This window comes from Drosophila biarmipes, unplaced genomic scaffold (assembly GCF_025231255.1).
Source record: "Drosophila biarmipes strain raj3 unplaced genomic scaffold, RU_DBia_V1.1 ptg000009l, whole genome shotgun sequence".
NCBI lineage: Eukaryota > Metazoa > Arthropoda > Insecta > Diptera > Drosophilidae > Drosophila > Drosophila biarmipes.
The window spans coordinates 4,723,021-4,847,857 of record NW_026114530.1 but is presented as its reverse complement, the minus strand read 5'-3'; the positions used below and the strand labels follow the sequence as shown (position 1 = coordinate 4,847,857).

Sequence of the window (124,837 nt, the reverse complement as noted above, 5' to 3'; positions counted from 1 at the left end):
TATATAAATATAATATAATGTAATATAATATAATATAATATAATGTAATATAATATAATATAATATAATATAATATAATATAATATAATATAATATAATATAATATAATATAATATAAATATAATATAATATAATATAATATAATATAATATAATATAATATAATATAATATAATATAATATAATATAATATAATATAATATAATATAATATAATATAATATAATATAATATAATATAATATAATATAATATAATATAATATAATATAATATAATATAATATAATATAATATAATATAATATAATATAATATAATATAATATAATATAATATAATATAATATAATATAATATAATGTAATATAATATAATATAATATAATATAATATAATATAATATAATATAATATAATATAATATAATATAATATAATATAATATAATATAATATAATATAATGTAATATAATATAATATAATATAATGTAATATAATGTAATATAATATAATATAATATACAAGATAAGATGGTTGATTCGCACCATGCTTGTTCTTCAATGCCATTCGTTGTAGCGCCTACCTGTTGTAGCCTTCACAGTCGGCTCAGTAGTAAAGCGCCACACAGCTGGAGACTGGCTTTTCCTGCTATGAGCGAAACCGATACTGTGCCATCTGTTTAAAGCACTCTGCTATAGATGAAGTTTAAAGTGATTTTCATTATTTTTCACAAACCGTGGCAGGCGAAGATATCGAAGTATGTGTAGGGCGTTGCGGCATTTATTTTACCAGTCCACAATTTTCGGGGGGAGCAGAATTTTAAACTTCAACACCACTGGGGACAGAATACCCAGCGGTCCAAAGATTCGTGCCACATTTTACAGCACTTGGCGTTTGGTGCTGTCCAGATTGAATGTAAGGCAGACTTTGTAGGGCAACATATCCTCTTCTGGATCTCAAACAATACCCAGAACCTTCGCTGTAGAATTGGACCATTTGCCTTGCACGTCAATTGCAGCGAAAACTTTGTCAGCGATAGACCAAGTTCCATACCTTCATATTTCATCAATTGAATAAAGTCGATTTGATTGTGAATGTGAACATACCTCCTCGGTAAGTGCTTCCGTCAGTAAGTCGTCCACATAAAACAGATTTTTCCGGATCGTAGGGAAATCGTGTTTACGGTGGTGGGCTAACTAATCCAGGGTCCTTACGGCCAGAAATAGTGCGCAGGATGTGCTACTGTGGAAAGTTCGTAATGCTTGATAAGCGTTGTTTCATCTTCTTTTTAGATAATACGCTGATAGCCGCAATGGTTGGCAGCCACCCATATTTGCCGATACATTTTGACAATATCTGCAGAGAAGACAAACTTGAACATTCCGAAACGCATACAAATCGAGAAAAGGTTTCGCAGACTGCTGGGTACAATGGGCAGAGCTTTGTTTAAGGACGTGTCATTGAATGAACCATCAAATGCGACCCGTAACTTTTGCGTGAGGGGGCTAATAAAAGCGCGGCCGTTTGTCAATGTCTTCTTGCGATAGTTCTCGCATGTGGCCCAAATGAAGGTAATCCCGCATAAATTGCACGTACTGAGAGTGTATATTGCGGTCTTTCTTTAGGCGTCGTTTTACACCCCTGAATTCTGTGAGTGCTGAAAACTGTTCCTTGGAGTTTTTTAACGGAAATTCGACAATGTAACCCCCGTAGAGATGCGTCAATGAAAATAGCCGTGTTCATTGTTGTTTAAGATGAGTAGCCGGTGGTGACAATATATGTTATGACCCATCCAAATATTGTCGAAATGGCGATGATGTTGCCCTAATTGTCGAACATCTTTTGACCAGTGAACACGGTCCAGGATTATGTCGACTTGCGTCAACGACTGATAGTCAGAATTCGCAAGCTCAAAGCCACCGAATGCTTTGAGTGCTGAGGTAATTTACGTGCCTTCATTGTATGATCCGATATCCTTGAATGCAAGTCGAGTGTGCCACAGCCTCTAGTTGTCTCAGCCTTGATAGCGGAAATCGCTGACACCAAGATTCGTGACGGTAAGGGTGCCCTCCTAGTGCCTGAACGCACCGCTCGGAGATGTACGACAGTTCCGAAACACTGTCCAAAAGCACACGGCAGGTATTGTGCGATCCTTTTGTGTATCTGACAAACACCAGAGCTGTTGGCAAAGCACTTTTTCGTATCCCTTGTGGCTGTGTTGGAGTTGTTGATCCGTTGCACAAGGATTCAGATGTGGCAGCCTCTTGGGCCCGTGCTATATGGCTGATGGTGACCGTAGCATCTTTGGGAGAGCTTGGGATGTGCCTTGCGAATTAATAACATCTGTGTAAAGCAAAGATAGGCTGCGATTGTGGTAAAACTTACATGTGAATTCGGAATCACACTTTCGCGACACATGCCCATGGTTAAAACACAGGGATTTCGGCTTAACAAATGTGCGTCTCTGCTCCACTGACAATTCAGCAAACTGTGAACAGGCTAAGATCTTGTGCTCCGTGGAGTTACACTCCAAGTTAGTCTTCTGCTTGTCCAGAGATGTACGTTTTTCAAAAGTGCAACTTTTATTTTACTGTTAAATGAGGCTTGTTCTATTAGATTACGTTTTTTCAATAATAACTGATAGTTCACGGAATGGAAAGCCCTGCTAAAGTCTGTAAAAATTGTATCCATTTGATAAATGATTTTAAAATCGTCCCTGACGATTGGAGCAATTCCAGAAGATTCCCGGTGATAGAAAATTCCTTCCAAAAAAATGTTAAGATAACGGTTTGCGCAATACATCAGCACGTTTTAGTAGTATTGATACGCGGATTCAGGCACAATTAACATATTAATGCCATCCGTCCCCGCCGCCCCTCTTATTTGGATATACGGATTCTGGCACAATTACAATGATCTCTAAATCAACTGACTTTAATGGGTTTTGAGGCCATAAAAAGGTCACGATCATGTCTGTAAAGAGTATTCTTGATTGACCCCACATCCCCATGTGACATTATTGATTATGTATCTTCCTCCTCATTATAAGCAATTAAAAGTCACGTGAAAAAGATCGCCCACTCAAAATATCCGAAGGTTGTTATCTCAGTGAAACATGTCTGACAATGTTTGGGAATAGTGTTTTCTACGATTGCAAGACAAGTTTATAAATAATAAAAACCCCAATAAAATAAATCTCACAAGTTAATGATTCTCAGATGTGGAAAATATTTTGAAACCCAAATTTTGTTTCCGCCACCGAACGATTAAATGGTAAATTGTCAAAGATTCTATATATATATATATATATATTCTATATATATATTCTTTATCAGCGTCACTAGACGAGTCGATCTAGCCATGTCCGTCTGTCCGTCCGTCTGTCCGTCTGTCCGTCTATCCGTCTGTACGTCCGTTTCTACGCAAACTAGTCTCTCAATTTTAAAGCTATCTGGTTGAAACATTCCTAAAAGTCTTCTCTCTATTTCAGGTAATATATAAGTCGGAACCAGACGGTTTGGACAATTTCTTATAGCTCCCATAGGATCTATCGGGGAAAAAAAATAAAAACAAATTATATCTTCGTTGTTTTTTAACATATAACCTTCTAAGCTGTTTAATTATTTCTGAATTTCAAATTAAATTTGATCAAAATCGGATGACTATATCATAAAGCTTTCATAAGAACGATAGAAAAATATAAAGCTTTGGTGCTTTTTAACGTATAACCTTTTAAGCTTGGAAATAACAATTTTTCATCAGTTCTAAATTTCGAATTTAATTTGATCTAAATCGGATGACTATATCATATAGCTGTCATAGGAACGATCGGAAAATTGGTGGGAAAATAATGTGAAACAACTCGTTTTCACATTATAAGTTTATTGGTTAATATATGTATGTCGGCATATGCCGTGGATAAGCAATATAAAGTTGGCTAAAGCATATGTAATAATTCTACTTGAGAATTATGTTTATAAGCGAAGAGTATTACCACCAGTGAGGTGCGCACATCAGCAAAACGCTGACTATTCACGACTACAAACGTCGCTCAGAGGGGTCTTGCAATTGTAAATATAACTACTAGGCTGATACTCGCCCCTGAAATATTAATAAAAGCCTATAAAAAATAACTGGATTCCGACAAACTTAACCCCCCTTTAAATCCTGTGCGATGAGATCTCGATCCGGATCCTGGGACATGCAAAAACTTATATTGTATATATAAATATACGTGCACTAAAAGACTGCTGCTCTAAAGAATACCAATTCACTTAAACACAAAAATATATATATGCCTGAGGCACGTGTCGTCCGTAACGCTGGTGCTGATACTCGTCTTCGCTAATTGTTTATCAGGATCAGCACTACCGATTTACTTGATGTAAATGTATTTCAATGCATTTTTGAATGCTTCCCATGATTTTGATTTTCACTTGTGTTTTGGTTGTATTATATGCGCCAATTTGCCTTTGGTAATGCATAAGTTCACTTTAGCTTAGAATGATTCGATGGACACATTTACATTGCACCACCGAGTGACTCGGAGCTGAACAATCTTCGGAAGTATGAGGATTTCGAGTACTGCGGAAAGCATCCCAGTATGTCGAATGTCGTCCTTGTGGTAGTATGTCCCTTCTTCTTTGATTATAAATGCGGCGAGGTTCCGACACATGAAAATCTTTAAACCTATTGGTATTCCTCAAGGGCTGCTGGATCCTGGTGGCTGATACTGAAGGAGAGGACTCCGTGGACGACTGCCCCTGGAAAAATCGCCTGTCCTCGAAGCCGGCGGCTTCCGTCAGCAAGACACCAGAATGGATTCTCCACTTTACCTGAGCATTCTTGTTCATCCCCACAACGCCCCCGAGGTTCATTTCGCTGCCGGTTAAACTATTCCACTGTGACCGCGTCCGGCAGATCCTCCAGGGTCGGAAATTCCTTTATATCGTTGACAGCGGCTCGGCTGCGCACGTTTCTCCCGGTGCTCTTTAACAAGTGATCAACTCGGAGACCTTTTCTTTTGAGCTCCCTTCATTTGGCAGTTCATATTGTCCTTCAAAAGCTCGACAATTTCTTCTTCACCGCTTTTTTGCTTGAGCTTGAAGCGCAAGTTATGCATATCCCAAACATAATCGGTAAAAGTTTCGTGCGGCCCTTGTCTGCGATCCACTAGTTGCTTGACTTTCATGAGGAAAGCGTTTCGCTTCCTGGGTTAATGAGTAAAAGTCTAAATCGTAATCTTCCGCCTTGTCTTCCATCAGTTGCCAATACCATTTAGTGGCCGCACTGGTTAACAGAAGATGGAAGTCGCGAAAGACTTGTTGGAGACTAAGGTCATACACTCTGACAACAGCAGACAGTTTGTGTCCCAAATATTTGGGGAGCTTTTGACCCGCTATGGTATTTCACTCGTAAAAACTGGCCTTTACTCCCCACAAGCGAACGCGGCAGCACCGCCAATGTCATTAACACAGCGGAGATCGTTGACCACAAGGATGATATCCAGGATGTAAACAAGACCATGAAGCTCATAGTTCGTCTACTCCTTAAGGTCGTCAAGTCAAAAAAAAACAATAAACCGATAAAGGGCGAAATGGGTGGCAATTAAAAACAGTAAATCGCCAACAACAATAGACAACAAAAAGCAAGTGCACGCATTTTTTTTCAATACAAGTGAAGCAAGACCGACAACTAATGCAAGAAATTGGAGCTGCACTGGCCAGCTCAACCATTGAAACTGACTTGTGCCGCTGTGGAACTCCTGTACGATGCATACATATATACATATTTATACAGCTATAGTGCTATTTTTTTTGTGTAACGTAATTTTCGTGTTAGGTTTTTGTGAGCCGCCATCAAATATTGCACGTATATACATGAATAAACCAATCTTAACATCTTCTAAAACCTAGGATTTTCATATTCCTTAAGGAATTATATATATAATAATTCCTTTCCGGATCAATAATTATTCATTATCAATACTTCTCATCTCTTCTAACCAATGAATAGTCTATCTCCCATGTTACAGAATTACCTGTATTGATTTCAAATAATATGCCCACGTAACAGTTCGCACGCACGTCCCATTTTCAATATTATCGTACACGCCCACCACTTCAACACTATAAATGATGAAGGACAATAGCCAGTGTTTCAAAAATAGTATTGAAGTGGGTTCGTCTGCTACATCAAGCAGAACTTAAGTAAATGTAAAAGAAGTGATCGAGAAAATAAGAAAAATCGAAAATAATTAAATAAAAGCTAAAATTAATTACCAAAGTTTTCTGTGCAAAAAATAGCCACGTTCGCTCGAAATCCCATAAGCGAAATTCGATTCAACCCCTTGACGGAAGAGTCAAGAAAATTTATGAGCAAATTGAAATGAAATTTTTGTCCACTTGCTATTTATACCCATTAAAATATAATTATTTCCTCACGCAACTCTTCTAGTAGTACTAGTGTTACACAATGCTTTCGATTCCACCAAAATTTCCAATTGTTCAACTAACACATTAACAGAATTCCAGTAAACATAGTTTGGATTTGACTTCTGAGGGTCATGTAACCAAAATCTGTTTTTAAGTGAAGTGGAGTAGGCTGTAGGATTGAAAGTATTGTCTATCAACTTCTTAATAATATGGCTACATTTGTATACTCGTATACCCTTGATTCGGTTATTAGGAGTAAAGCCTACTCTATGTATATTCGTTTTTTTATACATATATATCAGTTTTTTTTAGGTCCAACACATTTTCTCTGGTCAAATTACTGATATTAAAATCATAATTATAACTAGTGTTTTTATCTTCTAGATCCTCCAATTGTAAATTCGTCTGATTTCTGACTTGTTGAGATCATCGAATTTTCAAACCTAGATTTGGTTAACTGAGACAGACTATTCATCGTAGTATATTTTACAAACTTTATAGTGAAAGAATTTAAATATTTTCGAAATTCATGTAATCACTCCTCAGTTACTGAACAAAAAGCGCCATATTGCAATATTTATATACCACTTCCCAATAAAAAAGAGTCCATATATTTTTTTCATTGCATTAAAAAAATGTGCATTTATTGTTTTCTTTTTAAAATCTCACATTACACAAAAGGATTATGTCCTTATTTCTAAATAAAAATTGTCATTACTTTTATGAATATTAAATTTTCTATCAACCATCTGATTGATGATATTATCCTGAAGAGAGAAGTACCTTTCCGGCATGTAGGGGATGTGTTCCTGCAACTGGAGAGCAATAGATTCTCCAACCTTTGATGTTTTGCGCTCCTCCTTGAGGATCGGGAGTCTTACATTTTCAGGCACCCTTGTCTTCGATATCAGCGTCTTTTTATTAAATTTATTGAACTCTTTTATTCCAGTTCATTGAGCTTTTTGGACGTGCTACGGTTGTTACCCTGATGGTTGTTTACCTTGATGGTTTAGACTTCGTCTTGGATGGTAATTACATGAACAGGGGTGAACTCTTCCTGCACTGTAGCTGTACTATGTGTGTACTGCATCTATACTGTATCTGTTTATTTGTCAACTTTTACCAGCTGTTCTAGTCTATTGTTAAGAATAATCAAAGTTCTTGTTCACTAGATGACGAACGATGTGAAGTAAACACTTAGACTGTGAATTTCAAAGGTAAATTAACCAACCAAATGTACCTGTTATGCCTCCACATCCTCTACGAAAGAAAGTAGAAAAGCGAGGCACCGGTGTCCACACTTGTACGTATCAAAGTCTTGAACTCTATCGTTTTGAATTCTATAACCCAAGTATTTCACAACTTCTCTAGGTTGCTGAAGATTTCCAAAGCTATCGAAATAATGTATTTTTTTTTATTTTTATTATATGCAACCCAATGTGTACCACTTGATTGTGATTTACCTTGGTTTACTACACCCCACTCCCGAATTGTTGGTGTTTCTCGAAGTAGATCTTTCATAAATACACCTCTTAAATGAGGGATATGTTTCTTAGCAAAACATGTAATGTCGATATTTGATAATGGTCTATTGGGTAGCAGAGTAATTACGTAATTAATTAATCTTAATACCTTTCCCCTAACTATAGGGCTTGAGAAAGAGACCATAGCGCTTTCTATTGGCTTAAGATATAACCCTTCTCCCATAGCAACACCTTCAATTTTCCGTTTGTGACGTTTCTTCTCCTCCATATCTTTTTTAGCCATTCTTGCATTGTTAATTGTCTTTGCAATTACGGTACTACCACTCGCTAAGCTACCAAGAGCGCTGAGGGCCGTCAAGATAGACACGATTGGTAGAAAACCTCCTCCTATAAAAACGTTTTCTCCATTTTTTTGATGTTTAATCATTAAAGATTTCTCATTGAATGAAATATATTAAAATAAAAGATGCATTTAATAAGCCAAAACAAAATATTGTAGTTAGAAATATTAAAGCTGAAAACGAGAAAAATCTACCGCCACGACAAAGTCCCCTTTTACCGAACACTATAAGAGCTCTAATTGTTCATTATGATATTCGATGACGTAGCTTGTGAAAAACAGGACAAAGATTCTATTTTTGTATGGGTCGACATACAAATATCGACTCTTTTTATTTATGTCAAACATATAGCCACATACCGAAACATTTGATTCGTGACAATGTCAACTTTATTAAAATTTTTCAACAAGGTGATTTAAATATGCGGCATATATATCGGGATCATAACACAGATATGAATTATGAAACATTTGTAAAAATTTGTAAAAAGTGTTGGAAGGATAAGCACGGATTCCTCTTGATTAGCAAGGATGAAGAAATGGATAATGGAAGGTACAGAAAAGGATTTGATCAATTTATTATGATGTCAATAAAAGCTTGGTTAGATACCCACAATCCCTCAGTTTATCAATTGATTTCACTTACATTATCGTTGAATGGAAATTGTTCCATTATAAATACAAACTTATTTCCACCTATCGTATTGAATGAGCAATATGAATGCGCTCCTATTGACTTTAATATGCATAATTTATATCCAAATATTGCCGAAAAAATAATTTATTTCACATCGGTGACACTGTTATTACGATTCCTACTGGATCATACGAGTTGAATGACATCACCGATTTCCCTTACAATAAGTTAATAGACTATAACCTTGAAATAACATTAAGAATCCAAAGTAATAATAATACACTCTAAGTTGAAATAATTTCCTTACGAGAGCCCGTTGGACAACTGTCCAACCACATCCTACAAAAACCTATCGATAATATTAGACTGTGAACATATTAAATATCTATACAATTCGTTTGGAATGTAATATAATCAGCGGATCATATGTTGATAATACACCGAATCATGCATTACATGAATTTGGCATTAATGTAACCTGGGTATAAAATGACAGTGACACCACATAACCTAATTTATTAACCGATCAACTATGATAAGATAAGCACACTATCTATACGCATTATTGACCAAAATGGTTATTTGATGAATTTACGTGGTGAAAACGTTTCGATTCGCATGCACATTCGGCTGAAAGAATGATTATTTATTATTAAATACGTAGCCTAAGTGGCTGAGGGCCAAGCACCACTAATTGTAAAGCAATATAAAGAGGACCACAGTAAAGCTCACTCACTTTGAAAAAAAAAACTATTTTTAAAGTCGTTAGGATTGAAGCTTCGAGTATAATATTCAAGTGGAAAGAAACACGAAAGGAAGTTAACTTCTGCAAGCCGAAGTTGGTATACCCTTGTAGTTATAAGAAATGATGAACTTTAGTTAGACCATGTGAAATTTTTAAGGATTGTTGCTGACTTCAGTGATATTAAAAAACAAAATGTATTCTTTTTTTAGACTTTTTTTTACATCTAATAAATTGAATCCGAAATTCGAAAAAATATAAAAAATTATATTCCCAATATTTTAAGATAATATGTCAAAAAGCCCAAAGCTATAATTAGTTTCATATTATTTTCTCACCAATTTTCCGATCAGGCAGGTTTATGATATAGTCCTCCGATTTTGATCAAATTTAATTCGAAATTCAAAACTATTCAAAAATTATCGAAGATATCATTTTTTCATACTATTTTACCAACAATTTTCCGATCGTTCCTATGGCAGCTTTATGAAATAGCCGTCCGATTTTAATCAAATTTAATTCGAAATTTAGAACTGATGAAAAATTGTTATTTCCAAGCTTAGAAGGTTATATGTCAAAGAGCACCAAAGCTATAATTTGTTTCATATTTATTTCCCACCAATTTTGCGATCGTTCCTATGACAGCTATATAATATAGTCATCCGATTTGATAAAATTAAATACGAAATTCAAAACTTATTAAAAAATGTTATTTCCAAGTATAGGAGGTTATATGTTAAAAAAGAAAGAAGATATAATTATACCCGTTAATCGAGGAGTAACAGGGTATACTAGATTCGGCGGAAAGTATGTAACAGGTAGAAAGAAGCGTTTCCGACACCATGAAGTGTATATATTGCTGATCAGGATCACTAGACGAGTCGATCTAGCCATGTCCGTCTGTCCGTATAACCGCTGAGATCTCAAAAACTATAAAAGCTAGAGCCCTATGACTTGGCATGCAAATTCTTGGGATTCCTGCGCAGCGCACACAATTGTCATTCTGAAAATGTTGTTTGTTGCTAAAACGTATTTGTTTCATCAATACCTATCGATTGACCCAATCGTCAGCTCATCAATATCGAGGAAATGGGCTGTCCATCATTTAACAGGTTTAAGGGAAACCGGTTTCCATATTGTCAAACACATCTTAATAGAGGGGTATGGGCTCTAAACAACGCATACAATATTTTTAAATTTTTTAAAATTGGCACCAAAACAAGAAAATAATTTTATATACATCATTTTGAAGTTGAGACTAGATGTGTAAAAATCTAAAAAAAAGCCAAAATTAATAATATGAAATTTCATGAGGAAATTGGCCAAATTATCGAAGATTTAAAGGACAGATACTATAATAGCGCATCTATGCAAATCGAAACGGAAACTAGCTAATTTGGAGAGAATGCATATATCTAAACTCTACTTAAGGAGCATTTAATACTTTGATTTAAGCACTTTTAAAAAAACTAGCTAGTTTGGCGAGAAAACAGCTATAAATAGCTACATTTTGTATGCTCATAACTTCTGAAGTATTGAAGCTAAAGGCTCGGTCTATTCGTCGTTGCCCTTTCAACACGATTTAACTGTATACCACCGTTTAAAAATGATCGGTCAAAGTTTTTTCATTCAGATTTTTGTAGCCTTTTTTCTGATTTCTCAAGTTTTCAAAATTTTTTAACTTATCCACGTTCAAATTATAAATTCACAAAAATACCATATTTACTAGTTCAGAACAACTTACAGTGCCTGAGCAATGAACTTCTTTTGTGCGTGTCCAAACTCCACTGTTTTAAGCTTGTTTGTGCCCAACCGAAGTAGGCACTTCTAGTCACGCCGCGGGACAAGGTGGTTATAGTGAGCGACTTGTCGCTGGCACAAGGACGCTTTTATGGCAGGACGATTGCGTCACGACGGTGGACGGAGAGGCAATGCGGGCACTGCGCTGAGGTTTGAGCTACCGGAGGTTGAGATGTGTTACGAGGCCTATTCCCAGACGTGGGAAGTAGGCTTTCAAGGATGTTAGAAGTCAGCGTAGTTGGCTCGACTGACACTGCAACAATGTGCTGACCGCCTTGGTGGGTCAGTGCACCTTCGAATTAGTGAGTTGGCTCGGCTGACACTGTAACAATGCTGACCGCTTTATGAAACCTTAAGTAATCCGTTGACATTAAATATTATATGCTGATTAGCAATGTTCATAAGTAGTGGGTGACACTGAGCGACTGGTACTGATTTGTTGGGTGCTGGTCATTTTGTGCACCCTTGTGTGCGAACAAAAACTATGATCCAAAGCTATTTTTTATTTAGATTTATTTTAGCCTTCTTTCTGTTTTCTCAAAAAATGCTCCTTCGATTTCAAATAACATTTTAAGGTGTAAAGCCGTTGAGATTCTTTAACTTTTTGCTAACGACATATTCTTGTGAAAATACCCATGTCAAAGAAAGTAATCAACAAAAATGGCCAGATTTACCAGTTCAGAGAATCTTACACAGCATAAGCATTGACCTTTTTTTGTGCGTATCTAAACTCTACTTAAAGTTCTGGAAATTTAAGATTATGATAAAAAACCTTATAGAAAAACTTTGATTTTACAACTTTTGAAAAAGTTATATAGCTTGGAGTGGCCCAACGACACCAAGCACGTGATTGTTACGCGCGGAGCCCTATTATCCAGTTGGGCAAAAAATACGAGTTCGCGAAGAAGATACATAAAACAAATTGAGACGGGACAGAAATAAAACTAAAAGCAAAACTAAGAATAAAGCAAATTAGTTCACATATTAGTTTTTAATACCGGCATAGAAGTTGAAATTCAAATTAAACGACAAAGGTTGTAATAGTTGTACAAAAATAGTACCATGCATTGTTCTACGATATATTCAAAAGTAGGACGGACAAATTAAAGTTTAGGGTCCAGAAGAACACCTAAATCGGTAAATGAATATGTACGGTCAAGTTGCGCATTTTTAAGAATGTAACTGATAAACGTAGAAGTACTCTATAAAAAGTCATAACGTTGCATTTAAGGCAGTTCAAATTAAAAAGGTTGTACTCACACCATCCATGAAAACAATCATTATATGACTACACGAGAATGTGTTATGATTAAGAGCAGATCGTTAATAAACAAATTAAGCAGCAAAGGCACCAAATGACGACCCTTAGGCACTTCAGATGTCACTTAGATCAATTTTAAAACAGCATTCTTGAATATAAACCTATGAGTCCTACCTTTCAAGTAACATGTTATCCAAGATAATATATTACCAGGAAACCCAAGCTGATCCAATTTAAATAAAAGAAAAGTTAACGGAATCAAAAGCCTTACTAAAATATGTATATACAATGTCATTAACCTTTTTTTTATTGAATCCATTGATAACGGAATCAAAAGCCTTACTAAAATATGTATATACAATGTCATTAACCTCTTTTTTTATTGAATCCATTGATAACAATAGGAATCACTTCAAGAACGTTTGTGGTGGTCGATCTTCGCTTAACAAAGCCATGCTGACACGGTGCTATAATCGAGGAACATAAATGTTACAAATAAGAAGTAATAATACGTTCAAGTGCTCAAATTTCCGACAATTTAGAAATACCTCTTCTTATGATGTGGAATAATAAAAGAGTCTTTCCAGTTAGTAGGATAAACTGATGATGAAATCGAAAAATTAAAATGTTAACGATTCGGTTTACAAATAGTTGACGAACAAAAATGAAGCACACATTCAGGGAGTCCATCTGGACCGGGAGAATAAGTTGGCATTGTTGTTGCTAAATCTCTTTAGAGAGAGCTTTGTGTTATTACAGGGGAAAAAATACAACTTGCCCTATTTAAGAGATTAGGGTAGTTAGAAATTGATCAAGCAGCAACAAGCAATTCCAGAATACGTCGATGGCTCCATTAATAATTAAATAAAGGCAATGCCTATAACTTACGCTTGGCATTAACAAAGCTGTCAAACTATTTCGGACCATTTGAAAAATCAAATTTACATCGATTTAGATATGTAGAATAGCAATGAATGTTGAGAACATTATAATCCGTTCAAGCCACCACATATTTTGAAAAATCACAAAATCATGGGCGCATAACGGCATATGAGTCAAATGAGTCAGTAGCAGAAGACCAAGAAATATCAGGTAGATTAAAGTCACCTAAAACAATCAAAAGGCCTCTGTTAGAAAAAAGGGATAGACAGATGGTGCTCATTAACTACTAGATCAGAGCCAGGTGGAATATAAGAACATGTAACTAAAACGGATAAAGATTGCAAGGAAACTTTCACACTTAGAAATTCAATTTGATTCGGGATATAAATGAGAATTCTTCGGCGATCGGTCCTACAAGAATTAAAGTTATTAGATAGAACTTCAGAGTCGGATATCTCTGGTTTCAGCCAAGTTTCCGTAAAAGCTAGAATATCTTCAGCAGAGGAGTCAGCATAAAGCTTGGGTAGCTTTGTATTTAGTCCCCTAACATGTTGATACGCCAAAAATAAACTTTTTAACTTTTGGCACAGTGGAGGGCCTGTTATTTGTTCTCAGTTTATTTGGAACTAATTCTTTAATTACTAAATCATCATTAAGCCAAAAGCTGTCAGAAAGTAAAACATTAAAAACATCAGGTGGAGCAAATATTTTAAAAGAAGATATCCTACGAGCGTATGAAAATCGAAATTGTTCAACTGCAATATCTGCGGATGTGAATTTTTCATGTATAAAATCCAAAACATCCTCAGATGTGGTATCTGGGGTGAATCTAGAAACAAATAATTGCTTCCTTTGTGGAACAACTGAAAGTTTATTATGCCCTCAAGCTGCAGTCAGAACCTCACTAGGCTGAGATCCAGAAACGGTGCCTACTGTACGATAGGTATGGTCGGCACCGAATTCTTTGCCTAAGCCAGTACAGATGATTTTGTTCCGAAAACGTGGACTTCACTCGAGCTAGCTGTATCCATATGCACAGTTGGTGCGTTTACCCCTATGCCAACAGAAACTGCTGCTACCAAGTTTGGATTTGGGTTGATAATAATAATAATCATTTTTTATTATTAAACTGGGCACAGACGGTATTGAACCCCTCATTGAGTTGCTAAATAGCTCTTGAGTCTGTTCTCTGTCTCGAGTCAGCTTCATAAAGCTGATCATCTCAACCACCATTACCTTGCAAGATCCACATGACCATAATCAATAAAATCTTTAACTCTGCCAGTAAATCCTGCACATTTGACGTGCAACATCGAATCGCAGAGCCAGCAAAAAATAAAGGGGTCTTTAGTTAAAGACGCAAGTATACAATTTTTTTTAGAAGAAACAAGAGCCATGTTATTTAAGAAAAATAAAATGAAATAAAATATAAAAATACGTCAAAGTAAATTTGGCACTGGGATCAAATTCAAAAATCACAAAGGTACAGACACAAAAAAGAATAAGAGCGCGAAATCGCGAAAATTAATCAAACGGAGAGCACGAGAGAAAAAATATTCTATCGGATGAGGGTGACTTTTGCGACACTAACAACTTTAAGCACAAACAACTACAATGTAAATCAAGGAAGAAAGAAGTTACAGAAATAGCACCAAAAAAGTATACCAGAAATTCAGAAGGTCAAGAAGAGGGTAAATTACAGATATAAAATAGAGCGAGGGAGATTGAGAGGGAGTAAGAAAGTTCTAGCAAATTAAGAGAGCGTAAATTACACTAACAAGGCTAAGAGATTAAACAAATCAAATAGAAATGTAAAAACAAGACAGAAAGTTAACTTCGGCTATAATAACACATACCCGTTTACTGAGAGATCTATTTAAAATTTGTAAAACAATTTTTAGGCTAAGCTTTGTAAATAAATACACACAAAGCACTCGCATAAAATCACTGAAAAAGACAAAAACTCACAGCACGGAAATAAACACAGCTGTTCACAAGCGAGGCTAAATCGATATCCCTTGAGATTCCTCAACCTTTGGAATACGACACATTATTGTAAAAGTACCCAAGTCATAGTTATTAATCAACAGAAGTGACCAAATTTACCAGTTCAGAGCATCTTACACGTCTGAGAATTGACCTCTTGTTGTGCGTATCCAAACTCTACATAAAGCTCCTGGAAATTTAAAATTATGAGGAACAGCCTAGTAGAAGAAACTTTTATTCTACCACTTTTGAAAAAACTAGGTAGTTTGGCCTGAAAGCAGCTGTAAATAGCTTTATTTTGTACACCCATGTCTTGTGAACTACTAAAGCTAGAGCCTTGTGCTACACGTCGTTAGAGATGTTTTTCGAAATACTTTGTACGCCGTATAAATACGTTTTGTTTTAATTCCACTGTTTAAAAACTATGATTGAAAGTTATTTTTTATTTAGATTTCTTTTAGCTTTTTTTCTTCTTTTCCAAAAAGGGCTGTAACGATTTCAAATAAACTGCCTGAGAATTGACCTTTTTTTGTGCGTATCCAAAACTCTATTTGAAGGTCCTGGAAAATTAAGATGATATTAAATAGCTTAAGGAAAGAAACTTAGTTTCTACCACTTTTCGGTAAACTTTATAGTTTGGCGAGAAAACAGCTATAAATAGCTAAATTTGGTACACCTGTAACTTACGAAGTTCTAAAGATACATATTGTTAGAAAGGTATTTTGAAATGTCTATGCTTTTCTAACATGAGTTGTTTAAATATTAACAAAAACTTCTGATATCGAACAAAAACAACTCTTAATGAGGTTAAAATATGATGACGAACGTACCTCCAAAAAACAAAAGTTCTGATATCAACTTTTGTGATGAAAATGTTATATACTATCTAAATAATAAATACTCTTTTACACTTTTTACATTTGGCAGTAGCTGTAGTTCAATGTGCCAATGTGTTGAAGCGTTCCGAATGTAAAAAATGTAGAAAGTGTATTTATTTAGTTGATCTTATATAAAGAACCGGGCAGCTTTCTGACTATTCGAGGTAACCTACAATAGTTACCTTAACCGTTGTAGAACAGAAGATAGCCCCAAAAAAACGAAAATCACAAAAATTTTCTATTGTTTTCATTTTGATACTGCATCCGCATCTGTGATACCGATATTGCTAAGTAATTTGCTGGATTTTTTAAGCCCACTTACTCATCTATTAGTTACGATAGTAAATCTCCGTACCCATACCGTCTTCCTAACAATAAACTAAAACAGCTGGTAACAGTTAGTTAGTTCATTTTGATAACAGTTACCAACTAAACAGTACGGATACAGTATGTACATATACAGTACAGATACTAAACAGATACAGGATACAGTACAGATACAGGATACAGTACAGAAACAGTAAAGGCCTGTACAGCTAATTATCGTCCAAAACAAAGTCTAAACCATTAGGGTAACGACTGTACCAAGTACAAAAAGCTCAATGACCATAATAAGTTGAGTAAACAAGATGAACATTGTAATCTAAGAATTCAATAAATTTAATATTAAGACGCTGATATCGAAGACAAAGATGGCGGAAATAGTAAGATTCCCGATCCTCAAGGCGGAGCGCAAAACAACAAGGGTACACATACTATACATGCTGGAACGATAAACCTCTGTTTAGGATGATATGATAAATCAAATGGTTGATGGAAAATTTAACATTCATAAAAGTAAAGTAAAAGACAATTTATATTTCAAAAATAAGCCAATAATCATTAAAAATGTGACATTTTAAGAATAAAACAATAAATTCACTTTTTTTACATATATATAAAAAAATATATTGAATCATTTTTATTAGCAAATGTTATATAAATATTACAGATAATGGAGTTTACTAAACAGCATTTGTTTAGAACGGAGGAGTGACTACATGAATTTCGAAAAATTTAAATACTTTCCCGATAAAGTCTGTAAAACATAATACGATAAATATTTTGTCTTAGTTAACTAAAGCTAGGTTCGCATTGAAGCTAAATTCGATGATCTTAACAAAAATAAAAAATCAGATGAATTTACAAGTGAAGGAAACTTTTAAACCCATTACCGAATTCTTACTTAAACTTGTTAAGGAAAATAAAAAACAAAAGACGTCAAATGTAAAACATAGTATAAAAGTAAATCGTAAACTAAATTATTACAAATTACAAATTACAAAATACGACGATGATGAGAAAGTTGACAGAAAGTTGAAAATAGTTGGACGATTTATACTTTAAAACTAATGAGAAAAATCTCCAATCTAATCGAAATATAAATTCTCGAATGACTTCCGATGAATGTAATTCCTATAACGAATTCTTTTCACAGATGAATATAGAGGACGGTGTAGAAAACGAAAAAAGAGACCAAAAAGAGTGAAGAAGAAGAGGCGACACCTTCCCCCAAGTAGACAGAAATGTCGATATGGGTTTGGATGCAGAGCTATAATTATGATTACAATTATGATTTTAATAACAGTAAATTGACCAGAGGAAATGAATTGGATTAAGGTAATGGACCCTAGTGGAATGGAATTGTGATCTGACCCTGGTCTGTACTCTCTAATTTTTCTCAGTAAACTGAAAAATTTTAAAATGTGAAAAAATTATATTAGAAACAAATATACATAGAGTAGTCCTTTACCTTAAAAGCTATATCAAAGATACACGAGCATACAAATGTAGCCATATTTTTAAGAAGTTGATAGACAATAATTTCAATCCTACAATGTCTACTCCACTTCGCTCAAAAGCAGGTTTTGGTTACATGACCCTTCAGAAGTCAAATCCAATTTTTTCCATACTAGAGGAGTGGCGTGATGAAAGGATTATATGTTAATGAGTATAAATAGCAAGTGCAAATATGTTTTCATTTATAAACATCATGTCTATCGATAAGTTTGGACATTTTTCTGTTGGAAGGATCCGGAAATTTGAAAAGATGTGTTAAGTCCACTGAGGGACTATTCATCGATGAGGACGGTAACCCAAATGCTTAAAAAAAAAGTATTAAACCTTTAGATAATAATGATCAAGCAACGAAAAAATATACTGATGGAAACATCGGAGAGTTGGGAGAAGATTTAACAAAAAATTTTATTTAAAATATTTGTCGTCGACTCACGAACATTTCAAGCTTAGAAACATTCCTAAAAGGTTTAAAAGACTGAAAGACACCAAAAAAACCTGCAAACTGATGATGGTACTGAATTCTTGAAATCCAAATTTAAAGTACTCATGAAAAATTCATTTAATCATTATTCAACCTTTATTACTCTAAAGGCATTTAAAGTTCAACGTTTCAAAAGAACTCTTAGAGAAATAGTGTGCCGTGAATTTTGTTTCAATGGAAAATATAAGTGGATAGATATGTACGAGTATAAGCAATTATTTTATAAAAATAATAATAGAATGCATAGAACAATTAAATAGAGTCCAAATAAGGTCAATTCTTCCAATTAAAAACAAATATTAAAAAAGTCCCATAATCTTTAAGAGGGACTTTCGTATTAGTAAATATAAACATGATTTTAAGAAAGTGTACACACCAAACGATAAAACTGAACAATAAATACCCTAAAACATATTTACTTGAAGATTAAGATTGTAGCCCGATTTAGGGCGGATTCTATACAGAAGAAGGCGAAAAGGAAATAAAGTTTTACTTAAGTGGCTGGGGTTTTCAGAGACTAGCTGGATAAATAAGGAAGACATTTTATTCTATAACAAATGATTTGTTTAAGTACTTTTTTATATGTTTATCTCATCTTATATTTAGTTTAATAACAATATTTTTGTACAATGTTTACTTCAATAAAATTAAAACAAGAAAGGAAGTTAACTTCGGCAAGCCGAAGTTTTTATACCCTAGCAGGTATAACAAATAATCAATTTTAGTAACACCATGTGAAATTTTTAAGGATTGTTGCTGACTTCAGTGATATTAAAAATAAAATGTATTATTTTTCAGACTTTTTTTTTACATCTAATAAATTGAATCCGAAATTTGCAAAAATATAAAAAGTATATTCCCAATATTTTAAGATAATATGTCAAAAAGCCCAAAGCTATAATTAGTTTCATATTATTTTCCCACCAATTTTCCGATCGTTCCTATGGCTGGTTTATGATATAGTCCTCCGATTTTGATCAAATTTATTTCGAAATTCAAAACTATTCAAAAATTATCGAAGATATCATTTTTTCATATTATTTTACCAACAATTTTCCGATCGTTCCTATGGCAGCTTTATGAAATAGCCGTCCGATTTTAATCAAATTTAATTTGCAATTTAGAACTGATGAAAAATTGTTATTTCCAAGCTTAGAAGGTTATATGTCAAAGAGCACCAAAGCTATAATTTGTTTCATATTTATTTCCCACCAATTTTGCGATCGTTCCTATGACAGCTATATAATATAGTCATCCGATTTGATAAAATTTAATACGAAATTCAAAACTTCTTAAAAAATGTTATTTCCAAGTATAGGAGGTTATATGTTAAAAAAGAAAGAAGATATAATTATACCCGTTACCCGAGGAGTAACAGGGTATACTAGATTCGGCGGAAAGTATGTATCAGGTAGAAAATGTCGACATACATGTTGTTTATAATTATAAAACATTTGTCCACTTGCTATTTATACCCATTAAAATATAAGTATTTCCTCACGCAACTCTTCTAGTATGGAAAAAATTTATTATTGCGACTAGTGTTACACAATGCTTTCGATTCCACCAAAATTTCCAATTGTTCAACTAACACATTAACAGAATTCCAGCAAACATAGTTTGGATTTGACTTCTGAGGGTCATGTAACCAAAATCTGTTTTTGAGTGAAGTGGAGTAGGCTGTAGGATTGAAAGTATTGTCTATCAACTTCTTAATAATATGGCTACATTTGTATACTCGTATACCCTTGATTCGGTTATACGGATTAAAGCCTACTCTATGTATATTCGTTTTTTTATACAATTTTAAATCATGATCATCAAAGTTTTCAGGTTAACTAAGAAAAATTAAAGAGTACAGACCAGGAGTCAGATCACAACTCATTCCGCTAGAAAATGTTATTTTGTTATCATGAATTTAAAGTTCTTTATTCCCCAATGTTAATGAATTGCTAGCAGTTTTTTTAGGTCCAACACATTTTCTCTGGTCAAATTACTGATATTAAAATCATAATTATAACTAGTGTTTTTATCTTCTAGATCCTCCAATTGTAAATTCGTCTGATTTCTGACTTGTTTGAGATCATCGAATTTTCAAACCTAGATTTGGTTAACTGAGACAGACTATTCATCGTAGTATATTTTACAAACTTTATAGTGAAAGAATTTAAATATTTTCGAAATTCATGTAATCACTCCTCAGTTACTGAACAAAAAGCGCCATATTGCAATATTTATATACCACTTCCCAATAAAAAAGATTCCATATATTTTTTTCATTGCATTAAAAAAAAGTGCATTTATTGTTTTCTTTTTAAAATCTCACATTACACATAAGGATTATGTCCTTATTTCTAAATAAAAATTGTCATTACTTTTATGAATATTAAATTTTCTATCAACCATCTGATTGATGATATTATCCTGAAGAGAGAAGTACCTTTCCGGCATGTAGGGGATGTGTTCCTGCAACTCGAGAGCAATAGATTCTCCAACCTTTGTTGTTTTGCGCTCCTCCTTGAGGATCGGGAGTCTTACATTTTCAGGCACCCTTGTCTTCGATATCAGCGTCTTTTTATTAAATTTATTGAACTCTTTTATTCCAGTTCATTGAGCTTTTTGGACGTGCTACGGTTGTTACCCTGATGGTTGTTTACCTTGATGGTTTAGACTTCGTCTTGGATGGTAATTACATGAACAGGGGTGAACTCTTCCTGCACTGTAGCTATACTGTGTCTGTACTGTATCTATACTGTATCTGTTTATTTGTCAACTTTTACCAGCTGTTTTAGTCTATTGTTAAGAATAATCAAAGTTCTTGTTCACTAGATGACGAACGATGTGAAGTAAACACTTAGACTGTGAATTTCAAAGGTAAATTAACCAACCAAATGTACCTGTTATGCCTCCACATCCTCTACGAAAGAAAGTAGAAAAGCGAGGCACCGGTGTCCACACTTGTACGTATCAAAGTCTTGAACTCTATCGTATTGAATTCTATAGCCCAAGTATTTTACAACTTCTCTAGGTTGCTGAAGATTTCCAAAGCTATCGAAATAATGTATTTTTTTTTAGTTTTATTATATGCAACCCAATGTGTACCACTTGATTGTGATTTACCTTGGTTTACTTGGTTTACTTGGTTTACCCACTCCCGAATTTTTGGTGTTTCTCGAAGTAGATCTCTCATAAATACACCTCTTAAATGAGGGATATGTTTCTTAGCAAAACATGTTATGTCGATATTTGATAATGGTCTATTGGGTAGCAGAGTAATTACGTAATTAATTAATCTTAATACCTTTCCCCTAACTATAGGGCTTGAGAAAGAGACCATAGCGCTTTCTATTGGCTTAAGATATAACCCTTCTCCCATAGCAACACCTTCAATTTTCCGTGTGTGACGTTTCTTCTCCTCCATATCTTTTTTAGCCATTCTTGCATTGTTAATTGTCTTTGCAATTACGGTACTACCACTCGCTAAGCTACCAAGAGCGCTGAGGGCCGTCAAGATAGACACGATTGGTAGAAAACCTCCACCTATAAAAACGTTTTCTCCATTTTTTTGATGTTTAATCATTAAAGATTTCTCATTGAATGAAATATATTAAAATAAAAGATGCATTTAATAAGCCAAAACAAAATATTGTAGTTAGAAATATTAAAGCTGAAAACGAGAAAAATCTACCGCCACGACTAAGTCCCCTTTTACCGAACACTATAAGAGCTCTAATTGTTCATTATGATATTCGATGACGTAGCTTGTGAAAAACAGGACAAAGATCCTATTTTTGTATGGGTCGACATACAAATATCGACTCTTTTTATTTATGTCAAACATATAGCCACATACCGAAACATTTGATTCGTGACAATGCCAACTTTATTAAAATGTTTCAACAAGGTGATTTAAATATGCGGCATATATATCGGGATCATAACACAGATATGAATTATGAAACATTTGTAAAAATTTGTAAAAAGTGTTGGAAGGATAAGCACGGATTCCTCTTGATTAGCAAGGATGAAGAAATGGATAATGGAAGGTACAGAAAAGGATTTGATCAATTTATTATGATGTCAATAAAAGCTTGGTTAGATACCCACAATCCCTCAGTTTATCAATTGATTTCACTTACATTATCGTTGAATGGAAATTGTTCCATTATAAATACAAACTTATTTCCACCTATCGTATTGAATGAGCAATATGAATGCGCTCCTATTGACTTTAATATGCATAATTTATATCCAAATATTGCCGAAAAAATAATTTATTTCACATCGGTGACACTGTTATTACGATTCCTACTGGATCATACGAGTTGAATGACATCACCGATTTCCCTTACAATAAGTTAATAGACTATAACCTTGAAATAACATTAAGAATCCAAAGTAATAATAATACACTCTAAGTTGAAATAATTTCCTTACGAGAGCCCGTTGGACAACTGTCCAACCACATCCTACAAAAACCTATCGATAATATTAGACTGTGAACATATTAAATATTTATACAATTCGTTTGGAATGTAATATAATCAGCGGATCATATGTTGATAATACACCGAATCATGCATTACATGAATTTGGCATTAATGTAACCTGGGTATAAAATGACAGTGACACCACATAACCTAATTTATTAACCGATCAACTATGATAAGATAAGCACACTCCTATACGCATTATTGACCAAAACGGTTATTTGATGAATTTACGTGGTGAAAACGTTTCGATTCGCATGCACATTCGGTTGAAAGAATGATTATTTATTATTAAATACGTAGCCTAAGTGGCTGAGGGCCAAGCACCACTAATTGTAAAGCAATATAAAGAGGACCACAGTAAAGCTCACTCACTTTGAAAAAAAAAACTATTTTTAAAGTCGTTAGGATTGAAGCTTCGAGTATAATATTCAAGTGGAAAGAAACACGAAAGGAAGTTAACTTCTGCAAGCCGAAGTTGGTATACCCTTGTAGTTATAAGAAATGATGAACTTTAGTTAGACCATGTGAAATTTTTAAGGATTGTTGCTGACTTCAGTGATATTAAAAAACAAAATGTATTCTTTTTTCAGACTTTTTTTTACATCTAATAAATTGAATCCGAAATTCGAAAAAATATAAAAAATTATATTCCCAATATTTTAAGATAATATGTCAAAAAGCCCAAAGCTATAATTAGTTTCATATTATTTTCCCACCAATTTTCCGATCGTTCCTATGGCTGGTTTATGATATAGTCCTCCGATTTTGATCAAATTTATTTCGAAATTCAAAACTATTCAAAAATTATCGAAGATATCATTTTTTCATATTATTTTACCAACAATTTTCCGATCGTTCCTATGGCAGCTTTATGAAATAGCCGTCCGATTTTAATCAAATTTAATTTGCAATTTAGAACTGATGAAAAATTGTTATTTCCAAGCTTAGAAGGTTATATGTCAAAGAGCACCAAAGCTATAATTTGTTTCATATTTATTTCCCACCAATTTTGCGATCGTTCCTATGACAGCTATATAATATAGTCATCCGATTTGATAAAATTTAATACGAAATTCAAAACTTCTTAAAAATGTTATTTCCAAGTATAGGAGGTTATATGTTAAAAAAGAAAGAAGATATAATTATACCCGTTACCCGAGGAGTAACAGGGTATACTAGATTCGGCGGAAAGTATGTATCAGGTAGAAAATGTCGACATACATGTTGTTTATAATTATAAAACATTTGTCCACTTGCTATTTATACCCATTAAAATATAATTATTTCCTCACGCAACTCTTCTAGTATGGAAAAAATTTATTATTGCGACTAGTGTTACACAATGCTTTCGATTCCACCAAAATTTCCAATTGTTCAACTAACACATTAACAGAATTCCAGTAAACATAGTTTGGATTTGACTTCTGAGGGTCATGTAACCAAAATCTGTTTTTGAGTGAAGTGGAGTAGGCTGTAGGATTGAAAGTATTGTCTATCAACTTCTTAATAATATGGCTACATTTGTATACTCGTATACCCTTGATTCGGTTATTAGGATTAAAGCCTACTCTATGTATATTCGTTTTTTTATACAATTTTAAATCATGATCATCACAGTTTTCAGGTTAACTAAGAAAAATTAAAGAGTACAGACCAGGAGTCAGATCACAACTCATTCCGCTAGAAAATGTTATTTTGTTATCATTAATTTTTAGTTCTTTATTCCCCAATGTTAATGAATTGCTAGCAGTTTTTTTTAGGTCCAACACATTTTCTCTGGTCAAATTACTGATATTAAAATCATAATTATAACTAGTGTTTTTATCTTCTAGATCCTCCAATTGTAAATTCGTCTGATTTCTGACTTGTTTGAGATCATCGAATTTTCAAACCTAGATTTGGTTAACTGAGACAGACTATTCATCGTAGTATATTTTACAAACTTTATAGTGAAAGAATTTAAATATTTTCGAAATTCATGTAATCACTCCTCAGTTACTGAACAAAAAGCGCCATATTGCAATATTTATATACCACTTCCCAATAAAAAAGATTCCATATATGTTTTTCATTGCATTAAAAAAAAGTGCATTTATTGTTTTCTTTTTAAAATCTCACATTACACATAAGGATTATGTCCTTATTTCTAAATAAAAATTGTCATTACTTTTATGAATATTAAATTTTCTATCAACCATCTGATTGATGATATTATCCTGAAGAGAGAAGTACCTTTCCGGCATGTAGGGGATGTGTTCCTCCAACTCGAGAGCAATAGATTCTCCAACCTTTGTTGTTTTGCGCTCCTCCTTGAGGATCGGGATCTTACATTTTCAGGCACTCTTGTCTTCGATATCAGCGTCATTTTATTAAATTTATTGAACTCTTTTATTACAATATTCATCTGGTTTTCATAGTTCATTGAGGTTTTTGGATCCCCGATCCTCAAGGCGGAGCGCAAAACAACAAGGGTACACATACTATACATGCTGGAACAGTAAACCTCTGTTTAGGATGATATGATCAATCAAATGGTTGATGGAAAATTTAAAATTCATAAAAGTAATGACAATTTATATTTCAAAAATAAGCCAATAATCATTAAAAATGTGACATTTTAAGAATAAAACAATTGAATCTTTTTTATTGGCAAATGTTATATAAATATTACAGATAATGGAGTTTACTAAACAGCATTTGTTTAGAACGGAGGAGTGACTACATGAATTTCGAAAAATTTAAATACTTTCCCGATAAAGTTTGTAAAACATACTACGATAAATATTTTGTCTTAGTTAACTAAACCTAGGTTCGCATTGAAGCTAAAATTCGATGATCTTAACAAAAATAAAAAATCAGAGGAATTTACAAGTGAAAGAAACTTTTAAACCCATTACCGAATTCTTACATGAACTTGTTAAGGAAAATAAAAAACAAAAGACGTCAAATGTAAAACATAGTATAAAAGTAAATCGTAAACTAAATTATTACAAATTACAAATTACAAAATACGACGATGATGAGAAAGTTGACAGAAAGTTGAAAATAGTTGGACGATTTATACTTTAAAACTAATGAGAAAAATCTCCAATCTAATCGAAATATAAATTCTCGAATGACTTCCGATGAATGTAATTCCTATAACGAATTCTTTTCACAGATGAATATAGAGGACGGTGTAGAAAACGAAAAAAGAGACCAAAAAGAGTGAAGAAGAAGAGGCGACACCTTCCCCCAAGTAGACAGAAATGTCGATATGGGTTTGGATGCAGAGCTATAATTATGATTACAATTATGATTTTAATAACAGTAAATTGACCAGAGGAAATGTATTGGATTAAGGTAATGGACCCTAGTGGAATGGAATTGTGATCTGACCCTGGTCTGTACTCTCTAATTTTTCTCAATAAACTGAAAATTTTTAAAATGTAAAAAAATTATATTAGAAACAAATATACATAGAGTAGGCCTTTACCTTAAAAGCTATATCTAAGATACACGAGCATACAAATGTAGCCATATTCTTAAGAAGTTGATAGACAATAATTTCAATCCTACAATGTCTACTCCACTTCGCTCAAAAGCAGGTTTTGGTTACATGACCCTTCAGAAGTCAAATCCAATTTTTTCCATACTAGAGGAGTGGCGTGATGAAAGGATTATATGTTAATGAGTATAAATAGAAAGTGCAAATATGTTTTCATTTATAAACATCATGTCTATCGATAAGTTTGGACATTTTTCTGTTGGAAAGATCCGGAAATTTGAAAAGATGTGTTAAGTCCACTGAGGGACTATTCATCGATGAGGACGGTAACCCAAATGCTTAAAAAAAGTATTAAGCCTTTAGATAATAATGATCAAGCAACGAAAAAATATACTGATGGAAACATCGGAGAGTTGGGAAAAGATTTAAGAAAAAATTTTACTTAAAATATTTGTCGTCGACTCACGAACATTTCAAGCTTAGAAACATTCTTAAAAGGGTTAAAAGACTGAAAAAAACCTATTAGAAAAATATGATTAAGCAAAAAATTGTAAATGAGTTAAACGAAAAACTTTCAACGAATGCGAGTCATTGCAAGGGGAGCATTTTCAAAATCAAGCTATGGGTACAGATACTTGTTGACTGTTATAGACACATTTTCGAAATTTGGTTGAGGCGAGGCATTAAAGTCAAAAAGTGCTAATGATGTTTCTCAAGCCATGGAAAGATATTTAAATTGGGTCATGGAACACCAAAAAAAACCTGCAAACTGATAATGGAATTCTTGAAATCCAAATTTAAAGGATTATGTCCTTATTTCTAAATATAAATTGTCATTACTTTTATGAATATTAAATTTTCTATCAACCATCTGATTGATGATATTATCCTGAAGAGAGAAGTACCTTTCCGGCATGTAGGGGATGTGTTCCTCCAACTCGAGAGCAATAGATTCTCCAACCTTTGTTGTTTTGCGCTCCTCCTTGAGGATTGGGAGTCTTACATTTTCAGGCACCCTTGTCTTCGATATCAGCGTCTTTTTATTAAATTTATTGATTTCTTTTATTACAATATTCATCTGGTTTTCATAGATCATTGAGCTTTTTGGACGTGCTACGTTTGTTACCCTGATGGTTGTTTACCTTGATGGTTTAGACTTCGTCTTGGATGGTAATTACATGAACAGGGGTGAACTCTTCCTGCACTGTAGCTGTACTGTGTCTGTACTGTATCTATACTGTATCTGTTTATTTGTCAACTTTTACCAGCTGTTTTAGTCTATTGTTAAGAATAATCAAAGTTCTTGTTCACTAGATGACGAACGATGTGAAGTAAACACTTAGACTGTGAATTTCAAAGGTAAATTAACCAACCAAATGTACCTGTTATGCCTCCACATCCTCTACGAAAGAAAGTAGAAAAGCGAGGCACCGGTGTCCACACTTGTACGTATCAAAGTCTTGAACTCTATCGTTTTGAATTCTATAACCCAAGTATTTCACAACTTCTCTAGGTTGCTGAAGATTTCCAAAGCTATCGAAATAATGTATTTTTTTTTATTTTTATTATATGCAACCCAATGTGTACCACTTGATTGTGATTTACCTTGGTTTACTACACCCCACTCCCGAATTGTTGGTGTTTCTCGAAGTAGATCTTTCATAAATACACCACTTAAATGAGGGATATGTTTCTTAGCAAAACGTGTAATGTCGATATTTGATAATGGTCTATTGGGTAGCAGAGTAATTACGTAATTAATTAATCTTAATACCTTTCCCATAACTATAGGGCTTGAGAAAGAGACCAAAGCGCTTTCTATTGGCTTAAGATATAACCCTTCTCCCATTGCAACACCTTCAATTTTCCGTTTGTGACGTTTCTTCTCCTCCATATCTTTTTTAGCCAATCTTGCATTGTTAATTGTCGTTGCAATTACGGCACTACCACTCGCTAAGCTACCAAGAGCGCTGAGGGCCGTCAAGATAGACACGATTGGTAGAAAACCTCCTTCTATAAAAACGTTTACTCCATTTTTTTGATGTTTAATCATTAAAGATTTCTCATTGAATGAAATATATTAAAATAAAAGATGCGTTTAATAAGCCAAAACAAAACATTGTAGTTAGAAATATTAAAGCTGAAAACGAGAAAAATCTCCCGCCACGACAAAGTCCCCTTTTACCGAACACTATAAGAGCTCTAATTGTTCATTATGATATTCGATGACGTAGCTTGTGAAAAACAGGACAAAGATTCTATTTTTGTATGGGTCGACATACAAATATCGACTCTTTTTATTTATGTAAAACATATAGCCACATACCGAAACATTTGATTCGTGACAATGTCAACTTTATTAAAATTTTTCAACAAGGTGATTTAAATATGCGGCATATATATCGGGATCCTAACACAGATATAAATTATGAAACATTTGTAAAAATTTGTAAAAAGTGTTGGAAGGATAAGCACGGATTCCTCTTGATTAGCAAGGATGAAGAAATGGATAATGGAAGGTACAGAAAAGGATTTGATCAATTTATTATGATGTCAATAAAAGCTTGGTTAGATACCCACAATCCCTCAGTTTATCAATTGATTTCACTTACATTATCGTTGAATGGAAATTGTTCCATTATAAATACAAACTTATTTCCACCTATCGTATTGAATGAGCAATATGAATGCGCTCCTATTGACTTTAATATGCATAATTTATATCCAAATATTGCCGAAAAAATAATTTATTTCACATCGGTGACACTGTTATTACGATTTCTACTGGATCATACGAGTTGAATGACATCACCGATTTCCCTTACAATAAGTTAATAGACTATAACCTTGAAATAACATTAAAAATCCAAAGTAATAATATTACACTCTAAGTTGAAATAATTTCCTTACGAGAGCCCGTTTACTTTAATGAGGAACGGTCGGTAGGACAACTGTCCAACCACATCCTACAAAAACCTATCGATCAGATCAGACTGTGAACATATTAAATATTTATACAATTCGTTTGGAATGTAATATAATCAGCGGATCATATGTTGATAATACACCGAATCATGCACTACATGAATTTGTCATTAATTTAACCTGGGTATAAAATGACAGTGACACCACATAACCTAATTTATTAACCGATCAACTATGATAAGATAAGCACACTATCTATACGCATTATTGACCAAAACGGTTATTTGATGAATTTAAGTGGTGAAAACGTTTCGATTCGCATGCACATTCGTCTGAAAGAATGATTATTTATTATAAAATACGTAGCCTAAGTGGCTGAGGGCCAAGCACCACTAATTGTAAAGCAATATAAAGAGGACCACAGTAAAGCTCACTCACTTTGAAAAAAAAAAACTATTTTTAAAGTCGTTAGGATTGAAGCTTCGAGTATAATATAAAAAGTGGAAAGAAACACGAAAGGAAGTTAGCTTCTGCAAGCCGAAGTTTTTATACCCTTGCAGAAATAACAAATAAACAATTTTAGTAACACCATGTGAAATTTTTAAGGATTGTTGTTGACTTCAGTGATATTAAAAATAAATTATTTCATTCTATTCTTTAGACCATTTTCTTGACATCTATATGTTAGAGTGGGTGGGATGGCTTTCATTCGTACAGAGTAAAGTTTTCTGATCGCGGTCAACTTCATGGCCGCCAGTGCGATCTCTGTTTTCGAAGGATTGCAAGTTGACACACAGCCTCCTCGTGGCACCTCCTGGGTAGCTATCTTAGCATCCGTTAGATAGTGAGCTAATGTGTGCAGCGAGTCAGCCGGACGTTAAGCGGTTGAGCGCAGGGTTTGGAACCCGCCTCGTAAAAAAGAAGCCCAGGGAAGACCAAAGCGAAAGCCTCGAATAAGATCCCTCCTTATGATAACGACCACCGCAAAACGAAAAAGGACTACGATTAAAGGATATGCATCTGGAATGTCCGAACCCTTAATTGAGAAGGTGCCTCTATCCAACTGGCGGATGCTCTCGAAAAATTAAAGGCTGACATTACCGCCATCCAGGAAATGAGATGGAAAGGGCGAGGCTGCTTCAAGCGAGCAAACTGCGATATCAACTACAGCGAAGAGGCGCGTATTTGGATGCGGATTTGTAGTAAGCCGGAGACTTCGCCACCACGTCTGCAATTTCAACCCAGTGAGTGAACGGCTGGCTACAATCCGCGTGAAAGATAGGTTTTTCAATCTTAACATAATTTGCGCGCAAATTAAGTTTCTTACTAGTAATTTAATTAAAAAAATTTATTTTTATTTATTAATCACTTAATCATTACTACAATTTTTTATTATTTTATTTGCCAATTAAATTTGAAGTCCAATCTTTGCCGGAAATTGGTGTTTACATTAGCGGAGTTTTAGGAACCGCTTTGGGGATTTTTTTGTTTACGTTAACGGACTCGGGGCTCGCTTTGGGGATCTTTTGTTTACGTTAGCGGACTGGATGTTTACAGCATCAGTTTGACTTGGGCTGCGTGAAATTGATCTGGGTGGGAATGATTCGGAGGCCTGGTTGCAAGAAATAGCTGACCACGGGTTTATCTCGGGTCTGTCAGAGTTATTTGGAAATTGGCTCTCGGCTCAAAGTTGTTTATAAATTGGGTAAGAGCCCCTAAATAATGTGTCATATAACTCCCCCCATTCTAAATTGAATCGTCCCGATTCATTGGAACTGATGGGTATATTGAATGTAATTGTTGGGTTAATTCGACAATGATATTTTCTTTTACGGTATTTTCATTGTCGGGTATATTATTTATTTCATTATCGGAAATATTATTTTCTGGTTCAATTTCTATATGAATTTGCCATGGTTTGAATATTAAAAATTTTCTGAATTTGATTATAATCATAATAGTTAAATATATAAATGTGAATATGATTAATATTAACGTAACTGGAATTTGAGTTTGTTTAATTTGAATAAATGGATTTAGTATGTTAATATTATCGAATGTGAGTTCCGAATCATTAGATATAATATATTCGGATACTAAAAAATCTGTATATTTTCGAGCTGTGATGTATTCCAATATCTTATTGTCTACATTGGTGTAGGAAATATTATTAATTTTAGTGGTGCCATTAAAAGTTATTAAATATGACCCATTTAAATGAGTGTCATTAACTGTATTTTCTCCATTTACAAAAATGGCTCCATCTTGGATTACATCTACATTTTTATTTTTTTCTCGGATTTTAAAAAAAAAAAAACTTTTTGTAGAGTTTTCTCCATTTAGTAATCTAGTAAAACAAGAGCCTTCTAAGTTAAGTGTGCAATAATTATTAAATATTTCTGTCTTAAAATTAGACATTACATGGTACTTATTTCTACATTTTGCGACGTGATTATCAATTAATAATTTTCCATCATTATGTGAAATGGATCTTGAATTGTAAACGTCACAACGATCCGTAATAATAGGGTATTTTATGTAAATTATAATAAGATCTTGATGCAAAGCGATTTTAAATTCAGATATATCTAAAAGGTCTGTTATAACTACAGGTCTATCTTCGTGCTTATAAATTTCTAGTATATCATCATTGTTTACAATTTCAGTATTAAATACATCAATTTTGGCAAGTGTAATTGTGTCCATTAAATTCATAAGATCGTAAGTAAGCAAACGCAGACGATATTTTCTAAGCGGAATTTCTTGATTTTTAAAGGCTGTTTTAAATTGTTCAGACAAAGATTTTATCTCTTTAAATATTTTAGAATTAATAACGAATTGATCGTTATTATTTTGTATTAAATCATCGATTTTATTTTGGACTGTTATGAAATCATCATCTGGTGTTCCCGCAATCCATTTCCAAATGGTGCCTATTTCATTAATGCCTCTTTTTTATCTACTGGGTATAACTTGAGAGAGAAGTATTTTGATAATTTCTAAATCGTGGGAGATTTCCCAAAGAAAATTCTTGTTGTCGTGACCCTTTAAAAATTCTGTTTCAAGAATAATTATTTCTCTATAAAAGCTTATATTAGTTATATGAAATAAATCTGCGTGTGTTTCATAAATAACAACATCTTTGGTATCCTTGTAAAGGAAATTATGGTTCGTGTAATCCATAATTTCGGATTTGGTTGTTGCTACCACCAATAACAGGTACATTATTGAAATTATTATCTGTAATTTGAAACAAGTTATTTAATATTATCTTTATGAATCGTACGGTTTCTGTTATTTATAATAACTTTATTTGGGAGGTTTTCCTTAACTACTTGTTTTTTATATCTAGAATTAAGATTGTTCCTTTCCCCATGTTTCTTTTCGTAAATTACCTCTCCTAATTCTCCTAATTCTTGTTTTGTCTATCTTTATTTTGAAAATGTAACATTTTCTCTTGGGCTTGCTGCAATAATTTAGGAATATCATCGTGTTTTTATTAAATAACATATCAAAAGGACGATGATTGGTTATTGAATGAATTGTTAAATTATATTTTTGTGCTGCTCTAATTATAATTTTGGAATAATCAATTAAATTAAGCTCATCTTTAATGCAGCGAGCAATTTCTGTTAAGGCAGAGTGTGCCCTTTCTATTTGTCCGTTAAAGATCTGTAAAGAATAAAGATATCCCATTTCTTTGTGCAAAAGATTTAAAGATAAACTTGGTTCGTTATCTATCAAAGATTTGGCTAATGGAAATTGTTGTAAAATTTCTGAAACTTTATTTTCTATATTCAGTTTATTAGGGATTTCTTTTACCACTAAGTATTTCGAATACGAATCTATACAAGTAATGAATATAAGATTTTGGGCGTAAAATATGTCAAGGTGCAAATTCTCACCTTCTCTTTCTGGAATTGGTGCTTGACCGATAGGAATCTGTACTGGGTGCCTGTTGTATTTGTTTTGATTGCAGATAGTGCAATTCTTTATAAACTCCTTAAGCTTTTTGTATAAATTTGGCCAATAATAGAGTCTAGTTATTTGTTTATACTTTTCATCAAGCCCTCTATGAGCTCTGTATGAGTTTCTGTGATAATAAGAGATCTGTCTTCAGCGTTCTCGACATCCTGGACAAATGTTCTTGTGTATAAAAATTTATTTATAAAATTGTTATAAAATTTATTTATAAAATTGTCCTTAAGTGGTTTTTGAATTCTGTAAAAATCTTCTAGAGTACAGTGAACTCCTATTGTTATATTGGGTGGAATATATTCCCTTAAGATTGATACTACATTTTCTGGAGTGTCATACTCTATTATATGTCTATTATTTCCGAATACATTAATCGACTCATGTATTGTATACCTCCCCGTTGCTATTAGCAATTCTTGCTTAAACTGGCTTAAGGGTTTTCGGGTTTCTTGTATTACATTCTCAAAACTACTCTCTGCAGAATGCTGAGTATTTTGATCTGAGACCGATTCATTACTTTCCGTTAAGTTATTTATTTGAATCCTAGAGAAAGCGTCCGCAACAACATTTGTTGCTCCTGGCTTGTAAATAATTTTGGATGAATAGCTTTCTATAAAGGAATACCACCTTTTCATCTCAATATTTGGATTTTTTTGAGAAATGGAAAATGAAAGAGGTTTATGATCGGTATAGATCTCGATGTTGTTAACCCCATATAAGTAATTTCGAAGATTTTTAAAGCCCATACAATGGCTAAAAGTTCCTTTTTATTGGTTGCGTATAATTGTTCGGTTTTTGTCAGAGTTTTTGAAATAAATGTAATTGGGTTTCCTTTCTGAGAAAGAACAGCACCAATTGCTAAGTCAGATGCGTCCGTTGTTAGAGTAAATTTTTTATTATAGTCTGGTTGTACTTGTTCTACTCGTGCAATTAAATTATATTTGAGCTCGTTAAAAGCTCTTACAGCTGAATCATCAAACTGTATTAAAGTTTTACGTGGTGCCTTTTTTGATACTTTGCCGTTTTGGCCTTCTAAATATTTTGTTAAAAGTTTAGCTATCTTTGCGTAATTTTGCACAAATTTTCTGTAATATCCTGTAAGGCCTAGGGAGCATCTAAGCTCTCGAATATTTTTAGGTATCGGATATTTTACGATAGTAGAAATTTTTTCGGGATCGGTTTTTATCACATTGTGGGAAACAACGTAATTCGTAATTCGTATTTCCCGTTGTTTATTGAAAATGAGATTTTCTGAATGTCTGGTTCATTCATGAGAATCTGATAAAATCCAGATTCCAAGTCAATTGTTCCAAAGTATTTAGCTTTCCCAAGATTTGACAAAATCACTGAAGGGTCCTGCATTGGATATTTTTCTGGTATTGTATTTTCATTAAGTTTTTTATAATCAAATACGAGTCTGAGTTTTGGAGTTCCGTCTTCATTGAAACCCTTTTTTGGTACTACTAGTACTGGTGAATTATAAGGACTTCTACTTGGGCTTATAATTTCTTCATTTAACATTCGATTTATTTCAGAATTTACAAAATCTGAAGCTGATTGAACATAAGGGTATTGTTTGCTGTAAATGGCCCTATCATTTACGGTGTTTATTTCACCGCGGATGTCTGTCCTAAATGGAATCTGCATATTTATTTTTGAATGCTCTTCATTGATAATATTTAATATTTCGTTCTCCAGATCTTTTCTTTGATCTGCAGACGATATTTTTATGTTGTTTATTTTTTGATTGTCGGATAGTTCAACGACGGCGTGTTCAGAATTTTTATATTCCAAACTTTTATTTTTGTCGGATTTCTTAACGACGGCTCGTTCAGGATTTTTAATTCCCAAACTAGATTCGTTTTGATTACCCATTTCAGATTCGGATCTGATTTGAGCTTTTTCATTTTTTTAATATAAATTCTTTTAATGGAAGAATGGTATTTTCTTCTGTAAAAGAATGTTGGCTTAATATGTTTCCGTTATCATATTTTAATTTTTCTTCTATTCCATTATATTTAATTACTCCCTTATCTGTATCAGTTACAGCTCCTATTTTTTTTTAATAGGTTATAGCCGACCAGTAAATCTGAGTCTAGCCCATCTATTTCATAAAAAGTATATCGCGTATCAAAAATAGTTATCATATGATAATATTTAGTTATTGAATATCCATTTACTGTGGATAGTCTTTTGTAAATTGGAAGCTCGTTCTTATACAAAAATGTCGACACACATGTTGTTTATAATTATAAAACATTTGTCCACTTGCTATTTATACCCATTAAAATATAATTATTTCCTCACGCAACTCTTCTAGTATGGAAAAAATTTATTATTGCGACTAGTGTTACACAATGCTTTCGATTCCACCAAAATTTCCAATTGTTCAACTAACACATTAACAGAATTCCAGCAAACATAGTTTGGATTTGACTTCTGAGGGTCATGTAACCAAAATCTGTTTTTGAGTGAAGTGGAGTAGGCTGTAGGATTGAAAGTATTGTCTATCAACTTCTTAATAATATGGCTACATTTGTATACTCGTATACCCTTGATTCGGTTATAAGGATTAAAGCCTACTCTATGTATATTCGTTTTTTTATACAATTTTAAATCATGATCATCACAGTTTTCAGGTTAACTAAGAAAAATTAAAGAGTACAGACCAGGAGTCAGATCACAACTCATTCCGCTAGAAAATGTTATTTTATTATCATTAATTTTTAGTTCTTTATTCCCCAATGTTAATGAATTGCTAGCAGTTTTTTTTAGGTCCAACACATTTTCTCTGATCCTGATAACTAGTGTTTTTATCTTCTAGATCCTCCAATTGTAAATTCGTCTGATTTCTGACTTGTTTGAGATCATCGAATTTTCAAACCTAGATTTGGTTAACTGAGACAGACTATTCATCGTAGTATATTTTACAAACTTTATAGTATAAGAATTTAAATATTTTCGAAATTCATGTAATCACTCCTCAGTTACTGAACAAAAAGCGCCATATTGCAATATTTATATACCACTTCCCAATAAAAAAGATTCCATATTTTTTTTTCATTGCATTAAAAAAAAGTGCATTTATTGTTTTCTTTTTAAAATCTCACATTACACATAAGGATTATGTCCTTATTTCTAAATAAAAATTGTCATTACTTTTATGAATATTAAATTTTCTATCAACCATCTGATTGATGATATTATTCTGAAGAGAGAAGTACCTTTCCGGCATGTAGGGGATGTGTTCCTCCAACTCGAGAGCAATAGATTCTCCAACCTTTGTTGTTTTGCGCTCCTCCTTCAGGATCGGGATCTTACATTTTCAGGCACTCTTGTCTTCGATATCAGCGTCTTTTTATTAAATTTATTGAACTCTTTTATTAAAATATTCATCTGGTTTTCATAGTTCATTGAGGTTTTTGGATCCCCGATCCTCAAGGCGGAGCGCAAAACAACAAGGGTACACATACTATACATGCTGGAACAGTAAACCTCTGTTTAGGATGATATGATCAATCAAATGGTTGATGGAAAATTTAAAATTCATAAAAGTAATGACAATTTATATTTCAAAAATAAGCAAATAATCATTAAAAATGTGACATTTTAAGAATAAAACAATTGAATCTTTTTTATTGGCAAATGTTATATAAATATTACAGATAATGGAGTTTACTAAACAGCATTTGTTTAGAACGGAGGAGTGACTACATGAATTTCGAAAAATTTAAATACTTTCCCGATAAAGTTTGTAAAACATACTACGATAAATATTTTGTCTTAGTTAACTAAACCTAGGTTCGCATTGAAGCTAAAATTCGATGATCTTAACAAAAATAAAAAATCAGAGGAATTTACAAGTGAAAGAAACTTTTAAACCCATTACCGAATTCTTACATGAACTTGTTAAGGAAAATAAAAAACAAAAGACGTCAAATGTAAAACATAGTATAAAAGTAAATCGTAAACTAAATTATTACAAATTACAAATTACAAAATACGACGATGATGAGAAAGTTGACAGAAAGTTGAAAATAGTTGGACGATTTATACTTTAAAACTAATGAGAAAAATCTCCAATCTAATCGAAATATAAATTCTCGAATGACTTCCGATGAATGTAATTCCTATAACGAATTCTTTTCACAGATGAATATAGAGGACGGTGTAGAAAACGAAAAAAGAGACCAAAAAGAGTGAAGAAGAAGAGGCGACACCTTCCCCCAAGTAGACAGAAATGTCGATATGGGTTTGGATGCAGAGCTATAATTATGATTACAATTATGATTTTAATAACAGTAAATTGACCAGAGGAAATGTATTGGATTAAGGTAATGGACCCTAGTGGAATGGAATTGTGATCTGACCCTGGTCTGTACTCTCTAATTTTTCTCAATAAACTGAAAAATTTTAAAATGTAAAAAAATTATATTAGAAACAAATATACATAGAGTAGGCCTTTACCTTAAAAGCTATATCAAAGATACACGAGCATACAAATGTAGCCATATTCTTAAGAAGTTGATAGACAATAATTTCAATCCTACAATGTCTACTCCACTTCGCTCAAAAGCAGGTTTTGGTTACATGACCCTTCAGAAGTCAAATCCAATTTTTTCCATACTAGAGGAGTGGCGTGATGAAAGGATTATATGTTAATGAGTATAAATAGCAAGTGCAAATATGTTTTCATTTATAAACATCATGTTTATCGATAAGTTTGGACATTTTTCTGTTGGAAAGATCCGGAAATTTGAAAAGATGTGTTAAGTCCACTGAGGGACTATTCATCGATGAGGACGGTAACCCAAATGCTTAAAAAAAGTATTAAGCCTTTAGATAATAATGATCAAGCAACGAAAAAATATACTGATGGAAACATCGGAGAGTTGGGAAAAGATTTAAGAAAAAATTTTACTTAAAATATTTGTCGTCGACTCACGAACATTTCAAGCTTAGAAACATTCTTAAAAGGTTTAAAAGACTGAAAAAACCTATTAAAAAAATATGATTAAGCAAAAAATTGTAAATGAGTTAAACGAAAAACTTTCAACGAATGCGAGTCATTGCAAGGGGAGCATTTTCAAAATCAAGCTATGGGTACAGATACTTGTTGACTGTTATAGACACATTTTCGAAATTTGGTTGAGGCGAGGCATTAAAGTCAAAAAGTGCTAATGATGTTTCTCAAGCCATGGAAAGATATTTAAATTGGGTCATGGAACACCAAAAAAAACCTGCAAACTGATAATGGAATTCTTGAAATCCAAATTTAAAGGATTATGTCCTTATTTCTAAATATAAATTGTCATTACTTTTATGAATATTAAATTTTCTATCAACCATCTGATTGATGATATTATCCTGAAGAGAGAAGTACCTTTCCGGCATGTAGGGGATGTGTTCCTCCAACTCGAGAGCAATAGATTCTCCAACCTTTGTTGTTTTGCGCTCCTCCTTGAGGATTGGGAGTCTTACATTTTCAGGCACCCTTGTCTTCGATATCAGCGTCTTTTTATTAAATTTATTGATTTCTTTTATTACAATATTCATCTGGTTTTCATAGATCATTGAGCTTTTTGGACGTGCTACGGTTGTTACCCTGATGGTTGTTTACCTTGATGGTTTAGACTTCGTCTTGGATGGTAATTACATGAACAGGGGTGAACTCTTCCTGCACTGTAGCTGTACTGTGTCTGTACTGTATCTATACTGTATCTGTTTATTTGTCAACTTTTAACAGCTGTTTTAGTCAATTGTTAAGAATAATCAAAGTTCTTGTTCACTAGATGACGAACGATGTGAAGTAAACACTTAGACTGTGAATTTCAAAGGTAAATTAACCAACCAAATGTACCTGTTATGCCTCCACATCCTCTACGAAAGAAAGTAGAAAAGCGAGGCACCGGTGTCCACACTTGTACGTATCAAAGTCTTGAACTCTATCGTTTTGAATTCTATAACCCAAGTATTTCACAACTTCTCTAGGTTGCTGAAGATTTCCAAAGCTATCGAAATAATGTATTTTTTTTTATTTTTATTATATGCAACCCAATGTGTACCACTTGATTGTGATTTACCTTGGTTTACTACACCCCACTCCCGAATTGTTGGTGTTTCTCGAAGTAGATCTTTCATAAATACACCTCTTAAATGAGGGATATGTTTCTAAGCAAAACATGTAATGTCGATATTTGATAATGGTCTATTGGGTAGCAGAGTAATTACGTAATTAATTAATCTTAATACCTTTCCCCTAACTATAGGGCTTGAGAAAGAGACCATAGCGCTTTCTATTGGCTTAAGATATAACCCTTCTCCCATAGCAACACCTTCAATTTTCCGTTTGTGACGTTTCTTCTCTTCCATATCTTTTTTAGCCATTCTTGCATTGTTAATTGTCTTTGCAATTACGGCACTACCACTCGCTAAGCTACCAAGAGCGCTGAGGGCCGTCAAGATAGACACGATTGGTAGAAAACCTCCTCCTATAAAAACGTTTTCTCCATTTTTTTGATGTTTAATCATTAAAGATTTCTCATTGAATGAAATATATTAAAATAAAAGATGCGTTTAATAAGCCAAAACAAAACATTGTAGTTAGAAATATTAAAGCTGAAAACGAGAAAAATCTACCGCCACGACAAAGTCCCCTTTTACCGAACACTATAAGAGCTCTAATTGTTCATTATGATATTCGATGACGTAGCTTGTGAAAAACAGGACAAAGATCCTATTTTTGTATGGGTCGACATACAAATATCTACTCTTTTTATTTAATACATATAAACATACAAACATATAGCCACATACCGAAACATTTGATTCGTGACAATGCCAACTTTATTAAAATGTTTCAACAAGGTGACTTAAAAAAAAAAATAAAATCATAATTATAACTAGTGTTTTTATCTTCTAGATCCTCCAATTGTAAATTCGTCTGATTTCTTACTTGTTTGAGATCATCGAATTTTCAAACCTAGATTTGGTTAACTGAGACAGACTATTCATCGTAGTATATTTTACAAACTTTATAGTGAAAGAATTTAAATATTTTCGAAATTCATGTAATCACTCCTCAGTTACTGAACAAAAAGCGCCATATTGCAATATTTATATACCACTTCCCAATAAAAAAGATTCCATATATGTTTTTCATTGCATTAAAAAAAAGTGCATTTATTGTTTTCTTTTTAAAATCTCACATTACACATAAGGATTATGTCCTTATTTCTAAATAAAAATTGTCATTACTTTTATGAATATTAAATTTTCTATCAACCATCTGATTGATGATATTATCCTGAAGAGAGAAGTACCTTTCCGGCATGTAGGGGATGTGTTCCTCCAACTCGAGAGCAATAGATTCTCCAACCTTTGTTGTTTTGCGCTCCTCCTTGAGGATCGGGATCTTACATTTTCTGGCACTCTTGTCTTCGATATCAGCGTCTTTTTATTAAATTTATTGAACTCTTTTATTACAATATTCATCTGGTTTTCATAGTTCATTGAGGATTTTTGGATCCCCGATCCTCAAGGCGGAGCGCAAAACAACAAGGGTACACATACTATACATGCTGCAACAGTAAACCTCTGTTTAGGATGATATGATCAATCAAATGGTTGATGGAAAATTTAAAATTCATAAAAGTAATGACAATTTATATTTCAAAAATAAGCCAATAATCATTAAAAATGTGACATTTTAAGAATTAAACAATAAATTCACTTTTTTTAAATATATTGAAAAAAAAATATATTGAATCTTTTTTATTGGCAAATGTTATATAAATATTACAGATAATGGAGTTTACTAAACAGCATTTGTTTAGAACGGAGAAGTGACTACATGAATTTCGAAAAATTTATATACTTTCCCGATAAAGTTTGTACAACATACTACGATAAATATTTTGTCTTAGTTAACTAAACCTAGGTTTGCATTGAAGCTAAAATTCGATGATCTTAACAAAAATAAAAAATCAGATGAATTTACAAGTGAAAGAAACATCGAACATCGAATGACTTCCGATGAATGTAATTCCTATAACGAATTCTTTTCACAGATGAATATAGAGGACGGTGTAGAAAACGAAAAAAGAGACCAAAAAGAGTGAAGAAGAAGAGGCGACACCTTCCCCCAAGTAGACAGAAATGTCGATATGGGTTTGGATGCAGAGCTATAATTATGATTACAATTATGATTTTAATAACAGTAAATTGACCAGAGGAAATGTATTGGATTAAGGTAATGGACCCTAGTGGAATGGAATTGTGATCTGACCCTGGTCTGTACTCTCTAATTTTTCTCAATAAACTGAAAAATTTTAAAATGTAAAAAAATTATATTAGAAACAAATATATATAGAGTAGGCCTTTACCTTAAAAGCTATATCAAAGATACACGAGCATACAAATGTAGCCATATTCTTAAGAAGTTGATAGACAATAATTTCAATCCTACAATGTCTACTCCACTTCGCTCAAAAGCAGGTTTTGGTTACATGACCCTTCAGAAGTCAAATCCAATTTTTTCCATACTAGAGGAGTGGCGTGATGAAAGGATTATATGTTAATGAGTATAAATAGAAAGTGCAAATATGTTTTCATTTATAAACATCATGTCTATCGATAAGTTTGGACATTTTTCTGTTGGAAAGATCCGGAAATTTGAAAAGATGTGTTAAGTCCACTGAGGGACTATTCATCGATGAGGACGGTAACCCAAATGCTTAAAAAAAAGTATTAAACCTTTAGATAATAATGATCAAGCAACGAAAAAATATACTGAAAAAATAATACTGAAAAAATATACCCATCGGAGAGTTGGGAGAAGATTTAACAAAAAATTTTATTTAACATATTTGTCGTCGACTCACGAACATTTCAAGCTTAGAAACATTCCTAAAAGGTTTAAAAGACTGAAAGACACCAAAAAAACCTGCAAACTGATGATGGTACTGAATTCTTGAAATCCAAATTTAAAGTACTCATGAAAAATTCATTTAATCATTATTCAACCTTTATTACTCTAAAGGCATTTAAAGTTCAACGTTTCAAAAGAACACTTAGAGAAATAGTGTGCCGTGAATTTTGTTTCAATGGAAAATATAAGTGGATAGATATGTACGAGTATAAGCAATTATTTTATAAAAATAATAATAGAATGCATAGAACAATTAAATAGAGTCCAAATAAGGTCAATTCTTCCAATTAAAAACAAATATTAAAAAAGTCCCATAATCTTTAAGAGGGACTTTCGTATTAGTAAATATAAACATGATTTTAAGAAAGTGTACACACCAAACGATAAAACTGAACAATAAATACCCTAAAACATATTTACTTGAAGATTAAGATTGTAGCCCGATTTAGGGCGAATTCTATACAGAAGAAGGCGAAAAGGAAATAAAGTTTTACTTAAGTGGCTGGGGTTTTCAGAGACTAGCTGGATAAATAAGGAAGACATTTTATTCTATAACAAATGATTTGTTTAAGTACTTTTTTATATGTTTATCTCATCTTATATTTAGTTTAATAACAATATTTTTGTACAATGTTTACTTCAATAAAATTAAAACAAGAAAGGAAGTTAACTTCGGCAAGCCGAAGTTTTTATACCCTAGCAGGTATAACAAATAATCAATTTTAGTAACACCATGTGAAATTTTTAAGGATTGTTGCTGACTTCAGTGATATTAAAAATAAAATGTATTATTTTTCAGACTTTTTTTTTACATCTAATAAATTGAATCCGAAATTTGCAAAAATATAAAAAGTATATTCCCAATATTTTAAGATAATATGTCAAAAAGCCCAAAGCTATAATTAGTTTCATATTATTTTCCCACCAATTTTCCGATCGTTCCTATGGCTGGTTTATGATATAGTCCTCCGATTTTGATCAAATTTATTTCGAAATTCAAAACTATTCAAAAATTATCGAAGATATCATTTTTTCATATTATTTTACCAACAATTTTCCGATCGTTCCTATGGCAGCTTTATGAAATAGCCGTCCGATTTTAATCAAATTTAATTTGCAATTTAGAACTGATGAAAAATTGTTATTTCCAAGCTTAGAAGGTTATATGTCAAAGAGCACCAAAGCTATAATTTGTTTCATATTTATTTCCCACCAATTTTGCGATCGTTCCTATGACAGCTATATAATATAGTCATCCGATTTGATAAAATTTAATACGAAATTCAAAACTTCTTAAAAAATGTTATTTCCAAGTATAGGAGGTTATATGTTAAAAAAGAAAGGAGATATAATTATACCCGTTACCCGAGGAGTAACAGGGTATACTAGATTCGGCGGAAAGTATGTATCAGGTAGAAAATGTCGACATACATGTTGTTTATAATTATAAAACATTTGTCCACTTGCTATTTATACCCATTAAAATATAATTATTTCCTCACGCAACTCTTCTAGTATGGAAAAAATTTATTATTGCGACTAGTGTTACACAATGCTTTCTATTCCACCAAAATTTCCAATTGTTCAACTAACACATTAACAGAATTCCAGTAAACATAGTTTGGATTTGACTTCTGAGGGTCATGTAACCAAAATCTGTTTTTGAGTGAAGTGGAGTAGGCTGTAGGATTGAAAGTATTGTCTATCAACTTCATAATAATATGGCTACATTTGTATACTCGTATACCCTTGATTCGGTTATTAGGATTAAAGCCTACTCTATGTATATTCGTTTTTTTATACAATTTTAAATCATGATCATCAAAGTTTTCAGGTTAACTAAGAAAAATTAAAGAGTACAGACCAGGAGTCAGATCACAACTCATTCCGCTAGAAAATGTTATTTTGTTATCATTAATTTTTAGTTCTTTATTCCCCAATGTTAATGAATTGCTAGCAGTTTTTTTTAGGTCCAACACATTTTCTCTGGTCAAATTACTGATATTAAAATCATAATTATAACTAGTGTTTTTATCTTCTAGATCCTCCAATTGTAAATTCGTCTGATTTCTGACTTGTTTGAGATCATCGAATTTTCAAACCTAGATTTGGTTAGCTGAGACAGACTATTCATCGTAGTATATTTTACAAACTTTATAGTGAAAGAATTTAAATATTTTCGAAATTCATGTAATCACTCCTCAGTTACTGAACAAAAAGCGCCATATTGCAATATTTATATACCACTTCCCAATAAAAAAGATTCCATATATGTTTTTCATTGCATTAAAAAAAAGTGCATTTATTGTTTTCTTTTTAAAATCTCACATTACACATAAGGATTATGTCCTTATTTCTAAATAAAAATTGTCATTACTTTTATGAATATTAAATTTTCTATCAACCATCTGATTGATGATATTATCCTGAAGAGAGAAGTACCTTTCCGGCATGTAGGGGATGTGTTCCTCCAACTCGAGAGCAATAGATTCTCCAACCTTTGTTGTTTTGCGCTCCTCCTTGAGGATCGGGATCTTACATTTTCTGGCACTCTTGTCTTCGATATCAGCGTCTTTTTATTAAATTTATTGAACTCTTTTATTACAATATTCATCTGGTTTTCATAGTTCATTGAGGATTTTTGGATCCCCGATCCTCAAGGCGGAGCGCAAAACAACAAGGGTACACATACTATACATGCTGCAACAGTAAACCTCTGTTTAGGATGATATGATCAATCAAATGGTTGATGGAAAATTTAAAATTCATAAAAGTAATGACAATTTATATTTCAAAAATAAGCCAATAATCATTAAAAATGTGACATTTTAAGAATTAAACAATAAATTCACTTTTTTTAAATATATTGAAAAAAAAATATATTGAATCTTTTTTATTGGCAAATGTTATATAAATATTACAGATAATGGAGTTTACTAAACAGCATTTGTTTAGAACGGAGAAGTGACTACATGAATTTCGAAAAATTTATATACTTTCCCGATAAAGTTTGTATAACATACTACGATAAATATTTTGTCTTAGTTAACTAAACCTAGGTTCGCATTGAAGCTAAAATTCGATGATCTTAACAAAAATAAAAAATCAGATGAATTTACAAGTGAAAGAAACATCGAACATCGAATGACTTCCGATGAATGTAATTCCTATAACGAATTCTTTTCACAGATGAATATAGAGGACGGTGTAGAAAACGAAAAAAGAGACCAAAAAGAGTGAAGAAGAAGAGGCGACACCTTCCCCCAAGTAGACAGAAATGTCGATATGGGTTTGGATGCAGAGTTATAATTATGATTACAATTATGATTTTAATAACAGTAAATTGACCAGAGGAAATGTATTGGATTAAGGTAATGGATCCTAGTGGAATGGAATTGTGATCTGACCTGTCTGGTCTGTACTCTCTAATTTTTCTCAATAAACTGAAAAATTTTAAAATGTAAAAAAATTATATTAGAAACAAATATACATAGAGTAGGCCTTTACCTTAAAAGCTATATCAAAGATACACGAGCATACAAATGTAGCCATATTCTTAAGAAGTTGATAGACAATAATTTCAATCCTACAATGTCTACTCCACTTCGCTCAAAAGCAGGTTTTGGTTACATGACCCTTCAGAAGTCAAATCCAATTTTTTCCATACTAGAGGAGTGGCGTGATGAAAGGATTATATGTTAATGAGTATAAATAGCAAGTGCAAATATGTTTTCATTTATAAACATCATGTCTATCGATAAGTTTGGACATTTTTCTGTTGGAAAGATCCGGAAATTTGAAAAGATGTGTTAAGTCCACTGAGGGACTATTCATCGATGAGGACGGTAACCCAAATGCTTAAAAAAAGTATTAAGCCTTTAGATAATAATGATCAAGCAACGAAAAAATATACTGATGGAAACATCGGAGAGTTGGGAAAAGATTTAAGAAAAAATTTTACTTAAAATATTTGTCGTCGACTCACGAACATTTCAAGCTTAGAAACATTCTTAAAAGGGTTAAAAGACTGAAAAAAACCTATTAGAAAAATATGATTAAGCAAAAAATTGTAAATGAGTTAAACGAAAAACTTTCAACGAATGCGAGTCATTGCAAGGGGAGCATTTTCAAAATCAAGCTATGGGTACAGATACTTGTTGACTGTTATAGACACATTTTCGAAATTTGGTTGAGGCGAGGCATTAAAGTCAAAAAGTGCTAATGATGTTTCTCAAGCCATGGAAAGATATTTAAATTGGGTCATGGAACACCAAAAAAAACCTGCAAACTGATAATGGAATTCTTGAAATCCAAATTTAAAGGATTATGTCCTTATTTCTAAATATAAATTGTCATTACTTTTATGAATATTAAATTTTCTATCAACCATCTGATTGATGATATTATCCTGAAGAGAGAAGTACCTTTCCGGCATGTAGGGGATGTGTTCCTCCAACTCGAGAGCAATAGATTCTCCAACCTTTGTTGTTTTGCGCTCCTCCTTGAGGATTGGGAGTCTTACATTTTCAGGCACCCTTGTCTTCGATATCAGCGTCTTTTTATTAAATTTATTGATTTCTTTTATTACAATATTCATCTGGTTTTCATAGATCATTGAGCTTTTTGGACGTGCTACGTTTGTTACCCTGATGGTTGTTTACCTTGATGGTTTAGACTTCGTCTTGGATGGTAATTACATGAACAGGGGTGAACTCTTCCTGCACTGTAGCTGTACTGTGTCTGTACTGTATCTATACTGTATCTGTTTATTTGTCAACTTTTACCAGCTGTTTTAGTCTATTGTTAAGAATAATCAAAGTTCTTGTTCACTAGATGACGAACGATGTGAAGTAAACACTTAGACTGTGAATTTCAAAGGTAAATTAACCAACCAAATGTACCTGTTATGCCTCCACATCCTCTACGAAAGAAAGTAGAAAAGCGAGGCACCGGTGTCCGCACTTGTACGTATCAAAGTCTTGAACTCTATCGTTTTGAATTCTATAACCCAAGTATTTCACAACTTCTCTAGGTTGCTGAAGATTTCCAAAGCTATCGAAATAATGTATTTTTTTTTATTTTTATTATATGCAACCCAATGTGTACCACTTGATTGTGATTTACCTTGGTTTACTACACCCCACTCCCGAATTGTTGGTGTTTCTCGAAGTAGATCTTTCATAAATACACCTCTTAAATGAGGGATATGTTTCTTAGCAAAACATGTAATGTCGATATTTGATAATGGTCTATTGGGTAGCAGAGTAATTACGTAATTAATTAATCTTAATACCTTTCCCCTAACTATAGGGCTTGAGAAAGAGACCATAGCGCTTTCTATTGGCTTAAGATATAACCCTTCTCCCATAGCAACACCTTCAATTTTCCGTTTGTGACGTTTCTTCTCCTCCATATCTTTTTTAGCCAATCTTGCATTGTTAATTGTCTTTGCAATTACGGCACTACCACTCGCTAAGCTACCAAGAGCGCTGAGGGCCGTCAAGATAGACACGATTGGTAGAAAACCTCCTTCTATAAAAACGTTTACTCCATTTTTTTGATGTTTAATCATTAAAGATTTCTCATTGAATGAAATATATTAAAATAAAAGATGCGTTTAATAAGCCAAAACAAAACATTGTAGTTAGAAATATTAAAGCTGAAAACGAGAAAAATCTACCGCCACGACAAAGTCCCCTTTTACCGAACACTATAAGAGCTCTAATTGTTCATTATGATATTCGATGACGTAGGTTGTGAAAAACAGGACAAAGATCCTATTTTTGTAGGGGCGACATACAAATATCGACTCTTTTTATTTATGTCAAACATATAGCCACATACCGAAACATTTGATTCGTGACAATGCCAACTTTATTAAAATGTTTCAACAAGGTGATTTAAATATGCGGCATATATATCGGGATCATAACACAGATATGAATTATGAAACATTTGTAAAAATTTTTAAAAAGTGTTGGAAGGATAAGCACGGATTCCTCTTGATTAGCAAGGATGAAGAAATGGATAATGGAAGGTACAGAAAAGGATTTGATCAACTTATTATGATGTCAATAAAAGCTTGGTTAGATACCTACAATCCCTCAGTTTATCAATTGATTTCACTTACATTATCGTTGAATGGAAATTGTTCCATTATAAATACAAACTTATTTCCACCTATCGTATTGAATGGGCAATATGAATCCGCTCCTATTGACTTTAATATGCATAATTTATATCCAAATATTGCCGAAAAAAATAATTTATTTCACATCGGTGACACTGTTATTACGATTTCTACTGGATCATACGAGTTGAATGACATCACCGATTTCCCTTACAATAAGTTAATAGACTATAACCTTGAAATAACATTAAAAATCCAAAGTAATAATATTACACTCTAAGTTGAAATAATTTCCTTACGAGAGCCCGTTTACTTTAATGAGGAACGGTCGGTAGGACAACTGTCCAACCACATCCTACAAAAACCTATCGATCAGATCAGACTGTGAACATATTAAATATTTATACAATTCGTTTGGAATGTAATATAATCAGCGGATCATATGTTGATAATACACCGAATCATGCACTACATGAATTTGTCATTAATTTAACCTGGGTATAAAATGACAGTGACACCACATAACCTAATTTATTAACCGATCAACTATGATAAGATAAGCACACTATCTATACGCATTATTGACCAAAACGGTTATTTGATGAATTTAAGTGGTGAAAACGTTTCGATTCGCATGCACATTCGGCTGAAAGAATGATTATTTATTATAAAATACGTAGCCTAAGTGGCTGAGGGCCAAGCACCACTAATTGTAAAGCAATATAAAGAGGACCACAGTAAAGCTCACTCACTTTGAAAAAAAAAAAACTATTTTTAAAGTCGTTAGGATTGAAGCTTCGAGTATAATATTAAAAGTGGAAAGAAACACGAAAGGAAGTTAGCTTCTGCAAGCCGAAGTTTTTATACCCTTGCAGATATAACAAATAAACAATTTTAGTAACACCATGTGAAATTTTTAAGGATTGTTGCTGACTTCAGTGATATTAAAAATAAATTATTTCATTCTATTCTTTAGACCATTTTCTTGACATCTATATGTTAGAGTGGGTGGGATGGCTTTCATTCGTACAGAGTAAAGTTTTCTGATCGCGGTCAACTTCATGGCCGCCAGTGCGATCTCTGTTTTCGAAGGATTGCAAGTTGACATACAGCCTCCTCGTGGCACCTCCTGGGTAGCTATCTTAGCATCCGTTAGATAGTGAGCTAATGTGTGCAGCGAGTCAGCCGGACGTTAAGCGGTTGAGCGCAGGGTTTGGAACCCGCCTCGTAAAAAAGAAGCCCAGGGAAGACCAAAGCGAAAGCCTCGAATAAGATCCCTCCTTATGATAACGACCACCGCAAAACGAAAAAGGACTACGATTAAAGGATATGCATCTGGAATGTCCGAACCCTTAATTGAGAAGGTGCCTCTATCCAACTGGCGGATGCTCTCGAAAAATTAAAGGCTGACATTACCGCCATCCAGGAAATGAGATGGAAAGGGCGAGGCTGCTTCAAGCGAGCAAACTGCGATATCAACTACAGCGAAGAGGCGCGTATTTGGATGCGGATTTGTAGTAAGCTGGAGACTTCGCCACCACGTCTGCAATTTCAACCCAGTGAGTGAACGGCTGGCTACAATCCGCGTGAAAGATAGGTTTTCAATCTTAACATAATTTGCGCGCAAATTAAGTTTCTCACTAGTAATTTAATTAAAAAAATGTATTTTTTTTTTTTGCCAATTAAATTTGAAGTCCAATCTTTGCCGGAAATTGGTGTTTACATTAGCGGAGTTTTCGGAACCGCTTTGGGGATCTTTTTGTTTACGTTAACGGACTCGGGGCTCGCTTTGGGGATCTTTTGTTTACGTTAGCGGACTGGATGTTTACAGCATCCGTTTGACTTGGGCTGCGTGAAATTGATCTGGGTGGGAATGATTCGGAGGCCTGGTTGCAAGAAATAGCTGACCACGGGTTTATCTCGGGTCTGTCAGAGTTATTTGGAAATTGGCTCTCGGCTCAAAGTTGTTTATAAATTGGGTAAGAGCCCCTAAATAATGTGTCATATAACTTTTTGTTTACGTTAACGGACTCGGGGCTCGCTTTGGGGATCTTTTGTTTACGTTAGCGGACTGGATGTTTACAGCATCCGTTTGACTTGGGCTGCGTGAAATTGATCTGGGTGGGAATGATTCGGAGGCCTGGTTGCAAGAAATAGCTGACCACGGGTTTATCTCGGGTCTGTCAGAGTTATTTGGAAATTGGCTCTCGGCTCAAAGTTGTTTATAAATTGGGTAAGAGCCCCTAAATAATGTGTCATATAACTCCCCCCATTCTAAATTGAATCGTCCCGATTCATTGGAACTGATGGGTATATTGAATGTAATGTTGGGTTAATTCGACAATGATATTTTCTTTTACGGTATTTTCATTGTCGGGTATATTATTTATTTCATTATCGGAAATATTATTTTCTGGTTCAATTTCTATATGAATTTGGCATGGTTTGAATATTAAAAATTTTCTGAATTTGATTATAATCATAATAGTTAAATATATAAATGTGAATATGATTAATATTAACGTAACTGGAATTTGAGTTTGTTTAATTTGAATAAATGGATTTAGTATGTTAATATTATCGAATGTGAGTTCCGAATCATTAGATATAATATATTCGGATACTAAAAAATCTGTATATTTTCGAGCTGTGATGTATTCCAATATCTTATTGTCTACATTGGTGTAGGAAATATTATTAATTTTAGTGGTGCCATTAAAAGTTATTAAATATGACCCATTTAAATGAGTGTCATTAACTGTATTTTCTCCATTTACAAAAATGGCTCCATCTTGGATTACATCTACATTTTTATTTTTTTCTCGGATTTTTAAAAAAAAAAACCTTTTTGTAGAGTTTTCTCCATTTAGTAATCTAGTAAAACAAGAGCCTTCTAAGTTAAGTGTGCAATAATTATTAAATATTTCTGTCTTAAAATTAGACATTACATGGTACTTATTTCTACATTTTGCGACGTGATTATCAATTAATAATTTTCCATCATTATGTGAAATGGATCTTGAATTGTAAACGTCACAACGATCCGTAATAATAGGGTATTTTATGTAAATTATAATAAGATCTTGATGCAAAGCGATTTTAAATTCAGATATATCTAAAAGGTCTGTTATAACTACAGGTCTATCTTCGTGCTTATAAATTTCTAGTATATCATCATTGTTTACAATTTCAGTATTAAATACATCAATTTTGGCAAGTGTAATTGTGTCCATTAAATTCATAAGATCGTAAGTAAGCAAACGCAGACGATATTTTCTAAGCGGAATTTCTTGATTTTTAAAGGCGAATTGATCGTTATTATTTTGTATTAAATCATCGATTTTATTTTGGACTGTTATGAAATCATCATGATCTGGTGTTCCCGCAATCCATTTCCAAATGGTGCCTATTTCATTAATGCCTCTTTTTGATCTACTGGGTATAACTTGAGAGAGAAGTATTTTGATAATTTCTAAATCGTGGGAGATTTCCCAAAGAAAATTCTTGTTGTCGTGACCCTTTAGAAATTCTGTTTCAAGATTAATTATTTCTCTATAAAAGCTTATATTAGTTATATGAAATAAATCTGCGTGTGTTTCATAAATAACAACATCTTTGGTATCCTTGTAAAGAAGGAAATTATGGTTCGTGTAATCCATAATTTCGGATTTGGTTGTTGCTACCAGCAATAATAAGTACATTATTGAAATTATTATCTGTAATTTGAAACAAGTTATTTAATATTATCTTTATGAATCGTACGGTTTCTGTTATTTATAATAACTTTATTTGGGAGGTTTTCCTTAACTACTTGTTTTTTATATCTAGAATTAAGATTGTTCCTTTCCCCATGTTTTTTTTCGTAAATTACCTCTCCTAATTCTCCTAATTCTTGTTTTGTCTATCTTTATTTTGAAAATGTAACATTTTCTCTTGGGCTTGCTGCAATAATTTAGGAATATCATCGTGTTTTTATTAAATAACATATCAAAAGGACGATGATTGGTTATTGAATGAATTGTTAAATTATATTTTTGTGCTGCTCTAATTATAATTTTGGAATAATCAATTAAATTAAGCTCATCTTTAATGCAGCGAGCAATTTCTGTTAAGGCAGAGTGTGCCCTTTCTATTTGTCCGTTAGACGTACTATGTCGAGGATCTGTAAAGAATAAAGATATCCCATTTCTTTGTGCAAAAGATTTAAATTGGGATGAAGATAAACTTGGTTCGTTATCTATCAAAGATTTGGCTAATGGAAATTGTTGTAAAATTTCTGAAACTTTATTTTCTATATTCAGTTTATTAGGGATTTCTTTTACCACTAAGTATTTCGAATACGAATCTATACAAGTAATGAATATAAGATTTTGGGCGTAAAATATGTCAAGGTGCAATATCTCACCTTCTCTTTCTGGAATTGGTGCTTGACCGATAGGAATCTGTACTGGGAGCCTGTTGTATTTGTTTTGATTGCAGATAGTGCAATTCTTTATAAACTCCTTAAGCTTTTTGTATAAATTTGGCCAATAATAGAGTCTAGTTATTTGTTTATACTTTTCATCAAGCCCTCTATGAGCTCTGTATGAGTTTCTGTGATAATAAGAGATCTGTCTTCAGCGTTCTCGACATCCTGGACAAATGTTCTTGTGTATAAAAATTTATTTATAAAATTGTTATAAAATTTATTTATAAAATTGTCCTTAAGTGGTTTTTGAATTCTGTAAAAATCTTCTAGAGTACAGTGAACTCCTATTGTTATATTGGGTGGAATATATTCCCTTAAGATTGATACTACATTTTCTGGAGTGTCATACTCTATTATATGTCTATTATTTCCGAATACATTAATCGACTCATGTATTGTATACCTCCCCGTTGCTATTAGCAATTGTTGCTTAAACTGGCTTAAGGGTTTTCGGGTTTCTTGTATTACATTCTCAAAACTACTCTCTGCAGAATGCTGAGTATTTTGATCTGAGACCGATTCAAAGCGTCCGCAACAACATTTGTTGATCCTGGCTTGTAAATAATTTTGGATGAATAGCTTTCATCTCAATATTTGGATTTTTTTGAGAAATGGAAAATGAAAGAGGTTTATGATCGGTATAGATCTCGATGTTGTTAACCCCATATAATTAATTTCGAAGATTTTTAAAGCCCATACAATGGCTAAAAGTTCCTTTTTATTGATTGCGTATAATTGTTCGGTTTTTGTCAGAGTTTTTGAAATAAATGTAATTGGGTTTCCTTCCTGAGAAAGAACAGCACCAATTGCTAAGTCAGATGCGTCCGTTGTTAGAGTAAATTTTTTATTATAGTCTGGTTGTACTTGTTCTACTCGTGCAATTAAATTATATTTGAGCTCGTTAAAAGCTCTTACAGCTGAATCATCAAACTGTATTAAAGTTTTACGTGGTGCCTTTTTTGATACTTTGCCGTTTTGGCCTTCTAAATATTTTGTTAAAAGTTTAGCTATCTTTGCGTAATTTTGCACAAATTTTCTGTAATATCCTGTAAGGCCTAGGGAGCATCTAAGCTCTCGAATATTTTTAGGTATCGGATATTTTACGATAGTAGAAATTTTTTCGGGATCGGTTTTTATCACATTGTGGGAAACAACGTAATTCGTAATTCGTATTTCCCGTTGTTTATTGAAAATGAGGTTTTCTGAATGTCTGGTTCATTCATGAGAATCCAGATTCCAAGTCAATTGTTCCAAAGTATTTAGCTTTCCCAAGATTTGACAAAATCACTGAAGGGTCCTGCATTGGATATTTTTCTGGTATTGTATTTTCATTAAGTTTTTATAATCAATTACGAGTCTGAGTTTTGGAGTTCCGTCTTCATTGAAACCCTTTTTTGGTACTACTAGTACTGGTGAATTATAAGGACTTCTACTTGGCCTTATAATTTCTTCATTTAACATTCGATTTATTTCAGAATTTACAAAATCTGAAGCTGATTGAACATAAGGGTATTGTTTGCTGTAAATGGCCCTATCATTTACGGTGTTTATTTCTTTTCTTTGATCTGCAGACGATATTTTTATGTTGTTTATTTTTTGATTGTCGGATAGTTCAACGACGGCGTGTTCAGAATTTTTATATTCCAAACTTTTATTTTTGTCGGATTTCTTAACGACGGCTCGTTCAGGATTTTTAATTCCCAAACTAGATTCGTTTTGATTACCCATTTCAGATTCGGATCTGATTTGAGCTTTTTCATTTTTTTAATATAAATTCTTTTAATGGAAGAATGGTATTTTCTTCTGTTAAAGAATGTTGGTTTAATATGTTTCCGTTATCATATTTTAATTTTTCTTCTATTCCATTATATTTAATTACTCCCTTATCTGTATCAGTTACAGCTCCTATTTTTTTTAATAGGTTATAGCCGACCAGTAAATCTGAGTCTAGCTCATCTATTTCATAAAAAGTATATCGCGTATCAAAAATAGTTATCATATGATAATATTTAGTTATTGAATATCCATTTACTGTGGATACTCTTTTGTAAATTGGAAGCTCGTTCTTATTTTTATAAATTCCTGTTCTTATATAACACGAGGTTGCCCCAGTGTCAATTAATATTTTTAATTTTTTATTTATTTTTGGATCTTTTCTAATTAAGTAGGGTAAGCCTACTCCTGACTTTTGTCTAAAAAATGGTTCTCCTCAATGTTATTTAATCTCATCGTCTTGTTAGCCGGTTGGTTAACAGTTCCAGTATGTACCCATTTATTTTGGGCTTGGCCTTGCTGAGTGTTCTGGGTCTCAAATTTTTTTATTTGATCCCACTTGTTCTGACTATAATTATTATTTTGATATTTATTATAGCCTTGATTAAAGCCGTTGTTAGCCTTACTCTGAACCTGGATAGACTCGTCTACCTCCATTGGTTCAGGATTATTTTGTGGCTGCCTATAGGTGTTCCACTGTTTTTGTTGGTTATTATTAAATCTACCCCGGTTCCAAGAATTATTTTTATTCTGATTATAATAACCTTAAGTATTTTTGTTCTGGTAGTTGTCATGATTAAACCTTAAATTATTATTGTTTCGCTGGTTACTATAACTATTGTTTTGCTGTCTTGTCTTGTGGTTGAAATGTGTTTGTCCATTTCCACTAGAGTTTGGCTCGCTATGTTTTCTCTGAGTAGTAGAGAAACTATTTGCGAAATGAGCCCTCATGTTGTTGCTTTCCAGTTCCTGAACTATGACCATTGCATTTGGTAGGTCAGGTGGATTCACGCTGTCTTCCTATGTTTCTCATTCATTTCCGCTGTTATAGGTTTGTTTCTACTGTAGGTCATAATAGTTTTATTAATTAGCAGAGTTAATTTTCTATTAACTGTACCATAATAATCCATTATGGATAATTTTCCCTGACTCAATACACTTAATTCCTGTTCAATAATGTGAATTGGTCGTTTGTCGCTAAAGACGAAGTCAAGTCTGGCCACTATGGCATCGAAATTTAATACAGTACCGTTATGGGTTAAGGCGTCGTTTACCATTCCTGTTATTTTGTTTCGTAATGTAGATAAGGCAGAATAATATCTTTCACTCCCTCTGGCATATTGCCCCATGGCTACTTTTGCCGATTCTCTCCAGCTTACATATTTATCCTCTTCACCTTTATATTCCCTAACAGATTTGATGATCTCATAAGATGTGTCGCATTTTATATTCGGATCTACAATCTCTGTCTGATAATCCTCAACCGTTTTTATTTTGTGAGAAAGCTGCGATCTTAAGTTAACGATCTTCTCCTTTAATGGATTTAATTCAGGATTTACAATTTGCTTAATTAAACCTCCTACATTTAACATGTTGATGTTTGTTAATGCCTGATGGCTTGTATTTTCTTGGGGCGGATTCATGTGGAGTCTTTTTTTTTGCTCCAGTCTGGCTTGTTAAAGGTTTTGGCATTTTGAGAACTCTTTCAAAAATTGAAATTAACTCTTCCACTTTGTATATTTATGTTTCCTTTCTTACAAATTTTTATAAAATGATAATAATAAAAAATGTATGATAAAAATAGTACCGCTCACGAATCGCCCGTATTTTTTTCTCTTTTCGTTGTTATTTTTCCTGTTGGGGTCGTCCTTATCCTGAATGATGATCCTGATTGGGGTCGTCCTTCTTTTTTTTCTGTTTTTAAATTGTCTCGGGGTCTTCCTTCTTTAATTAGGTCTTCCTTCTTTTCCAATATTTGACGAGGGATTGCCCTTCAGCCTGTTTTCTGAGAATGTCTTTGTTGTTGATTTTGAAGATTTTTTTTTTTAAATTGATTTTCACAATGTTTATTTTTTTGATGAAATATTTTTTGTCGCTTTTTGATTTTTCTATTGTCCGAGCAGTGAATTTATGTTACGATCACTATTTTGTAGTTTGAGATTTTAAGGGGATTATTTCATTAATTAATTTCCACCTTAGTTTTTTTTATCAACACAAACTTTTTATTTATTCGTCAGTTGTATCGGGTTCTATTGGCCGCGCTAAATTCCTTTTTTCACTTTAAAACTTTTTTGTTTTTATTTTAAAGCTTGTTTTTTTTAGAATTTTTTAATCGCACGGCCCCACGTTGGGCGCCAATTAAGTTTCTCACTAGTGATTTAATTTAAAAATGTTATTTTTATTTATTAATCACTTAATCACTACTACAATTTTTTAATGGGTCGAACTTAGTTAATTCACTGCTCGTTTACTTTTACTCGATTTGTACTACTGCTCGATGAGGATCTCAAAAACGGACTCCCTGATCTCTAGTTCAATGATCAATAATCAAACCAGAATGGCTCAAGAGAGTCGGAAAATAGGATGATGTAATTTGACAATTAAATTTGAAGTCCAATCTTTTAGGGGCCGCTTTGGGGATCTTTTTGTTTACGTTAACGGACTCGGGGCTCGCTTTGGGGATCTTTTGTTTACGTTAGCGGACTGGATGTTTATAGCATCCGTTTGACTTGGGCTGCGTGAAATTGATCTGGGTGGGAGTGATTCGGAGGCCTGGTTGAGAGAAATAGCTGACACGGGTTTATCTCGGGTCTGTCAGAGTTATTTGGAAATTGGCTCTCGGCTCAAAGTTGTTTATAAATTGGGTAAGAGCCCCTAAATAATGTGTCATTTAACTCCCCCCATTCTAAATTGAATCGTCCCGATTCATTGGAACTGATGGGTATATTGAATGTAATTGTTGGGTTAATTCGACAATGATATTTTCTTTTACGGTATTTTCATTGTCGGGTATATTATTTATTTCATTATCGGAAATATTATTTTCTGGTTCAATTTCTATATGAATTTGCCATGGTTTGAATATTAAAAATTTTCTGAATTTGATTATAATCATAATAGTTTAATATATAAATGTGAATATGATTAATATTAACGTAACTGGAATTTGAGTTTGTTTAATTTGAATAAATGGATTTAGTATGTTAATATGTGAGTTCCGAATCATTAGATATAATATATTCGGATACTAAAAAATCTGTATATTTTCGAGTTGTGATGTATTCCAATATCTTATTGTCTACATTGGAAATATTATTAATTTTAGTGGTGCCATTAAAAGTTATTAAATATGACCCATTTAAATGAGTGTCATTAACTGTATTTTCTCCATTTACAAAAATGGCTCCATCTTGGATTACATCTACATTTTTATTTTTTTCTCGGATTTTTAAAAAAAAAAATCCTTTTGTAGAGTTTTCTCCATTTAGTAATCTAGTAAAACAAGAGCCTTCTAAGTTAAGTGTGCAATAATTATTAAATATTTCTGTCTTAAAATTAGACATTACATGGTACTTATTTCTACATTTTGCGACGTGATTATCAATTAATAATTTTCCATCATTATGTGAAATGGATCTTGAATTGTAAACGTCACAACGATCCGTAATAATAGGGTATTTTATGTAAATTATAATAAGATCTTGATGCAAAGCGATTTTAAATTCAGATATATCTAAAAGGTCTGTTATAACTACAGGTCTATCTTCGTGCTTATAAATTTCTAGTATATCATCATTGTTTAGAATTTCAGTATTAAATACATCAATTTTGGCAAGTGTAATTGTGTCCATTAAATTCATAAGATCGTAAGTAAGCAAACGCAGACGATATTTTCTAAGCGGAATTTCTTGATTTTTAAAGGCGAATTGATCGTTATTATTTTGTATTAAATCATCGATTTTATTTTGGACTGTTATGAAATCATCATGATCTGGTGTTCCCGCAATCCATTTCCAAATGGTGCCTATTTCATTAATGCCTCTTTTTGATCTACTGGGTATAACTTGAGAGAGAAGTATTTTGATAATTTCTAAATCGTGGGAGATTTCCCAAAGAAAATTCTTGTTGTCGTGACCCTTTAGAAATTCTGTTTCAAGATTAATTATTTCTCTATAAAAGCTTATATTAGTTATATGAAATAAATCTGCGTGTGTTTCATAAATAACAACATCTTTGGTATCCTTGTAAAGAAGGAAATTATGGTTCGTGTAATCCATAATTTTGGATTTGGTTGTTGCTACCAGCAATAATAAGTACATTATTGAAATTATTATCTGTAATTTGAAACAAGTTATTTAATATTATCTTTATGAATCGTACGGTTTCTGTTATTTATAATAACTTTATTTGGGAGGTTTTCCTTAACTACTTGTTTTTTATATCTAGAATTAAGATTGTTCCTTTCCCCATGTTTTTTTTCGTAAATTACCTCTCCTAATTCTCCTAATTCTTGTTTTGTCTATCTTTATTTTGAAAATGTAACATTTTCTCTTGGGCTTGCTGCAATAATTTAGGAATATCATCGTGTTTTTATTAAATAACATATCAAAAGGACGATGATTGGTTATTGAATGAATTGTTAAATTATATTTTTGTGCTGCTCTAATTATAATTTTGGAATAATCAATTAAATTAAGCTCATCTTTAATGCAGCGAGCAATTTCTGTTAAGGCAGAGTGTGCCCTTTCTATTTGTCCGTTAGACGTACTATGTCGAGGATCTGTAAAGAATAAAGATATCCCATTTCTTTGTGCAAATGATTTAAATTGGGATGAAGATAAACTTGGTTCGTTATCTATCAAAGATTTGGCTAATGGAAATTGTTGTAAAATTTCTGAAACTTTATTTTCTATATTCAGTTTATTAGGGATTTCTTTTACCACTAAGTATTTCGAATACGAATCTATACAAGTAATGAATATAAGATTTTGGGCGTAAAATATGTCAAGGTGCAATATCTCACCTTCTCTTTCTGGAATTGGTGCTTGACCGATAGGAATCTGTACTGGGAGCCTGTTGTATTTGTTTTGATTGCAGATAGTGCAATTCTTTATAAACTCCTTAAGCTTTTTGTATAAATTTGGCCAATAATAGAGTCTAGTTATTTGTTTATACTTTTCATCAAGCCCTCTATGAGCTCTGTATGAGTTTCTGTGATAATAAGAGATCTGTCTTCAGCGTTCTCGACATCCTGGACAAATGTTCTTGTGTATAAAAATTTATTTATAAAATTGTTATAAAATTTATTTATAAAATTGTCCTTAAGTGGTTTTTGAATTCTGTAAAAATCTTCTAGAGTACAGTGAACTCCTATTGTTATATTGGGTGGAATATATTCCCTTAAGATTGATACTACATTTTCTGGAGTGTCATACTCTATTATATGTCTATTATTTCCGAATACATTAATCGACTCATGTATTGTATACCTCCCCGTTGCTATTAGCAATTGTTGCTTAAACTGGCTTAAGGGTTTTCGGGTTTCTTGTATTACATTCTCAAAACTACTCTCTGCAGAATGCTGAGTATTTTGATCTGAGACCGATTCAAAGCGTCCGCAACAACATTTGTTGATCCTGGCTTGTAAATAATTTTGGATGAATAGCTTTCATCTCAATATTTGGATTTTTTTGAGAAATGGAAAATGAAAGAGGTTTATGATCGGTATAGATCTCGATGTTGTTAACCCCATATAATTAATTTCGAAGATTTTTAAAGCCCATACAATGGCTAAAAGTTCCTTTTTATTGGTTGCGTATAATTGTTCGGTTTTTGTCAGAGTTTTTGAAATAAATGTAATTGGGTTTCCTTCCTGAGAAAGAACAGCACCAATTGCTAAGTCAGATGCGTCCGTTGTTAGAGTAAATTTCTTATTATAGTCTGGTTGTACTTGTTCTACTCGTGCAATTAAATTATATTTGAGCTCGTTAAAAGCTCTTACAGCTGAATCATCAAACTGTATTAAAGTTTTACGTGGTGCCTTTTTTGATACTTTGCCGTTTTGGCCTTCTAAATATTTTGTTAAAAGTTTAGCTATCTTTGCGTAATTTTGCACAAATTTTCTGTAATATCCTGTAAGGCCTAGGGAGCATCTAAGCTCTCGAATATTTTTAGGTATCGGATATTTTACGATAGTAGAAATTTTTTCGGGATCGGTTTTTATCACATTGTGGGAAACAACGTAATTCGTAATTCGTATTTCCCGTTGTTTATTGAAAATGAGGTTTTCTGAATGTCTGGTTCATTCATGAGCATCCAGATTCCAAGTCAATTGTTCCAAAGTATTTAACTTTCCCAAGATTTGACAAAATCACTGAAGGGTCCTGCATTGGATATTTTTCTGGTATTGTATTTTCATTAAGTTTTTTATAATCAATTACGAGTCTGAGTTTTGGAGTTCCGTCTTCATTGAAACCCTTTTTTGGTACTACTAGTACTGGTGAATTATAAGGACTTCTACTTGGCCTTATAACTTCTTCATTTAACATTCGATTTATTTCAGAATTTACAAAATCTGAAGCTGATTGAACATAAGGGTATTGTTTGCTGTAAATGGCCCTATCATTTACGGTGTTTATTTCACCGCGGATGTCTGTCCTAAATGGAATCTGCATATTTATTTTTGAATGCTCCTCATTGATAATATTTAATATTTCGTTCTCCAGATCTTTTCTTTGATCTGCAGACGATATTTTTATGTTGTTTATTTTTTGATTGTCGGATAGTTCAACGACGGCGTGTTCAGAATTTTTATATTCCAAACTTTTATTTTTGTCGGATTTCTCAACGACGGCGCGTTCAGGATTTTTAATTCCCAAACTAGATTCGTTTTGATTACCCATTTCAGATTCGGATCTGATTTGAGCTTTTTCATTTTTTTAATATAAATTCTTTTAATGGAAGAATGGTATTTTCTTCTGTTAAAGAATGTTGGCTTAATATGTTTCCGTTATCATATTTTAATTTTTCTTCTATTCCATTATATTTAATTACTCCCTTATCTGTATCAGTTACAGCTCCTATTTTTTTTTAATAGGTTATAGCCGATCAGTAAATCTGAGTCTAGCCCATCTATTTCATAAAAAGTATATCGCGTATCAAAAATAGTTATCATATGATAATATTTAGTTATTGAATATCCATTTACTGTGGATACTCTTTTGTAAATTGGAAGCTCGTTCTTATTTTTATAAATTCCTGTTCTTATTTAACACGAGGTTGCCCCAGTGTCAATTAATATTTTTAATTTTTTATTTATTTTTGGATCTTTTCTAATTAAGTAGGGTAAGCCTACTCCTGACTTTTGTCTAAAAAATGGTTCTCCTCAATGTTATTTAATCTCATCGTCTTGTTAGCCGGTTGGTTAACAGTTCCAGTTTGTACCCATTTATTTTGGGCTTGGCCTTGCTGAGTGTTCTGGGTCTCAAATTTTTTTATTTGATCCCACTTGTTCTGACTATAATTATTATTTTGATATTTTGTATAGCCTTGATTAAAGCCGTTGTTAGCCTTACTCTGAACCTGGATAGACTCGTCTACCTCCATTGGTTCAGGATTATTTTGTGGCTGCCTATAGGTGTTCCACTGTTTTTGTTGGTTATTATTAAATCTACCCCGGTTCCAAGAATTATTTTTATTCTGATTATAATAACCTTAAGTATTTTTGTTCTGGTAGTTGTCATGATTAAACCTTAAATTATTATTGTTTCGCTGGTTACTATAACTATTGTTTTGCTGTCTTGTCTTGTGGTTGAAATGTGTTTGTCCATTTCCACTAGAGTTTGGCTCGCTATGTTTTCTCTGAGTAGTAGAGAAACTATTTGCGAAATGAGCCCTCATGTTGTTGCTTTCCAGTTCCTGAACTATGACCATTGCATTTGGTAGGTCAGGTGGATTCACGCTGTCTTCCTATGTTTCTCATTCATTTCCGCTGTTATAGGTTTGTTTCTACTGTAGGTCATAATAGTTTTATTAATTAGCAGAGTTAATTTTCTATTAACTGTACCATAATAATCCATTATGGATAATTTTCCCTGACTCAATACACTTAATTCCTGTTCAATAATGTGAATTGGTCGTTTGTCGCTAAAGACGAAGTCAAGTCTGGCCACTATGGCATCGAAATTTAATACAGTACCGTTATGGGTTAAGGCGTCGTTTACCATTCCTGTTATTTTGTTTCGTAATATAGATAAGGCAGAATAATATCTTTCACTCCCTCTGGCATATTGCCCCATGGCTACTTCTGCCGATTCTCTCCAGCTTACATATTTATCCTCTTCACCTTTATATTCCCTAACAGATTTGATGATCTCATAAGATGTGTCGCATTTTATATTCGGATCTACAATCTCTGTCTGATAATCCTCAACCGTTTTTATTTTGTGAGAAAGCTGCGATCTTAAGTTAACGATCTTCTCCTTTAATGGATTTAATTCAAGATTTACAATTTGCTTAATTAAATCTCCTACATTTAACATGTTGATGTTTGTTAATGCCTGATGGCTTGTATTTTCTTGGGGCGGATTCATGTGGAGTCTTTTTTTTTGCTCCAGTCTGGCTTGTTAAAGGTTTTGGCATTTTGAGAACTCTTTCAAAAATTGAAATTAACTCTTCCACTTTGTATATTTATGTTTCCTTTCTTACAAATTTGTATAAAATAATAATAATAAAAAATGTATGATAAAAATAGTATCGCTCACGAATCGCCCGTATTTTTTTCTCTTTTCGTTGTTATTTTTCCTGTTGGGGTCGTCCTTATCCTGAATGATGATCCTGATTGGGGTCGTCCTTCTTTTTTTTCTGTTTTTAAATTGTCTCGGGGTCTTCCTTCTTTAATTAGGTCTTCCTTCTTTTCCAATATTTGACGAGGGATTGCCATTCAGCCTGTTTTCTTAGAATGTTTTTTTGTTGATTTTGAAGATTTTTTTTAAAATTGATTTTCACAATGTTTATTTTTTTGATGAAATATTTTTTGTCGCTTTTTGATTTTTCTATTGTCCGAGCAGTGGATTTATATTACGATCACTATTTTGTAGTTTGAGATTTTAAGGGGATTATTTCATTAATTAATTTCCACCTTAGTTTTTTTTATCAACACAAACTTTTTATTTATTCGTCGGTTGTATCGGGTTTTATTGGCCGCGCTAAATTCCTTTTTTCACTTTAAAACTTTTTTGTTTTTATTTTAAAGCTTGTTTTTTTTAGAATTTTTTAATCGCACGGCCCCACGTTGGGCGCCAATTAAGTTTCTCACTAGTGATTTAATTTAAAAATGTTATTTTTATTTATTAATCACTTAATCACTACTACAATTTTTTAATAGGTCGAACTTAGTTAATTCACTGCTCGTTTACTTTTACTCGATTTGTACTACTGCTCGATGAGGATCTCAAAAACGGACTCCCTGATCTCTAGTTCAATGATCAATAATCAAACCTCGGCTTAAGAGAATTTATCCCCAAAAATTGATAAAGAGAATGGCTCCAGAGAGTCGGAAAATATGATGATGTAATTTGACAATTAAATTTGAAGTCCAATCTTTTAGGGACCGCTTTGGGGATCTTTTTGTTTACGTTAACGGACTCGGGGCTCGCTTTGGGGATCTTTTGTTTACGTTAGCGGACTGGATGTTTATAGCATCCGTTTGACTTGGGCTGCGTGAAATTGATCTGGGTGGGAGTGATTCGGAGGCCTGGTTGAGAGAAATAGCTGACCACGGGTTTATCTCGGGTCTGTCAGAGTTATTTGGAAATTGGCTCTCGGCTCAAAGTTGTTTATAAATTGGGTAAGAGCCCCTAAATAATGTGTCATATAACTCGCACGCAACGACGGAGGAGAAGGACGTTGCTGTTAAGGATGCATTCTACGCGAGACTCGAGGACACATACGACCGCTGCCCAGTCCACGACGGGAAGCTTATCCTCGGGGACTTCAATGCAAAGGTCGGTCGCGAACGCATCTTTGACCCCACCGTCGGTCTATTCAGCCTCCATGAGACCACCTCGAACAACGGTCTCAGGCTGATTGACTTCTCCGCGGCGCGAAACATGGTAGTGAGTAGCACCAGATTTCGGCACATCGACAGCCACAACGCCACATGGCTGTCCCCTGATCAAAAGACGCGCAACCAGATTGACCACGTTGTGATAGACGGAAGGCATGCCTCAAGCGTGATGGACCTGCGTACGTTTCGTGGAGTCAACATTGACTCGGACCGCCATGTTGCCGCATCCAAGATACGCATGCGGTTATGCCGAGCGAAGAACAAAGGCCCCATCACGTAACGAAAGCTTGACGTCACTAGTCTGCGACCATTGGGTTCAAGCCCCCACACACACGGAACCAAAGGTATGACGTGTCGCTTCGCAGCAAAAAACGCCGCCCACAGAAAAACGCTGCAGTCTGGCGCAACGCGAGCTACGTGTGAAGTTACAGGGAGAAAAGGAAGGAAGAGAGGCGACTTTTCAGACGGAGAAAACGGGAGCAAGAAAAGCAAGCGTGCGAGGAACTTGAGGTGTTACAAGACAGGAATGATGTTCAAAAATTCTACCAACAAGTCAACCGTCTGACACAAGGTTTCAAGACCGGAGCATCTAACTGTCGGGATGAAAATGGAAAATGGAATGTTCGAGAGAAAAATTCTTCGCAAAATCTTTGGTCCCGTTCGGATTGGGGACGACTTTCGTATTCGGATGAACCACGAGCTGTACGAGTTGTACGACGACGTGGACGTGGTCCGTCGCATCACGATACAACGTCTGCGCTGGCTCGGCCACGTTGTGCGTATGGATGAAGAATCTCCAGCTCAGAAGGTGTTTGAAGCGAGGGTCGACTACGGGTGACGACGATGGGGACGACCAAAGCTCCGATGGAAGGACGAAGTGGAGGAGAACCTGACTGCACTGGGTATTTCCGATTGGAGAAGGCGCGCGAAGGGCAGAGGAGCGTGGAGGGAGACGCTGAGGTCGGCCAAATCCAGAATCGGGTTGTAAAGCCACCTAATGAATATATTAGAGTAGTCCGATTTTTATTAAATTAAATTCGAAATTTTTAAAAATTAGAAAAAGGATATTTTCAAGCTTAGAAGGTTACATGATAAAATACACCAAAGATATAATTTTTTCATATTTTCCAACTAATTTTCTGAACGTTTCTATGGAACCTATATGATATAGTCATCCGATTTTGATAAAATGTATTTCGAAATTCAAAACCAATTAAAAAATGTTGGTTCTGTACTACTTGCAAAAGAAAGAAGACTTTTGAAAAAGTTTTAGCCCGATAGCTTTAAAACTAAGAGACTAGTTTGCGTACAAATGGACGGACAGACGGACGGGCGGACATGGCTAGATCCACTCATCTAGTGACGCTGATCAAGAATATATATACTTCTGACTGAAATCATTATACCCTCTGCAAGGGTATAAAAATGTTATCTCCACGTGAAGGAAGTTATATGCTAAAAAAAAAGCAAAAGATATCATTTTGTTATCTTTTCCAACAAATTATACGATCGTTTCTATAGTAGCTATATGATATAGTCGTTCTACTTAGATACAATTTAATTCGAAATTCAAAAAAATTAAAAAATGTTATTTCCAAGTGTTGGAAGTTATATGCTAAGAAACACCAAGGATATAATTTTTACATCTTTTCCAACAAATTTTCCGATCGTTTCTATGGCAGCTATATGATATAGTCGTCCGATTTTGATAAAATTTAATACGAAATTCAGATTTAATTAATCAATGTTATTTCCAAGCTTAGAAAGTAATATGTTAAAAAACACCGAAGATACAATTTTTACACCCTTGCAGAGGGTATGACGATTTCAGTCAGAAGTTTGCAACGCACTGAAGGAGACGTTTCCGACCCCATAAAGTATATATATTCTTGATCAGCGTCACAACACGAGTCGATCTAGCCATGTCCGTCTGTCCGTCCGTCTGCCCGTCCGTTCTTACGCAAACTAGTCTCTTAGTTTTAAAGCTATCGGGCTGAAATTTTCCCAAAAGTCTTTTTTCTATTGCAGGTAGTATATAAGTCGGAACCAACCAAAATTATTGATTATTTTTTATAACTGCAAGGGTATACAAACTTCGGGTTGCCGAAGTAAACTTCCTTTCTTGTTTTAAAATTGTTTCCCCGATAGTTCTTATGGGAGCTATAAGATATAGTTGGCCGTTCCGGCTGGTTCCGACATTTATACTACCTAAAATATTTAATAGGCCCATTTGAATTGCATTAAAACTATCATTAATTTTAGTTGCTCTGGGAAAATTGGATTTTGAAATTAAAGATTTTGCACAATATGCTTTTCGTCCAGTTTTTTTTGCTATCCGGACATTCCCATGCACTAATAAGCTCTGCGCTTGGAGTCCTCCATTGTTCCATAAACAGAATAATTCATCAACTTAAAAAAATCTTTTTCATATTTATTTTTTGCATTTAGCCAATGTAAAGTATTTAGATCAATATTATTTATAGCCAAGGGTTTTGTAAGAGCTGAACTACTCTGTATTTTTTTTTTTTATTACTAACCCATTCTGTATTCATTTTTGCAAATCCCGATTATGTACCACGCCATTTTTCTTATTTCCCAGGTCAGCAATTCATTTTTACACCTTATCCTCTTTTGAGGCCAGATAATTTGACGGACAAAGTGGAAGATCATTATAAAGATCATGTAAACGGCACGGATATATTAAGTCCGCTTCCAAAAAATAATCAAAATTTAACCTAAAATCGTTATGTGATAAAGGTTGTGACATTGCTCCTCCTTCGAGGAATCATAATCTATGATAGCATTGGACTAAACCACCTCGAATGCTTCTTTGAATAAATCTATACATAGCTATAGCTCTGCCAGCAGTTCAAGTTGAGTATTGGAGGTTTTCAAAATGGACTCCCAAAAATGACCTGGTGTCGTAAAATACTGAGCTAGACAAGTAAATAAATTTGCATACAAATGTTTCGGAAATTTTCAAAAGTGTCTGTTAAAAGGAATACATCAGTTTTCTAATATAATTCTTAGTAGTCAATTAGATTTTAACATGAAAAATGATACCAAACTTTAAGATCGTGATCGTAATCTTCCTGAGAAAATTCCTTTTTCGTTAAATTACTATAGAATGTTTCCCTTGGTGGAAGGGATGTTTCTTTGAGTCTATTAGCGGAATCTAAATATAAGTATGGAAATATACCCTTCTTACGCATTAGTGGAAATTCTTTATCATTACTGAAAAATGACTTCACATTATTCATTTGATCGTCAATTAAATTAGACGCTAGTGTATCCAAGCTTTAGGGCATGAAAATGTATGTAAATTAATTTTAAAACTTGTTCAATTAAAATTCTTTATGTTTTCGAAACAGAGATATAGTTTTCCTTTTTAATTACGAAAATTTCACCGGGAATCTTTCCTAATTCTTGAATAAATAAATAACAGTCCTATTTCGAAAAATTATGAAAACATACTTTTATGAAGTTGTTTTTTTTTAATAATTCAAGTTATATATAAAGTAAGTTGCACCCCTAAAGCTTAAACTTTCTGACAAATAGAAAAATGCAACAATTTATCAAATATCTTTTGGGCATTTAAAGACATTCTAATAGGAACTATTTTATGTAAGTATACACTCAATACAGCTTCCTCTTTTTCGACATTCTCTTCGTGCAGTCGTTAGACTTTGAAACAAAATAAGAATAAATTATTTAATTGTTTAAAGATTGAACTAAGGAATTTACCTTAAAAAGTTTTCAATGTACCTTTGTTCATTTCCAAAGTTTTCCAAAAAAAACATATTGATTGAATTGTCCACTTCCAATTGGATTGTCTTAATGCCCAATGAATTGCTGTAAGTTCTTGTTCGTTATACTTTTGTTTCTTTCACCCTTTGTAAACGATCTTTATGCGTATGCAACTGGGAGTTGCTGACCATTTTTGTTTTGAGTTATAGCTGCTCAACAAACTTGCTTACTAGCATCTGTTATTACGCAAAATTCTTTGCTGAAATTTAGGTATTGTAAAAATGTTGTTTCTATAAAAGCTGATTTAAGATGTTCAAACGCATGCTGGCAGTCAGTTGTCCATTCAAATTATACATTTTTCTTGCATAACTTAGGTTTGTGACGAGAATAGTCGGCAAAGTTTTTAATAAAACGTAAGTGCAAAATGCAATAAATCTTTTAGCGCCGCCCGCATCGTTTGGAACTGAAAAATTTTTTATGATGTATTTTCTGTCGTCGGGCAAGATTCCTTTATCAGTTAATTTATGTCCTAGAAAAGTGACTTCATGCATGAAAAATTAGCATTTTTCAGGATGTAACTTGAAGTTTATTTCCTACATTTCTCAAAAATTATTAAATATATGTTTTTCGGAACAACAAATGACTATAAGATCATGTCAAGGAATGCTTGAGAATGATCTAGTCCAGAGAATGCTATAGTCATCGTTCTCTAAAAAGAGTTTGGTGTTATTTTTAAGCCGAATATTAATCGCATGAAGCGATATGAACCATTGCTTATTAAGAAGGTCGTTATATCTCTAGAGCTATTATTAAGCTCGATTAGGTGAAACCCTGACATTAAGTCGAGACATGAAAAATATTTTGCCCTACCTAGTTTGTCTAAAATGGCATCAATTCTAGTTAGTGGGAACTTATCAGATAATAGTTTTTTATTTATCTGACGATAGTCAAAAATAAAATAAAATCGCCATTTATTTTTTTCTGAGCCCGGTATGGACTTTTTCGGAACTATAAAGAGTGGGCTTGTTTATGCAGATACAGATGGTTCCACAATTGTATCTTTTATTTATTTTTGTACCTGGGCTTGAATTTCGTCTTTTTAGCTATGATGACTTCTGTAGTTCTTTATATAGACCGTACTCAACGATTCGGTTTCCAATCCGAATACATTGCTATATTGTGTGCATAGGGTTGACAGTTGTGTTCGGAATTGTGGACGAAAATGTTTGGCAATTTGAGATAATACAGACTTTCTTCTGTTTTCTTTATTTAATTGAACTAGGTAGTATAAAAGTGATGCATAATTTAATTTATTAATATTGACAACCTTATCTGTATTTGTTGTGCTAAATAGTCTAATGAAAGCATTTTCAGAGGATGCTATGGTATTTGCTATGTACATAGCATGGTCAATTTCTTGGTTTGGAATCAATACGCTGTCTTTTATTGAATATATTTGGGATCGACTTGGGATCTTGCTGGCAGAATTATGGAGTTGTTGACAGAACTTTATCTTATTGGAACATAAATTGGAAATTTAAAGTTAATTGGTCTAATTATAAGCTAATCTTTTGAGGGATTGAAGTCTAGCTGACGGTTGTATTTTTAAAAAAGTCGATTCCTAATATTCCATCAAAGGGAATAGCAAATTGTAAATTTACAATATGAAAATTATATATTTAGTAGTCTGTATCTCAATGGATATTTGTCCTATGGATTTTGTAATTTCTTGAATGATTCCCTGTGTGTTTATTACATAATCGGACTGAATGTCAGGAAAAACATCTGTATTTTCTTTGAGTATCGATATGTCTGCACCAGTGTCTATTAAAAATATAAGTTCCTTTTCGGTTGCGATTATTTTAAAAGTTGAAAATATATTTTGGCTGAGATTGATTGTGTTAATTTTTGTGGTTCCTATTGCTGGGTATCTAAAGGTTGGTGGGAGTTTCCCGAAGTGTTGGGTGTTACCCTGCACTGTTATTATTATTTTTAATTGTAGAGCTATAACCTCTATATTGTTGGTTATTTCTTCTATAATTTCATCTTTTATTTCCTCTCTAGTTGTTGTTATTGTTATAATTTTGGGCATTGTTTGAATAATAAATATTATAAAATGTATTATTATAATATCCACGGTCATTGCCTCTTTTTGATTACATCTGCTATTGTAATTACCGCGATGGCCATGTCCTCTTTGGGCGTAGAAAACTGAATTTGCGTTGCCTATCATTTCAGTACTACATTGTTAGTACTTAGTGATGGCTTCGTTCATCGTTGCGAAGTTTCCTGCCTCAAGAATTGTTTTAAGTTTTCCATGCTCACAATTTTTAATCAATGTGCTAATGGCTTCTTTGATGTTGGGTTTATCAGCATGTTCGACTGGTAAGACTTCGTCAATGTACGGAGCTTCAAGAAGCTTTCGTAAATTATCTAAATTATCTGTTGTACATTTCTCGGCTGTATTACCTTTCTGGCTTGTTTTCGCCATTTTAGCTTTGACTGCTTAGGATGTTCCACCGACTATAGTGTCTTGCAACTTTTCTATGATGGAGAGAGCTCATTCTGCACCTTGTATAATGTAGATCCTATAATTTTTAATTTAATGACTTTTACAGCCAAGTCTTCGAATGTGCCATTAGTCAAGTAAACCAACTTCAAAGCTGTTACAAATCTTTTAAGGTGTGTCATTTGTCCTTTAAATTCCGGAATGGCGTTCGAGATATCTTTCACATGCCTTTTGGGCTGCTGGATCTGCCATTATGTTTTCTTTTATGTCTGGCGCACTTATATCTGAGTCTATATGATCTTTTTCTTCCGCTTCCGTTACTGTTATAAATGCAGAAATTGTTAGATCATGTACATTTTTTTCTTAAATTTTAATTCCTTTGCTCGAATTGAAATCTTCATTTTCCGTTAGGCCTATTTCTTGATCTATTATCAAAGGGGTATTTAAAATTGTCGGTATCCATTCTTACAGTTAATAAATTTGTTCGTAACGTGATCAAAAATTTAGATAATTTTGACCAATTTGCTCTATTGCTGTTCTATTTTCATGAACTAAAGTTCTTGCCTTATTGAAATCAACAATAATCTTTGCATGTTTATGAATACTGTCTTTATGTATTGGCCCATTTTAGCTTATACATTTGTAAGACTTATCAAAAATGTCTTCTATTTCACGGACATGGAGAGTTAACTGCTCCCATTCCATTATAGAATTTTATTAATTTTTTTTTGTATCAATTGTGCATAGTTTTTAGCACATTACGGTACAGTACGGTAGACAGTACTATTGATTTTTGCGTGCCGCGGGAAAAAAGCTAGGTCATACCGGTTTATGTACTCGTTTTCAAAATCTGAAATTGGTAGAGGCTCTGCTCTGTTTCTAAGTATGGCTAGTACCCTATTCTCAAAATTTGGTTGATTGACTATTGTAATTCTAATGCAATCTGTGGTATTCATTAAATTTTTTTTAAAATAATTTTTCTTTCTTTTTTTCCAAAATTTTAATTATTTTTTTTATAATAATTGTTTTAATAATTAACATTTGATAATTAAAATTTTATCCAGAACATTAGCCTGGCTTCTTTTTATCTTTGATACATACTTATTGTGGTACACATAGGCTTTATACAAAATGTATATACTCATAATAAAAGCAATTATTGATTATACTTTATCTGTTAATCGGCATTAATATTTATTGATTTGATTTTATTAATGCCATAAGCAGTGGATTAAACCAGTCAATTAAACCCATTTTGGGAGTTTTTTCCATACTGTATTTAGATATCGAATTACCTTTAATTTAATTAAATTAAAAGAGTTCTTTTTAATTTGTAGCCTATTCATTATTAAATTTAGATAGATTTACCAAAAGATGATTAGAATCTGGTAGGACGATGAAGTCAACGGCACTGGCGACTTCACGGCTTCTGCTTACTCCGGCTGCTTTTAGACGACTTGACCGACGATTAACCCTCCGACGCACCGACTGTTATGCTCGGACTTAATCCCTCGAAGACTTCTTTGATAACTTGACGACTGGACTTTTTAGTTGACAATTTTAGTTTCTGCTTTTCTTAACGCTTTCCACTCAATCTCTTTTTTGTCGCAAGTGACCGTAGCTTCCTTTCTCTCCTATTCTCCGAATATCGTATAACTATCGCCTGCCAGGCACGTTCACCACCATCGATAACCCCAACACTTCTTTTCATTAGGCCATCCTGATACTCTGAGTCTGACCCCGACGATGCTTTATCTTCGTTTTCCACTATATATTTCCAGAGCTTCATGTTATCCACGGTAGTAAAAGTGAGAGCTGGTCCTTGCCCAGATGCTGCTTTCTTCACATCATAACGCCCATTTCGCTTCACCTTGGTTACTGTTTATGGACCGATTTACGAACTGGCTAATTTTTTCCCAGCCACAAATTGTGTCCGCTTTATAGCAACCAGGTAACCTTCATTGTAGAGCTTTTTCATGACTCGGTTCTTGTCGTAGTTTGTCTTATAAGCTTTCTGTGCTCCCTGAATTTGTCTCCTTGCCTCCATACGCATCTGGTTTCTTTCCTGATCAAAATCATTAACCATTTCTTCCTCCAGTAACGATAGCACATTGTCGCTAACTTTTTTGAACATTTATACTCCAAGCAATAACTGCAACTGCGTCTTCTTGGTGGAGCAGTGGACATGAGAGTTGAAAGCTCCTGGATCTTGAACTACAAACTTATACCACTTGGACGGATTTTCAGCAGATAACTTAGCTATCATTGAAATTATGCACCACTTTACCCGTTCAATTTGTCCATTTCCCTTTGCAACTTCTGTTATAGTCCACAAATGTTTGATTCCATTTTCCGTTACATGGTCTTGGAATTGATTGGACGTAAACGCGACTCCTCTATCGCTTACGATACGAGCTGGATGGCCGAAGACAGCTGACCACTCCTGTAGCTTTTTTACTACCTCGTCGCATTCAGTGCTTTTTGTTGGGAATAACCAAAAAAACTTGGTAAAAGCATTCACGGCGGCAAAGATAAACCGATACTTCTTAGAAGTTGGTAAGAGATGATCTACATGAAGAGTATGCAGTAGTTTATATCTTTTGTCAATGCAATATAGATCGCCTTCTTTCTTTCCAACCTTCTTGTTCATCACGCAGTTGTTGATGACTTGAACTACTTTCTTCTTCATTTGCGGAATCCAAAATTATTGCTGCAAGGAATGCATAGTTTTCTACAGCGCAAAATGTCCGACGTCGTGTGCTTCCTTTATAATTTCATTTTCCAGTGACTTGGGTACGACCATGAACTTATTGCCATCCGAAACTTTGAAAAGTATCCCTCCCTTAAACTCGAAATGCTTGTAGGGCTGTGACTTATGAACTTCGAGGACTGCTGATATATACTTATCTTTCTGCTGGGCTGCCTCTATTTGGACTAAGATCTCTGACGATACTATCAAAACATCTACTGGATAGCGACTCAACTTGAAATGAGAAATCTGTAGGTATAAAATCCATTCAGCTACTTCTCTTGGTACATCCTTTTTTCACAGTCTGAGAAAACGCTGCACAATCGGTGCGTAACTTGAACTTGAATCCCAGAAGGTAATGCTGAAACTTCTTGACCGCTAAGTAGGCAGCTTTTTACTCTAGTATAAACCTGTGGCGCATTGAGACTGAAGTTTTCTTGCTTCAATATGCTACAGGATGAAGTTCGCCTTCGAATCTCTGCATTAATATGGCACCAAAACCATTTATGGGCGCATAAGTATGTAGTTTGGCCAGATTTTTCCGTCCTGCACTGTGTGACTTAAAAAGCTGATCCTCTTTTCCAAAAAGAAACATTTCTTCCATTTTGAACGCAATCCCTTTTTATCAGCCTCCTCCAGGACTTTCTTTAGCTTGACTTTGCACTCCTCGTTTGCTTGCGCAAATATGATAATATCATCGACATGATAATATTCATATGATAATATTCATGACAGTAAACACCTTTGCAGACTGAAGTTTTTCTAGCACCACATCCATTAAGCGAACAGGAAAACTGTCGTTGAGTACCATTCTGTTCAGTTGGCGGAAATCAATGCAAACTCTATTGGTTCCGTCCTTCTTCTTTACGATAACTACTTGACTTGCTCATTCACGGCAGCTGCTTCCGTGGCTAAATATCGACTTGGTTGGTGACGAAAGGGTTTTATCTGCTCATCCGGTACGATCTTCATCTGCACAGGGCACTGAATTGGAGATTCTGCTGGCTTGTAGTTGTCGACCAACGACTGAACTATCGGCTTGACCTGTTCAGGAATGCTTAAGTTGTTCTAAATTACTGACAATTACGTGGCTGTTTGGCCGCGCTGACACCTTGGTGAACGTAAATCCGTCCTCGTCCAACGTGACTCTAAACTTGGATGCGAAGTCAAACTCAAACAGTCAACTCAAACAAACCCTCTTTAGTTATAAAAGCAGTGTAGCGACGACTAGATTCTTTGATCGGCACATGTAGGAAACTGTTTTTGAGATCCATGACAGTAAACATCTTTGCAGACTGAAGTTTTTCTAGCACCACATCCATTAAGGGTACAGAAAAACTGTCGTTGAGTACCATTCTGTTCAGTTGGCGGAAATTAATGCAAACTCTATTGGTTCCGTCCTTCTTCTTTACGATAACTACTTAACTTGCTCATTCACGGCAGCTGCTTCCGGGGCTGAATATCGACTTGGTTGGTGTCGAAAGGGTTTTATCTGCTCATCCGGTATCGTACCGGCTTGTAGTTGTCGACCATCGACTGAATTATCGGCATGAACTGTTCAGAAACGCGTTATTCTCGGTCTCGACAATTACTGACAATTACTACTTAGCTCATTTTATCCTGCGCTGAACGCAAATCCGGTGCCCATAAATTTACCAAACGGCTTTGTTTGCAGAATGTAACTCTTTTCCACCTTCACGTCGGGCAGTTTCTCAAAAACTGAAATGCAAATGACTGTGGACATTGCAATATGTCCAACGCCGTCACATTAAAAACATTTCGCATCAGTCTTGCAATCCTTTCTCAGGTGCTCCGTCGATTCGCAATCAAAACAACAAGCATTTCTATGGCTGGTACTGGCTATGTATTTCTTGCCACCACTGTGCGACTTGATTTGATTGGACATGCATTTGCGTTGGTTTAGCTTCTACTTTTTTTTGAGCTCGTGAAATTCTTTACAATTGTACAGGATAAATTTGATTTCAATTGGCATATCTAACCCATCTGACAGTGTATCCAATAACGGACTCTTCGTCGAACGCTCCCTGTGCTGCTATATTTGTCATAATCAGAATATATTCTTGGAAGCTCTCATCATTCTTTTTCTTTCTCTTTCCCAGTTTGGCATGCAAGTCCACTCTTCCAACTGTTCCTCTAAATTCTCCAATCAACACGTTTTTTAACTGAGCATATGTATTAACTTCTTCCAAATCCAAGAACAGCTTTGCCAACTTCGTTTTTTTTCCACTGGCTTGTACATATTTCTATTGTTCATTCAGGTTACATGCCTCATTTTTCCACAATAACAGTCTCTCCATCAAAGTTTGGAACCACATTTGCAAAATTGTCTGCTGAAATGGTAGTTCTATTTTGCTCTCTTTCAGTGGCTTCATCCGCTTGGATCTTCTGCGTTAGTATCCGAATAATTTGTTGGAGATTCTCGTTACTCATTTCTTCTCGACTTTGTATTTTCAACTCGTTTCTTTCTTCTCTTCTCGTTTTTCGTCGCTCAGGGTCATGTACACTTTGCACATGGACAGTTTGGTTTTCGCGCTTCTTTCATATTTTGCTTATTTTCTCTCTTTGGGTATTTTCTAATTCATTCTTAATTTGTACATTTTCTTTCCAGGGTACTGGGGTTGTTTTATCAGCGTAAAGTTGCCTATTCAATTCCTTTATTTCAAGGTTCCTGAAGTTCTTTTTTCTTTTGAATTTTTCCTGCATTAGGCATTTGTAGATAATTATTTTTGTCTGTTATCCATTTCGTTTTCTTATTTTTTTAAATTTAAAACTATAATTGTAATAATTTTTAAGAGATATTGATTTTTATACCCTGGCAGATTTCCGTCAGAAGTTTGCAACGCAGTGAAGGAGACGTTTCCGACCCCATAAAGTATATATATAAATATATTGTATCTTCGGTATTTTTTAACATATAACATTCTAAGCTTGGATATACCATTTTTAAATTAGTTCTGTATTTCAAATTAAATTTTATCAAAATCGCACAACTATATCATATAGCTGCCATAGAAACGATCGGAAAATTAATGTTAAAATAATATAAAAAAATTATAACTTCGGTGTTTTTAGCATATAACCTCCTAGGCTTGGAAACAACATTTTTATACACTCGCAGAGGGTATAATGATTTCAGTCAGAAGTTTGCAACGCAGTGAAGGAGACGTTTCTTGATCAGCGTCACTAAATGAGTCGATCTTGCCATGTCTGTCTGTCCGTCCGTCTGCCCGTCCGTTTATACGCAAACTAGTCTCTCAGTTTAAGAGCTATCGGGCTGAAACTTTTCTATTTCAGGTAGTATATAAGTCGGAACCAGCCGCATCGGACAACTATATCTTATAGCTCCCATAGGAACTATCGGGGAAACAATTTTAAAAGTATTGCATCTTCGGTTGTTTTTAACATATAACCTTCTAAGCTTGGAAATAAAAATTTTTAATTGGTTTTGAATTTCGAATTAAATTTTTTCTAAATCGGACGACTATATCATAAAGTTGACATAGAAACGATTAGAAAATTAGTTGGAAAATATGAAAAACTTATATCTTTGGTGTTTTTTAGCATATAATTTTCTACTGTTGGAAATAACCATTTTATACCCTTGCAAAGGGTATAAAATTTCAGTCACAAGTTTGCAACGCAGTGAAGGAAACGTTTCTTGATCAGCGTCACTAAATGAGTCGATTTAGCCATGTCCGTCTGTCCGTCCGTCTGCCCGTCCGTCTGCCCATCCGTTTCTACGCAAACTAGTCTGTAAGTTTTAAAGCTATCGGGCTGAATTTTTCCAAAAGTGTTCTTTCTATTTAAGTTAGTATATAAGTCGGAACCAGCCGGATCGGACAACTATATCTTATAGCTCCCATAGAAACTATCGGGGAAACCATTTTAAAAGTATTGTATCTTCTGTATTTTTTTACATATAAACTTCTAATATATATTATTAAATTTTACGAAAATCGGACGACTATATCATAAAGCTGCCATAGAAACGATCAGAAAATTAGTTGAAAAAGATGCAAAAATTATATCTTTGGTGTTTTGTAGCATATAACTTCCAACGCTTAGAAATAAGATTTTTTAATTGTTTTTGAATTTCTAATTCAATTTATTAAAATCGGACGACTTTATCATATAGCCATAGGAACGATCGGAAAATAATGTTAAAATAATATGAAAAAATTATAACTCTGGTGTTTCTTAGCATATAACTTCCTGGGCTAGGAAATAACATTTTTTAATTAATTTTGAATTTCGAATAAATTTTATCAAAATCGGACGATTATATTACATATCTGCCTTAGAAACAATCGGAAAATAAGTTGGAAAATATGAAAAAATTATATCTTTGGTGTTTTCCTGCCCTTGAAGATAACATTTTTATACCCTTGCAGAGAGTATAATGATTTCAGTCAGAAGTTTGCAACGTAGTGAAGGAGACGTTTCCGACCCCATAAAGTAAATATATTCTTGATCAGTGTCACTAAATGAGTCGATCTAGCCATACGCAAACTAGTCTCTCAGTTTTAAAGCTATCGGAACCAGCCGGATCGGACAACTATATCTTATAGCTCCCATAAAAGCTATCGGGGAAACAATTTTAAAAATATTGTATCTTCGGTGCTTTTTAACATATAACCTTCTAAGCTTGGAAATAACCTTTTTTAATTAATTTTGAATTTCGAATTAATTTTTATCAAAGTCGGACGACTATATCATATGGCTGCCATAGAAACAATCGGAAAATAAGTTGGAAAAGATGAAAAATGTATATCTTTGGTGTTTCTTAGCATATAACTCCCTGCGCTTGGCGATAACATTTTTATACCCTTGCAGAGGGTATAATGATTTCAATCAGAAGTTTGCAACGCAGTGAAGGAGACGTTTCAGACCCCATAAAGTAAATATATTCTTGATCAGCGTCACAAGTCGAGTCGATCTAGCCATGTCCGTCTATCCGTCCGTTTCTTAACAAACTAGTCTCTCAGTTTTATAGCTATCGAGCTGAAACTTTCCCAAAAGTCTTCTTTCTATTGCATGTGGTATATAAGTCGGAACCAGCCGGATCGGACAACTATATCCTATAGCTCCCATAGGAACTATCGGTGAAACAATTTTAAAAGTATTGTATCCTCGGTGTTTTTTAACATATAACCTTCTAAGCTTGGAAATAACCTTTTTTAATTAATTTTGAATTTCGAATTAAATTTTATCAAAGTCGGACGACTATATCATATGGCTGCCATAGAAACAATCGGAAAATAAGTTGGAAAAGATGAAAAATGTATATCTTTGGTGTTTTTTAGCATATAACTCCCTGCACTTGGAAATAACATTTTTATACCCTTGCAGAGGGTATAATAATTTCAGTCAGAAGTTGAGTCGATCTAGCCATGTTCGTCTGTCCGTCCGTTTCTTAACAAACTAGTCTCTCAGTTTTATAGCTATCGAGCTAAAACTTTCCCAAAAGTCTTCTTTCTATTACATGCAGTATATAAGTCGGAACCAGCCGGATCGGACAACTATATCCTATAGCTCCCATAGGACCTATCGGGGAAAAAATTTTAAAAATATTTTATCTTCGGTGTTTTTTAACATATAACCTTCTAAGCTTGGAAATAACCTTTTTTAATTCATTTTGAATTTCGAATTAAATTTTATCATATAGCTGCCATAGAAACGATCGGAAAATTAGTTGGAAAATATGAAAAAATTATATCTTTGGTGTTTTTTTGCATATAACTTCCTACGGTTTGGAATAACATTTTTATGCCCTTGCAGAGGGTATAATGATTTTAGTCAGAAGTTTGCAACGCAGTGAAGGAGACGTTCCCGACCCCATAAAGTATGTATATTCTTGATCAGCGTCACTAAATGGGTCGATCTAGACATGTCTGTCTGTCCGTCCGTCTGCCCGTCCGTTTTTACGCAAACTAGTCTCTCAGTTCTAGAGCTATCGGGCTGAAACTTTCCTAAAAGTCTTCTTTCTATTTCAGGTAGTATATATGTCGGAACCAGCCGGATCGGACAACTATATCTTATAGCTCCCATAGGAACTATCGGGGAAACAATTTTAAAAATATTTTATCTCCGGTGTTTTTTAACATATAACCTTCTAAGCTTGGAAATAAGATTTTTTAATTAATTTTGAATTTCGAATAAAATTGTATCAAAATCGCTGTCATATAACGATCGGATAATTGTTAAGAAATAATGTGAAACAAATTATAGCTTTGGGGCTTTTTGACATATTATCTTATAATATTGGAAATAATAATTTTTATATTTTTTAGAATTTCGAATTCAATTTAAAAAAACTATTGCTTATTTTTTATAACTGCAAGGGTATACAAACTTCGGCTTGCCGAAGGTAACTTCCTTTCTTGTTTAACATATAACCTTCTAAGTTTGGAAATAACATTTTAATTAGTTCTGAATTTGGTACTAAATTTTATCAAAATCGGACGATAATATCATATAGATGTCATAGGTTGGAAAATATGAAAAATTATATCTTTGGTGTTTCTTGGCATATAACTTCCTACGGTTGGGAATAACATTTTTTAATTGGTTTTACATTTCGAATTAAATTTTATCAAAATCGGACGACTATATCATATAGCTGCCATAAAAACGATCGGAAACTTAGTTGGAAAAGATTAGAGATTTATATCTTTGGTATTGTTAGCATATAACTTACTGCGCTTGGAGATAACAAACTTTTAGTCAGAAGTGCAACGCAGTGAAGGAGACGTTTCCGACCCCATAAAGTATATATATTCTTGATCAGCAGTAACTATTAAAAGCGGTTGCGGAGGTTTTTTAGGCGGTTTTAAATGTATTTTGTATGAGTTGTTTTTAATTGCAAGCGTATACTCATCCCAGAATCAGTGTTTGGTATTCCACGAAACCCTCCCTTTTTATTGCATTTCAAATGTTGTGACCCCTCGTTATCCTCTGAGAATGAGCAGGAGAAAGTGAACGTGCGTACCCACGAACCCGAATCTCACCCCCTACCCCCGAGTCCTTGCTCATGACTGCTTGTGCGCGAAGGTAAGAAATTTTAATTTTGTGAGTTTTGTTCAAAATGTGCAGTTTTTATTTTAGAACAGAGAAAATTATACCATTGGAAAGGGCTTGAAAAATGCTTTCCAATGACACCAAATCGGAGGTCATCTTCGTTTTTTGCCTTTTTCAGTCGAGTAGTGGGTATATTCGGGAGAAGCCAAAATTTGAAATTCGGTACAATTTTCCGCTTCAGTGCACCGTTTTCAGAAATTCTTAAAACTAAATGTCTTATCCTACACATATATATTATTGGGTGGCCTTTAGATATAAACCCTGAAAAGTGTTCCCAATAAGAAATTTAAAACATAAACCTTAATGTGATCCCACTAGCTAATTTTTCTATACACACCCGTCTAACTTTATCGTAGACACAAACAATTTCGATATCCTCAGCCCTGAAAAGTGAACATTTGAACATTTAAGTGATTCTTCAGCTCAATTTTCCTAGACACACTCCTCAAAAGGAATCGTATAACATATAAGAAAAACTAGAGTATAAGACCGCAGCGGCGGTCATCGCAGCGGCAGTCTCAGCAGCGTCCAAACCTCCGCTGCGAAAACCGCCGCTCCCGTATATTCCCTCTACTCGACTGAAAAAGTCAAAAAACGACGATGACCTCCGATACCGTAAATAGTATACCCCCTCACTAAAAAAAAAAAAAAATTTGGTGTCATTGGAAAGCATTTTTCAAGCCCTTTCCAATGGTATAATTTTCTAATTATGAATCAAGACAAAATTCGCCAGGCTTCAGGCAACGCATATCTAGACATGACTTCCATAGCGTTGAGATATTTGGGACAGATCTTGCAGCGATTGAATCAACACCATCAAAAATTAGGAGTTGCTGTTTTAGAATTATCTAAATGGTTAATGTATGAATTTTATTATAATTTTCTATTACTTAAAAGTCCTTCTTCGAAAATAATTTATATGGATACAGATTCATTTATTTTATCTTCAGAGGAAGACTTTTACGAAACTGTGAAAGAAAATGCTGAACGATTTGATACCTCAAATTATAAACTAGAAAACCAATTTAACCAATTATGACTTCTTTTGCTGGACTTAAGGCTGAGGCATACTCTTGTTTAGTTGATAAGGAAGGAAACGAAAACGAATGTATAAAAAAATTTAAGGAGTTAAGAAATCAGTTATTAAAAAACTGAATCATGAAGATTATATAGAATGTATAAAATATAAAAAAAACATTTTATGGATCCCAGCGAGTTATTCAAAGTAGGTCGCACATCCTCTATACTGAAATTATGAATAAAATAAGTCTTAATTATAAGGATGATAAGAGATATATTTTACCAGATAATTGTAATACATTGGCTCATGGTCATTATAATATTGAACATATATTAAGTAGTCAAAATTAAACCCGTTATTAATAAATGTTTATATGTTTATATTATAAGAATACAAATTTGTAAATAAATAGATAAAAAATTAAACTTGTTATTGTTGCGTTTTATTACTTTAGCAGGTCATTTACAGATATCCATGAGTTGTGGCTGGAATCGAAACCGCTCCATTTTACAAGCAATTGATTATTTTTCCTTTTTAGTATTTTCTCTACTAGGAAAGCATTTTTGTCTTTCACTTTTTGAAGTTCCTCTTCATAAAATGACCCATTAATAGGGGTACCCATATAATCTTGTATTTCATATGTTACGGGGTATGTAGACTTGACTTTTAAAACTTTAAAAACTTCTGTGGTCCAATCAGGTTCGTATCCCTTCATAAATGCTCCCTTGTATTTACTTATTCTAAAAAAATACTACTAAAAATTTATGTTTTGGAAATATTTTTGGTATATTATATACCGATTTTAAAATAAACTCTTCATTTTTCGTGCAGACATCTATAGGCTTCATTTTAATTGTTCGGTGATATGAATTATTGTATTGATTTACGAGATAATTGATTTTATGAATCCACTTATATTTACCCTGCATATTAAACATTTTCCACATACGATTTTTTAATGTTCTATTAAAGCGTTCACATATAGAAGCCTTGATCAATCAAATTTATCCATTAATTTCTTAAAAGTGGAATTAAAAAATTCTTTCCCTTGATTTGACTGAATATTCTTGGGTGTACTTTTACACTTTTTAAAAACAGATTTCATTGCCTCTGCTACATCCAGGGCAGACTTTGACTTAACTGCCTCGGCGTATGCATACTTTGAGAACGTGTCAATAACGGTCAGTAAATATCTAAAACCCTTATTTTCTTTCCAAAATGGTATCATTTCAACTAAATCAATTTGCCATGTGTCATTTATCCCTTTTTGAACGAACTTTCGCCGTATGAAGTTTTTTCGCGCTGCCTTATGAATTTCATCGACAACTTGTTGTTTGCTCATCTTAAGGTGTGGATTTATTAGTGTTATTTTTTATTTGATGACGATGGTTGCTTAGTCAATAATGCTTGCTTATATACAAGAACGTGCCTTTTTATTTCTGAACGCATCTTTTTTGAAATTTCAAAACATAAATCAACATTAAATCAATTTGCACATCCTTATCATAGGTACCTTCTAAATCAGGTAGTTGAATATCAAATTTTTGTAAAGATAAACAAAGATATATTACTTGCTGTCTTAATATGGAGTTCCAACATAAAAATGTAGTAAAAAATATGCCTAATCTTAGTAATGATCTCCAGGACTCAGAATCAAACTCAATTTTGTCATTATACTGATTAATCACAAAAACGTACCGATTATCTGATTTCCTAAATCTAAAGTTACACTTTATGGAGTGCAAGCACGGATGATCAATAATTGTATCAGGCATCAAGAAGTCATACTGGTCCAGTTTCAACTGAATAAATTCCTTATACGTAAGCAGTTGCATCCATTCGTCTTTGTAAAATCCAATGAAATCATTTTGACTACATTTCAATTTTAAGTTATGAACAACATAATACTCGAATCCAAAAATGACTTCGTGGTCCTGTTTTTTTCTTTTAGTTACACACATGTCCATCAGGTAAGACTACTTTAAATAAACTGTAAATATGTTCTTCTTACCGGTATATAAAGGAGAAAGCCCTAGCAAGCACACCCTCAGTTGATTAAAAAATCTCAACCAAGTTTTCGTTAAGGAGCTGGCGTTTATGCCTGCTGGAACTGTTATACCTAATTTTTTCCATTTAAAACCGCCATGTAACATAAAAGAATTGGATAATGAAGCTCTAAAGCAGCAGCACCCTAACAAGCAGAACGTAAACGGTTGAAAATGAAACGAAGGAACCAATTCTTTTAATATTGGATGACTTGATGATGGGAGCCTTTAATAAAAATGTGTGTGAGCTGTTTACAAAAGGATCACACCATAGGAATTTATCAGTAATAGTGGTAACTCAGAACATATTTCATAAATCTTCGCACACCAGAGATATTTCACTAAATACCAAATACATTGTTGCTTTCAAAAATCCTCGTGATAAGCTTCAATTTCAATGTTTAGCAAGACAAATTTACCCAGAAAACCCCACGGAGCTATTTAGAATATATAAAGAAGTAACGGAGCAACCTCACGGATATTTAATTATTGATCTCACTCAGGGCATTAACGATCTCTTAAGATTTAGATCCGACATTTTTAATTCAGAATATTCTGTGTGCTATTCAAATGAAAATGGTTTACAAAAAAAGCCTAAATCGCTTGAAAGCGAACAAACATTTATTGTATGTGCTCAAAAAGGCCGACAATAGACTACGTAAGGCAATTATAAGCAATAGTAATAGTGACCTGGTAAAAACAATAGTAGAGATTGTATTGAACACATTACAGGGAAACCATAAAGTTACTAAATCCCATCTTAATGCTCTAAAAAAGTATAAAAATGCATTGCGCTACCTTTCGTGCCCAAAACGTACATTAAACTCTAAGAGAAAAGTCCTTATTCAAAAAGGGGGATTTCTACCGATTCTAATAACTTCATTGCTTTCTGGAATTTTTGGAAAACTATTAAAAAATGATTAAGAATAAACATAATTTAAGCAAAGTAATTTTAATGCATCCTAACAGCTATCAGAAATTGAAAAACAATGATAGAGGAAATGAATTAATATATATAAAATTTTTACCAATATTAAATAATAACAAAATAAGTGATTTCGATAAATGGATCAAAATTCGTCAAGAATTAAGTTACTATCAAAACAAAAAACGTAATAAATCATGGAATTTTCAAAATGAACAAAAAGCGAATCCTATTACAACCAAAACAATTGAATCCCAAACCACTGATTGGATTGATATAAAACCCAGCACATCAAAATCAACATCAAAGTACGATCACTCACGTCCGGAAAAATTTGAGTTTCCCGATTTACCACCTGAAAGTGATAATGAGGATTTTAGTTCAAATACAAAAGAAAATGTTGTTTCAGATAAACGAAAAGTGAGTGATACCTCTTTTTAGATAGTGAAACAGATAAAAAGAAAATCGGATTAGAGAAACCAGTGCTCAAAGCGAAGCTTAATGAACGACAACGCAAATTCAAAGCAAAACTACAAAAATTGAAAATGGAAACTTTACCTTATCAAAATTTTAAATATGTAACAGGACGTGAAAGGTTAATGAGATCGGTTAGAACAAAAAATCCAGTACAAACTGGTAAAAATAAATTAAATTGGATTTCGTATCATTAACTTTCATAAATATCAAATATGGGTTATTTAAATGAGATTTTTATCAAATTGTTAAGTAACGACTCAATGAATGTATTTCCTGACAACGTAAAGTGTGCATTTACAAACATTGTTAACATTCCAGAAGACATAAACGATGATTGGGAAGTCGGTATTTCAGACATATATTTGAATAATTAATTAAATATACACCTAACGAAGATAAAAATGTCGTTGAAGAAACCGAGTTTGTTAGTCTTGTAAATGCTGAAACATTTAGTTATAAAAATGTATCCGTTCAAACGAATATTTCTGAAAATGGATTGATTTTTATTTACACTGACAAAAAAACCAAGGTCAGTAGGTAGTAAAAGACCGCGATGTCTTCGTGTAATGCATTATAATGGAAATGAACGAAATATTTAATTTAAAAATATTGAATATTACCCTTTGGACATATGGTCGCCAAATGAAATCTCAATACTAATTACTGATTCCAATGGATATAAGGTACCATTTGAAATCAGCTGTTCCGATTTTCGTTACTCTTCACTTTAGAAGAAGAAGAAGGTCAGGACTATAAATAATGCAAACCCAAAAATTATTTATTTAGAACCAAAATAGTCATCATGGTGAAATCTTATCAGGATTATTATGTAAACCAGTGTGGTGGGGGCTTAAGCAACATCGGAAGTCTTTACATATCTCCGCATATAGTGCAACAAGGACGAGGAATCGGAAATTTTTTAGCGGTCTTTTTAATTACATAAAACCACTTTTTCTTTCGGGCATAACTGCTATAAAAAATCAGGCTGCTGAGACTGGTAAGGCTGTAATCAATGAATTTGGGAGAAAGCCTTTAAGAAATATAATTCAAGAACAAAGTAAAAATGCTTTACAAAATCTTTCAAATAAAGCAATTGATAAAATTACCCGTTTTCAAAGTGGAAGTGGAAAAAGAAATAAAAGGCTAGGTAATAAGAAAAAACGACTTCATTATACATCTAAACGACCACGTAAACATACCCAAACGCAACATAAAAAAAAAAATCAACAAGAAAATTAAATATTAAAGATATTTTTTCTAAAGCAAAATGAGTACGCATATCGAATGTATGAAAAGTGAATTAGATTTGTTTGCGGCACACCCCACGCAAAGTTCTATTCTAAGAACTGAAGAAGTCTCATACAACCCAATTGCTTCTTTGGACGGTGCCTCTTCAATCGAATTTGTTTGCTTGGGAAATGGTGAAACGTATCGTGCAACTTAAAAAAAATGATAACAACAGCATTGAAGGAAATGCTGTTGGTGTTGTAAAAAATATTCTACATTCAATATTTAGAAGTTCGTCAGTTTATTTAAATAATATACTGGTATCGCAAAGTGATAATAATTATCACTATAGAGCGTATTTGCAAACAATTTTAAACTATGGGAGTGACGCCTCTGAAAGTCACTTGGCCTTCCAAGGTTATTTTCCCAATTTTGGAAGAATAACAGCAGGGAAATATGTTTATCCGGACTCGAATGAAACCCTTAAAAATATGTTTCAAAATAGTAACAAGGTTGAGTTATTCGGAAAAGTTCAGGGAGATATTTTCAATCAAACCAAACTGCTTGTTAACAATGTTGATTTAAGAATCAATTTCAATATTGAAAAAACAGCGTTTTATTTAATGGAAACTGGTACTGAATCAAATTTAAAGATACTTGAAGCACAACTTTTCATGAACCACGTAACAGTGGAATAGACAACCCAGTTATTGGTCAAATACCAAATTTTCTGGCCTTTTGTATGGTTAAGAACCGCTCATACTCAGAAAACCGAGGCTTAGACCTATTTCAATTTGAACATTTTAAAATTCAACGCTATAACCTATTGATTAACTGAGTTCAAGTTCCTTCCCAGGCTCTGGAGTTCGATTACTCGAACGCTGAAAAGGTTCACAGCTCAAGAGGTTATAATATGCTTTTTAGATCATGTGGAATTAAACATTACGATCGTGGACTACAAATAACCAAGGAAATGTTTGATTCAAGCAGTTTTATATTAGCCTTTGACTTAACTGCTGATCAATCAAATTCAACTATATGTTCAAATTTAATCTCTCAAGGTACTATAAGAATCGAAGGAAGATTTTCGGAACCACTTGCTGAAGCAGTTACTTGCTTGGTATACTGTGAATACGATTCAATGATTGATATTGATAAGCATAGAAATATTCGTACGCTCTTTTAAAATAAATACTTTACAAATTGAACATTTTCTTTCTAAGCATTCAAAGACAAAATCTATTTTTAAAGCAGTTTTTCCTTCTGATAGGTTACCAAAAACTATTTTAAAGTATCCCGCACTAATAAATGCGAATACCGACACTTCAGATCAACCTGGAACTCATTGGATTGCATTTTATTTTGATAGTCGTAGGAGAGCAGAATTTTTCGATTCATATGGTCAATATCCCCAGAAAAAAGAATTTTTAAAATTTTTAAAATCTAACGCTTATAAATTTTGTTTTAATAAGCAACAACTGCAGGGATACTTTTCTAACACTTGCGGACATTATTGTATGCTGTTCGGTCTTTTTAAAAGTAACAAGAAAACACTAAATTCTGCTCCCGTATATTCCCACTACTCGACTGAAAAAGCCAAAAAACGACGTTGACCTCCGATACCGTAAATAACCCTCACTAAAAAAAAAAAAAAATTTGGTGTCATTGGAAAGCATTTTTCAAGCCCTTTCCGATGGTATAATTTTCTCTGTTCTAAAATAAAAACTGCACATTTTGAACAAAACTCACAAAATTAAAATTTCACACCTTCGCGCACAAGCAGTCATGAGCAAGGACTCGTGGGTAGGGGGTGAGATTCGGGTTCGTGGGTACGCACGTTCACTTTCTCCTGCTCATTCTCAGAAGATAACGAGGGGTCAAAATATTTGAAATGCAATAAAAAGGAAGGGTTCCGTGGAATAACAAACACACTGATTCTGGGATGAGTATACGCTTGCAATTAAAAACAACTCATTCAAAATACATTTAAAACCGCCTAAAAAACCTCCACAACCGCTTTTAATAGCTACTATCAGCGTCACAAAAATTATATCTTCGGCGTTTTTTAACATATAACCTCCTACGCTTGGAAAAAACATTTTTTATTTGGATTTGAATTTCGCATTAAATTTTATAAAAATCGGACGACTATGTCATATAGCTGCCATAGGAATGATCGGAAAATTAATAGGAAAACATGAAATAAAAATGATATATTTCGAGTTTTTTAACATATAACCTTATGAGCTTGAAAATAACATTTTTAATTAGTTCTGAATTTCGAACTAAATTTTATTTAAATCGGACGAATATATCATATAGCTGTCATAGCAACGATCGGATAATTGTTGGGAAATAATGTGAAACAAATTATAGCTTTAGGGCTATTTGACATATTATCTTATAATATTGGAAATAAAAATTTTTTTGCTTTTTAGAATTTCGAATTCAATTTAAAAAAACTATTGATTATTTTTTATAAAAGGGTATACAAAATTCGGCTTGCCGAAATTAGCTTCCTTTCTTGTTTAACATATAACCTTCTAAGCTAGGAAATAACATATTAATTAGTTCTGAATTCCGTATAACATTTTATCAAAATCGGAAGATTATATCATATAGCTGCAATAGAAACGATCGGAAAATTAGTTGGAAAATATGAAAAAATTATATCTTTGGTGTTTTTTTGCATATAACTTCCTACGGTTGGGAATAACATTTTTATGCCCTTGCAGAGGGTATAATGATTTTAGTCAGAATTTTGCAACGCAGTGAAGAAGACGTTCCCGACCCCATAAAGTATGTATATTCTTGATCAGCGTCACTAAATGGGTCGATCTAGCCATGTCTGTCTGTTCGTCCGTCTGCCCGTCCGTTTCTACGCAAACTAGTCTCTCAGTTCTAGAGCTATCGGGCTTAAACTTTCCTAAAAGTCTTCTTTCTATTTCAGGTAGTATATAAGTCGGAACCAGCCGGATCGGACCACTATATCTTATAGCTCCCATAGGAACTATCGGGGAAACAATTTTAAAAATAAAGTATCTTCGGTGTTTTTTAACACATAACCTTCTAAGCTTGGAAATAACATTTTTTAATTAATTTTGAATTTCGAATTAAATTTTATCAAAATCGGACGACTATGTCATATAGCTGCCATAGGAATGATCGGAAAATTAATAGGAAAACATGAAATAAAAATTATATCTTTCGAGTTTTTTAACATATAACCTTATGAGCTTGAAAATAACATTTTTAATTAGTTCTGAATTTCGAATTAAATTTTATTTAAATCGGACGAATATATCATATAGCTGTCATAGCAACGATCGGATAATTGTTGGGAAATAATGTGAAACAAATTATAGCTTTAGGGCTATTTGACATATTATCTTATAATATTGGAAATAAAAATTTTTTTGCTTTTTAGAATTTCGAATTCAATTTAAAAAAACTATTGATTATTTTTTATAAAAGGGTATACAAAATTCGGCTTGCCGAAATTAACTTCCTTTCTTGTTTAACATATAACCTTCTAAGCTAGGAAATAACATATTAATTAGTTCTGAATTCCGTATAACATTTTATCAAAATCGGAAGATTATATCATATAGCTGCCATAGAAACGATCGGAAAATTAGTTGGAAAATATGAAAAAATTATATCTTTGGTGTTTTTTTGCATATAACTTCCTACGGTTGGAAATAACATTTTTATGCCCTTGCAGAGGGTATAATAATTTTAGTCAGAAGTTTGCAACGCAGTGAAAAAGACGTTCCCGACCCCATAAAGTATGTATATTCTTGATCAGCGTCACTAAATGGGTCGATCTAGCCATGTCTGTCTGTCCGTCCGTCTGCCCGTCCGTTTTTACGCAAACTAGTCTCTCAGTTCTAGAGCTATCGGGCTTAAACTTTCCTAAAAGTCTTCTTTCTATTTCAGGTAGTATATAAGTCGGAACCAGCCGGATCGGACCACTATATCTTATAGCTCCCATAGGAACTATCGGGGAAACAATTTTAAAAATATAGTATCTTCGGTGTTTTTTAACACATAACCTTCTAAGCTTGGAAATAACATTTTTTAATTAATTTTGAATTTCGAATTAAATTTTATCAAAATCGGACGACTATGTCATATAGCTGCCATAGGAATGATCGGAAAATTAATAGGAAAACATGAAATAAAAATTATATCTTTCGAGTTTTTTAACATATAACCTTATGAGCTTGAAAATAACATTTTTAATTAGTTCTGAATTTCGAATTAAATTTTATTTAAATCGGACGAATATATCATATAGCTGTCATAGCAACGATCGGATAATTGTTGGGAAATAATGTGAAACAAATTATAGCTTTAGGGCTATTTGACATATTATCTTATAATATTGGAAATAAAAATTTTTTTGCTTTTTAGAATTTCGAATTCAATTTAAAAAAACTATTGATTATTTTTTATAAAAGGGTATACAAAATTCGGCTTGCCGAAATTAACTTCCTTTCTTGTTTAACATATAACCTTCTAAGCTAGGAAATAACATATTAATTAGTTCTGAATTCCGTATAACATTTTATCAAAATCGGAAGATTATATCATATAGCTGCAATAGAAACGATCGGAAAATTAGTTGGAAAATATGAAAAAATTATATCTTTGGTGTTTTTTTGCATATAACTTCCTACGGTTGGAAATAACATTTTTATGCCCTTGCAGAGGGTATAATAATTTTAGTCAGAAGTTTGCAACGCAGTGAAAAAGACGTTCCCGACCCCATAAAGTATGTATATTCTTGATCAGCGTCACTAAATGGGTCGATCTACCCATGTCTGTCTGTCCGTCCGTCTGCCCGTCCGTTTTTACGCAAACTAGTCTCTCAGTTCTAGAGCTATCGGGCTTAAACTTTCCTAAAAGTCTTCTTTCTATTTCAGGTAGTATATAAGTGGGAACCAGCCGGATCGGACCACTATATCTTATAGCTCCCATAGGAACTATCGGGGAAACAATTTTAAAAATATAGTATCTTCGGTGTTTTTTAACATATAACCTTCTGAGCTTGGAAATAACCTTTTTTAATTAATTTTGAATTTCGAATTAAATTTTATCAAAATCGGACGACTATATCCTATAGCTGCCACAGAAACAATCGGAAAATAAGTTGGAAAAAATGAAAAAATTATCTCTTTGGTGTTTCTTAGCATATAACTTCCTACGCTTGGAAATAACATTTTTTGATTGGTCTTGAATTTCGAATTAAATTTGATCAAAATCGGACAACTATATCATATAGCCGCCATAGAAATAATCGGAAAATTAGTTGGAAAGTATGAAAAAATTATATCTTTGGTGTTTCTTAGCATATAACTCCCTGCGCTTGGAGATAACATTTTTATACCCTTGCAGAGGGTATAATGATTTCTGCCCGTCCGTCTGCCCATCCGTTTTTACGCAAACTAGTCTCTCAGTTCTAGAGCTATCGGGCTGAAACTTTCCTAAAAGTCTTCTTTCTATTTCAGGTAGTATTTAAGTCGGAACCAGCCGGATCGGACCACTATATCTTATAGCTCCCATAGGAACTATCGGGAAAACAATTTTTAAAAAATTGTATCTTCGGTGTTTTTTAAGAGCTTGGAAGTAACATTTTTTAATTAATTTTGAATTTCGAATTAAATTTTATCAAAATCGGACGACTATATCCTATAGCTGCCACAGAAACAATCGGAAAGTAAGTTGGAAAAGATGAAAAAACGATATCTTTGGTGTTTCTTGGCATATAACTTCCTACGCTTGGAAATAACATTTTTTAATTGGTTTTAAATTTCGAATTAAATTTGATCAAAATAGGACGATTATATCATATAGCTGCCATAGAAACGATCGGAAAATTAGTTGGAAAATATGAAAAAATTATATCTTTGGTGTTTTTTTTGCATTTAACTTCCTACGGTTGGGAATAACATTTTTATGCCCTTGCAGAGGGTATAATGATTTTAGTCAGAATTTTGCAACGCAGTGAAAAAGACGTTCCCGACCCCATAAAGTATGTATATTCTTGATCAGCGTCACTAAATGGGTCGATCTAGCCATGTCTGTCTGTTCGTCCGTCTGCCCGTCCGTTTCTACGCAAACTAGTCTCTCAGTTCTAGAGCTATCGGGCTTAAACTTTCCTAAAAGTCTTCTTTCTATTTCAGGTAGTATATAAGTCGGAACCAGCCGGATCGGACCACTATATCTTATAGCTCCCATAGGAACTATCGGGGAAACAATTTTAAAAATATAGTATCTTCGGTGTTTTTTAACATATAACCTTCTGAGCTTGGAAATAACCTTTTTTAATTAATTTTGAATTTCGAATTAAATTTTATCAAAATCGGACGACTATATCCTATAGCTGCCACAGAAACAATCGGAAAATAAGTTGGAAAAAATGAAAAAATTATCTCTTTGGTGTTTCTTAGCATATAACTTCCTACGCTTGGAAATAACATTTTTTGATTGGTCTTGAATTTCGAATTAAATTTGATCAAAATCGGACAACTATATCATATAGCCGCCATAGAAATAATCGGAAAATTAGTTGGAAAGTATGAAAAAATTATATCTTTGGTGTTTCTTAGCATATAACTCCCTGCGCTTGGAGATAACATTTTTATACCCTTGCAGAGGGTATAATGATTTCTGCCCGTCCGTCTGCCCATCCGTTTTTACGCAAACTAGTCTCTCAGTTCTAGAGCTATCGGGCTGAAACTTTCCTAAAAGTCTTCTTTCTATTTCAGGTAGTATTTAAGTCGGAACCAGCCGGATCGGACCACTATATCTTATAGCTCCCATAGGAACTATCGGGAAAACAATTTTTAAAAAATTGTATCTTCGGTGTTTTTTAAGAGCTTGGAAGTAACATTTTTTAATTAATTTTGAATTTCGAATTAAATTTTATCAAAATCGGACGACTATATCCTATAGCTGCCACAGAAACAATCGGAAAGTAAGTTGGAAAAGATGAAAAAACGATATCTTTGGTGTTTCTTGGCATATAACTTCCTACGCTTGGAAATAACATTTTTTAATTGGTTTTAAATTTCGAATTAAATTTGATCAAAATAGGACGATTATATCATATAGCTGCCATAGAAACGATCGGAAAATTAGTTGGAAAATATGAAAAAATTATATCTTTGGTGTTTTTTTTGCATTTAACTTCCTACGGTTGGGAATAACATTTTTATGCCCTTGCAGAGGGTATAATGATTTTAGTCAGAATTTTGCAACGCAGTGAAAAAGACGTTCCCGACCCCATAAAGTATGTATATTCTTGATCAGCGTCACTAAATGGGTCGATCTAGCCATGTCTGTCTGTTCGTCCGTCTGCCCGTCCGTTTCTACGCAAACTAGTCTCTCAGTTCTAGAGCTATCGGGCTTAAACTTTCCTAAAAGTCTTCTTTCTATTTCAGGTAGTATATAAGTCGGAACCAGCCGGATCGGACCACTATATCTTATAGCTCCCATAGGAACTATCGGGGAAACAATTTTAAAAATATAGTATCTTCGGTGTTTTTTAACATATAACCTTCTGAGCTTGGAAATAACCTTTTTTAATTAATTTTGAATTTCGAATTAAATTTTATCAAAATCGGACGACTATATCCTATAGCTGCCACAGAAACAATCGGAAAATAAGTTGGAAAAAATGAAAAAATTATCTCTTTGGTGTTTCTTAGCATATAACTTCCTACGCTTGGAAATAACATTTTTTGATTGGTCTTGAATTTCGAATTAAATTTGATCAAAATCGGACAACTATATCATATAGCCGCCATAGAAATAATCGGAAAATTAGTTGGAAAGTATGAAAAAATTATATCTTTGGTGTTTCTTAGCATATAACTCCCTGCGCTTGGAGATAACATTTTTATACCCTTGCAGAGGGTATAATGATTTCTGCCCGTCCGTCTGCCCATCCGTTTTTACGCAAACTAGTCTCTCAGTTCTAGAGCTATCGGGCTGAAACTTTCCTAAAAGTCTTCTTTCTATTTCAGGTAGTATTTAAGTCGGAACCAGCCGGATCGGACCACTATATCTTATAGCTCCCATAGGAACTATCGGGAAAACAATTTTTAAAAAATTGTATCTTCGGTGTTTTTTAAGAGCTTGGAAGTAACATTTTTTAATTAATTTTGAATTTCGAATTAAATTTTATCAAAATCGGACGACTATATCCTATAGCTGCCACAGAAACAATCGGAAAGTAAGTTGGAAAAGATGAAAAAACGATATCTTTGGTGTTTCTTGGCATATAACTTCCTACGCTTGGAAATAACATTTTTTAATTGGTTTTAAATTTCGAATTAAATTTGATCAAAATAGGACGATTATATCATATAGCTGCCATAGAAACGATCGGAAAATTAGTTGGAAAATATGAAAAAATTATATCTTTGGTGTTTTTTTTGCATTTAACTTCCTACGGTTGGGAATAACATTTTTATGCCCTTGCAGAGGGTATAATGATTTTAGTCAGAATTTTGCAACGCAGTGAAAAAGACGTTCCCGACCCCATAAAGTATGTATATTCTTGATCAGCGTCACTAAATGGGTCGATCTAGCCATGTCTGTCTGTTCGTCCGTCTGCCCGTCCGTTTCTACGCAAACTAGTCTCTCAGTTCTAGAGCTATCGGGCTTAAACTTTCCTAAAAGTCTTCTTTCTATTTCAGGTAGTATATAAGTCGGAACCAGCCGGATCGGACCACTATATCTTATAGCTCCCATAGGAACTATCGGGGAAACAATTTTAAAAATAAAGTATCTTCGGTGTTTTTTAACACATAACCTTCTAAGCTTGGAAATAACATTTTTTAATTAATTTTGAATTTCGAATTAAATTTTTTCAAAATCGGACGACTATGTCATATAGCTGCCATAGGAATGATCGGAAAATTAATAGGAAAACATGAAATAAAAATTATATCTTTCGAGTTTTTTAACATATAACCTTATGAGCTTGAAAATAACATTTTTAATTAGTTCTGAATTTCGAATTAAATTTTATTTAAATCGGACGAATATATCATATAGCTGTCATAGCAACGATCGGATAATTGTTGGGAAATAATGTGAAACAAATTATAGCTTTAGGGCTATTTGACATATTATCTTATCTTATTGGAAATAAAAATTTTTATATTTTTTAAAATTTCGAATTCAATTTAAAAAACTAATGATTATTTTTTATAACTGCAAGGGTATACAAACTTCGGCTTGCCGAAATTAACTTCCTTTCTTGTTTAACATATAACCTTCTAAGCTTGGAAATAACATATTAATTAGTTCTGAATTCCGTATAACATTTTATCAAAATCGGACGATTATATCATATAGCTGCCATAGAAACGATCGGAAAATTAGTTGGAAAATATGAAAAAAATATATCTTTAGTGTTTTTTTGCATATAACTTCCTACGGTTGGGAATAACATTTTTATGCCCTTGCAGAGGGTATAATGATTTTAGTCAGAAGTTTGCAACGCAGTGAAGAAGACGTTCCCGACCCCATAAAGTAAATATATTCTTGATCAGCGTCACTAAATGGGTCGATCTAGCCCTGTCTGTATGTTCGTCCGTGTGCCCGTCCGAATCTACGCAAACTAGTCTCTCAGTTCTAGAGCTATCGGCCTGAAACTTTCCTAAAAGTCTTCTTTCTATTTCAGGTAGTATATAAGTCGGAACCAGCCGGATCGGACCACTATATCTTATAGCTCCCATAGGAACGATCGGAAAATTAGTTGGAAAATATGAAAAAATTATATCTTTGGTGTTTTTTAGCATACGGTTGGAAATACCATTTTTATACCCTTGCAGAGGGTATAATGATTTCAGTCAGAAGTTTGCAACGCAGTGAAGGAGACGTTTCCGACCCCATAAAGTAAATATATTCTTGATCAGCGTCACTAAATGAGTCGATCTAGCCATGTCTGTCTGTCCGTTCGTCTGCCCGTCCGTTTTTACGCAAACTAGTCTCTTAGTTCTAGAGCTATCGGGCTGAAACTTACCTTAAAGTCTTCTTTCTATTTCAGGTAGTATATAATTCGGAACCAGCCGGATCGGACCACTATATCTTATAGCTCCCATAGGAACTATCGAGAAAACAATTTTAAAAAAATTGTATCTTTGGTGTTTTTTAACAGCTTGGAAGAAAATTTTTTAATTAATTTTGAATTTCGAATTAAATTTTATCAAAATCGGACGACTATATCATATAGCTGCCACAGAAACAATCGGAAAATAAGTTGGAAAAGATGAAAAAATTATATATTTGGTGTTTCTTGGCATATAACTTCCTACGCTTGGAAATTACATTTTTTAATTGGTTTTAAATTTCGAATTAAATTTGATCAAAATCGGACGATTATAACATAAGCTGCCATAGAAACGATCGGAAAATTAGTTGGAAAATATGAAAAAATTATATCTTTGGTGTTTTTTAGCATACGGTTGGAAATACCATTTTTATACCCTTGCAGAGGGTATAATGATTTCAGTCAGAAGTTTGCAACGCAGTGAAGGAGACGTTTCCGACCCCATAAAGTAAATATATTCTTGATCAGCGTCACTAAATGAGTCGATCTAGCCATGTCTGTCTGTCCGTTCGTCTGCCCGTCCGTTTTTACGCAAACTAGTCTCTTAGTTCTAGAGCTATCGGGCTGAAACTTACCTTAAAGTCTTCTTTCTATTTCAGGTAGTATATAATTCGGAACCAGCCGGATCGGACCACTATATCTTATAGCTCCCATAGGAACTATCGAGAAAACAATTTTAAAAAAATTGTATCTTTGGTGTTTTTTAACAGCTTGGAAGTAATATTTTTTAATTAATTTTGAATTTCGAATTAAATTTTATCAAAATCGGACGACTATATTATATAGCTGCCATAGAAACGATGTTTTTTAGCATACGGTTGGAAATGCCATTTTTATACCCTTGCAGAGGGTATAATGATTTCAGTCAGAAGTTTGCAACGCAGTGAAGGAGACGTTTCCGACCCCATAAAGTAAATATATTCTTGATAAGCGTCACTAAATGAGTCGATCTAGCCATGTCTGTCTGTCCGTCCGTCTGCCCGTCCGTTTTTACGCAAACTAGTCTCTCAGTTCTAGAGCTATCGGGCTGAAACTTTCCAAAAGTCTTCTTTCTATTTCGGGTAGTATATAATTCGGAACCAGCCGGATCGGACCACTATATCTTATAGCTCCCATAGGAACTATCGGGGAAACAATTTTAAAAATATTGTATCTTTGGTGTTTTTTAACAGCTTGGAAGTAACATTTTTTAATTAATTTTGAATTTCGAATTAAATTATATCAAAATCGGACGACTATATCATATAGCTGCCACAGAAGCAATCGGAAAATAAGTTGGAAAAGATGAAAAAATTATATATTTGGTGTTTCTTGGCATATAACTTCCTACGCTTGGAAATAACATTTTTTAATTGATCGGAAAATTAGTTGGAAAATATGAAAAAATTATATCTTTGGTGTTTTTTAGCATACGGTTGGAAATACCATTTTTATACCCTTGCAGAGGGTATAATGATTTCAGTCAGAAGTTTGCAACGCAGTGAAGGAGACGTTTCCGACCCCATAAAGTAAATATATTCTTGATCAGCGTCACTAAATGAGTCGATCTAGCCATGTCTGTCTGTCCGTTCGTCTGCCCGTCCGTTTTTACGCAAACTAGTCTCTCAGTTCTAGAGCTATCGGGCTGAAACTTACCTAAAAGTCTTCTTTCTATTTCAGGTAGTATATAATTCGGAACCAGCCGGATCGGACCACTATATCTTATAGCTCCCATAGGAACTATCGGGGAAACAATTTTAAAAATATTGTATCTTCGGTGTTTTTTAACATATAACCTTCTAAGCTTGGAAATAACATTTTTAATTAATTTTGAATTTCGAATAAAATATTATCAAAATCGGACGACTATATCATATAGCTGCCATAGAAACAATCGGAAAATAAGTTGGAAAAGATTGAAAAATTATATCTTTGGTGTTTCTTGGCCTATAACTCCCTGCGCTTGGAGATAACATTTATATACCCTTGCAGAGGGTATAATGATTTCAGTCAGAAGTCTGCAACGTAGTGAAGCAGACGTTTCCGACCCCATAAAGTAAATATATTCTTGAGAAGCGTCACTAAATGAGTCGATCTAGCCATGTCTGTCTGTCCGTCCGTCTGCCCGTCCGTTTTTACGCAAACTAGTCTCTCAGTTCTAGAGCTATCGGGCTGAAACTTTCCAAAAGTCTTCTTTCTATTTCAGGTAGTATATAATTCGGAACCAGCCGGATCGGACCACTATATCTTATAGCTCCCATAGGAACTATCGGGGAAACAATTTTAAAAATAAAGTATCTTCGGTGTTTTTTAACAGCTTGGAAGAACATTTTTTAATTAATTTTGAATTTCGAATTAAATTTTATCAAAATCGGACGACTATATCATATAGCTGCCACTGAAACAATCGGAAAATAAGTTGGAAAAGATGAAAAAATTATATATTTGGTGTTTCTTGGCATATAACTTCCTACGCTTGGAAATAACATTTTTTAATTGGTTTTAAATTTTCAATTAAATTTGATCAAAATCGGACGATTATAACATAAGCTGCCATAGAAACGATCGGAAAATTAGTTGGAAAATATGAAAAAATTATATCTTTGGTGTTTTTTAGCATACGGTTGGAAATACCATTTTTATACCCTTGCAGAGGGTATAATGATTTCACTCAGAAGTTTGCAACGCAGTGAAGGAGACGTTTCCGACCCCATAAAGTAAATATATTCTTGATCAGCGTCACTAAATGAGTCGATCTAGCCATGTCTGTCTGTCCGTTCGTCTGCCCGTCCGTTTTTACGCAAACTAGTCTCTCAGTTCTAGAGCTATCGGGCTGAAACTTACCTTAAAGTCTTCTTTCTATTTCAGGTAGTATATAATTCGGAACCAGCCGGATCGGACCACTATATCTTACAGCTCCCATAGGAACTATCGAGAAAACAATTTTAAAAAAATTGTATCTTTGGTGTTTTTTAACAGCTTGAAAGTAATATTTTTTAATTAATTTTGAATTTCGAATTAAATTTTATCAAAATCGGACGACTATATCATATAGCTGCCACAAAAACAATCGGAAAATAAGTTGGAAAAGATGAAAAAATTATATCTTTGGTATTTCTTAGCATATAACTTCCTACGCTTGGAAATAACATTTTTTGATTGGTTTTGAATTTCAATTAAATTTTATCAAAATCGGACGACTATATTATATAGCTGCCATAGAAATGATGTTTTTTAGCATACGGTTGGAAATACCATTTTTATACCCTTGCAGAGGGTATAATGATTTCAGTCAGAAGTTTGCAACGCAGTGAAGGAGACGTTTCCGACCCCATAAAGTAAATATATTCTTGATCAGCATCACTAAATGAGTCGATCTAGCCATGTCTGTCTGTCCGTCCGTCTGCCCGTCCGTTTTTACGCAAACTGGTCTCTCAGTTCTAGAGCTATCGGGCTGAAACTTTCCTAAAAGTCTTCTTTCTATTTCAGGTAGTATATAAGTCGGAACCAGCCGGATCGGACCACTATATCTTATAGCTCCCATAGGAACTATCGGGGAAACAATTTTAAAAATATTGTATCTTCGGTGTTTTTTAACATATAACCTTCTAAGCTTGGAGATAACATTTTTTGATTGGTTTTGCATTTCGAATTAAATTTGATCAAAATCGGACGAGTATATCTTATAGCTGCCATAGAAACGATCGGAAAATTAGTTGGAAAATATGAAAAAATTATATCATTGGTGTTTTTTAGCATACGGTTGGAAATACCATTTTTATACCCTTGCAGAGGGTATAATGATTTCAGTCAGAAGTTTGCAACGCAGTGAAGGAGACGTTTCCGACCCCATAAAGTAAATATATTCTTGATAAGCGTCACTAAATGAGTCGATCTAGCCATGTCTGTCTGTCCGTCCGTCTGCCCGTCCGTTTTTACGCAAACTAGTCTCTCAGTTCTAGAGCTATCGGCCTGAAACTTTCCTAAAAGTCTTCTTTCTATTTCAGGTAGTATATTAGTCAGAACCAGCCGGACCGGACAACTATATCTTATAGCTCCCATAGAAACTATCGGGGAAACAATTTTAAAAAAATTGTATCTTCCGTATTTTTTAACATATAACCTTCTTAGCTTGGAAATAACATTTTTTGATTGGTTTTGCATTTCGAATTAAATTTGATCAAAATCGGACGAGTATATCTTATAGCTGCCATAGAAACGATCGGAAAATTAGTTGGAAAATATGAAAAAATTATATCATTGGTGTTTTTTAGCATACGGTTGGAAATACCATTTTTATACCCTTGCAGAGGGTATAATGATTTCAGTCAGAAGTTTGCAACGCAGTGAAGGAGACGTTTCCGACCCCATAAAGTAAATATATTCTTGATAAGCGTCACTAAATGAGTCGATCTAACCATGTCTGTCTGTTATGAAAAAATGATGAAAAAATTATATCTTTGGTATTTCTTAGCATATAACTTCCTACGCTTGGAAATAACATTTTTTGATTGGTTTTGAATTTCGAATTAAATTTTATCAAAATCGGACGACTATATTATATAGCTGCCATAGAAACGATGTTTTTTAGCATACGGTTGGAAATACCATTTTTATACCCTTGCAGAGGGTATAATGATTTCAGTCAGAAGTTTGCAACGCTGTGAAGGAGACGTTTCCGACCCCATAAAGTAAATATATTCTTGATCAGCATCACTAAATGAGTCGATCTAGCCATGTCTGTCTGTCCGTCCGTCTGCCCGTCCGTTTTTACGCAAACTGGTCTCTCAGTTCTAGAGCTATCGGGCTGAAACTTTCCTAAAAGTCTTCTTTCTATTTCAGGTAGTATATAAGTCGGAACCAGCCGGATCGGACCACTATATCTTATAGCTCCCATAGGAACTATCGGGGAAACAATTTTAAAAAAATTGTATCTTCGGTGTTTTTTAACATATAACCTTCTAAGCTTGGAAATAACATTTTTAATTAATTTTGAATTTCGAATAAAATATTATCAAAATCGGACGACTATATCATATAGCTGCCATAGAAACAATCGGAAAATAAGTTGGAAAAGATTGAAAAATTATATCTTTGGTGTTTCTTGGCCTATAACTCCCTGCGCTTGGAGATAACATTTATATACCCTTGCAGAGGGTATAATGATTTCAGTCAGAAGTTTGCAACGCAGTGAAGGAGACGTTTCCGACCCCATAAAGTAAATATATTCTTGATAAGCGTCACTAAATGAGTCGATCTAGCCATGTCTGTCTGTCCGTCCGTCTGCCCGTCCGTTTTTACGCAAACTAGTCTCTCAGTTCTAGAGCTATCGGGCTTAAACTTTCCTAAAAGTCTTCTTTCTATTTCACGTAGTATATAAGTCGGAACCAGCCGGATCGGACCACTATATCTTATAGCTCCCATAGGAACTATCGGGGAAACCATTTTAAAAGTATTGTATCTTCTGTATTTTTTTACATATAAACTTCTAATATATATTATTAAATTTTACGAAAATCGGACGACTATATCATAAAGCTGCCATAGAAACGATCAGAAAATTAGTTGAAAAAGATGCAAAAATTATATCTTTGGTGTTTTGTAGCATATAACTTCCAACGCTTAGAAATAACATTTTTTAATTGTTTTTGAATTTCTAATTCAATTTATTAAAATCGGACGACTTTATCATATAGCCATAGGAACGATCGGAAAATAATGTTAAAATAATATGAAAAAATTATAACTCTGGTGTTTCTTAGCATATAACTTCCTGGGCTAGGAAATAACATTTTTTAATTAATTTTGAATTTCGAATTAAATTTTATCAAAATCGGACGACTATATCCTATAGCCGCCACAGAAACAATCGGAAAGTAAGTTGGAAAAGATGAAAAAACGATATCTTTGGTGTTTCTTGGCATATAACTTCCTACGCTTGGAAATAACATTTTTTAATTGGTTTTAAATTTCGAATTAAATTTGATCAAAATAGGACGATTATATCATATAGCTGCCATAGAAACGATCGGAAAATTAGTTGGAAAATATGAAAAAATTATATCTTTGGTGTTTTTTTTTGCATTTAACTTCCTACGGTTGGGAATAACATTTTTATGCCCTTGCAGAGGGTATAATGATTTTAGTCAGAATTTTGCAACGCAGTGAAGAAGACGTTCCCGACCCCATAAAGTATGTATATTCTTGATCAGCGTCACTAAAGGGGTCGATCTAGCCATGTCTGTCTGTTTGTCCGTCTGCCCGTCCGTTTCTACGCAAACTAGTCTCTCAGTTCTAGAGCTATCGGGCTTAAACTTTCCTAAAAGTCTTCTTTCTATTTCAGGTAGTATATAAGTCGGAACCAGCCGGATCGGACCACTATATCTTATAGCTCCCATAGGAACTATCGGGGAAACAATTTTAAAAATAAAGTATCTTCGGTGTTTTTTAACACATAACCTTCTAAGCTTGGAAATAACATTTTTTAATTAATTTTGAATTTCGAATTAAATTTTATCAAAATCGGACGACTATGTCATATAGCTGCCATAGGAATGATTGGAAAATTAATAGGAAAACATGAAATAAAAATTATATCTTTCGAGTTTTTTAACATATAACCTTATGAGCTTGAAAATAACATTTTTAATTAGTTCTGAATTTCGAATTAAATTTTATTTAAATCGGACGAATATATCATATAGCTGTCATAGCAACGATCGGATAATTGTTGGGAAATAATGTGAAACAAATTATAGCTTTAGGGCTATTTGACATAATATTGGAAATAAAAATTTTTATATTTTTTAAAATTTCGAATTCAATTTAAAAAACTATTGATTATTTTTTATAACTGCAAGGGTATACAAACTTCGGCTTGCCGAAATTAACTTCCTTTCTTGTTTAACATATAACCTTCTAAGCTTGGAAATAACATATTAATTAGTTCTGAATTCCGTATAACATTTTATCAAAATCGGACGATTATATCATATAGCTGCCATAGAAACGATCGGAAAATTAGTTGGAAAATATGAAAAAAATATATCTTTAGTGTTTTTTTGCATATAACTTCCTACGGTTGGGAATAACATTTTTATGCCCTTGCAGAGGGTATAATGATTTTAGTCAGAAGTTTGCAACGCAGTGAAGAAGACGTTCCCGACCCCATAAAGTAAATATATTCTTGATCAGCGTCACTAAATGGGTCGATCTAGCCCTTTCTGTATGTTCGTCCGTGTGCCCGTCCGAATCTACGCAAACTAGTCTCTCAGTTCTAGAGCTATCGGGCTGAAACTTTCCTAAAAGTCTTCTTTCTATTTCAGGTAGTATATAAGTCGGAACCAGCCGGATCGGACCACTATATCTTATAGCTCCCATAGGAACGATCGGAAAATTAGTTGGAAAATATGAAAAAATTATATCTTTGGTGTTTTTTAGCATACGGTTGGAAATACCATTTTTATACCCTTGCAGAGGGTATAATGATTTCAGTCAGAAGTTTGCAACGCAGTGAAGGAGACGTTTCCGACCCCATAAAGTAAATATATTCTTGATCAGCGTCACTAAATGAGTCGATCTAGCCATGTCTGTCTGTCCGTTCGTCTGCCCGTCCGTTTTTACGCAAACTAGTCTCTTAGTTCTAGAGCTATCGGGCTGAAACTTACCTTAAAGTCTTCTTTCTATTTCAGGTAGTATATAATTCGGAACCAGCCGGATCGGACCACTATATCTTATAGATCCCATAGGAACTATCGAGAAAACAATTTTAAAAAAATTGTATCTTTGGTGTTTTTTAACAGCTTGGAAGAACATTTTTTAATTAATTTTGAATTTCGAATTAAATTTTATCAAAATCGGACGACTATATCATATAGCTGCCACAGAAACAATCGGAAAATAAGTTGGAAAAGATGAAAAAATTATATATTTGGTGTTTCTTGGCATATAACTTCCTACGCTTGGAAATAAAATTTTTTAATTGGTTTTAAATTTCGAATTAAATTTGATCAAAATCGGACGATTATAACATAAGCTGCCATAGAAACGATCGGAAAATTAGTTGGAAAATATGAAAAAATTATATCTTTGGTGTTTTTTAGCATACGGTTGGAAATACCATTTTTATACCCTTGCAGAGGGTATAATGATTTCAGTCAGAAGTTTGCAACGCAGTGAAGGAGACGTTTCCGACCCCATAAAGTAAATATATTCTTGATCAGCGTCAATAAATGAGTCGATCTAGCCATGTCTGTCTGTCCGTTCGTCTGCCCGTCCGTTTTTACGCAAACTAGTCTCTTAGTTCTAGAGCTATCGGGCTGAAACTTACCTTAAAGTCTTCTTTCTATTTCAGGTAGTATTTAATTCGGAACCAGCCGGATCGGACCACTATATCTTATAGCTCCCATAGGAACTATCGAGAAAACAATTTTAAAAAAATTGTATCTTTGGTGTTTTTTAACAGCTTGGAAGTAATATTTTTTAATTAATTTTGAATTTCGAATTAAATTTTATCAAAATCGGACGACTATATCATATAGCTGCCACAAAAACAATCGGAAAATAAGTTGGAAAAGATGAAAAAATTATATCTTTGGTATTTCTTAACATATAACTTCCTACGCTTGGAAATAACATTTTTTGATTGGTTTTGAATTTCGAATTAAATTTTATCAAAATCGGACGACTATATTATATAGCTGCCATAGAAACGATGTTTTTTAGCATACGGTTGGAAATACCATTTTTATACCCTTGCAGAGGGTATAATGATTTCAGTCAGAAGTTTGCAACGCAGTGAAGGAGACGTTTCCGACCCCATAAAGTAAATATATTCTTGATCAGCATCACTAAATGAGTCGATCTAGCCATGTCTGTCTGTCCGTCCGTCTGCCCGTCCGTTTTTACGCAAACTGGTCTCTCAGTTCTAGAGCTATCGGGCTGAAACTTTCCTAAAAGTCTTCTTTCTATTTCAGGTAGTATATAAGTCGGAACCAGCCGGATCGGACCACTATATCTTATAGCTCCCATAGGAACTATCGGGGAAACAATTTTAAAAATATTGTATCTTCGGTGTTTTTTAACATATAACCTTCTAAGCTTGGAAATAACATTTTTAATTAATTTTGAATTTCGAATAAAATATTATCAAAATCGGACGACTATATCATATAGCTGCCATAGAAACAATCGGAAAATAAGTTGGAAAAGATTGAAAAATTATATCTTTGGTGTTTCTTGGCCTATAACTCCCTGCGCTTGGAGATAACATTTATATACCCTTGCAGAGGGTATAATGATTTCAGTCAGAAGTTTGCAACGCAGTGAAGGAGACGTTTCCGACCCCATAAAGTGAATATATGACTCACTAAATGAGTCGATCTAGCCATGTCTGTCTGTCCGTCCGTCTGCCCGTCCGTTTTTACGCAAACTAGTCTCTCAGTTCTAGAGCTATCGGCCTGAAACTTTCCTAAAAGTCTTCTTTCTATTTCAGGTAGTATATTAGTCAGAACCAGCCGGACCGGACAACTATATCTTATAGCTCCCATAGAAACTATCGGGGAAACAATTTTAAAAAAATTGTATCTTCCGTATTTTTTAACATATAACCTTCTTAGCTTGGAAATAACATTTTTTAATTGGTTTTGCATTTCGAATTAAATTTGATCAAAATCGGACGAGTATATCTTATAGCTGCCATAGAAACGATCGGAAAATTAGTTGGAAAATATGAAAAAATTATATCATTGGTGGTTTTTAGCATACCCCATAAAGTAAATATATTCTTGATAAGCGTCACTAAATGAGTCGATCTAGCCATGTCTGTCTGTCCGTCCGTCTGCCCGTCCGTTTTTACGCAAACTAGTCTCTCAGTTCTAGAGCTATCGGGCTGAAACTTTCCAAAAGTCTTCTTTCTATTTCAGGTAGTATATAATTCGGAACCAGCCGGATCGGACCACTATATCTTATAGCTCCCATAGGAACTATCGGGGAAACAATTTTAAAAATATTGTATCTTTGGTGTTTTTTAACAGCTTGGAAGTAACATTTTTTAATTAATTTTGAATTTCGAATTAAATTTGATCAAAATCGGACGACTATATCATATAGTTGCCACAGAAGCAATCGGAAAATAAGTTGGAAAACATGAAAAAATTATATATGTGGTGTTTCTTGGCATATAACTTCCTACGCTTGGAAATAACATTTTTTAATTGATCGGAAAATTAGTTGGAAAATATGAAAAAATTATATCTTTGGTGTTTTTTAGCATACGGTTGGAAATACCATTTTTATACCCTTGCAGAGGGTATAATGATTTCAGTCAGAAGTTTGCAACGCAGTGAAGGAGACGTTTCCGACCCCATAAAGTAAATATATTCTTGATCAGCGTCACTAAATGAGTCGATCTAACCATGTCTGTCTGTCCGTTCGTCTGCCCGTCCGTTTTTACGCAAACTAGTCTCTCAGTTCTAGAGCTATCGGGCTGAAACTTACCTAAAAGTCTTCTTTCTATTTCAGGTAGTATATAATTCGGAACCAGCCGGATCGGACCACTATATCTTATAGCTCCCATAGGAACTATCGAGAAAACAATTTTAAAAAAATTGTATCTTTGGTGTTTTTTAACAGCTTGGAAGAACATTTTTTAATTAATTTTGAATTTCGAATTAAATTTTATCAAAATCGGACGACTATATCATATAGCTGCCACAGAAACAATCGGAAAATAAGTTGGAAAAGATGAAAAAATTATATATTTGGTGTTTCTTGGCGTATAACTTCCTACGCTTGGAAATAACATTTTTTAATTGGTTTTAAATTTCGAATTAAATTTGATCAAAATCGGACGATTATAACATAAGCTGCCATAGAAACGATGTTTTTTAGCATACGGTTGGAAATACCATTTTTATACCCTTGCAGAGGGTATAATGATTTCAGTCAGAAGTTTGCAACGCAGTGAAGGAGACGTTTCCGACCCCATAAAGTAAATATATTCTTGATCAGCATCACTAAATGAGTCGATCTAGCCATGTCTGTCTGTCCGTCCGTCTGCCCGTCCGTTTTTACGCAAACTGGTCTCTCAGTTCTAGAGCTATCGGGCTGAAACTTTCCTAAAAGTCTTCTTTCTATTTCAGGTAGTATATAAGTCGGAACCAGCCGGATCGGACCACTATATCTTATAGCTCCCATAGGAACTATCGGGGAAACAATTTTAAAAATATTGTATCTTCGGTGTTTTTTAACATATAACCTTCTAAGCTTGGAAATAACATTTTTAATTAATTTTGAATTTCGAATAAAATATTATCAAAATCGGACGACTATATCATATAGCTGCCATAGAAACAATCGGAAAATAAGTTGGAAAAGATTGAAAAATTATATCTTTGGTGTTTCTTGGCCTATAACTCCCTGCGCTTGGAGATAACATTTATATACCCTTGCAGAGGGTATAATGATTTCAGTCAGAAGTTTGCAACGCAGTGAAGGAGACGTTTCCGACCCCATAAAGTAAATATATTCTTGATAAGCGTCACTAAATGAGTCGATCTAGCCATGTCTGTCTGTCCGTCCGTCTGCCCGTCCGTTTTTACGCAAACTAGTCTCTCAGTTCTAGAGCTATCGGCCTGAAACTTTCCTAAAAGTCTTCTTTCTATTTCAGGTAGTATATTAGTCAGAACCAGCCGGACCGGACAACTATATCTTATAGCTCCCATAGAAACTATCGGGGAAACAATTTTAAAAAAATTGTATCTTCCGTATTTTTTAACATATAACCTTCTTAGCTTGGAAATAACATTTTTTAATTGGTTTTGCATTTCGAATTAAATTTGATCAAAATCGGACGAGTATATCTTATAGCTGCCATAGAAACGATCGGAAAATTAGTTGGAAAATATGAAAAAATTATATCATTGGTGGTTTTTAGCATACCCCATAAAGTAAATATATTCTTGATAAGCGTCACGAAATGAGTCGATCTAGCCATGTCTGTCTGTCCGTCCGTCTGCCCGTCCGTTTTTACGCAAACTAGTCTCTCAGTTCTAGAGCTATCGGGCTGAAACTTTCCAAAAGTCTTCTTTCTATTTCAGGTAGTATATAATTCGGAACCAGCCGGATCGGACCACTATATCTTATAGCTCCCATAGGAACTATCGGGGAAACAATTTTAAAAATATTGTATCTTTGGTGTTTTTTAACAGCTTGGAAGTAACATTTTTTAATTCATTTTGAATTTCGAATTAAATTTTATCAAAATCGGACGACTATATCATATAGTTGCCACAGAAGCAATCGGAAAATAAGTTGGAAAAGATGAAAAAATTATATATTTGGTGTTTCTTGGCATATAACTTCCTACGCTTGGAAATAACATTTTTTAATTGATCGGAAAATTAGTTGGAAAATATGAAAAAATTATATCTTTGGTGTTTTTTAGCATACGGTTGGAAATACCATTTTTATACCCTTGCAGAGGGTATAATGATTTCAGTCAGAAGTTTGCAACGCAGTGAAGGAGACGTTTCCGACCCCATAAAGTAAATATATTCTTGATCAGCGTCACTAAATGAGTCGATCTAGCCATGTCTGTCTGTCCGTTCGTCTGCCCGTCCGTTTTTACGCAAACTAGTCTCTCAGTTCTAGAGCTATCGGGCTGAAACTTACCTAAAAGTCTTCTTTCTATTTCAGGTAGTATATAATTCGGAACCAGCCGGATCGGACCACTATATCTTATAGCTCCCATAGGAACTATCGAGAAAACAATTTTAAAAAAATTGTATCTTTGGTGTTTTTTAACAGCTTGGAAGAACATTTTTTAATTAATTTTGAATTTCGAATTAAATTTTATCAAAATCGGACGACTATATCATATAGCTGCCACAGAAACAATCGGAAAATAAGTTGGAAAAGATGAAAAAATTATATATTTGGTGTTTCTTGGCGTATAACTTCCTACGCTTGGAAAGACCATTTTTTAATTGGTTTTAAATTTCGAATTAAATTTGATCAAAATCGGACGATTATAACATAAGCTGCCATAGAAACGATCGGAAAATTAGTTGGAAAATATGAAAAAATTATATCTTTGGTGTTTTTTAGCATACGGTTGGAAATACCATTTTTATACCCTTGCAGAGGGTATAATGATTTCACTCAGAAGTTTGCAACGCAGTGAAGGAGACGTTTCCGACCCCATAAAGTAAATATATTCTTGATCAGCGTCACTAAATGAGTCGATCTAGCCATGTCTGTCTGTCCGTTCGTCTGCCCGTCCGTTTTTACGCAAACTAGTCTCTCAGTTCTAGAGCTATCGGGCTGAAACTTACCTAAAAGTCTTCTTTCTATTTCAGGTAGTATATAATTCGGAACCAGCCGGATCGGACCACTATATCTTATAGCTCCCATAGGAACTATCGAGAAAACAATTTTAAAAAAATTGTATCTTTGGTGTTTTTTAACAGCTTGGAAGTAATATTTTTTAATTAATTTTGAATTTCGAATTAAATTTTATTAAAATCGGACGACTATATCATATAGCTGCCACAAAAACCATCGGAAAATAAGTTGGAAAAGATGAAAAAATTATATCTTTGGTATTTCTTAGCATATAACTTCCTACGCTTGGAAATAACATTTTTTGATTGGTTTTGAATTTCGAATTAAATTTTATCAAAATCGGACGACTATATTATATAGCTGCCATAGAAACGATGTTTTTTAGCATACGGTTGGAAATACCATTTTTATACCCTTGCAGAGGGTATAATGATTTCAGTCAGAAGTTTGCAACGCAGTGAAGGAGACGTTTCCGACCCCATAAAGTAAATATATTCTTGATCAGCATCACTAAATGAGTCGATCTAGCCATGTCTGTCTGTCCGTCCGTCTGCCCGTCCGTTTTTACGCAAACTGGTCTCTCAGTTCTAGAGCTATCGGGCTGAAACTTTCCTAAAAGTCTTCTTTCTATTTCAGGTAGTATATAAGTCGGAACCAGCCGGATCGGACCACTATATCTTATAGCTCCCATAGGAACTATCGGGGAAACAATTTTAAAAATATTGTATCTTCGGTGTTTTTTAACATATAACCTTCTAAGCTTGGAAATAACATTTTTAATTAATTTTGAATTTCGAATAAAATATTATCAAAATCGGACGACTATATCATATAGCTGCCATAGAAACAATCGGAAAATAAGTTGGAAAAGATTGAAAAATTATATCTTTGGTGTTTCTTGGCATATAACTCCCTGCGCTTGGAGATAACATTTATATACCCTTGCAGAGGGTATAATGATTTCAGTCAGAAGTTTGCAACGTAGTGAAGCAGACGTTTCCGACCCCATAAAGTAAATATATTCTTGATAAGCGTCACTAAATGAGTCGATCTAGCCATGTCTGTCTGTCCGTCCGTCTGCCCATCCGTTTTTAGGCAAACTAGTCTCTCAGTTCTAGAGCTATCGGGCTGAAACTTACCTTAAAGTCTTCTTTCTATTTCAGGTAGTATATAAGTCGGAACCAGCCGGATCGGACCACTATATCTTATAGCTCCCATAGGAACTATCGGGGAAACAATTTTAAAAAAATTGTATCTTCCGTATTTTTTAACATATAACCTTCTTAGCTTGGAAATAACATTTTTTAATTGGTTTTGCATTTCGAATTAAATTTGATCAAAATCGGACGATTATATCATATAGCTGCCATAGAAACGATCGGAAAATTAGTTGGAAAATATGAAAAAATTATATCATTGGTGTTTTTTAGCATACGGTTGGAAATACCATTTTTATACCCTTGCAGAGGGTATAATGATTTCAGTCAGAAGTTTGCAACGCAGTGAAGGAGACGTTTCCGACCCCATAAAGTAAATATATTCTTGATCAGCATCACTAAATGAGTCGATCTAGCCATGTCTGTCTGTCCGTCCGTCTGCCCGTCCGTTTTTACGCAAACTAGTCTCTCAGTTCTAGAGCTATCGGGCTGAAACTTTCCTAAAAGTCTTCTTTCTATTTCAGGTAGTATATAAGTCGGAACCAGCCGGATCGGACCACTATATCTTATAGCTCCCATAGGAACTATCGGGGAAACAATTTTAAAAATATTGTATCTTCGGTGTTTTTTAACATATAACCTTCTAAGCTTGGAAATAACATTTTTTAATTGGTTTGGCATTTCGAATTAAATTTGATCAAAATCGGACGACTATATCATATAGCTGCTATAGAAATAATCGGAAAATAAGTTGAAAAAGATGAAAAAATTATATCTTTGGTGTTTCTTAGCATATAACTTCCTACGCTTGGAAATAACATTTTTTGATTGGTTTTGCATTTCGAATTAAATTTTATCAAAATCGGACGACTATATTATATAGCTGCCATAGAAACGATCGGAAAATTAGTTGGAAATATGAAAAAATTATATTTTTGGTGTTTTTGGCATATAACTTCCTCCGCTTGAAGATAACATTTTTATACCCTTGCAGAGGGTATAATGATTTCTGCCGTCCGTCTGCCCGTCCGTCTGCCCGTCCGTCTGCCCATCCGTTTCTATGCAAACTAGTCTCTCAGTTTTAGAGCTATCGGGCTGAAACTTTCCTAAAAGTCTTCTTTCTATTTCAGGTAGTATATAAGTCGGAACCAGCCGGATCGGACCACTATATCTTATAGCTCCCATAGGAACTATCGGGGAAACAATTTTAAAAATATTGTATCTTCGGTGTTTTTTAACATATAACCTTCTAAGCTTGGAAATAACATTTTTAATTAATTTTGAATTTCGAATAAAATATTATCAAAATCGGACGACTATATCATATAGCTGCCATAGAAACAATCGGAAAATAATTTGGAAAAGATGGAAAAATGATATCTTTGGTGTTTCTTAGCATATAACTCCCTGCGCTTGGAGATAACATTTTTATACCCTTGCAGAGGGTATAATGATTTCAGTCAGAAGTTTGCAACGCAGTGAAGGAGACGTTTCCGAGCCCATAAAGTAAATATATTCTTGATCAGCGTCACTAAATGGGTCGTCCGTTTGCCCGTCCGTTTTTACGCAAACTAGTCTCTCAGTTCTAGAGCTATCGGGCTGAAACTTACCTTAAAGTCTTCTTTCTATTTCAGGTAGTATATAAGTCGGAACCAGCCGGATCGGACCACTATATCTTATAGCTCCCATAGGAACTATCGAGAAAACAATTTTAAAAAAATTGTATCTTTGGTGTTTTTTAACAGCTTGGAAGAACATTTTTTAATTAATTTTGAATTTCGAATTAAATTTTATCAAAATCGGACGACTATATCATATAGCTGCCACAGAAACAATCGGAAAATAAGTTGGAAAAGATGAAAAAATTATATATTTGGTGTTTCTTGGCGTATAACTTCCTACGCTTGGAAAGACCATTTTTTAATTGGTTTTAAATTTCGAATTAAATTTGATCAAAATCGGACGATTATAACATAAGCTGCCATAGAAACGATCGGAAAATTAGTTGGAAAATATGAAAAAATTATATCTTTGGTGTTTTTTAGCATACGGTTGGAAATACCATTTTTATACCCTTGCAGAGGGTATAATGATTTCACTCAGAAGTTTGCAACGCAGTGAAGGAGACGTTTCCGACCCCATAAAGTAAATATATTCTTGATCAGCGTCACTAAATGAGTCGATCTAGCCATGTCTGTCTGTCCGTTCGTCTGCCCGTCCGTTTTTACGCAAACTAGTCTCTCAGTTCTAGAGCTATCGGGCTGAAACTTACCTAAAAGTCTTCTTTCTATTTCAGGTAGTATATAATTCGGAACCAGCCGGATCGGACCACTATATCTTATAGCTCCCATAGGAACTATCGAGAAAACAATTTTAAAAAAATTGTATCTTTGGTGTTTTTTAACAGCTTGGAAGTAATATTTTTTAATTAATTTTGAATTTCGAATTAAATTTTATTAAAATCGGACGACTATATCATATAGCTGCCACAAAAACCATCGGAAAATAAGTTGGAAAAGATGAAAAAATTATATCTTTGGTATTTCTTAGCATATAACTTCCTACGCTTGGAAATAACATTTTTTGATTGGTTTTGAATTTCGAATTAAATTTTATCAAAATCGGACGACTATATTATATAGCTGCCATAGAAACGATGTTTTTTAGCATACGGTTGGAAATACCATTTTTATACCCTTGCAGAGGGTATAATGATTTCAGTCAGAAGTTTGCAACGCAGTGAAGGAGACGTTTCCGACCCCATAAAGTAAATATATTCTTGATCAGCATCACTAAATGAGTCGATCTAGCCATGTCTGTCTGTCCGTCCGTCTGCCCGTCCGTTTTTACGCAAACTGGTCTCTCAGTTCTAGAGCTATCGGGCTGAAACTTTCCTAAAAGTCTTCTTTCTATTTCAGGTAGTATATAAGTCGGAACCAGCCGGATCGGACCACTATATCTTATAGCTCCCATAGGAACTATCGGGGAAACAATTTTAAAAATATTGTATCTTCGGTGTTTTTTAACATATAACCTTCTAAGCTTGGAAATAACATTTTTAATTAATTTTGAATTTCGAATAAAATATTATCAAAATCGGACGACTATATCATATAGCTGCCATAGAAACAATCGGAAAATAAGTTGGAAAAGATTGAAAAATTATATCTTTGGTGTTTCTTGGCATATAACTCCCTGCGCTTGGAGATAACATTTATATACCCTTGCAGAGGGTATAATGATTTCAGTCAGAAGTTTGCAACGTAGTGAAGCAGACGTTTCCGACCCCATAAAGTAAATATATTCTTGATAAGCGTCACTAAATGAGTCGATCTAGCCATGTCTGTCTGTCCGTCCGTCTGCCCATCCGTTTTTAGGCAAACTAGTCTCTCAGTTCTAGAGCTATCGGGCTGAAACTTACCTTAAAGTCTTCTTTCTATTTCAGGTAGTATATAAGTCGGAACCAGCCGGATCGGACCACTATATCTTATAGCTCCCATAGGAACTATCGGGGAAACAATTTTAAAAAAATTGTATCTTCCGTATTTTTTAACATATAACCTTCTTAGCTTGGAAATAACATTTTTTAATTGGTTTTGCATTTCGAATTAAATTTGATCAAAATCGGACGATTATATCATATAGCTGCCATAGAAACGATCGGAAAATTAGTTGGAAAATATGAAAAAATTATATCATTGGTGTTTTTTAGCATACGGTTGGAAATACCATTTTTATACCCTTGCAGAGGGTATAATGATTTCAGTCAGAAGTTTGCAACGCAGTGAAGGAGACGTTTCCGACCCCATAAAGTAAATATATTCTTGATCAGCATCACTAAATGAGTCGATCTAGCCATGTCTGTCTGTCCGTCCGTCTGCCCGTCCGTTTTTACGCAAACTGGTCTCTCAGTTCTAGAGCTATCGGGCTGAAACTTTCCTAAAAGTCTTCTTTCTATTTCAGGTAGTATATAAGTCGGAACCAGCCGGATCGGACCACTATATCTTATAGCTCCCATAGGAACTATCGGGGAAACAATTTTAAAAATATTGTATCTTCGGTGTTTTTTAACATATAACCTTCTAAGCTTGGAAATAACATTTTTAATTAATTTTGAATTTCGAATAAAATATTATCAAAATCGGACGACTATATCATATAGCTGCCATAGAAACAATCGGAAAATAAGTTGGAAAAGATTGAAAAATTATATCTTTGGTGTTTCTTGGCATATAACTCCCTGCGCTTGGAGATAACATTTATATACCCTTGCAGAGGGTATAATGATTTCAGTCAGAAGTTTGCAACGTAGTGAAGCAGACGTTTCCGACCCCATAAAGTAAATATATTCTTGATAAGCGTCACTAAATGAGTCGATCTAGCCATGTCTGTCTGTCCGTCCGTCTGCCCATCCGTTTTTAGGCAAACTAGTCTCTCAGTTCTAGAGCTATCGGGCTGAAACTTACCTTAAAGTCTTCTTTCTATTTCAGGTAGTATATAAGTCGGAACCAGCCGGATCGGACCACTATATCTTATAGCTCCCATAGGAACTATCGGGGAAACAATTTTAAAAAAATTGTATCTTCCGTATTTTTTAACATATAACCTTCTTAGCTTGGAAATAACATTTTTTAATTGGTTTTGCATTTCGAATTAAATTTGATCAAAATCGGACGATTATATCATATAGCTGCCATAGAAACGATCGGAAAATTAGTTGGAAAATATGAAAAAATTATATCATTGGTGTTTTTTAGCATACGGTTGGAAATACCATTTTTATACCCTTGCAGAGGGTATAATGATTTCAGTCAGAAGTTTGCAACGCAGTGAAGGAGACGTTTCCGACCCCATAAAGTAAATATATTCTTGATCAGCATCACTAAATGAGTCGATCTAGCCATGTCTGTCTGTCCGTCCGTCTGCCCGTCCGTTTTTACGCAAACTAGTCTCTCAGTTCTAGAGCTATCGGGCTGAAACTTTCCTAAAAGTCTTCTTTCTATTTCAGGTAGTATATAAGTCGGAACCAGCCGGATCGGACCACTATATCTTATAGCTCCCATAGGAACTATCGGGGAAACAATTTTAAAAATATTGTATCTTCGGTGTTTTTTAACATATAACCTTCTAAGCTTGGAAATAACATTTTTAATTAATTTTGAATTTCGAATAAAATATTATCAAAATCGGACGACTATATCATATAGCTGCCATAGAAACAATCGGAAAATAATTTGGAAAAGATGGAAAAATGATATCTTTGGTGTTTCTTAGCATATAACTCCCTGCGCTTGGAGATAACATTTTTATACCCTTGCAGAGGGTATAATGATTTCAGTCAGAAGTTTGCAACGCAGTGAAGGAGACGTTTCCGAGCCCATAAAGTAAATATATTCTTGATCAGCGTCACTAAATGGGTCGTCCGTTTGCCCGTCCGTTTTTACGCAAACTAGTCTCTCAGTTCTAGAGCTATCGGGCTGAAACTTTCCTTAAAGTCTTCTTTCTATTTCAGGTAGTATATAAGTCGGAATCAGCAAGATCGGACCACTATATTTTATAGCTCCCATAGAAAATATCGGGGGAACAATTTTAAAAAATTGTATCTTCCGTATTTTTTAACATAAAACATTCTTAGCTTGGAAATAACATTTTTTAATTGGTTTTGAATTTCGAATTTAATTTGATCAAAATCCGACGACTATATCATATAGCTGCCACAAAAACCATCGGAAAATAAGTTGGAAAAGATGAAAAAATTATATCTTTGGTATTTCTTAGCATATAACTTCCTACGCTTGGAAATAACATTTTTTGATTGGTTTTGAATTTCGAATTAAATTTTATCAAAATCGGACGACTATATTATATAGCTGCCATAGAAACGATGTTTTTTAGCATACGGTTGGAAATACCATTTTTATACCCTTGCAGAGGGTATAATGATTTCAGTCAGAAGTTTGCAACGTAGTGAAGGAGACGTTTCCGACCCCATAAAGTAAATATATTCTTGATAAGCGTCACTAAATTAGTCGATCTAGCCATGTCTGTCTGTCCGTCCGTCTGCCCGTCCGTTTTTACGCAAACTAGTCTCTCAGTTCTAGAGCTATCGGCCTGAAACTTTCCTAAAAGTCTTCTTTCTATTTCAGGTAGTATATTAGTCGGAACCAGCCGGACCGGACAACTATATCTTATAGCTCCCATAGAAACTATCGTGGAAACAATTTTAAAAAAATTGTATCTTCCGTATTTTTTAACATATAACCTTCTTAGCTTGGAAATAACATTTTTTAATTGGTTTTGCATTTCGAATTAAATTTGATCAAAATCGGACGATTATATCATATAGCTGCCATAGAAACGATCGGAAAATTAGTTGGAAAATATGAAAAAATTATATCATTGGTGTTTTTTAGCATACGGTTGGAAATACCATTTTTATACCCTTGCAGAGGGTATAATGATTTCAGTCAGAAGTTTGCAACGCAGTGAAGGAGACGTTTCCGACCCCATAAAGAAAATATATTCTTGATCAGCATCACTAAATGAGTCGATCTAGCCATGTCTGTCTGTCCGTCCGTCTGCCCGTCCGTTTTTACGCAAACTAGTCTCTCAGTTCTAGAGCTATCGGGCTGAAACTTTCCTAAAAGTCTTCTTTCTATTTCAGGTAGTATATAAGTGGGAACCAGCCGGATCGGACCACTATATCTTATAGCTCCCATAGGAACTATCGGGGAAACAATTTTAAAAATATTGTATCTTCGGTGTTTTTTAACATATAACCTTCTAAGCTTGGAAATAACATTTTTAATTAATTTTGAATTTCGAATAAAATATTATCAAAATCGGACGACTATATCATATAGCTGCCATAGAAACAATCGGAAAATAAGTTGGAAAAGATTGAAAAATTATATCTTTGGTGTTTCTTGGCCTATAACTCCCTGCGCTTGGAGATAACATTTATATACCCTTGCAGAGGGTATAATGATTTCAGTCAGAAGTTTGCAACGCAGTGAAGGAGACGTTTCCGACCCCATAAAGTAAATATATTCTTGATAAGCGTCACTAAATTAGTCGATCTAGCCATGTCTGTCTGTCCGTCCGTCTGCCCGTCCGTTTTTACGCAAACTAGTCTCTCAGTTCTAGAGCTATCGGCCTGAAACTTTCCTAAAAGTCTTCTTTCTATTTCAGGTAGTATATTAGTCGGAACCAGCCGGACCGGACAACTATATCTTATAGCTCCCATAGAAACTATCGTGGAAACAATTTTAAAAAAATTGTATCTTCCGTATTTTTTAACATATAACCTTCTTAGCTTGGAAATAACATTTTTTAATTGGTTTTGCATTTCGAATTAAATTTGATCAAAATCGGACGATTATATCATATAGCTGCCATAGAAACGATCGGAAAATTAGTTGGAAAATATGAAAAAATTATATCATTGGTGTTTTTTAGCATACGGTTGGAAATACCATTTTTATACCCTTGCAGAGGGTATAATGATTTCAGTCAGAAGTTTGCAACGCAGTGAAGGAGACGTTTCCGACCCCATAAAGTAAATATATTCTTGATCAGCATCACTAAATGAGTCGATCTAGCCATGTCTGTCTGTCCGTCCGTCTGCCCGTCCGTTTTTACGCAAACTAGTCTCTCAGTTCTAGAGCTATCGGGCTGAAACTTTCCTAAAAGTCTTCTTTCTATTTCAGGTAGTATATAAGTCGGAACCAGCCGGATCGGACCACTATATCTTATAGCTCCCATAGGAACTATCGGGGAAACAATTTTAAAAATATTGTATCTTCGGTGTTTTTTAACATATAACCTTCTAGCTTGGAAATAACATTTTTTAATTAATTTTGAATTTCGAATAAAATATTATCAAAATCGGACGACTATATCATATAGCTGCTATAGAAATAATCGGAAAATAAGTTGAAAAAGATGAAAAAATTATATCTTTGGTGTTTCTTAGCATATAACTTCCTACGCTTGGAAATAACATTTTTTGATTGGTTTTGCATTTCGAATTAAATTTTATCAAAATCGGACGACTATATTATATAGCTGCCATAGAAACGATCGGAAAATTAGTTGGAAATATGAAAAAATTATATTTTTGGTGTTTTTGGCATATAACTTCCTCCGCTTGAAGATAACATTTTTATACCCTTGCAGAGGGTATAATGATTTCTGCCGTCCGTCTGCCCGTCCGTCTGCCCATCCGTTTCTATGCAAACTAGTCTCTCAGTTTTAGAGCTATCGGGCTGAAACTTTCCTAAAAGTCTTCTTTCTATTTCAGGTAGTATATTAGTCGGAACCAGCCGGACCGGACAACTATATCTTATAGCTCCCATAGAAACTATCGGGGAAACAATTTTAAAAAAATTGTATCTTCCGTATTTTTTAACCTTCTTAGCTTGGAAATAACATTTTTTAATTGGTTTTGCATTTCAAATTAAATTTGATCAAAATCGGACGATTATATCATATAGCTGCCATAGAAACGATCGGAAAATTAGTTGGAAAATATGAAAAAATTATATCATTGGTGTTTTTTAGCATACGGTTGGAAATACCATTTTTATACCCTTGCAGAGGGTATAATGATTTCAGTCAGAAGTTTGCAACGCAGTGAAGGAGACGTTTCCGACCCCATAAAGAAAATATATTCTTGATCAGCATCACTAAATGAGTCGATCTAGCCATGTCTGTCTGTCCGTCCGTCTGCCCGTCCGTTTTTACGCAAACTAGTCTCTCAGTTCTAGAGCTATCGGGCTGAAACTTTCCTAAAAGTCTTCTTTCTATTTCAGGTAGTATATTAGTCGGAACCAGCCGGACCGGACAACTATATCTTATAGCTCCCATAGAAACTATCGGGGAAACAATTTTAAAAAAATGGTATCTTCCGTATTTTTTAACATATAACCTTCTTAGCTTGGAAATAACATTTTTTAATTGGTTTTGCATTTCAAATTAAATTTGATCAAAATCGGACGATTATATCATATAGCTGCCATAGAAACGATCGGAAAATTAGTTGGAAAATATGAAAAAATTATATCATTGGTGTTTTTTAGCATACGGTTGGAAATACCATTTTTATACCCTTGCAGAGGGTATAATGATTTCAGTCAGAAGTTTGCAACGCAGTGAAGGAGACGTTTCCGACCCCATAAAGAAAATATATTCTTGATCAGCATCACTAAATGAGTCGATCTAGCCATGTCTGTCTGTCCGTCCGTCTGCCCGTCCGTTTTTACGCAAACTAGTCTCTCAGTTCTAGAGCTATCGGGCTGAAACTTTCCTAAAAGTCTTCTTTCTATTTCAGGTAGTATATAAGTGGGAACCAGCCGGATCGGACCACTATATCTTATAGATCCCATAGGAACTATCGGGGAAACAATTTTAAAAATATTGTATCTTCGGTGTTTTTTAACATATAACCTTCTAAGCTTGAAAATAACCTTTTTTAATTAATTTTGAATTTTGAATTAAATTTTATCAAAATCGGACGACTATATCGTATAGCTGCCATAGAAACAATCGGAAAATAAGTTGGAAAAGATGAAAAAATTATATCTTTGGTGTTTCTTAGCATATAACTCCCTGCGCTTGCAGATAACATTTTTATACCCTTGCAGAGGGTATAATGATTTCAGTCAGAAGTTTGCAACGCAGTGAAGGAGACGTTTCCGACCCCATAAAGAAAATATATTCTTGATCAGCATCACTAAATGAGTCGATCTAGCCATGTCTGTCTGTCCGTCCGTCTGCCCGTCCGTTTTTACGCAAACTAGTCTCTCAGTTCTAGAGCTATCGGGCTGAAACTTTCCTAAAAGTCTTCTTTCTATTTCAGGTAGTATATAAGTGGGAACCAGCCGGATCAGACCACTATATCTTATAGATCCCATAGGAACTATCGGGGAAACAATTTTAAAAATATTGTATCTTCGGTGTTTTTTAACATATAACCTTCTAAGCTTGAAAATAACCTTTTTTAATTAATTTTGAATTTTGAATTAAATTTTATCAAAATCGGACGACTATATCATATAGCTGCCATAGAAACAATCGGAAAATAAGTTGGAAAAGATGAAAAAATTATATCTTTGGTGTTTCTTAGCATATAACTCCCTGCGCTTGCAGATAACATTTTTATACCCTTGCAGAGGGTATAATGATTTCAGTCAGAAGTTTGCAACGTAGTGAAGCAGACGTTTCCGACCCCATAAAGTAAATATATTCTTGATAAGCGTCACTAAATGAGTCGATCTAGCCATGTCTGTCTGTCCGTCCGTCTGCCCATCCGTTTTTACGCAAACTAGTCTCTCAGTTCTAGAGCTATCGGGCTGAAACTTTCCTAAAAGTCTTCTTTCTATTTCAGGTAGTATATAAGTCGGAACCAGCCGGATCGGAACACTATATCTTATAGCTCCCATAGGAACTATCGGGGAAACAATTTTAAAAATATTGTATCTTCGGTGTTTTTTAACATATAACCTTCTAAGCTTGGAAATAACATTTTTAATTAATTTTGAATTTCGAATAAAATATTATCAAAATCGGACGACTATATCATATAGCTGCCATAGAAACAATCGGAAAATAAGTTGGAAAAGATTGAAAAATTATATCTTTGGTGTTTCTTGGCCTATAACTCCCTGCGCTTGGAGATAACATTTATATACCCTTGCAGAGGGTATAATGATTTCAGTCAGAAGTTTGCAACGCAGTGAAGGAGACGTTTCCGACCCCATAAAGTAAATATATTCTTGATAAGCGTCACTAAATGAGTCGATCTAGCCATGTCTGTCTGTCCGTCCGTCTGCCCGTCCGTTTTTACGCAAACTAGTCTCTCAGTTCTAGAGCTATCGGCCTGAAACTTTCCTAAAAGTCTTCTTTCTATTTCAGGTAGTATATTAGTCGGAACCAGCCGGACCGGACAACTATATCTTATAGCTCCCATAGAAACTATCGTGGAAACAATTTTAAAAAAATTGTATCTTCCGTATTTTTTAACATATAACCTTCTTAGCTTGGAAATAACATTTTTTAATTGGTTTTGCATTTCGAATTAAATTTGATCAAAATCGGACGATTATATCATATAGCTGCCATAGAAACGATCGGAAAATTAGTTGGAAAATATGAAAAAATTATATCATTGGTGTTTTTTAGCATACGGTTGGAAATACCATTTTTATACCCTTGCAGAGGGTATAATGATTTCAGTCAGAAGTTTGCAACGCAGTGAAGGAGACGTTTCCGACCCCATAAAGAAAATATATTCTTGATCAGCATCACTAAATGAGTCGATCTAGCCATGTCTGTCTGTCCGTCCGTCTGCCCGTCCGTTTTTACGCAAACTAGTCTCTCAGTTCTAGAGCTATCGGGCTGAAACTTTCCTAAAAGTCTTCTTTCTATTTCAGGTAGTATATAAGTGGGAACCAGCCGGATCGGACCACTATATCTTATAGCTCCCATAGGAACTATCGGGGAAACAATTTTAAAAATATTGTATCTTCGGTGTTTTTTAACATATAACCTTCTAAGCTTGGAAATAACATTTTTAATTAATTTTGAATTTCGAATAAAATATTATCAAAATCGGACGACTATATCATATAGCTGCCATAGAAACAATCGGAAAATAAGTTGGAAAAGATTGAAAAATTATATCTTTGGTGTTTCTTGGCATATAACTCCCTGCGCTTGGAGATAACATTTATATACCCTTGCAGAGGGTATAATGATTTCAGTCAGAAGTTTGCAACGTAGTGAAGGAGACGTTTCCGACCCCATAAAGTAAATATATTCTTGATAAGCGTCACTAAATTAGTCGATCTAGCCATGTCTGTCTGTCCGTCCGTCTGCCCGTCCGTTTTTACGCAAACTAGTCTCTCAGTTCTAGAGCTATCGGCCTGAAACTTTCCTAAAAGTCTTCTTTCTATTTCAGGTAGTATATTAGTCGGAACCAGCCGGACCGGACAACTATATCTTATAGCTCCCATAGAAACTATCGTGGAAACAATTTTAAAAAAATTGTATCTTCCGTATTTTTTAACATATAACCTTCTTAGCTTGGAAATAACATTTTTTAATTGGTTTTGCATTTCGAATTAAATTTGATCAAAATCGGACGATTATATCATATAGCTGCCATAGAAACGATCGGAAAATTAGTTGGAAAATATGAAAAAATTATATCATTGGTGTTTTTTAGCATACGGTTGGAAATACCATTTTTATACCCTTGCAGAGGGTATAATGATTTCAGTCAGAAGTTTGCAACGCAGTGAAGGAGACGTTTCCGACCCCATAAAGTAAATATATTCTTGATCAGCATCACTAAATGAGTCGATCTAGCCATGTCTGTCTGTCCGTCCGTCTGCCCGTCCGTTTTTACGCAAACTAGTCTCTCAGTTCTAGAGCTATCGGGCTGAAACTTTCCTAAAAGTCTTCTTTCTATTTCAGGTAGTATATAAGTCGGAACCAGCCGGATCGGACCACTATATCTTATAGCTCCCATAGGAACTATCGGGGAAACAATTTTAAAAATATTGTATCTTCGGTGTTTTTTAACATATAACCTTCTAGCTTGGAAATAACATTTTTTAATTAATTTTGAATTTCGAATAAAATATTATCAAAATCGGACGACTATATCATATAGCTGCTATAGAAATAATCGGAAAATAAGTTGAAAAAGATGAAAAAATTATATCTTTGGTGTTTCTTAGCATATAACTTCCTACGCTTGGAAATAACATTTTTTGATTGGTTTTGCATTTCGAATTAAATTTTATCAAAATCGGACGACTATATTATATAGCTGCCATAGAAACGATCGGAAAATTAGTTGGAAATATGAAAAAATTATATTTTTGGTGTTTTTGGCATATAACTTCCTCCGCTTGAAGATAACATTTTTATACCCTTGCAGAGGGTATAATGATTTCTGCCGTCCGTCTGCCCGTCCGTCTGCCCATCCGTTTCTATGCAAACTAGTCTCTCAGTTTTAGAGCTATCGGGCTGAAACTTTCCTAAAAGTCTTCTTTCTATTTCAGGTAGTATATTAGTCGGAACCAGCCGGACCGGACAACTATATCTTATAGCTCCCATAGAAACTATCGGGGAAACAATTTTAAAAAAATTGTATCTTCCGTATTTTTTAACCTTCTTAGCTTGGAAATAACATTTTTTAATTGGTTTTGCATTTCAAATTAAATTTGATCAAAATCGGACGATTATATCATATAGCTGCCATAGAAACGATCGGAAAATTAGTTGGAAAATATGAAAAAATTATATCATTGGTGTTTTTTAGCATACGGTTGGAAATACCATTTTTATACCCTTGCAGAGGGTATAATGATTTCAGTCAGAAGTTTGCAACGCAGTGAAGGAGACGTTTCCGACCCC

At 33.8% G+C, this 124,837-nt stretch overlaps 1 protein-coding gene and 1 long non-coding RNA gene across 2 annotated transcripts; one reads left to right on the top strand and one right to left on the bottom strand.

Moving 5' to 3' along the window:
• Nucleotides 1-5,295: 5,295 nt before the first annotated feature.
• On the top strand, nt 5,296-65,285 carry LOC122818728 (craniofacial development protein 2-like). The gene is made up of 3 exons (XM_044093789.1): nt 5,296-5,354; nt 5,435-5,528; nt 64,836-65,285. Exons 1-3 carry the CDS (start codon nt 5,296-5,298, stop codon nt 65,283-65,285), a joined length of 603 nt encoding a protein of 200 aa, XP_043949724.1.
• A 17,264-nt stretch (nt 65,286-82,549) lies between these two features.
• On the bottom strand, nt 82,550-83,512 carry LOC127011801 (uncharacterized). Its single transcript, XR_007765153.1, has 2 exons — nt 82,927-83,512; nt 82,550-82,869 (listed from the first exon to the last, which is right to left on the bottom strand). It is a non-coding gene; the product is annotated as an uncharacterized LOC127011801 (long non-coding RNA).
• Between the last annotated feature and the right edge of the window lie 41,325 nt (nt 83,513-124,837).

What these genes read in the sequence shown, in the direction of transcription:
- LOC122818728 (XM_044093789.1), top strand. Translation starts at nt 5,296, where the DNA reads ATGGAAGTCGCGAAAGACTTGTTGGAGACTAAGGTCATACACTCTGAC. An exon ending in CACTCTGACAACAGCAGACA is followed by an intron (nt 5,355 to 5,434) that starts GTTTGTGTCCCA and finishes ACTCCCCACAAG; the next exon opens with CGAACGCGGCAGCACCGCCA. An exon ending in ACAAGACCATGAAGCTCATA is followed by an intron (nt 5,529 to 64,835) that starts GTTCGTCTACTC and finishes GCAACGACGGAG; the next exon opens with GAGAAGGACGTTGCTGTTAA.